Source organism: Perca fluviatilis, chromosome 8 (assembly GCF_010015445.1).
Source record: "Perca fluviatilis chromosome 8, GENO_Pfluv_1.0, whole genome shotgun sequence".
Taxonomy (NCBI): Eukaryota; Metazoa; Chordata; class Actinopteri; order Perciformes; family Percidae; genus Perca; species Perca fluviatilis.
Window position 1 is genome coordinate 32,881,189 of NC_053119.1, and position 136,547 is coordinate 33,017,735.

Consider the following 136,547-nt stretch of genomic DNA (forward strand, 5'->3'; position numbering starts at 1 on the left):
CAATTTACATGAATGAGATGAGAATATATCCAGTTGTTCCTCGTCCCCTTTTGCTCAGCGCCATTAAATTGTATGTAGGCCTAGGCTACAGGATGCAGTTTTCTACCCGGAAGTTATTGTAACAAACTTTTGTGATTGGGACTAATTATGAACACACAGTTGAGATCAGTAGAGCTGTGGGAGCTGCAACCAATGCGTGTAATGTTTATTTAAGTATACTAATGTTTTAGTCTGTCTTGCAGTTTGACCAAGAGTTGATTCTTCAGGAGTAATGGCTTGAGTTGACAACGTGGCACGTTATGCATCCATCCATCAAGCTGATTACTGTTATTACATTATTGATGCATTGAGGAAGGATAATAACCAGCCCGTTTTGTGCTGGTCTTGGCTGCCCCAGACCGGACCGTGATCACACCAGGTGGTTCTATTATAGAGGCCACAGGAGTATGCGGTTAATAATTAAATACTCATGTCACTGCCAGAACAAACACTCAATCCCGCTTCCTCCTCATTTCTCTGCCTCTGTGTCTGGTTTCTCTCTCTGCACAGGAAGCAGGGTTCTACAGCTCCGGCCCCTGCGTCGCCTGTCACCAAGTCAGAGAAGAAATGTGCCCCGAGCTGTCTCAGACACAAACGCAGTATAAAACGTGTCAGCTGATCCAGCTGATGTCCTGGCCGACTGCAAACTACCCACCAAGTTACAACTCTCACAGTGACATGGGAGATCATCAAACCCTCCAATGGAAAAGTGCATTCAGATAATTACAATTTGGACTTAGCCGTATGACTGGATGTTGGAGGTCGATGTTCACTTGATTTCCGGCCCCTCAGGACAGGTCGAGTGTTATTTTTTATTTAATTTTTTTTTAAAGACCGTAAGGGCTTCCTGGGTGTGTTTTTTTTGGGTGGGGGTTGCTCACTAGAGTGGAACTTTTATACACTCCTGTCATTGTTTGTATTTCTTTTTTTTTTTTTTTGGGCCCCTTCAGTCTCCAAATCCAGGACTGTCATCACTTTTCCCTCGCATCCTCTCGAGGAATTGAGAAGTGAAATGCTATCCGCCTGCCTGCTCTTCTTATCCTCCTCCTCCTCCTCACGAGACTTTTTATTTTATTGCACGTTTGTTGTGTTTTAATGTCTTGTATCAATAAAACCAAGACAACTTTATATTTTATTTAATAAACATACTGAACAGCTATTAACAAGTAATTAGAAAATTAACAAATTATTTAGGAGGTTTGTTTTTGTGAATTTGTTTATTAAAAGTGCAATAAAGCATTATGAATCACTGATAAAGAAATTGTTACTGCACACTAAACTTAACATTCAATATTCATCAATAAAAAGCAAACAGTTTAAAAAAGTATTTAAGTATTATTCATTAAGAGTTTAACACTTTCTTTTTAACATATATAACATATTTTACACAGCAAAAATTGCTGAAATGTATCAATATATTGACGAGAAGAGTGCAGAATAAAACAGCTCATGCAGTTTTTCACCTGTTTCTTGGATTTAGTTCAAATTTTGCTAATAGTGCTCGGATACCTGCCTTATCCCTCAAAGCAATATGAATATTAAAATATGTATTCGTTATAAAACTAGAGCCCAGAGACTTTTTAAATACAAAGTTGTCACAGACAGGGTTAAAAATTAACAGCAACACGCCAAATGCTGGTAATTGGTATATTGAGTGGCTGGTAAAATTTGAATATTCACTAGCCATTTGGCTGGTGGACATAAAAGTTAATTTTGCACCCTGGTCACAGACACCTTTTTAAAAATAAAGTTACTTATACACAAGGTTATATATGATAGTATGTTGGCACAGTTTAGGCCATCACATTGATTAAAGTCCGGGTACTAAAATCAGAGATGTCTTTCTAAACACATAGAACATGTTAGAAAATACTTGCTGAAAACCATGTTAAAAGACTGTGACCTATATAGTATTTAATTGTGGAGTTTGTCCCTTTAACAATAAAGTTGGTGCAATGAAGAGTAAGAGTGTGGAGTAAAATGCATTCTTTCATGTTAATATGTTAAAAAGTATAAACTGTAGTTTAAACACACACAAACACATGCTCACTGACAACCAGTATGTGCAAACAGAAATGATGTACGTGTTTATTTGCATAGAAGTGAGATCTGATCACAAGTGGTCCCTCAAGATGCATTTGGAGACACATTCTACTGACAGGTGTGAATACACATACTCATACCAGGTAGAAATGGGGTCAGTGTTTCCTCAATGTGTCTTTGGTGCATTCACACCTGTAATTAGAGCTGTCCACTTGTTAACAGATCACCCAAAACACATGTTAACGCCAGGTCTGAACAAGGCCATAGAGAAAGACAACCATTCACGCTCCTGTATGGCTTTGGACTGTGGTAAACAAAACCAACTTTATTTCTAATCATCATATACAACTGACAGTACAATGCAGTGGACACATACAAACACAGCACCCAGGGAACAACTTGGGGTTCAGTGTCTTGCTCAAGGACACTTGACACACCTCGGGATAGAACCGCCAATCTTGTGGTTGAGGGCCAACCCTACTGCACAAAGAAGGGTCCGAGCTGGCCAGCGGATTCAAACCCAGAACTGTCTTGCTGCGAGGCAACACCACGGTGCTGCCAAGTTTAATTTCTGTCACCAAGAAGGATCACTTTTCCCTTCTTCAATTTGATCCAAATGTTGGATACAGCATAGAATTATTGTACTTCATGGCAACAAAGGTGACTTGGCCTGACTAGTAGTAAAAGCATAGAGTGACAGCATGCACGATACCAGCAGCCTGTTGCACCAGCTGTCCGTAAGTTCTATCTTAAGTTTGGGTGTAAAGTCCACACTAATCAATACGTTGAAACTAGTTAGTTTGATACTAAAGTTGTGAAGATGTTGGGTTGCACCACAGAGACATAAGGTTCATCAAAGTTACACTGACGTTTTTACTTTCCGTGGCCAATCAGTGAAAAGCACTATTCTTGATGCAGTGTTTTATAAATATTATTATTACCATGTTATCTGTCTTGCCACGTCAACTACAACATGGGGTAGCCCTTGATGTTATGGGCAGATTAAATTTTGACGTTATAATAATAAACACATAATGATAGCCTAAACTGGCAAACTGTTGTGATTAACGTTAGTAGCTGTTAATTAAGGTGATCTAACCTAAGTCTGCTGCCAGCCGGTCGGTCATCCTTTGTATATCCACTCGTGGAAAACAAACGTGTGAGTGTTAATCAAAATCATAATAGATATCCAAGGGGTGGAATCTATCCCGGAGAACGTGTTGTCAACCAAACAGCTGGTCACTACTCCTCATCCTCCAAGTTATCCCACCTTTCAAAACAATGCGCCATGCCAACCGATCTTACGGGGGACCTACTAAGTGCTAGGTGTAAGATTTAAGTTGTAACTTATGCCTACGTTAGAACTATTTCAGCTGGTGCAACCCTCAAAATGTTAGTAGCGCATAAACTCCAACCTTACGTTACAACTTAGGCTAAACTAGCCTACGTTTGAACTTACGCATTGCTGGTGCAACCCAGTGCAGGACCCTAAAGTTGAAGCAGCAGAATGGAATTCAGCCATTATTCTTTTTATTATTTACACCTGTGCTTTTCTTACTGTGACATGTCAAAATGTCTTCAGGGAAAAAGGCCTATATGGTTGCATATTTGGATGGCTAGCAGGAACAAAAGGAGGTGAACTGGCACATGTGAGGAGTGGCTGACCAGGGAATGAGATACAGGTAAGCTGAAGAGGGAAATAGCAACAGGTGTGTAGGTGGGAGGGAGGAAAGGGGGTTCAGTGAGGTCTGGAGCAGGAGAGGAACGTCCATGGCCTGGGGGAAGTGAGCAGAAGCTGTGGACAGGGACAGAGAGCGAGGCCAGAGTGATTTAGGTTCCCTGTTAATCCAGTTGGCCTTCTTCCTCCACCGCTGGGTGTATTGGTACTCCATGGATGGCAGCTCCCTCTTAGTGATGTGCTGAACAGTTTTCACCACCCTCTGTAGAGCCTTACGATTGAGGGCGGTGCAACTGCCATACCAGGCGGTGATGCAGCCGGTCAGGATACTCTCAACGGATGTACATTGCAGAGTATCCTGGAGTCCATGGTAACCTTCCTCAGCCTGGTAAGGAAGAGGATCCCTTGTCTCACTGTCTTAGGGATAGTGTCCATGTGGTGAGTCCAGTTGAGGTCCTCACTGATGTGCACCCAGGGGAAACTGAAGCAGCTGACTCTCTCCACTGTAGTTGCGTTAATGGAGATGGAGGTGTGTCCTTCTACCTAATGCTTCCTGTAGTCCACTATCAGCTCCTTAGTTTTGCTGACTTTGAGATGGACGTTTTTGTCCTGTCTCGTCGCCATAAGGGATCAGACCGATGACGGTCGTGTCGTCATCAAACATAATGATAGTGTTGGAACTGTGGGTGGCCACACAGTCATGTGAACAGGGAGAACGGAGAGGGCTAAGGACACAGCCCTGAGGGGCACCAGTGTTGTGTTGGTGCCTATCCACACAGCTTTGGGTCTGTCCGTCAGAAAGCTCAGGGGCCAATCACAGAGGGCGGTGTTGAGTCCCAGGTCTCTGAGCTTGATGATGAACTTGGAGGGCACAATAAAGAGGTAAAGTCCCTACCCTTCCGGTGGACCCCATTGGACCTTATTTTAGATGTACGGTGATGAATGAGGGAGACACAAATCATTTTTTAATCCCATTTGTATTGAAATATGATGTTTGTCAAGTTAATAGATAATTTTGCAAGTGTAGAAAGTCGCAGTTTTTCGTATGTCATAGTACCACATAGTTTTGTGTGAAACCGCTCAGTGAACTACATATCTCGCCTCACCTTTCTTGCTGCTTGGCCTGCCTGCTAGCTAGCTAGTGAGGTGTATTTTCATCCTATTTTATCTGATCATTCTATATAACATGTATTTGAGCTTTATCTGAACATTTAGGACTGGTCTCTAAGATTCGACAGGAGACCTCGTATGAACTTTACTCTACTTTCAGAAGACACCTCTCTGGAAAACATCTGTCATGCTTATCAGTGGGCCCTCCAAGATAAGGCCAGTTGGCTTTTAGCCATTGGTCAAAGTATTGTTTCCTCCCCCATCTATGTTATAGAATATATACCATGTTCAAACAAAGAAAGCCAGAGTGACCACTGGACAATTGGGAAAACAGGTCCTCTCCAAGCTCTGCAGAGCTTGTACATGATGCTGATTTATTGGATGTGAATAAACCTTTATAATCAAGAAACAGTGTCAGCGGATTCCTATCCACATAGCATTACAGCATCGCTACCAATTACACCACACTAGCTTAGCTATGTTTAACAACACATTTAAGATTATCAGCATGTGTTTTATCCAGAATCTTTTTATAAGCTGAGACGCGAAAGAATAAGCAAGACCCATTGCTCGTGTCAGTAACGGTTCATCACAGTATAAAACACACAGGCATCGTGGCTTCAGCAAGACGTGACGATTGCGACTTTTTAATTCATGGTACGTTCACTACCGAACATATTTTTTCCGAAATAAGGTCCCATGGTGGTACACCAGAAGGGGAGGGATTTTGCCTCTCTGTGGCATTGAAAGCTGAACTATAGTCTATGAACAGCATTCTCACATGTGTTCCTCTGGTCCATGTGGGAGAAGGCAGAGTGAAAGGCCAGGGTGATGGCATTGTCCACTGATCTATTTGGCCTGTAAGCAAATTGAAGTGGGTCCAGTGAGTCAGGGAGGGACGAGGTGATGATTTTGTCTAACCGCTCGAAGCGCTTTATGATGGTAGTCGTTCAGGCAGACGGCTTGGGTCACATCTCATATTTTGCCCTCTGACTACAACTAAATATTTGGGGACCTTCAATAACAACATTGCAATGCAGATGAAACACCATTTCAGTAAACAATGTTTGCAGTACTGTACACAGAGTCATGTGAGGAAGTATCAAGTGAGCCTAAGAAAACGTGGTCAAATAGAGTAGGCCTACTGATTGAAAAACAACCACAATGTCCAGAAGTCACCGGCTTTGTTTACTGCCCAGAATTATTCATCTGCTGACTAAATACCGTGGAAACTACAGCTCACGTGTACTTTTGCGCAAGGAAAACAGGGAGCTGGCCACCATCTGTGTGCGTGCGTGTGTGAAGTATCACCTCCTTGTATGGAAACCAGAGCTTTGGCTTCCTGTTCTACAACCTGACTCCTTGTTCACACACACACACACACACACACACACACACACACACACACACACACACACACACACAGTGACCTGTTTAAGACAGCTGTCTTACATTTTAATTAACCATAACTTATCATAACATCGTACAGGTTGCAATGCATAAATAGGCAGTGATGTGATAACATGTATTATATTAGAATGAGCATGTTCAAAGTGTAGACATATTGGTACTTATATGATTCAATCAAGTACAATTCAAATTAATTTAGTGTTTCTGACCACATACAGTAAATAATCGGATACAAGGTTAAATTATCAAAGATGGTACAACTAAATGGCAGCACTGTTATCTGTCACACTGCCAGGGACCATTTTCAAAATGATAGATGTTGACATTGATTCATGCATTTTCCTATCTTCCCCCAAGAACTTCAATACACCAACAAGAATCCAACCTGACAGAGCTTGTGAGGATTTATAGAGAACAATGGCATAAAATCTCCAAAGGTGTGTAATGCTTGTCGCAGTATACCCAGGAAGACTCAAGACTGTAATCACTGCCAAAGTTGGTTCAACAAATTACTGAGTTAAGGGATACTTATGTCCTTGTGATATTTCAGTTGATTTTTTTGTTTTAAAATAAATTTGCTTTGATGAGGCAAATTTTATTTAAATGAGCATTTTAGCATATGGCATTATAAAATGTGAAAAAGTGAAGGGGTCTGAATGCACTGTATTATCACCTTTCAAAGTTGATATTGTAAAATTTTTAGCAAACAGTTGCCTGTTTACACACCCAGCAGTTACGGAGCAATATTAGCGAGTTGTGTTTGTGTCCAATGAGTCCAATATTTGTGTTGTCGTGTTTAAGCTCTGTTTTGGTCTCCACCAACTTCTAAACGAAATGTCTGGCTCTTTTTTAGACTGATATTTGGTGTTGCTAGGTTAAAGCTACAGTGTGTAAGAATTTCTCCCATCTAGCGGTGAAATTGTATATGACAACCAACTGAATATTACTTTCTAGCACCCCCCCCCCCTCTCTCTGAGCAGTATGAACAATCATGTAAATCAATCATGAAACCGAAATTAGCTCTTAGTATCGCAGTCGTTTACACGCAACTGTTCTAGCTGTAGCTAGTCTGTGTGTTACAACTCCATTACGTGAGTTGTCTGCCAGGGATATCACGACACGTATAATTATGTTTATGTTACAAGGTCAACAATCTTTTTTCATCATTGACGCAAAGAAAAGTATGCTAGACGCCGTTCTAGCATTATGCACAATCATGCTATAGTTAATTAAGCAACTATAAAACTTTGAATTTACACAAATAGGCAGAATTACCTTTTGAGAAGAAAGCAGGCAACTTCGTCCCTTTTTAAAATCCTTGCTCCTTATGAGCTCTTTCCATCTTGGAAAAGCCACTCCAATATTAACTTTGGTTTTTGCCTTGCCTGTCGCGTTGTCGTTTTAATTCTCTTTTTAACTTCCTTGGCGACTCCGTTATCTTCTCCCCCTTCCTGGCATTCGTCACGGTGCCACTGAGTTTAAAAGCACGAAAGGCGGAAGTATGTCCCTCTTTGGCTAATGTATTTTAAAGATGGAGGCGCAACATGGCGGCCGTCATTCAAGCGAGTCACTCGTATGTATTCTGAATGATTGTGAATGGCAGATTCTACACGTACGAGAATACTCTGATTAGTTGGTGGAAGTAATTACACATGTGGGTGGCTGTGGCTCAGTGGTAGAGCGCTTGCCTGCCAATTGGAAGGTTGGTAGTTCAATCCCTGGCCCTGCAGTCACATGTCTTGTGTCAAGACACTGAACTCTGAGTTACCCCTGATGCTGAGCATCGGAGTGTATGTGAATGTTTATTTGATGAGCACCTGTAAAAAGCATTTTGAGGAGTCGTTAAGACTAGAAATACAGTCTATATATATATTTGTGCTAAGTATCAACTCAAAAAATTACACAGCAGCTTTAAGTACTTATCCTGTGTTTGTGGGAGTAACAAACAGAGAGCGCAAACATACTGGAGCAGCTTTCATACTCACACCCTCACCTACACACTTAGTTCATCAGCTAATTGGTGTATACACCTCTCCCATTAAAGAGGATGTGTCATATGTCATAACAGAGTGCAGGTGTTGTCTTACGTGTCATGGAACACTTTAGTCGTAAGGTTTAGTTTTCAGTGTGGGCTACAGTACACTAGGTATGAATCAGGGTAGAGGTTACAGGTTGGTGTTTAAAATAGAATCAGTGATAGGTTTTCTCTGATTACATGTCTCTCTGTGCGGGAGTGGGAGTGATGCTGAAAGAAGTTGCAAATTCAAACAATTAAATCTCATCTTAACACACTTGTGCATACGACATGGCCATGGTTGCCCACATCAAGATTAAGGACTCCCTAGCTGCATACAACCAGCAGGTAAACAACCTGGATAAAAGCGAGCTCATTGGAGCTCAATATCTCCAAGACTAAGCCGTGAGCTGTGGGGTGACCACCACAAGTCTCTTTGAACCCCTGAGGGTGAATGGGCAGGCAGTGGCCTTCATGTACTGGGGCACAGAGATTGACAGCCTTCTGTCTTTCTCCCAACACACTGACTCACTGTACAAGAAGGCACAACGCTTGTTCCTGCTGAGGAAACTCAGAGGATTTGAGGTGAGAAAGGACATTTTAACAGGTGTGTACAAATCACTCATTTAATCCATACTCACTTTCAACATCTCATCCTGGTTCAATTTCATCTCAGTTAAGAATAAATCTAAGCATTCCCGGATCATTAATCAAGCAAGTAAAATAACTGGCCAAACCCAAACTCCAGTATCAGTACTTCACACCCAAGCAGTTGAAAGAAAAGCCAATCGCATTACAAAAACTCCCACTCTACCCCTGCATAACTCTTTCCAGTTACATCCATCAGGCCGCTGCTATAAAGTCCTCTAGCCAAGAAAAATGCTTACAAATACTCCTTCATACCCACTGCCATAGACCTCTTAAACAAAAAGTAACTTTGCACACATATATCGTAATTTTTATCCTGTGTAAATTATTTTTGTCAGTTTAATTTGTCGTAACAGCCAAATCGGCTATTTTCTTAGGCTTGATCTCTCCTAATGTATACACTCAGTTGCTTGTACAAATGTATATTAGGTACACCTAGACTAATGCAACAGTTAGTATAAATAAATCCTACCTTAATGAGGGTTATAATGTTCAGTTTTAGTTATTGTTTTAGATGTGTTGCTTTACCTGTATGGTTATTCTGAAGGATGCAGTTTGTAGGGTTGTTGAACTGTATTGTGTTATACAGAGAGGTGTTTCTGTTACCTGCATTCATATGGGTAAATGGGTACAGTAAATGGGATGGACAAAATAAAAGAAACGCCTCACAATAATAAACAACTCTGGAGAGTGAACAAACTAAATAGTCAGTGACTACAAAAGCTTGAGCTGAACAAAGTGATTCGTTAACAGCAAAGTGATTCCTGATGTCCATTTTTAGTATGGGTCAAGCTCCAAAAACACTGGATCATACATTTCCCAGCCGGATCCTGTAGGACTCTTTTCACAGACTTTGTAGTACTCCTCATCATAATAAACACTTTCATCACTTCAAGATCACCTAAAATCAAAAGGATTTCCCACACCTACAGAGAAGTAACGAGCAATAATTCACTCTTGACAAAGGCAGACTTCATCTAAATAAAAATCATTTATTTTTCATTATTAATATTATTATCATCATCATCATCATTCTATCTAGAGAGAGTCCACCATGCCACTTTCAGAACTGGAGTAGTGCTAAGACATCTGTCTGTCTGTTTGGGTACAGGATGGGGAAAGGGGGGGGCAGACAGACAGATGGATGAACAGGTTGGGAGGGGAGGTGGTTGGGACTTGTACAGGCTCACGCTCCTGTTCATTCTCCATGCTGATGCAAACAAAGAGGGGATGATATAAAGGAACGACAGAGAGAGGAGGAGCGACTGAATTGTCTTTAAAAGTAGTTTGTCCATTTTTGACCTACATGACCTACTGAGCTGGGAGGAAAAAGACGATTTGGGGTGAGGATGGGGGAGCAGCTTCAAGCTCATTGGTCAGGCTGCTGGACAGGGAACCAGGACAAGCCAATCGCAGACTGATACAGAGGAGGGTGTTATGTATACATGTCTGCATGTGTGTTTGTATAGAGGTGTGCTTGCATCGATGGGTGTATGTGTGTATAGATGTGTGTAATCTGTATGCACATATCTTGTCAGTGTGTAACTGGTCAGAGTTACTTTGATCCATTGTCACTGTACACTTGTCAAAGTTACTGTCACAACCGGGTACAAAGCTGAGGTAACAAACTTCTTCTTCTTCCACGTCTGCAGAGAGAAAGAGAAGACAAGAGACAGCATGAGGAGAGAAAAAAAAGCAGCAAGGCTGCGATCTTCCAAGTGGCACTGGCACCTCAGTGGCAAGTCTGTGCCAGGTGCCAGGACAGTGGCAAGCGAGCAGCCGAACTGAACGGCACCACAGTGGCAATCTGTCGGCAACTCTGCCTTGATTCTCCGTCAACTATAAATATATCAATCCATCTATCTAGTTTTCTTTCCTAAACCTAACCAAACTACGAAATTAACACGTTAATTAAGAGTAAAATTAAATTCTTGTTGAGACTCGAACCCCGCTTTCCAGTGTGTAAGCCGTAAATCCGACCCATTCATCCACCACGACTTGTTATGTGCTATGGGAGAGAATAGCCAAATAGCTGCTCTGTAACCATTTTCACTCGAGTGCAGATACTTCGTATTTTTTTCTTTTCGGTAGCCTATTTCGAGCGGTGTTCTAACCAAGAAAAGCTAAAACGATGGGGATGTAAACAGAAAAAGCCATATCCAGTGTAAAAAAAACATTCTGCACACTTCATCTACATTTAATTATATGATGTCTCCACAAGTATTAACCACAGAATATAAACCAAGTTGTGCTTTTTAGCAAAAAGAAAAAAAAAGGCAGCCCTCCCGTTTACTTGTTGCCACAAAACTGACTTACGGCAGCTGACCTGTCGTAAAATAATCCATGCACACTTAATATAAGTGTGCGTGAGACAAATACCACCTACCACCTGTATATTGTCAAATTATTTCATCATGTACATTATGTTGAACTTTTGTATCTTTAAAAAAAAGTCTTAATCTAAATAATCATCCACATACACAGTGAGCAGCGAGTCATTTTTCAAACCTGTGTTTACCGGTGTTTCATCGCGCTGTAGTATTGCCACTGGAAACCATGTTGTTGTCAGAGTTTGACAGAGACTGCTCCTTTATTACTGGGTCTGCAGGAGGAGAGAGGAACAACACTTCAGAATTCCCTATAACCTTCAGTTAATGCTAATTCGAGCTTGAGAGCATTTAAAAGAGACTATACGGGCGGTAGACAGACCTGTTATTATGAAGGAATGGATAGAATAATGGTAGGGCCAAATGTTACACATTTCCTGCGTGTTTACATTCATGAGGATACTGACGTGAACGCTCAGTATTCAGAACCAACACGTGTGATGTTACGCTGCATTCACCAGTGATAGAATTTGCCACAGCGACTTAGCATTTAGACTTTACACTACAAACTACTATCAAATTTCAGTTCAGCTAGTGCTACAGCCTGCAAGTATGGCAAGGGTCTTCAATCCAAATACTACAAACCCCTCACCAAGTCTCACTGCATCCCCATGTGTGTTGCCTGCATAAGTTGTTTGTGTGTGTGTGTGTGTGTGTGTGTGTGTGTGTGTGTGTGTGTGTGTGTGTGTGTGTGTGTGTGTGTGTGTGTGTGTTGCTTACAGAAGTAGGGGTGCTCCATGGCCTCTGTGGCAGTCAGTCTCTGTTGGTGGTCGTAGCGTAGCAGCTTGTCCAGCAGGTCCAGGGCTTCAGGACTCACCAAGTGCTGGTTCTCCGTCTGCACAAACTGTTCCCAGCGCTTCCTGCTCTGCCTGCAGGCAGACACGCACATACATTAATTACAACAGCTGAGCTGTGAGCAAAAGAAGCAGCAGGGAGCAGAGGCCTTTTCTAGTGACACGGCAGCAACACATAACTTGTAGGCACACTATACAGTTTTTGACCACTATGCACAAAAAGGACCCATGCGTATGCACAGGAGCACGTTGGTGAAGGGGATGGACATTTCTGCAGTCTCGCACTGATCCACTGCTCAACAGTCGGTGGTAAAAAAATATATATATATATAAAAGAATGCACCCAAAAATGAAACATATAGAAGAAGATAAAAAGCTAGCTGATATGAACATGGACATGAACAATGCAGGTTTGATAAGGATTTTGCAAGTGTTATCAGGAGGGAATTGCATTCGAAAGGTGTGTTAGGCTTCAAGGAGGTTTTGATAAGAAACACTGAATGTGTACAAGAAAACTTGACAGTGTACCTTTAAGAGTCTGTGACTGCCCTCTCCTGGTTCAAATCGTACCTCTCCTACTGCCACCAGTTCATTAGCATCAACAAATCCAAATCATGCACTGCCCTAGTCTCACAGGGAGTCCTCCAAGGTTCGGTGCTTGGTCCCCTCCTCTTCATCCTCTACATGCTCCCCCTTGGTCACATAATACCCCACCAATGACTCCATTTCCACGGTTATGCCGATGACTACGGATGCAACGACTATAGATTTTGTTGGTACGATTATAGTCTGAAGAATGTATGAAGAATAATCAGGGTTTCACGATTATTATGAAATAATTAATTTCACTGTAAATGTATGAAGTCACATGAACACTCTAGATGTTAATGTATTATTTATTGCTGCCTTTTGAAACAGAAAATGATTATATGATCTTATTTAAAGAGGTGAATCAGTCACACCGCAAACAAAGGCCAAGTTGGCAACAACAGTGCTGTCATTAAGAAGAAGTTGGCCCTTTTTGGGCTAGAAATGACCGAGCTAGCTGGTGTGTCTGAAAATTGGAGGAGCTGCTAGCCAAGATGCACCTGTCACAGAGAGATTCGCAGCATGTTGCCAAAAACGAAATGCGATGGAGAGATCTTTTTGCAGTCGTATGTCCAATAGGGGATGAAGAGGAGTAAGTAAGTAACGTTTAGTGGTAACGTCACATGTTTGAGCTGTTGAAGAGTTTTGACTCATACGAACGTTATCGCCAGTGCACTCACTGTAAATGCAAATGTCGGCTCCTGACTCGTTAGCTGTTAACTGTAACGTTGCCGTTAACATTAAACAGGATAACGGTAGCTAACTGGTGACATTAATAAGCTAACTAACACTTAACAACGTTAATAAACAAAGTCGCTAGCAAGCTTACCAACTTGGGTTGAATTCCTCGTTGCAGCTGCAGCTGTCCTGAGGTCAGGGGCTGGCTCTGCGTTTTCCTGATGTTTGCTTACTTTATGTAACGTTAAATTGCCGCAGTAAGTTATCCCCCCACCGCACTCCGTTGAACATGACTCTGACAGGCAATACTCGCGGTGACCGGACTCGGCGTCTGATGTGACGTGTGTGAGCATACGCTAATGTTATGTTATTATGTTGTCGAGGAGGTGTATTAGGTTTATAGAACTGCACACACTGCTACACATAACTTGCAGTCAGTTAACACTCGGTGTAGCGGAGCCTTTACGATTAACAGTTACCGTTTTAAAGCTCCGGTAATAGTGAAATCGGTTAACCACTGCATCCCTACCGATGACACCCAGCTATACATCTCCACCAAAATCAATCATTGCTGCCACCTACTCCACCCTCACAAACTGCCTTACAGAAATAAAAGCATAGATGCAAGCCAACTTCCTCAAACTCAACAGCGACAAATCTGAAATCCTCATCATCAGCCCAAAAACCCTCATCAAATCCTGCCAAAAATTCTCCCTCTGCATCGATGGTTCCACTCTTCCAGCATCCACAAAAACTCAGCAACCTCGTGTTATATTTTACCAAACCCTCTCCTTCGAGTACCACATCAACCACAATACAAAAATCTGCCTTCGTCCCTCCCTTTCCTTCTCATCCGTGCATTGATAACCTCAAGACTGGACTACTGCTACAGCATTCTGTGCGGCAAACCCACCAAATTCCTCAAAAGACCAGCACCAAAGACCACATCCCTCCAGTCCTCCTAAACCTCCACTGGCCCATCCAACACAGAATCCAGTTGAAAATCCTCATTATCAACTGCAAACTGGAGTCTGTTGCGGGCCCCGCCCTCTGGAACTCTCTCCCCCAACACCTCAGACTTTCCACATCACTTAGTAACTTCCAAACCGCACTCAAAACCCATCTCTTTAAAGCTGCTTTTAACCTGTAAACTTAGTTGTTTCCATTTGTTTCTTTCGGTTTTGCTGCACCTTTTTTAATATTTATCTCTAGTTGTTACTGTGGTTTTTATTCTGATCTTATTGTTTCTTTGTTTTTACCTTGAAAAGTGTCTTTGAGTACCATCTAAAGCGCTATATACAATAAATGTAGTATTATTATTATTATCATCATCATCATCATCATCATCATTGTTGTATGGCTCAAGCTGGTGACAAAGACGTTTCCCTCGGCACATTACATAAGAGCTGCAGTGGAAAAAGGTGAACTTGTTTTTGTAACTACCACTGTGATGCAGTTTAAACACTTTTCTTTGTGTGCTGGAAAGTGAAAATCAATGGTTCTATTCAGGACTGCCTGGATCACAAAGAGGGCCTCAACAGAAGTTACAATGAGGCTTCCTTTTCCAGATGTGGAAAGGGTATTTAATGTATTTAATTGACTGACAACAATCTCTGAAATTGGTCCAGTATTAAGCAAGATCGCTGCAGTTGGCAGAAGCAAAACAAGCAATGTAAGTTATTGGGCAATTGCCCACCTCAATTTATATCCACAAAAGTGCTTGTTTTGCCACGAATATGCTCAGATTGTTGTTCCAAGTGTAGGACAACATTATGGAAAGGATCCCTACAGAGATTGACCTTTTTTTTTCTTTTTTTTTTAAAGAGTAAGATCCTTTTTTTTAACATTAAAACATCCCCCAAATTGCTATTGCCAAACCCACCATGCCCCATTTAAATAAACAGTAATTGTATCATCGTAAAACACACCTTATTCAAAGTCGACAGAAACAAACAAGAACAATCAAAAGCAGTCTTGGTTCGTCTTTCCACTGTTCCAACAATCACCACTCTGGTTTGGTTGAAATAAACGCATAACTTACCGATTTAGATGTGGAAATATGCTGCCTCTGTACATGCTAAAAGTATTGTTTATTTAAACAGAGTCTGGTGGATTTAGCGATAGTGCTCTTGTAGCCGTTTCTGGTTAAACAAAAGGGATCTTACTCTTTAACAAAGATCGAACACCGGTGGAATCGTACATTGTACACATTAGTCACTTAAGACACTAATGCATGGGAAAATAGAGTCCTGGTTGGAAAATAAAAAAATAAAAAATTAATTACCCTTTAAGGATAATTTTCAAATGCCATTTTATTAGTCTTTGTTTTATCAACAGGGGTGTTAAACGATTTCCTAACAACTATTTTAGGGTAGGGCTGGGCGATATGGAGAAAATCAAATCTGACAATATTTTTGACCAAATACCTCCACATCAATAGTGTAGTGTTGACTATTGGTGCTTTCACAAAATATTTACACAATGAGATTATTGATAAATATTCATCAGTAATGTAGATATAATGACTAAGTGGCTAAAGGCAAATAATAGAACAGTTACAACAGTCTGGTAAGTTCAGAAAATGACTGAGAGCCTTGGGCCAGGTGGGAGCGAATCAAGTCTGAGATCTGTCTGACACAATACGCCTCTGTCAATGTGAAGTCGGCAAAATAAAGACCTGTGTAAAACGTTCCTTCCCGAGTGTGTGGTGTCCTGTCTAAACCGAGGTCCGCAGCAGCAGAGCTGCTACAGCCATATTACGATATCAAAAATCTAAGACGATATCTAGTCTCACATCACGATATCGATATAATATCGATATATTGCCCAGCTCTATTTTAGGGGTTGAGTGCGAGGGCAGGGCATATGCAGCACTGAAAATATAAAAAAAATATTAAAATCAGCGACATGCTCGTCAAGGATTTTAGCAGTGCAGATGCTCTTCTAAGATTCGCACCAAGTTACAGGGTTACAGTCAGGGTAACCCCAATACCTTGTCTGTGTGTATGTTCATGAGATTTTCTGTTGTTATACATGTATGCTTTGTTTCCTTACTTGGGTGTTTATGTCATTTGTGGTAATGTCTTATGTATGTCTTTTGATGTTATTCATCTTATGTATGTCTGTATGTAAGTCTATGTCCTCTTTTTGTTTTTTATACGAGCTACCCAGGGATGCAAAAAGAATTTCAGCCCTGGCTGACAATAAAGTTGTATTCGTATCATATCGTAAGTTACTTTGCTGCCCCTCGGGATATTTTTAGCCTGTATTCTGATTTGACTTCTACGCTAGGTTCGGCTCCAGAGCAGCTGCTGTATTTCACCATAAGTGGAGTGTGATGGGAATCCCAGAGGCAAAGTGAGAGTGGACTTACTGTCCCAGCAGGTCTTTGAAGCGCGGGTCCAGTTCAATGTGGTATTTACGCAAATAGCCGAACAGCTCGTCTGTCCCCAGGACCTTGGCAATTCGCACCAACTAAAAAAAAGAAAACAACACACTGGGGTTCAAACTCTGTGGACCACTTTGAAATATAAAGAAATGTTTGTCACATTATGGCTGATGCATATACAGTCATGTGAAAAAGTTAGGACACCCATGCTAAAAATCTTCTTTTGCAAATTGATCTTAATGCCTGAATTAAAAAAATGAGGAAAAATCCAATCTTTAAGGACACTAATTTTCTTTGTGAATGAATAATGTATCGTAAATAAATAAATGTTCTTCCTTAAAATACAGGGGGCATTAGTAAGTACACCCCTATGTTAAATTCCCATAGAGGCAGTCAGATTTTTATTTTTAAAGGCCAGTTATTTCATGGATCCAGGATACTATGCATCCTGATAAAGTTCCCTTGGCCTTTGGAATTAAAATAGCCCCACATCATCACATACCTTTCACCATACCTAGAGATTGGCATGGGGTACTTTCCATAAAATCATCTCTCAATGCAAATCAAACCAGCTATTAGGCTAACTGAAATAAAACCATGCCAATTTCTAGGTATGGTGAAAGGTTGGATTTTAAGGAATTAAGATCAATTTCCAAAAGATGATTTTTTTTTATTCCTCTTTTTAGTCAACTTTAGCATGGGTGTCCTAATTTTTTCACATGACTGTATTCACCAACCATTCGCAAATTGTTAGCTTGTATGTTAAATATATGATGTTGTTGTTGTTGTTAGTTTGACTTGTTTCCCTTCCTTCTTCTCTCTCTCTCTCTCTCTCTCTCATCAACCTGCATTTGTTTTCCCGCTTTCCATTTTTCACACCTTCCACTCTCTTGTGAGAAACTCTCGAAGCACGAGTTCTGTTTGTGCTGAATGACAGTGCCCTCTTCCTGTTAACTACAGTTGACACTTGAGAGTGAGGCACCACAGACAACATCCGATAAAGGGCCCAGGACACAAATACATGTTCTCCATTACATGTTCGGGACATTCTGTCTAACAGAGACACAGGAAGCTCCGTGTGTGCTGAGAAGCAAGCCAGCAGACGTTTTGATCCCTTTTCAGTATGCGTTTTATAAAATTAGTAATCAATGGCTGTGACTCATCTGCCTCCCCTTGACATGAACATGCTGCTGTTTTCAATGGTGTGCAGGAGCTGCACGTGTGTGTCGGGACTCACCTGGTCATAGTTGTCTTGTCCATGGAAGAAGGGCTCTTTCTGAAATATCATACTGGCCAGCATACAGCCCAAGCTCCACATGTCAAGACTGTAATCATACATCTGAAACACAAAATCATCAAACAGCACTGCCGATGATGAGACACAGACATCAGAATTATCCATGTGTGCTGACAACATTTTCTCAAAGGTGTGCGACAGTCAACGTTGTACAAAATGTACATGTTGTGCGTCGGTTATATCTAAAAAGGGTGTTTAAATGTGAGCTGGTTCAATCTGTGTGTGTGTGTGTTTGTTTGTTTGTTACCTGGTAGTCCACCAGGAGTTCGGGGCCTTTGAAGTACCGTGAGGCCACTCTGACGTTGTACTCCTGGGATGGGTGGTAGAACTCTGCCAAACCCCAGTCTATAAGGCGTAGCTATGGAAACACACAATTTATCCTCATTGAACTTCACAGTGACCACTGAACAGGTGTAACCTATTATAACCTGTGTGTGCGTGAGATAAGTATTCTGTGGAATTAATTCACATCTGTTTTAACCTGCTGTCCCCTGTTGGCCAAGGTTGGAAGTGTAAAATGCTTTCTTGGCCAATGTAACCATCTTTGGTGTTGTTCAGAATAAGAAAAAAAAAAGCCACAGCTGATTGTACAGCTACTGCAATAGCCATTTAGCTACAGCCATAGCAAGAGGCCCACCCACTGGCGCTTGTAGTAACAGCCGGTGGTTATGGCTACAGTCCTTGCTTGGCTTTCCTCTTCTTTCTCGATTGACATAAACTTTCTATAGGTGGCGCTCTTTACTTTGTCTGTTCTGCCATCACTGCTAATGCTTATTTGTGGCCGGATGGCATTTCTTTGTCAGATGATCAGAATAGAGAAAATTAGTTCTTTCATGAATTGGGTACGGATTGAATTGTGTTGTAGCTGTTAATCGAAAGAGAGCAACAGAACAAACATTTATTTAGATGGAAATTACATCTGCGGTTATTTTAAGGATCGCACTCTGACTGCACTCAAACACATTACAGGGACACCAAGTGTAAGCCAATACTACTGCATTACCAATCAACAATAAACTTATTTTTAAATGGGGGAAGAGTATAAAAGAGAGAGGAATGCAAGGATGAAGAGCCAGAGAGAAAATTAACAGTGAGAGAGAGGCTGAAATAGCAGGCTGAGATAATGTTCACAGTGTGTGGGTGTGTGAAGAAAATCAGAAACAGACTATATAGGGCACCACCTACCTTTCTCAACTGGTGGTCGATCATCACATTGTGGGGTTTGACGTCACGGTGCATGATTCCCATACTGTGACAGTAGTCCAGAGCCTGGCAGACATTCACGCAAGACATAAATATCTGTACACAGTCTTTTGAATTCCCATGAACCTTACGAAAAATTGAGACTAAGTGGGAAAATGTCTTATTCATCAAATTCAACAAAAAAAAAAAGTCTCACCTTCAGTAGTTCATACATATAGAAACGGATATCATAATCTGTCAACTTCTGGTACAACTCCTGCAGGGAAAAACAAAGTTAGATCAGGATTTGAGCCTTGAATTTGAAATTGAGTTCAAGGAAAAAGCTGCCGATGCCCGCTACTGATTAAGACACAGTCAGTGATGGCAGAAAACACTCAATGTGACGCCAAAGACCAAACAGCACACCCCCAGAAGCATGCAGAAGAGAGGTGATCATTGTACCTTGAAGTCTGTGTTATTGATGCATTCAAAGACAAGCGCTGGAGTTCTGGACTGTACAGCCACCACAGAGAGACAGAGAGGGACGGGGAGTGGCAGTGAGATAAAATCAGTCAAAAAACAATAATAAAAACACAGCAGCATGTAGCTCGTTGCTGATTCAGTCCCCTGATTAACCACCAGATTTGACAAAACCCCACGGTGTGTTCTTAACCAATAACTTGCTGGAGGTGAACTGGACCCTAATTTGACATCTAGTAAAATCAGCAGCAGCATGAGATCAAGCAAACTGTCCCAAAAACTGTGACTATAATAATACTTTTCTAACCACCTGTACTTCACGGGAAACCTGTTTCTGTTGTCTTAATTTATAGTTTGTGGGTTGGCAGGCACTCCAGGCAGATAGCCAAATGTAGTTGCACAAGCACTGGAGTAGTGAGTCCCCCCCTCCCCTCCCCTCCCCCCCTTTAAGATGTGATGTGTAGTTATATCCTCAAGTTAACTTTACACATAAAAGAATGATCCCAGTCAGTCCCATGCAGTCAGGTTTACAGATTTTAAATGGAGTACTTGTTAACTTCTCCCAGTATTTACGCCATTAGCGAGCCTACCACTGGGTCTTTGACTGTGTCCACTAGTCGGATGATGTTGGTCCCCCCTCGCAGGTTCTCCAGGATCTTGATCTCTCGCTTGATCTTCTTCTTCTTGACTGGCTAACTCCAGAAGAAAAACAAGCAAGGCAAACAAAGACAGTGATTTAAAAAGAGAGGTCTTAGGGTACTAGACAGAAGAAGAAGAAAAATCATATCAAGAGATGTATAAGCAGAAGTTTGTCCATGTGCTATTTCTGACTTCTGATCTTGAACCTGCCGATTCTGCGTGTCGTGTCGCTGCTGCATTCCACTCTGTCAATCTTTTTGTACAAAGACATTTAGTGCGGGCGGCAGGCTGATGTTTACATTTAAATGACTGACAGATAATTTGACACTGGCAACCCTGGCATTGCCAAACTTATTTGCAAATGCGTATTAGTCTGGAAACTCTCAGTTCATTTTTTTTTATTTTCAAAGGCGCAGACCAAAATGCCTCTGGATGCAACTGGATAGACCTACAACCAATCAAGAGCGACAAAACGTGTGATGTAGCACTGAGTGACACGTAGAAGTTGGGGCGGTAGTAGTCTAACAGATTGCTCTGTTGCCGGCGAAAAAATCCGCTGGCTTTCACTCATTTAAGCCGGATATCCGTTGCCATGGGCTTCCTTTGTGTTGCCATTTTAAACTCTGATGGATTTATGAGGACTATGGTTAACTGCTCATCAGATCTCTGCAGGGTAAATCCAGACAGCTAGCTAGACTGAGTTTTCTGTTGCACGAATAAAACAACTTTTAAACGCACACGTTCCACCAAAACAAGTTCCTTCCGAGCCTATTTTCTCCGGTGCTTAGGACTGCCCAAGACAATTGTGATTGGTTTAAAGAAATGCCATTAAACCAGAGCATGTTTTCCTCCCGTCCCAGAATGCCATGTGGAGTAGCCAGACTCTCCTCCAGCGCGCTCTGGAGGAGGGTCTGGCAAAGCAACCTTCTCAAATTACAGCTGGGCAGTACACTCAAAAACAATTTCTGAAAACGCACAACAACAGCTCCAAACATTACCCGTCTTACTTTTATTAAAGCGATATGATCTCTGGTGAAACGGCTCAACAGATGCTGATGCAGCAGGAAGTCCGAGGTTAAGACATTTTAACCACTGCTTCAGACTGAGGCAAAACAATAATGGACTAATTATTAATTAATTGATTCCTTTGCATAATCCATTATTAAATATATGATTATGATTTAGAACACTGGTGTTCTCTGAGTGGACAGAAATCTTTACTGTGTTCATTATGGAGGACAGAAAAAAATCAATAAATTAATCCTAGATGAATCTATAAATATTTGCCAGGCAAACCGGGCAGAAGCTCAACACTAACTTTTTTCATTTTCCCACAATATATTTGGAGTTTTGGACCAGACATCTGATGACATCACTTGGGGCTCTAGGAAATTGTGATAGAAATGTGGCACTGTGTCCTGACATTCTATAGACCAAACAATTAGTTGATTAATCAAAAATATAATCAAGCACTCCCATTCCCCATATTGCACTGACATTTATGAATTTTACTCAATTTCAAGTGGAGGCCTCTAAACCACACACTCAGCCAGGACATTGGCGTTCAGCATTTAGTTTAAGGAGATGTAGCTGCCCACCTTCAGGATCTTGACCACCACCTTCTCATTGTTGGTGATGTTGATGGCCTCGAACACTTCGCTGTACTTCCCTCTGCCCAGTTTACGTACCAGTTGGTAGTCCTCCTGGTTGCTATAGGGGCAGACAGAGAAACAGTGCAGAGTTTGTGTGAGAAAGAGAAAAAAAATTTTTAGCATCAGCATGCAATGAAGTCAGTGTAAGAACTGTTGCTAAGTGTTCTTGTCACTGCGATGAAGGTCAGCCTTGGGGAATTAAGTGATTTCTGGTTATGATCTTTAGACAGATGTTATTCAAGTCAACAGACAGACATGGGGACAGGGATGGGGGTAAGGGTGAGGGAAGTGGCAAGACAGTGCAAAGCAGCAGGGTAGTGGGCTGGGAGACTGTACTATTATAGCGTCATCATACCCTCATGGCTAGATGTATAATAATAGACACCCATCTGCCACACGTTCCCTCTTCTTCTTCAACACATGCAAACAGAGACCTCTGTGGTCAGACATGACATGCATGCAATTAGAGCAACCTGAACAGAAATGTCCTCACTTCCAGTTGGGTACGTGGGCCTCGTAGTCCCAGTACTCCCGGCTCTTCAGCGTATTGACGTCTGCGTACACACGGGACTTGCTACCGGCCACCGGACCCGGCATGGCGAGACCCGTGGCTCGGGCGCTGTGGGGCGTTTGTCACGGATATCTGCGGGGGTCGGGGGATCACGGACAAACTGGAGGGGGTATCAGGGGTAGACCGGTAACTGAATTTGCTGACTGTGTGAGTGTGAAGTGGAATAGGTCAGCCAGCAACTTCCCTCTGCAGCCGGACTGAGAAAAAAAGGGAGGGAGAGAACCGTAGTTGTCCGCTGCGGTTCGATGCAATTAAGTGCCCGCCGAGCAGCGCTCCTTGGTCGGATTGTCAGAAGCAGCAGAGCCGATGTCGGTGGGGCTCGGAAAGGGGGCTGATCAGAGTCGGAGTGATTGTGCAGCTGAGGTTAGCTACGCAAAGAGGCGGGGGGCGTAGGGATGTTGAGGTAGAGAGGAAACGGACCCCTAAAAGGCCACAGTGGAAGAGGAAAGGGGGTCGGTGATCTGAATATCACGGGTTAAAACTCCGAAGCAACTGTCGTTGCGGGCCCTAAATCCGAAACGTTAGGGGAGGTAACCGGTGGGCTTTCTGCGCTAGCCGACGGACGGTCGGGGAGGGGGGTGGGGGTTGCTCTCGGTGTTCTAGTGTTAGCTATCAATCAACTGTGGATGTGACGGATCGGTACCGGGGGTCGACCGGAGGGAGAGGGGGGGGGATGGAGCAGCAGAGAGATCGATGTTGTTAGCTAACGTTAGCCAGCGATGCTACTTCAGCGCGGAGATGTCGCACCGACTGGGAGCGCTCGGCGCCGTGCACCACCATCGGCGGAGCCCGCGTCATGTGCGACCAGCTGTGCGGGGAAGCAGCACCTCAGGGGCCCGGTACCAGACGCCGACGGAGGGTCCGGGATTCGGAGGTTTCTTCTGCAGCCACAGACCTCCCCGGTCGAGAGCTCAGGGAAGGGAAGCGGATTGCGATTGAAGAGGAGCGAGAGAGCCGCCCGGATGTGAAGCCTGTGGCTGCCCGGGTGAAGATGAGGAATAACGGGATGTTCGATTGAGCAGCCGGGACACAGCGCCCCCTAGTGAAGAGGATGTGATTGATAGAGGAGCAAATATTTGAAGGCCTTTTTTCTGTCATAGATTTTATCCGTATTTAAGAGTTTCCCCAAAACCTCATAATTATACGGATGTCATGAAGAAAAAGTCACAATTTGTGTGGACACCGCAATATTTTTCACTGCACAACGAATTATGAATAATCACCTAAAGATAATATTATATTTGATTAGATTAATATTGGAGCTATCTCCATCATTAAAACCAATTACATAGAGACCAACAGATAGTGGTGCGGTATGAGGTAATCACCTGTAGTAGACTAGATAGTAGTCAAGTAGAATTACTCGAGTACTTAAGAACAATTTTAGGTAGGCTACTTGTACTTTACATGAGTATTTCCATTTTATGGCTTTTCTACTCCACTACATTTCTGAGGGAAATATGTATTTATATTTATTATTTATATAAATACTTTTTACTCTACCACATTTATTTCACAGCCATTGTTAGACTACGGTATTCTTTACAGATTATATATAAAAAGATTTTTACATACAGAATATTAGATTGTCTTGTTATGATGTATTACTTTACATATACTCAACAGTAAAGTAATTAAATTGATCTCCTTGGCTAGACCACATTAAAATGCTGCTTAACATGTTAATGCATCAGTAATAATATTCCAATGATATAAACCAGTGTCATAGAAAGATAATTAAATTAATAACAGGGGCTGGTCATCCTTCATAATGAATACTTTTACTTCTGATAATTACAGTGCATTTTGTAACATTCTGTTTCAGAGACATTGTGTGGTATTTTTTTCAGATAACCTTTAACATACTATATATATAACAATACTATAATATATATAATAATTTAGAACAAAACAAAAAAAAGCTAACAAATGTCAACAAGAACTCTCTTGATTCAGAAGAGTGTATTTCCTGCTTAAATAATCTCATGACTCGTGTAAGTTTATAGATGAAAAAGTTTTATTTGTTAGTGCTGTGTGTAATTGAATGCTACATACATACAGATAATCTTAGCATGAATGTATACATACTGTACGTCGCCACAAAGATTTTTGTCTTTTTTTTTTTTTTTTTTCTCAACATCATTCACATAAACTACAATACAATTTGAAAAAGCTATAGGAGGGAACAGTGCTGTGAGGAAAGGGGACACGCAGTTCCCAGGGACAGAACACAGGAACTATCACAGCGAGCATGCAGAGAGCTAGAGACACCAGGGTCTGACGGGTTCATTTATTGGAACTGAAAAGGAAAGGATGGCGGGGGGACCAACCACCAGTTAAAATGCAGAAGGGTGGATTTATTTCATTTGTGCTTAGACCGGAGATTTTCCTCTCCTTTCCCTGACTGCGTTGGATGTGGAGTTTTTAAACCCAGAATTGATCGAGATGTAACAAGTGCAGTTCTTGTTTTCACTTTGCAATATTCCTCACTGTCAGTTAATGTTGTACCTATATCTGATCAGCACTCTATAACACACACAGGAGTAATGCACTACCAGACAGTCACCCTCAGCAATACAAGCGACTAAACCAGTGCCACTGGGCTGGAATTATTCTTAGGCTTTGAGCGTACACTTGTACTATTAGTACATATTAAGTGTACCGTCTGCACTATATGGTAGTGTGTGAGGCCCTTGTCCTGCACCTGGAGTGACTATTTTTTTTATTATGCACATCATGATGATGTGTCAGCACCAATTAACAAGTCAAAGTCCTCCAGCACTTGGCAAATATGAACCCGCGTGTATCGATTCCTGATGTGTTTGTGTTGTATTATTCAACTTTTACACCACCACCCTACCGAATTCTTTGTGCAGAGATGGTTTCTTCTGGGATTTGGCTTAGAAACAAACCTACATTGTGAAAAGCTCGAGTACAACTCTGGCAGACGTATTTAAAAAAAAAAAAATACTGCCATATTTATCCCAAACCAACCCAAGGCCCTGGTCTCTCCATCGAGGAATATAGATTTTAATATCAAATTAAAAGATTAATAAAAAATAAAAAAAATACAAACACATGTGAAACCATAAAAAAGCATACAGTACTTATTTAAGTCCAAGGTGTTCTCAGTCTTATGCCAGATTCAGAAAATAAAAATATGATGGCTAATGAAACCAACTATCTGAGCTCACATGATGATGATAATGATGGACAGAGACAGAAAGCAGAAGAGAAGGAAGAGGCAGAGAGGCACCGTGGCCTCATTTTAAGGCTAAAACAAAAAGGAAAGAATTGCAAGCCGGAATAAAAAAAATAAAATAAAAAATGTTACTTCCGTCTTCTTTGTTTTCAATACTGCACTCAAACCATGATTCAACAGTGAGAGAGGGAACCGCTCCGCAGATGAAAAGGAACCATGGCGATCACAGCGGACATGTAAACCAACTTGTTCTCTGGGCTTCTTAAGCACAACTAGAATCTCATAGCATTCAAAGACGAGGAAGGCGTCATTCACTCTGGTATAAACCCACTGACAGACACAGCTCAACATGTAACAGGAAAAACTGAGTATTAAAACTTCTTTCAAAACATGGAAAATATTTAACACAAAGTGCAGGTTCATCCTGCAAAAACCAACTCGGGCAGACCAGTAAGATTAGTACATTTAAAAACAAAAAAGGTCTGCTGAAATATTTCTAATACAATTCTCTACAGTCTGAATTTCCCTGTTTGACAGAATAAAACACACACACACACACACACACACACACACACACACACACACACACACACACACACACACACACACACACACACACACACACACACACACACACACACACACACACACACACACACACACACACACACACACACACACACACACCCCTTTGAGATTCCCTGCAACATACCGATACAATCACTACATGGACTACAAAAAGAAAAAAAGAGCATTTGTCCAAACGTTTCACATAGTAAAAAGTAGCAAGAATACAAAAACAGCTCTTACATATTGTTTTTTAAGAAAGACTAGTTCTGACATTTTCAACTTACCTGGCTAAGTACACCCACAGATCCATAGTATGTACAGGCTGAGAGAGGAAGTGTAATGTTCAAACTTGGACATTTTCAGTACAAAGAAGTCGTACTGATGTCTGCAGGAATATGACCATTATATTAGTGAGAAAGATATGCTTCTATTAGTTGTCTATACTGGAGTGCGAGATTGGTATCAATAATCAGTTTTTTTCTTATTATTGATGGTTAACTTCATCTGGTTGGTTAGTCTACACACCTTTGGGATCAGGTGCTGCCTCTTCATACTGGTGTTTTGGTATTTCACTATAGGACAATTAATCCCCAAACTCCCCCCTACATGGTTTCCCTTCACATACGTTGAGGGAGTTTACTGGCTATTTCATGGAAGAAAAAAAAAGAAAAAAAAGTGATGTGGACACAGGGAGTCAGGTCAGGACAATTCAAAGTTTCTGAATTACTGTGGGGAGATGAAAACCAAAAGTGGCTGAGGGGTTAGTCAAACTTCCCAGTCTTCCAATACTAAACAGCGACAGGCTACGACAGGAAGAGGAGGAAGCAAAGATGAGAGGAAGAATGAGGGGAGGGGAGTAATTTAAGAGCGGGGAAAAGAGGTCATCGGAGAAAGAGAGGTGGGAGGATAAAAACAAGGAAATGATCCCCCTCTAGTGGACACTCTAGCAGTCAAGACTTTCAAGTCTTTAGCCCCGTCAGTTTAGGTGGATGCTGAACTCTATTGATTTATTCAGTAAACCTTAAAACATACTTGATGCCAAACTACTTAAAAACACACACAAAAAACTATGTCTGTCTTATATAACAATTAAGGGACATTTACATTTTTCTTTCCTTTTCTGAGGGGAGAAATTTAGGAGGGATATATATGCTGGATCAACTTGCATTATGGAACCTATTTCTGTCTCCAACAGTCTGATTAAGGCTGCATTAACTACAAATCAGGAGTTGCCACAAAAACGCCAGTCCTCCAATTCATTTGAATGTGGGAAGTGCATTTAGGCTACGGCGGTGGGGACCGCAGGGTATGCTGAAAAGTTGAGATACATTAAATTCTTGGAGAAACGCAACCCGACGTCACGCTGTGGTGACATATCACTTAACTGTCAATCATACAAAAAAACAATGTAGTGTAACATCATGATTCACGGGTAATCCCTAAATTTTTCCTTGTGCACCAGTTTAAATCCCACCATAATGTTAAGCCCTGCCTTGCATCCTGGGTAGTTATTGAAAGTAAATGTTTTTTATCTATTAAATCTGTCAATGTGGACAGACAGTCACTCGTAGTACCCGGCATACTAGCAGCATGGCTAAATGCTAGCACCATGGGAACACAATGGAGAAACAAATGGGCCACTCCCACACCACTGCACAATGCCTGATTTGATGTGAATGCAGCCTAAGTATGACTTACGGCAGTTTAAGTGGTTGTGGCCTCTTCACTGCTATCAACTATCTAATTGTGGGGCTGAGAAAAAAGGGTAGAGGTCAGGTATAAGAAGAAAAAGAGGTGGAACAAAGAGGAAAGTGCAGGGAGTGAGAAACGCTCAGGATCTTATGAAATAAAAGCGCTAAAGTACTAAAGGGCTTCGGGCAGGTTAGTAAAGCAACAAAAACTTGATGTATCACTGGTAGTAATGAATGCAATAATAATAGCCTGGACTGTCTTGCAAATGTGGAGATAGGCTGAATAAATAGCCTACAAGGGATGGATGAGGAGACAGGAGTTTAGGGGACTGTCTGTTCAAGGGAAAATGGATTTATATGCACTGGGGCACTGGGTAACCCCCTCCATCAGCTGTGTGCTGCACAGTGTGATCCTGCAAAGAGCCCAAGTCACTGAAACGCTCGCCACACCAAACACACTTGAACTGGCCCTCTCTGGAGTGTGTGCTCGCGTGTTTGGTCAGGTGCTCGCGCTGTTTGAAGCCCTTGTTGCAGTGGCCGCATTTGTACGGCTTCTCCCCTGTGTGCACGCGCCGGTGTCGGTTCAGGTCTGATGAGTATTTGAAACGTTTCTCACAGTCAGGGCACTTCAGCGGCTTTTCCCGCGAAGGGTCGCAGCGGTGCTGGACAAATTCCGAAGAAGACAGGAAGCGGCGGTCACACAGCGAGCACTTAAGGGGCTTCTCTTGGCAGTGAGAATTTTGATGACGCTGTAACGTCGACCCCTTCTTGTAGCCCTTGCCGCAGACGTCACACTTGTACGGCTTGTCGGGCGAGGTGTTGGACGACTCGCCACACTTGTGCCTGAGCAGCTCTCCCGACTGGCTAAACTCCTTCTGGCACGAGGCGCACTTGAACAGGTTGTCCATGCCGTGGACGTGCTGGTGGTACAGGAGGTGAGAGGGCTGCATGAAGCCCTTGTCACACAGATTGCATTTGAACGGCCGGTCAGTAGGGTCTTTGTGTGTGCGTCGGTGGCGCACCAGTGCGTACTGCTGTTTGAAGCTCATCTGACACTCATCACAGTGGTAGGGGCGCTCCTCCGAGTGCGTGCGCTCGTGTTGCCGAAGGTCGGACGGCCGCTTGAAACCCTTACCACACGTGGCACAGCGGAACGGGCGGGAACCCTGCGGGTGGCAGGGGTGGTGAAGGAGCTCCGACGACTCTTTGAAATGCAGCTCACATAAGTTGCATTTGAACAAGTGCTCCCCAGAGTGCACATACATGTGGCGCACGAGGTGGGAGCGGTGCTTGAAACTCTTTTCACAAACGGCACACTTGAACGGGCGTTCGCTGCTGTGTGTTCGCTGGTGGTGCTGCAGGTGCGACGACTGGCTGAAGGCCTTGTCACATGTGTCACATTTGAAGGGCTTCTCTCCCGTGTGCACCCTCTCATGCCGTGTGAGTTCTGACAGGTGTTTGAAGCCCTTCTGGCAAACGGAGCATTTGTACGGCCGGTCTCGGGCTGAGGGAAAGGGTAGAATGGATGAGCTGCTGCTTGCTGACGCCCCGTCACTGTTGGGCTGCTGGGGATTATTTGAGTTGGGTGTGACGTTGCCAGAAGATCCGGGTCGGTAGGTCTTTTCACATATTGAACACTTCTGTGGGTTGGTGCTGTTGTGGGATGTGTGGTGCTGGGCTAAAGAGGTGAGTAGGGAGAAGCCCATCTTACACACCCCACACACAAACGGCTTCTGCTCCACCTGAACACACTGGTGTTCTAGCAGGTCTGTCGCCTGGTGGAAAATCTTCATGCACTGAGTGCACTGGAATGACCTGTCCTGATTCACCATGCACTGGTGCTCATGTGGGTTGGCCAAGTGGGAGATATCATGTCCACAGGCCCCACACTTGTGTCCTCCTTCGGTCCCTACCTGTAGTGAGGTCTGCTGGGCCTGGGCGGGGTGCTGCTGCTGACTGTGCTGCCCGCCTCCATGCTGCTGACTCCCGCTGTGTTGTTGGCTGTGTTGGCTGTGCTGTCCGTGCTGGGTCTGTGGCTGCTGCTGTAAAGACGTAGCATCTGGCTGCAGGACAATGCCATACACTGCACAGCCCAACGCATTCTCAGCTCCTGGAGGGATGGTGTGGACGACTGGAGGTGGAGCAACTGCGTGCTGCTGCCAGGCCTCTGTCATGCGGGCTCGGGTGTAGGGATTCAGTTTGGCAGCTGGTGTGGCCCAACTGCAGTAAGAAAGGGAGATTGGAACATATTTAAATAAAACGGGCTGAAGGCTTTAGAGTGTGTTAAGAAAACAGGAGAAAAACACTCACTCCATTTCAGCAAGTGGAACTGAAGAGCTGGCAAGGGTGCTTGGTGAAGGGGCTGTGATGGAGGATTTAGCTAGTGCAGAGGAGAACAGCTGTGTGGAGATCAGACCTGTGGGGAAAGATGGAAGAAAATCCCCTGCTTTCACTTCATTTGTGGCCTTCAAGTGGTATCTGTATGGAAAACAGAATCAATGCACGTTAAATTATCAATGTGCAGAAAGGGGTTACTCAATAACAACAGTGTAGCATTATGTTGATTCTCCAACATCCACTGATCCATTAGACGGTACACAAAGCTAAAACTAAAAAATGCTGTCTGCAAAATGCTTTTAAAAAGTATAGAAAGATTGCCAATTTACAGTTGCAATTTTGCTACATCAGCTTTAAGCCAGTTATAATGGGTCGGTATAAACTCAGCTGAAACTGAGACATAACAACTTGTGAGTTAGTATTACTGTGAGGTGTTGCAGTATTAGATTTACAAAAGATGGGTGCCAGACTATGCTGGCAACCTCTCTAGCAACATATCACAGCAGATTATTCCTGTCTGCTCGTTAAGCTACTCTGACAGAAGAGCTGATCATAGCGTGTTTGTCAGTCAAAAGGCATAGAATCGTGTAAAACATCCTCCTTACAATGATATGTACCTGCATGTTGACATTGCCAAAAGGATCCCAATGCAATAAAATGTGATTACAGCAACTTCAGAATGTGCACCGTTAACGCAAAATCACATCGAAGGTGATCAATCATTAACATACACACTTGGACACAACACATTAACACTAAGCCGTATATTTAAATCTGTATTATACTGGTAATGTAGTTCCACCCGTGTCCATGCAGCAATCAAAATGCTCAACGATTCGCGGTTAAAAAAAAAGAGTGGAAGACAGCGTCTGCGCATCATAACGTTTTTCGTTTCCAGGCAAAGATCACTGTAATCAGGATAGCTTAGCTAGCTAGCATAGCCACATGCTAACGCAGCCACAGAGGCGCAGAAAAGAGCTAGCTAACGTTAGCGGACTAGCCACAGGAAATAATAGCCTAGCTAGTAGTAACTGCTGCAGCGACGCCTTTGTTAGTGAGTGGTGAATTTAAACAGTGATGAGAAATTCTGCATTTACATACCTGGAGCGTCCAGTCAAATACTACTGTAGGTTAGCTGACGTTACTCCCCCAAATAACAGGTCACTTCTTCACATCCGCAAACGGTGCTCGGATGCTCTCTTGTTCGAGCGCTGTGGCTCCAGGGGCCGAAAAAAAAGAGATTTACTGGTCATTAAAATGGGCAAAAGATTATTTCGCAATTTCCCAAATAAGCGGTATCGTTTTACGTAAACATTTCTTTGGCTGCTGTGCTCCTAGGGCATTCTCTCGGCAAACGAAAACGTATACATTTTGTTATAAATTGCTAGCTAGCTATCGCCTAGCTTCTGAGCCCCTGCCCGCGCACGGGAACATGAATAAACCAAGAGCTAATTGGCATGCTCACAAAAAACAAAAACAACACACACACACACACACAAAAAAAAACACAACACACACACACACACACACACACACACACACACACACACACACACACACACACACACACACACACACACACACGGAACCTGGTGTATTGGCTTTAATGTAACACTGCAAACGTTTTTTTCATTCACCACATTTATTCCGGTTGTCCTAATGAGTAAAAGGTGTTAGTTGCTGTTTATAAGTCAAAACTATCATGAAAAATAATTTAATCTTCCAGTAGTAAGACGTTGAAGTTGGCTTCCGATTCGCGGCTTCCGATTCGGCAGTTAAGGTTAAGTTAAGTTAATTTAAGGGAAATTTAAAACTGAATATAGCGTACATAACTTACATTGCTGCGCGACTTATCCTCCGTTTTGTGCACCTTTTACTGATGTGAAAGCGTGTTAGATATTTAGGTAAAGTGTTAATTATGTCTGAAACACACTTTTAGATTTGTGAAAGCTTTATTATCTATGTGAATGCAATAAAGGGGGATTTGACTGTTTTTTTTTTCTCACATGTAGACCACATTCACCCAGGTCTAGATTAAAAACCACTTACCTATACTTGACACATCTGGACTAAATTATCCCAGAGAGGCTAAAGATTCTTCCCTCTCTGGGATAATTAAATCCAGATTTGATAAGTCTAGGTATAGTGGTTTTTGATCTGGATCTTGTCCAAAGGGGTCTACGTGTGAAGAAATCCATGAAATCTCCCTTTGTTGCATTTTCATTAATAGAATGAAGCTTTCACTAATCTGAAACAGTGTTTTTAGGAATCTTAAGCTTCTCTGGGATAATGTAGTCCAGATTTAACAAGTCTAGGTATAGTGGTTTTTAATCTGGACCTGATTCAATGTGGTCTATAAGTGAAGAAATCCATGAAATCTCCCTTTATTGCATTTTCACAAATAGAATGAAGCTTTCACTAATCTGAAACTGTGTTTTTAGAACATTTAGCCTCTCTGGGAAAATTTAGACCAGATTAGTCGAATCTAGGTATGCTTTAATCTGGACCTGGTTCAATGTGGTCTACATGTGACAAAACAATCAAATCTCCATTTATTGCGTTCTCATCAAGACAATAAAGCGTTCACAAATCTAAAAGTGTGTTTAAGACCTAATTAACGCTGAATCGGACGCGGAGAATGGGCAGTTTACTTCAGCTTTAATATTTCCTTAAATTTTCCCTTAACTGTCGAATCGGAAGCAACGAATCGGAAGCCAACTTTAGTTTCAGTTTAACCGAATCTGTCACCTCTTTTAAACGTCACGATGAAAGATAGGCTTAGCTATATGTATTTTTGACTTAAGGGTTTCTTTAAGGCCTCATATATGCACTGTTATACACATATTGAGGCAACCTCTGAGAAGTATGAAAGTGGAACTGATTCGAGGTGGTGCTGTGTTTCACTGGGACCTAAATGAGCATTACAATAGGTTGTTTACGTCGGAAGCGCAGGACTACGATAAGCCGGCGTTTTGTTGTTCGAAGCCGCTGGAAAATACGTTTTAAAGCCGAGCAAACATGTTTCTTTTTCCTATAGTTTAACATGAAATACCTATGTTAATCCCTCTCAGTCTGTTAGCAAATGTACATGCATAATTCATGTGTAATATGTCCTGACAAACCACAGGATGTTGGTTGGCTACAGCAGCAGCTCGGAGGAGGAAAGCGAGTCGTCGGCGGCAGCAGCGACTGATCGAAACAAAAGTTCTTCTCGAAAGTGTCAAGAGGAAGATGATGCTAACAATGGCAGCCCAGCGAGAAAGAAACACAAAATTGAGGAACAGGTTCCTAAAACGAGGTGTGTGTTGTGCTGGCTTTCTGTAGGCTGAGTTGGACAACATGATTGACCAGAGAATGTATGGAGAAAGAGGATGAGACAGAAAACACAAATTGTAAACGTATGTCCAAGAGTAGTTATTAAACTTGTATGATCAATCGTCCCGTACGTAACCTTTTTGTAATTTTCCAACTTCTTGCCATAGCCAACCCCTGGATGATAAACCTATTGAAACTGTTTATTTTTTCAAGGTACTGTAAGGTCTTATTGGGCTGTGTTTTTTATTAGGCTGCCTCTTCCTGGTTGCCTGTTGGCCATGTTTCCAGATGAAGTGGGCTCACAGACTGAAGACAGCTCTCTTCATGGTGGACGCGTGCGCTCTTTTAAACATGAGAGAGGCAACTGGGCTACCTATGTTTATTTGCCATGTAAGACCAACACACTACTGACGATTGATTTGTCAATTATCATTGGTTTAATCTCATTTGGATGTGTGTGTGTGTGTGTGTGTGTGTGTGTGTTTGTGTTTTTGTTTTCCCCTCTCTCTCTCTCCTCTGTACATCAGACCATCCTGAGGAGGAGTTCAGGGAGTTGTTGGAGGAGCTGCTCTCACTAGCCGGGGACCATGGTGTGGTTTTGACCCCGCAGGAGGAGTTCCACCTCAGCTTGTCTAAGACGGTGGTGCTCAGACACCACTGGATCCAAACCTTCACCCAGAGCCTCAGGGCAGGCCTGGTGCACTGCAAGAGGTTTGCTCACATACCCATACACCGGAGGAAGACTTGTTTTTGCTATACAGTGTTAGCCCTTGAGTTTGCAAAGAAGATGCAGTATGTACAGGGAGTCATTTTATAGGACAGGTAATTGAATTGCACTAAACACTAAAAAAGTAAAATGCTCAATGCAAAAGATATTAGAAAAGGGTTTAGCTGGTGAAAAAAAACCTGTATCCCAACATGCAAAGATAGTAAGACAAAAGGAAATGAAACGATGAAGAGAAATTGAACAATGAAGAGAGTTTATATACATATATAATCATTGTATTGCTATAAATAATTTAACTTTCTCAGGGCGAGGTGAGTAAATCTTCATTTGCAGCAGCAGCCTAGTGGATCACTTGCACTTCAGTAGGTGGAATAGTGAAAGTAGATTAGATAAAGATGTGAAAGTAACATCAGAAGCTGACTATGGTGGAAATTGCATTCTAGCTGTGTTTCTCGTTGCCAGGTTTGTGTGCTCAGCAGGGAGACTGAGGGTCTATTGTAACGCTGAGAGGACGAGGTACAGTCACGGCCTTTAATTCTCTCTCTTTCTCATCGTTAATATATATTAGGGATCGACCAATACTGGTTTGTTCAACACCGATACCGATAATTAGAAGTTAATGAAAACCGATATTCGGAACCGAGTCAAAATTGAGATTTTGGAATGTTACAAACTCCAACAAAAAACGTTGTTGAAATGCTTTAAGCAATTATTTAATAAATTAAAAAACGTTCAACATAATACCCAGTAAAAGATAGTCAGATAGTGTTGTGGGCAGGACATTAAGTCAGACTCAGTGGGGAGTGAAACCAAAGTAGACGGAGAGACACTTTTTAATGAATTAACTTTATCGGTTATCAGGCAAATAAAATGCCGATACAGATAATCTGCAAACTGCCAAAAAAAAAGGCAGAGAATCAGTCTATCCTTAATATAACTTGGTTACTGGCTAAGGTGCTATAAACAAAAAAAATCTGTGGCACTATTCAGTTGTTACTGTTGCCAAAAAGATCCGTCAACGATACATTTTCATTCCTAATGTGTCTGTTTAATTCCCTGAGCATCAGTTCTTCATGGTTCGACTGCCTGCATGTGTCTCTGTCTGTTGTCCCCTACAGGACGTTTCTGGGGATGGAAGTGTGTACTGGGCATGCTCAGTTGTTGGACCTGAGCCAAGTACTGGACAGAACAATGACAGAGTTTCACCTGGACACTTTCTATAAGGTTAGTGATCGACACACACACAAATAGACTTTACCCTTTGAGATCTATAGCTGGACCAGTTTGTGTGTCACTCTTTAAGTTTGAATTAGTCTTTTTCTGAAGTGTTGGTACCTGTGTAAATACAGTGAATCCACAGGGTCTAAATTAGATAATGGGATGTTCTTCTATATTGTAGCAACTATTACATTTGAATTTTGATTTAAGCTTATAGGGCAGTTGTGTTCATATTATTCCATATGATTTAGTGTAGAAATAATTATTAGTCAATGAATGATTTTAAAGCAGTGTTTTGTCTTAAAAATATAAATAAATCAGGGTTTCCGCAGGGTCTTAAAAATTTCAAAATCAAAAGTTTAGGCCTTAAAAAGTCTTAAATTCGCTGAAGTATTGTGTTGTAGGTCTTAATTCCCCTACCTCTTATGCTCATTGAAATGTTCCCACAGCGCTTTACAATGTTGTTTTTTAATTCCGTGGTGTTGTAGTTCTTTCTGTCGCTAGTCCAATTATAATTTACTGTATTATGACTATAAATTAGACCAATATGCAACTTATTTTGCAGCCAATCTAGACACCAGTCCTATTATGCCAATGAGGAAATCGGGGAATTGTTTCAGACATTGTTTCCACACTCTCTTTTTATTTTTTTTGTCGCAATATAGGTCTTAAATTTTCATTCATAATGGTATTAAAAAGGTCTTGAAAAGTCTTAAATTTGACTGGGTGAAACCTGCAGAAACCCTGATAAATTGTCCAAAAGAATCTGAAGTAGTGCACACCTCCGTGCCTTACCGCCATAATGTTCCCACTGGTGTGTTTTCTAGGATCCATCTTTCCACGTAAGTCTGGCCTGGTGTGTTGGAGACTTGACAGGACAGATGAAGGAGTGCATTCAGGAGATGCAGGTACTGGGACATCTTGTGTCTGTCCGTCCTAACTTCCAACACTGACATCACTGTGTGTTCATTTTTACTTTAAAATAATTTCACTGTTCTTCGTAAACCGACAGTCAATTCGAAATCCAAAAGTGTACTGTTGTGCCTCGGTCCATTTTAAAGTGCCCCAGTGTGTTTGATCCATATAGTAGCAGTTTATCGCAGCCAAATCGGAATGCGTGTATGTGTTGGCCGATTCAAAACTGCAGCACAAAAATTCCAAATATATGAGTTCATTTATAAGGTGAAATACAAGCATGATCCTGGAAATGAGCGTGGTACAGTAGGAGACCTTTAATAACCAAATGTAATGTTGTGGTGGTAATGTACTTTTTGCATGTGTATTGTTCTGAACACTACCGACCATTCTGATAGCAGGCGAGATAATGCAGGGTGTAGGACTTGCACATAATTTACCAGCTGATTATTGCTCATATCTCTAATTTTCTGACTGTTAGAGACTGATTGATGACCACGAAGAAGGACCATTTCTGCTGAGGCTGGACTGCGTGGAGCTGCGCTGCAGGACGGGAAACAAGACCTTTCGCTTCCCTCTGGAGCCCTAAAATTGGACATATGTATACCCTGACCATTCGTCCTTTACAGCTGTGATCCTCTGAGTCACATAAATGAGCTGGAAACGTACCAATTTAGTGGTGCAAAGATTATATGTTGTATTCCATTAATAACGGCTGACAGATATGTGGCATGTCACAACAAAGATAGTCTATATCCACGACGTTCCACTTCCGGGATTGCTCCGGTCCCGCAGAAAATTCCGCAGGATGCATGTCTTTTCGTCCGATGTCCGCTTCCTTCCATCGGAATTCTAAACTCCGGTGGATTTATGAGGACTATGGCTCCTCAGATCTCTGCAGGGTAAATCCAGACAGCTAGCTAGACTATCTGTCCAATCTTGAGTTTTCTGTAGCACGACTAAAACAACTTTTGAACGTACACATGTTCCACGGCACCGTGGCTGCATATGGAGCTTAGCACCGCCGAAGACGATTGTGATTGGTTTAAAGAAATACTAATAAACCAGAGCACCTTTTTCTACCATCCCGGAAGCGATATTAACGAATCCCACTATGGCCACTCCAAGACCCGCCCTTCAATAGCGTTCACAGACTACTATTGGCCAGGCGTCCATGCTTACATGTACAGGTCCTATCCCCTGACCAATCCCCTAACCACTCAAGGTGAAATGCCTAACCCCAACCAATCGAGCTGCTTCGTAGGGCGGGTCGTGGCGTGGCCATAGTGGGATTAGTAATTTTGCATCCCGGAATGCTGTGTGGACTAGCCATATCCCTCCTCTGCAGCGCTGTGAAGGAAGGTCTGGCAAAGTGAGACTACAACAAAGAGGATACCAGGGTCAATGGCAATTGAGTATTGTGTTTTAATACTGTATAAAAAATAAAGTTGCTACTGGTTTTATACTTGCCTAATTTTTTTTTGTAATGTGTTCAGAAAGTGTCACCGAAAGTAGCTTTTAGAGAAATACGACGCATGTGTGCGAAGCGGCACATTTGAATGGGTGACATGCAAAAGCCTCAATGAAAGGAAGTTGTGGACTTAATCAGTATTGAAACCTCACCGAGTGGTTCCAACACAGTCCTATCTTGCAAATGACCTCACTGACATGAACACAAAGGAGAGAATTGGTAGGGTCAACGGCTGAATGTAATATTTTACTCCATATAAGGCAACACACATTTATGATAGTTCACAGGAGATATGACACTCAAGAGTATATCACATTGGTCCAGCGCAGAGAGAGCCTGATGGCACAGTAAAATCATTTAGGTCAGAGAGATTCTCACTGCATGTCACACAAGGATTAGGAGTCAGGTTTTAAACTCTGCATACAGAAAAAACAAACCGTGAAAAAGATTTATACCATAAAACAATAAAAGTCCCCTCATTTGTGCCTGTGTAAATCCAGTCCGTCTAGGCACCTGGTTCAAACCAAACCTGGGCACAAAATACGTACAGACCCATCCAACATGTACTGTAAAGGATATGGAAAGTGAAGAGAAATCGCTTTAAATAGCAGGTCATTTAATTTAAGAACAACAATACCATTTGGCTGTTGTTTGATTACAATTAGAAAGCAATACATCAGGAGCAGAATTGAAATGTGGTTAAAGAATTTAATGTTTTAAATTCTTAGAAAATTGAGCTTAAAAGCTATCTTTTGACCATCAGAAACTGTTGACAAAATAAAAACTGGTGCTTTCGCCAACATCTAATGTTCAGCAGTGGACAAAGCATCACATGGCCTAAGCATGGAACTTTGGTCTGAGCTTTAGACAGAACTGAGCGATCGCCACAAATACTGTGCAAACTCTTTGATGAAGACCATGAAATGCAAATGAAAGCCTTGTCACAAGTTAGTAATTGGACCTTGAGGTAAGTTGTATTTTTGGCAAATCTTTTTGTTTAAATGGAGTCAATTTTTCAAGCGTTTGACAAAACAAATCGTGACTAAGAGTCCACTTGCTAGCTTTTTCTGGAGCTTTCAACTGCATCTCTGGTCTTCATCAATGAATAGAGCAAACTCAATGGATGGAGCCGACTCCTTTCATTGATTAAGACCGTGAGATGTTATTCAAAGCTCCTGAAAAAGCTAGTAAGTGGACTTTGAGTTAAGATTTTCAGTCCAAAAAAACGGTTTAATCTTTTTTGTTAGACCTTTGAGTGGCTGCAACCTGACTAAGGTATCCAGTCCTTCAGCGCACAACACAAGGTAAACAAAACCCCCAGACCATCAGGGAACTTTCAGCTTGGCTTCGTGCAAAAGAACAAAAGGATCAATAGAAGTCAAATGACAAAAAACCTGACCTGTTGCACAGAGAAAGATATTTAAAAACAAAATACAGTATGTGCTTTACCGTTTAGCTTAACTACATTAGAGTCAAAAGAGTTCAGAAATCTCACACAACATTAATAAAAACATCTGATTTTGATTAATAGCTCAGGAAAGTGGCACATAGAGGATATCCCTGTGATTGACTTGTACATAAACTTCCTATGTGTAAGGTATTAATATGTGGATTTAGTAGATAAAATCTCGGGAGTTCTTTAAAAGTAGAGACCAATATAAACATTATTGTATTTGGGCTCACTCAACAGTAAACAATATGACATTAACATAAGTTGTATAATTACAGCTATAAAAGTTATTTAAATTAACTTAATTCTGCCAACAGTTTGCAGAAATTTCCATTATTTTTCTTAAGCAATGAGGCATGTACACAGGAATATTTTGGCAGTCACTGTTCAGAGAGACAGGTGAGATGAGCCTGTGTGTGTGTGTGTGTGTATGTGTGTGTGTATAAAGCCATAAGCCATCAGTTTATGCCAGCATCACGGGGAGAACAGCACAGTCTTGATGTAAGACACAGTCGTTACATTCAACAGTATGTCCACATGTTCGTTGCCTGGAAGCGCCTTTACCGTCACAGGCTGTTTTTGCTTTCCCACCCACCGCCTGCACTGGATGGCGCTCCGTAGGTTCACCGTCCCGTCCCCGTCGCCGAACACAACCGTGGGCTCCTCGTCTGGGAACTTGTCCGAGTACTGGAAGGCCTCCATCGTGGGGACACCGCTGCCATACAAGCAATGGACGGCCACGCCAGGGGGCCTGAGGTCGGCCACCAGCGGCTCCGTGTCCTGCCGCATCAGCCAGCCGTCCTCAAAACCGATGTCTGAGTAGAAGCGCTTGTAGTCCAGCACAGTGTAGTTGGTGGTGGGCGTCTGCACCAAGACCTGGTGATGGATAGAGAAAAAAGATTATTTTCTCAGTTGTTTGATTTGGTTACTTCTACCAAATGCTTAAAGCTTTAGCGCCTAACTTTTTGATATTATCGAACGTCCGTTACATTCAAGCCATTGCCGAATGAATTGCTAAAAAGCTAATTAGGACTATCAGCGCCACAAAACTCTCTCTGTATTTCTCAGTATAGCTTTGTTCAAAATCTAGTGTCATCAGGGGACTTTTGCGCGCAGAAACTCGAGTGATATATTAGATAATTACCTCTTCTGAGGAGTCCATGTTTTTTAATCCTCCGTGTCCACCTTGGCTACTAGCAACTGTGTGGAAGAGGGGTGAGGGGGGTGCGCGATAACGGAAGGTTTGTATCATGTGGACGCGACGACAGTTTTGTTGTCATTACTTAGAATTCCTCATGGGGGCGACAGAAACGACGCACTATAGCTTGAAGAAGAACACATTGTGTTCAGTTATATTTTCATCAATAGGCATCTGCCCATCCGGGAATTTCTAAAGATTCTAAATGATTCATTCTAATATAAGAAGCAATATAGCTGCATTAATGCTTGTTTTTTCCTCCATTACTCCAACATGTTAAGATTTTATTTTTATAATCTACACCTTTGCCTCTTAAAGCTGCGTAAATTGATTTCTGGCCACTTTATTGCAGGGTTAGCTCAAAAAGCTGTTAGGCTAACATGCAAGTCTTGTTTTTCTCTACTTAACCAATGGTAGTGCAATCTTCACTCTTCTTTTAGCTCAATTTTGGTCTCCACCAACTCCTGAGGGAAATATCTGGCTCTTTAGCTGCTAAATGCTCCACTATGTTCACCTGCTAGTTGCTAACCCCCTGTTGAAGATCTCTGGTTTAGGCAGAGTGGTTGGCAACAGAAAGAAGAGAGAAGGATGGAAACTAAATGTCTCCTTGGTAGGAAAGAAAATGATGCCCATCCATACACACACACACACACACATACGCACATGATCTTTGGGCCAGGAGTGGGCATATGGGAACAGCCAGGTGGTGGAGACAGCAGAACGTTGTTGGGAACGAATCTTCAACGGGCTGATCACGGGGATGCGGTTATTATCACCTGTGGGCAGAGAAAAGAAATCCGTAACAGAGAACTGAAACTGAGCTAAGAATTTCCAGCCACAGACCCAAATCCAACGAGGAGCGTTTCATTTTCTGGCTTCTTTAAATAAAACACGCTACTCATGTCCTGGGAGACATACCTGAAAGCCATGACATACAAATATACAGTGGAATGTGTAGCACGGTATTGTCTAATCCTGATTGTGTCAGGGTTATAGGTAGAAAAACATTTACCAACATACAGGATCTGATGTAAATGTCTTTTTTTTTGTTGCAATTTGGTCAGAGCAGTTTAAAGGAATCTGATAGAGGAACAACGAGAGCAGTTTCCACACATTTTTTTTATTTTTATTTCACAGGCTGTTTTCCATCACATCATTTGAAACTGCACTTGTCAACATCAAAGATTGTTTGAGGGACTTCACTGCCCAGTAAAGATGTAGCTTAACACTAAAGATGGTTTAGAACCGTAAATACAAAAAAAAAAAAAAAGTAAATATTGGACATTAAAAAGGCATTTTAGAAACAATCTGAGAAAACTAACTTTGTTTGAGATCTGTTCCTGTCTCAGGAACAAACTCTCGCGAGATCTGGCAACACTGATAAGTTAACGTCAACTATTCTCCATAACGCTAAATATGGCTTTTAGCTGTGTAAATATCTCATGTTAGCAAAAGTAAGCATACGTAATTAATAAATTAGTTTAAATACATAGATTATACATGACGTTCACTACACTTTCAAACGAGGCCACGCCAAAGACCCTAAACCGTGTCTGGCCACGCCCACGTCCATAGTGCGCTGAAGCACAGAAGGGAGGGAACAGGATGAGGAGGAGGGAGGAGCGAGCTAGTCTTCGTTTGCAATGGAGCAATGTCTAAATAATAGGTGGTCTTCAAAGGGCAATCACTAGGTCTATCCCTGTGTAGTGTGCTTACTTATTGATTCTATTTGGCATTTTGTAATTTCCGGTGTTTTGTGTTGTAGGCGCAATTTAAATTATTTATTTATTTTTTTATCAAGTGCCAGATCAGATGTGTTGGCCATATTCCGTATTATGTCTTACTCTTTTGTTACTCTTCAATCTAAAAAGGGGCTGGTGTATTAGCAAGCCAGTTGGTCATGTCAGTTTGTCCAGTTAGCTACGTGACAGTTACACCTTAAAGTTAGAGGTGTTGATATTTAACTAGAAAATGCATTTCCTGCAGAAAATGCATGCAGCTAAATTGCTAAAGCTAAACTGGATTAATAGCTTAAATCTGTAAGAAGAAGTTGTGAGAATAGTTGGAAGAGTGGGAATTCTTTTAATTGGTATGAATTTCATTGACATGTTGAATAACACCACTAATGTAAAAAAGAAGTGGAATAATTAAAGTTTTTTTTCTTTTTTAAAAGCTAACGCTTAAGCTAAACTGGACTGCTGGTTAAAATGTGTAAGAAGAAGGTGAAGTTGTAAGAAATGTGGAAAAATTATAAATGTTTTTTTTTTTATTATAATTATTAGGTCTTTAAAAGTTGAATAATAGCCATATTGTATGAAAGTTGTAGGTGGCACAGCAGTGGCAAGCGAACAACATATTACTGTCTGTAGTTGCAATTTGACTGTCTGGCACTACAGTCGGGACACTGAGAGCGACCTGTGAAAGAAAGGCGCGGACAGCATAAACTATAGGTGGCATAAGTGAAATGACCTCATCTTCAGCGCCGCAAGACCTTTGGGAACTAATGGTGTAAAATCTATGTGGAAAAAAAAAAAATGTGGGCATATCAGCAATTGAAAAAAGTGGCTCGCTGTGCCTTTTGCGTGGAAATATCAAGGATGTTTAACACGGGCAGCAAATGGAGGAAGATTTGGAGCTGTTCACCGAGCAAAATATATAAGCCCTGTTGCTTAATTGAGCACATTGGCTGAAAGACAAGCATACCTACGTTTTGATGTATATATGTTTTATGACAAGGAAAGATTGTTGCCATGAGAGCAAGTTATAGAGAAGAGACTAAGATGAGTTTTTTAAGGCTCCGTGCTCTAGCGATGACATCACCCACTCTAAGTCACGCAATACACAACCATTATAAACTTCCTAAAAGGAACACTAAACTTAATTTTCACAAAAACTGTTAAAGACCTCAAACTGCTGAGATAGAACAGTTTTTGTGAATTGTTTAAAGTAGCATTTTGAAGTAGAAGAGGATTTGAAGCCTGCTCTCATTGAATTAAATTGTAAAAAAAAAAAAAAAAAAGTATAAATAGCTGAACATTTGCCCATAATTGTAGTTGAATGCATGCAGAAGTTAGAGGCGACCAAAGAAAGTTGAAGAATAAAGAATCAAATAATAATACTGTGAATGCTGCTGAATCAGCATTCACACAATAACAACTAATCTCGTTTAACTAAGTAACTCGTTTGTGTGGAGCATTTTCTGGCACAGAGACAATTTATGCACAAAAAAAAGGCCTTGTATATGCTTTGTTTTTCCCTTTCTGAAGGTATGTGGGTTTATGCTTGACTTTTGTGTAACATCATTCATTCAAAAATATTTTGTTTTTAATCTTTTTGTAACAGAGTGCTCATTATGCTCTCTTCTTTCCTCTTTTTAGGGCTGGGCGATATGGAGAAAATCAGATATAACAATATTATTGACCAAATACCTTGATGTCAATATTGCGCCAATATTGTTGATAATTGTTGCTTTAACAAAAATATTTACACAATTTGATTTTAGATAAATAATCATCAATAATAACTAAATGGTTAAAGGCTAATAATAGAACAGCTAGAGCAATCTGGTACGTTAAGAAATTTACATTAATTTTAATTACATAACACTATCCATGTAAAAGATATTAGGATATCCAAAATCTACTATATAGATATATATTATCCAGTCCTACATTTTTTCATCCTGAACTTTTACTGTGAAGGCAGGGAGATAACTGTTCTTGTCTACTACAAAACATACTGCAGGATCAGACCCCCATAATACCATATTCCATATCTTACCAGAGGTGACCACACGGAGGGTCTTGGCCACCCCTGCCCATGGTGCTCCCAGAGCGATGAATGCTTTGATGTATCTGTCTTTCCAGGCCTGTGGCTGCTGGTTGAGGAAGTACAAGGTGTACATGTTGCCCATGCTGTGCGCGATGAGCACCACGGGCCCACCCGCCTTCTCCGACATCTCTTCAATCATCTTTTGCAGCGCCAGGAAATACTCTTTATTCTCATCTGATAGAGGACAAAAGATCGACATAGTAAATGAGTTAACAAAGCTGGCCCTGCTGTGAAACCCCCTGTATTGCCATTAGAAGTTGGAGCGCTAAGCTAAGCTCTAACAGGAGTGGACCAGTTGAAATATGTGGACTGATGGGGAAAATGTCCTACACTTCCCCAGCTTATGTATCCCTATAATTTCTGACTTCACTGCCTAGAATACCCCTTTTCATAATAAAAGCCCACTATTTCCAATACTGGCTAGAACACTGCTCATTGTTTGTTTCCTGATATTGGAAAATTCTTACTCCCAGAACTTATAGACGCAAGTCTTTCTTTGTGCTCCAAACCATTTAGCATGCCTGCTAAATGATTCTGTTGATTTCTTAAATGCTGAATTTAACACAGGAATGCATTGCGTGTGTTTCTGTGTGTCACACACAAAACACAAACAGATACATTCTCCAAATACCAGCTAATATGCTTTGTGTACTTTGGTCCTTGTGAAGAGCAGCTACACGAGTGTTGTTGTTGACATCATCTTAGGAGACTTGTGAAAACCATGAGAATGAAAAAGTGTATTTGGGGTTTTACAGGTGGGGTCTCATCAGTCATGGGTTAAGAGAACGGCTAAGGGGATGAATGTCAGTGTGTGTGCGTGGTTGCTTACTGGGAGCTTTCCTCCAATCATAGGGAGCTCCTCTGACATCATCATCTCGGGTGTAGCCCCAATCTACCAGCGACTGCACTATGGTAAAGAAATAAATGCCTAGGAGACAGACACACACACACAAACACAAGAAAAGAAAAAATAAAGCATCATACATTTCAGTCTCATTCCAACACTTAAGCAGTGACAAAAGTTATAATCAGATTCCTGACATTTTGCCCCAGTTCTCACTTCTCTAAAGAACTATATGGTTTTGGGCCTTTAACTCACCAACACTGTGTTTGCTGGGGTCCAGATACTCCAGTGGAAATGTCTGTCCGAACCCCGGGACACGGATGTCCACACCCGGCGGTGACGAGGTGCTGTGTGTGGTCCTGTTGTAGATCAGCCTGCACACGCACAAGTTATTACAAGGGGAATTGGATCCGTGTCAGTTCTGCAACTGTGTTGAACCACACAACTGTCACACTCACAAATACATTACTAGTACGAGGCAACACTTCCCCTTTCAAATCACACATGTCCCACCGCCTTGTTAGTTATGTGTGACAACAACTTCCCTAACTCTAAAACGTCCATGCAGATGTGAGAGAAGAAGTCTGGGTTTAACAAGCAGAAGCATATCACTATCTTGCGGTCCGCTTGGAAAGAACCAATGAAATGCCTACTTGCTGCGCGTACGCTACCCTTCCCGTGTACAAGCCTGAGCTCATATTGCATTGTCACCACCGGAGTTACTGCAAGTCTGCTGCAGAATGGAGGACAAAACTCACCAAAAGTTGCCTGTGCCGTGGTTACTTAGTAACTTAGTAGGTTTTGAGGAGTGAAATTGCGCTCCTTTCTCCTCTCTGAAGCAGGGGTGCTCGTGCACGTCTGTGTGTGGGCATTGACATATATAAAAGTGTGTTGGGGGAGGGGTTTGACGGAGCCCCGAGGAGATGCTACTTTCAAATCTTGCTAGCTTTTCAACATTACCAGCCCTGCCTTTAATGACTCGTCTCTACTTGCTCTACTGTTTGCATTTCCCATTATCCTGTACACGTCACTTGTGGACATGGTTAGCAAAGTTACAATAGCTAGCTTTACACCCAAACTTGCACTTCTAAGTGCCCCTTATGAACATCAGTTAGCTGGATCATGACCCAGACTTTTAAGATTAACATTCAATTTTAAATTGGAGACAGTTTATAAATAATAGGTGGATTTTTAAAAATCTGATTGATTACCGAAGTCGCTTTGCTGAAATACAATCTAGTCTCTGGCTTTATACTTCCTCAAATTTAAGGTGATTCTTGAGCTCTTAATTAACTATTGATTGATTGATTGATTGATTGATTAGACTTTATTGTCCACCTTAGTGGAAATTTGTCTTCGACTTCTCCGACAGATATACATCAATGACACCAATTTAAAATTACATTAAAATACACACAGTTAACAGTACAACACTAATACCACCAACATGCAACAACAGAATGGAAAACAGTGCAGACGATTAAGATAAGGTAAGTTTCGATTAACACATTTAAAATTTTAAATTAAGTTCATGTATGGCATGGGGAATAAAAGATCTCTTATAAATGTTCCGACTCGCCCTTGGAACCCTGAATCTACGGCCAGATGGAAGCAACTCAAACTCTAAGTTTAGTGGGTGTAGGGTGTCTGCTGATATCTGTCTGGCCTTCCTGAGTACTGCATTATCAAATACATCCCCAAGCTGCCTTTGTGACTTGCCGATCACCTTCCCTGCAGTTGTTGTGTATTTGCAACAAAAATGATGTTTGTAGCCTCAATGCCATGCCAGCCAGTCACATGAGTGCAATCATATGATAAGCCAGCTCTAAAAGTGATCTACTTATGACACGTTAAAGTCAACATGAGTAGATAACTTGTTTAATCTACTCATGTTGACTTCATTTTACAATCAGAGCATGTCGTTAGTCAAGATCACTTAAGTCTCAAATTAGCAAATCAATCATTTAACTGCAGTTTAGGAAGCTGGGAGTTTAGAGTTATATAGATGAGAACTAATGTTGTTGATAAATGGAGGGTCCGAAAGGTCAGTTTTTCCAATGTAGGTAGGTAACTATTAATGCAAAGGCAACCAGGTCATTGATCCCATCTACCCACCGCCTGATCCTATTGACAGCACCTCTAGGAAGGAATATGCACTTTTGGAATTTGCACCACAGCATGTTTTTACAGAAAATCAAAGTGTTTTCCTACAAAAACAGCAAAGGCAAAATATTTCAACCAATTTGGTCACGCTTACCATAGCAAAAAATACCACAGTGACACCGGACATCAACAACTTTTTGAATATATTTCTTACATTATTTATTTTAAGGGGAGTTCAAAAAGTTCAAGGGGAAAAGTATTAAGGGAAATTTCACAGTTCAAGGTGTTTTCACTGTTGATTTGTTTAACTGTTTCACTGTTTTTTTTTATTCAATAAAAGCAACATCTTTCCAAAAGTCAATGAGTAATTTTGCAAAATAGTGGGGATTTCAATATTGACCAAAAATAATGGCGATTATGATTTTCTCAATATCGAGCAGCCCTATGTTACACCACTACTTTGCAAGTTACCCATTGGGTAGTCTATATCCACGATGTTCCACTTCCGGTCTTTTTCAGTCGGATGCCCGTTACCTTCCACTTTCTTTGTAATGGAATTTTAAACTCCGGTGGATTTCTGAGGACTATGGTTAACTGCTCCTCAGATCTCTGCAGGGTAAATCCAGACAGCTAGCTAGACTATCTGTCCAATCTGAGTTTTCTGTTGCACGACTAAAACAACTTTTGAACGTACAATGACGATTGCTTTAAAGAAATGGCAATAAACCAGAGCGTGTTTTTCCTCCATCATTCCGAAAAGCTGTGTGTACTACCCAGACCTGCTGTGTCATACCTTATGTTGTCGATCCAACAGTCTATGGCTACAGGGACCAACAGCTCCAGGTTGAGCCACAGAGTGAAGAAGAAGTCAGTCTTCTTATAGCAGATGTAATGGACCACACTGGGTTTATCCAGCTTCGCCTCCAACTGGTTTCCCAGATCCCCCGGAACTGCAAAGAGTCACATTAATCATCATTAATCAATCACATATCGGCAACATCATTGTCACCACAAGATTTTCCAAAAGACCGACTATTGTTATTGTGGATATACAGTATAATGAAGTCTAATGGCAGTAACACTATGCTCTTCAATGTAAAGCACTTTAATTTGCCTTGTTGCTGAAATGTGCTATACAAATAAGGCTGCCTTGCCTTGAATGATTAGTTCATGTCTACCCTGCTTCCACACATATTTGTAATGGATATAGGACTCCTTCTTGTCAGTTATCAGTAATTCAAGAAGAAGAAAAATCTGAAGTGCTCAGCAGTTCAAACAAAACATGAAAGTGCTCTTTGGAAGGGGACAACAAAAGGGTCAATAGTCACTCAAAGGTTTGTTCAATTGGCAGTTTGCACCTACTATCAATAATATTAATCACATGACAGTCAGTAGTATCTGGCTAAAGTAAGATGGAAAGAAAGGAAACACATTTTTTAATGCCACATTGATGTGTGTGTTATAACACCAATCCATTGTCTTACACTATGTTATTCAATCTGCAGGGACTTGGTTTGTAACAGCAGCCCTATGATGTTAAACATACAATATATCATTTTCTGTCGCTGGGGGTCTCTTGATTAAAATATGAACAATCAATGATTGATGCATGCGCAAAGAGGATATGCCATTGAAATAAGACGTCGACCAAATGACACGGACCGTGTCCTTGATTAATATGACAGATTTCTCTGGGTTTGAACATTGTTGGGAACATTTGGGATAATGTTGGTACACAAAATAAAATATATAACATGTGTCCAGTCGTTTTTAGACATTTCGATGCAGAAAAGTTACACATATTTTATCTTTAATAAATAGATCTTAAAACCATAATTCCCTTTTTATTTAGAGACAACTTACCTTTAACTTTTTCCTCACACAGATAGCACATACACAGCACACTGGTGTTTAACCACAAGCACAATCAAACAGCAAGAGTTCACAGGGGATCAAGCAGCTACACAGACTCTTATCAACGCTGCGGTTGGAGCTTGGTCAAACACAGATATTGTTCCTTTAAACTAGGGCTGCACAATTAATCGCAATGCTATCAAAATCGCAATATCCAAATGGCAGAGCCTTATTTGTTAAAGGCAAAATATGTGTCAAATAATTCTGAATAAAGTATTGTGCTGCTGCAGAGACATCCCAGCCTACAATTTGCATCCTACCAGATAAAGAAAAAAACTTTGTTTGGTACAGATCCTTGCAAAAAAAAAAAAATCACACTATAAACTTCATTGTTTTTTATTTAATATTAGTCAATGAAAGTGAGAATAATGATACAAAAAGTAACATTCCTTCCAACATCGTGAATCATATCGCAATCGCAAGATCAGTCAAAAATAATCGCAATTAGATATTTTATTTATATCGTGGAGCCCTTCCCTAAACCCAATAATGTAGAAGAGTATTTGCAGAGGTGTTATGTTACATCTTTAAACCTGGATTATGAATTGAAATGTACAAATTACACACTTTATTGTAGGATTAAAGAAAAGTCTAGAAACGTCTAGATGGAGACTTCCATAGTATTCTTGGAACCTTACTGGCAGTAGCGCAGAATATGACTATTCCAACTCAGCCATATGATCAGGTTACGTTACTGCTCTGATTAAAAAACAACCCACACACAGTTCTCACTGGACAGAAGGACAACTTGCAGGATGTCTGCAGACAAAACGGTTTAAATGTTTACTTATCTCGCAAATAGGCCTACATGTCAAAATGAGTGCATTTTCTTCTTTACCCGAGTTCCTTTCCGTGACAACGGCCAGCCAAACTGCTTTCACAACATAGCATAAGACGCCTTCCGCGACATCCTCAACAAACGCTGACCAAATACATTTTCGTAATGGATGTAAACGAGTTACGATACAGCAACACAATACTCTAAAATTGCATTTCTTCAAATAAAATTCGACATACAGGTAAACGCGGCTCTCTACGAGGAGTGGCTGAGAAAAATGACCGACAGGCCAATCATTTACAAAAGTTGAAATGTAAACTAATGTTAGGTATGCCCAACGTTTATAACATATTTTCAAGCCGAACTGCCAAATAGTAATTTGAAAATTGTTTAGATTTACTTGAAGCTTTAGCTAATATCGTTTGCGGCATGCAAGGAGATCTATTTTGGTTTAATTTAGAAGGGAGTTTGGCCTATCTTGAATATTGCCCACCGTAGCTAGCTGTTGATGAGCTGGCTGACAATGGGTGGCAATAAGTTGCGTAATTATTTAGCAACGGTTTGTTGAACAAGACTAGAAAACACTTACTGAGGACCACGGGGGGTCTCGGGGGCGAACAAGAATTGCCGCCGAGGCATTTCTCCAGCGGTCTCCCGCTGCTGCCAGCCGACAACAGCAACAATAACAAACCGACTTGGAGCAGCAAAGAGAGGGTGGTTATCCGGTGCCAAGCCTCCATGGGTCCCGATTTTTCATAGCCAAGCGGTCATGGTCGTCCCCTGGGTGCGTGTGTGCGTCTGCAGCGAAGTCTTTCTTGTTTGCAGTTAAAGCCCTCTGCTCATGTTTACCTCACTTGATGATAAGCAGTAAACAAGGAGGTGAATGATCACGAGGTGTAGATTACAGAGCACTGTACCGTCAATGCAACTTCAGCAAACAAGTCAAATGTAATCGACCGCAGATGTAATCGAACGGACGCAAAGAGAGATAGGCAGTTTGACACATTGACATATTGACATTTGCACTGGATCTAAACTACCGGTAATCATTTGACACGCGCGACATTTGTGAAATTAAATGCTTTTAAAATTGGAAACATTAAAATACATGTTTACAGAACAGTATTTAAATTCACATCACTAGTTGAATATGCTTGTACATGAGCCTGAGGAAAAAAAAGAAATGTGATCTTATAATAATTTTTCGAAACAAATTATATCTAAAAAATATATAAATCCTAATAGAAATATTAAAGTGACATTATAGACAATGAAAAAAATAGGTTACTGGCGAGGTCCCTATGAGCTATTCATTACAGTCACACTATCTACCCATAGAATATGACACAATGGCAGTTTGTGTGTATTTGCACTTTGTAATGATTAAATCATCATCCATCAAAAGTAAACAAAGCAGGATTGTGTATTTTTGTAAAGATGTAACAGGGTTTGAAGTTGCCTGAATGGACTGTGAGAAAACTACACATACTACAATAACTGAACCATGGTAAAAAAAACAATCCCCATTACTATGTTTGTAATTAATGTGATAATTATGTGTACCATGTCTTATGTGTATCAAGTCTCATCATGAGCACCATCAAATATAAGGAAGACACAACAAACTAAATGCATTGGATCAGATCAGGGTCAAACCCATACTGCAAGTCATCACAATTTAATTTAGATAAGGTGTCATGGTTATGGGCTTGGGGGTCAAGGTAAGATTGGTTGCTAGTCCAGATCTGTTTAGAACTATTCCGTGGGCTAAGAGGGGGTGCTAACATATGTTGGACCTATATGAAATGTGTTTTTTGATTGACAGCTGAAAAGACTCAAAAGTCAACTATGTAAAAAAAATTTTTTTAAATCCAGCATTCCATGTGTTTTAGTTTTTTAAACTCTTCCATAATGTTGTCTTCTATTAAGCTACAGATCGGACGTCAACCTCTTTGGGCATATCCGAGTTCCCCTCCAGGATATGTTGGATTTGGTTGAGCACCTTTTCATGAAACACTATGTTTAGGTGGGCCAGCCCTCGGAACTCTGTAACATGGACTGGCTTCTCCTGCTGGCCTGCCCAACGTTTGCAAAGACTCATGCTAAAGCTATCCACTGTGTCGTCCCCATCGGCGTAAACAAAGTCCACTGGGTCCACGTTGGGAAACTCCTCGTCGTAAATGTATGTCACCGGAGTTGGAAGCCCCACGCCATACATACACCACACCTCAACACCAGGTGGGTGGAGATCGCCAGTAAGGTTCTTGGTGTCCTCCCACATGTGCCTGCAACCAACAAGGAGAATGGGGTTGTGAAATGGAGTGGTACAAGGACACAAAACTTTAAAGCAGTTATGATCAATATTTTTATATTAATAATGGATCACATGACTACTTGTGAAAGGGGTTGTTGGAAGTGATGAACCCTCAGAGAATTATCACCTGACTGCAGCTCCCTTCAGCTCTGCGAAACTTTAGAACAACCTTAAAAAAGTACTCCGCTGCTTTAGCATTTCTATAACATTGCTGCACCACCAGGAACAGTTCGAAAAGAAAAGCATACATACATATCGATGCAGCAGAGCCAGATAAATTGTCTTTTTTATTCCATGCATTCTTCTTCTTTGTCAAAACTTGGCGGCTGAAACTCAACTCGATTCATTCGACTGCACAGATTTAGGTATGCTATGCTAGTAGCAGCTAATGTAGCCTTGTAGAGATGAGGAGAGATCTGGTAAGTTCATTTCTTTCTAACTCCACACCCCAGAAGATTTTTTTTTTTACTTTTAGTCTTCAGCCCCTAACCATCTTACTCAAGTGACATCACTTTAGGCAATTTATCAGACTTCACACAGGCCCCTCTGGAGCAACAAATCTGTTATCTATTAAAGCCACTACTGCATATGTTTGTTAAAGATGCTCTAAACATGAAAATTCTACACATTGGGGCTTTAAAGTTTGTTATCATTAACTGCTATCCCTCACAATAATGTATCTAGACAGATGCTACCACAATGAAAAACTGTCCAGTATGCTGTGTATTATTGTGGAGGGACACGTAATGTAGAGACTGCACACTTATCGGCTTCCAAAGCAGTTAATTTACATAATTGACCAGGTGCTAATGTGTCCTAAGCAGGGGTTGATGCATAGCTCGAGTTTGGCGATACGGGCCATCTTGTTTTTTTTTGCAACAGGATGTGACAATTTTTGACGAGAGGTTGGAGCTGGGGAAGATGACATGGCCAAGCCAGTGTTGTTTAGTGTTGCAAAGGCCTGCTGGTTAACGCAGACTCTGGGTACTGCCACCATTTATCTGCATGTACGGCAGTACAGAAAAACAGCAAACTTTCCCTTAAGTTACCAGCTAACACCAGCGGTAGCTAGCTAGCTTGGTTTGCAACGCTGAATAAGGCATTTCTAGGTGATCAAAATGTCCCAATTAGCTTGAAAACACACAGTACGAGGGTCAAAGTTTAAGATAAAAACATGGACAACACCCAAAAAAAAAGTTCACAGCTATATACACATATACGCTATATTTTGGATTCACATTTGGATACCGGATCCCAAAATAGCACATATTAAGTTCAATTTTTTTTTCTTGCTTGGCACATACGTCAAAAAAAATTCTAAGCATCTGGGTTTACTCCCATGATATGCAGCCCTCTGAATATAATTAATATATTAATACTGTAGTGTAATAGTAGTGTCTCTCCCACTGGCCCCGCCCGCGAGTTTCCACTCGGCCCATAGACTTTACGTTATAGTGACATCACAGGTTTTTAAATTGCTTTTCTTGTCTAGAGGGAAGTTTTTCAAATGTAAAAAGTCCATGGATTAAAAATTCAGAATGCGAAGTCATAACCGACCTTGTTTGCAGTTCAAGGTGCCCTGGCAGCAGTTTTACAGTTGTCTCTTTTACAATGGTGCCTTAGCTTGCTAACACATAGCTAACATTAGCTTATTAACAGCTTACTTGTCCTCTCTGGTAGATAAGGTTGCTAAAATAATCGATTGAAATGCTTTAAACGTGTGTGTGTGTGTTTTCTAGTTACAAGCATTTTGTTAGCATTTCAGCCCTTGGTGGCATATTGTGATACTGGTTGTTTTCCTCTCTGGTGGGCAGGGATGGACTGGGGCTAAAAAACAGCCCGGGACTTTCTCCCAAATAGGCCCATCATCCGGCCATTCGCCCGTAGCCGTGCGCGACAGACACTAGCCAGGATGTTCTGATACTATGCCACAATACTGTAGCCTATCAGACAAGGTATTCACAGCAAGTAGCCTAACGTCTCAAAACCAATGATGATAACTGGGGTTGTGTTTATTAACAAAGCCTCAGTCTTCAAATAAAAACTAAAAATGTACAATGCCATTACATCTGCATTGAAAATAAAATACAAATAATGAAATGTCACTGGCTACAGAAACACTTGTAATTATAAAACAGTACAGAGTATTACTGACAACACTTTCAGAGATAAAGTAGGCTACTTGCTGTACCTGAACATGGGGATTAGATATATTGTAGGCCTATACCAAAACTACACTGAGAGTGTTAGTTACTATATACACTATTCAAATATAAATGTATATAACATGTTTTGCTTTGTGTTAAAGAATTAGCATTGAATAACCTATTTAATATTTTCTCAATGTCATATTACACTTTTGATTCATAATAAGGCTGTGAAATGATGAAAATGACTAAGCCCTATCAATTTTGTCTGTGAAGCTTTCACAAACAACCACCAGGTCTTTGCCAGTTCCACAATAGTAAACGCAAATATGAAAGACAAGGAAAAACTGCACTCTGATGGAAGACAGACAGAAAGTGCAAGCTAGGATTTTTTGGTTAAACTTTTGGTAACATTTGGTGAATTATTTAGCCCCCTTTCCTGTTTGTTAGCATGTTTAGAGTGGTACCAATGCATACCTGATGTTTTACCGTTTAATGTAATACCATAGTCTTCATCCTAGCAGCAAAAGTGAGCTCACTACAACCTCTCATATACAACCAAGTGAAATCGTGGTCAAACCGCGATTCATTTCTAACGCGTTTAATGTTTCAAATTAACCTAACAGAAATTATTAAATACGTTAAGTTTGACAGCACTAAATGGCATGATCATTTTCATAATCATGATGCACACTCATGTTGAGCTGACTATGCAATTCGGTAAGATAGGGATAAAGGCAGCCTACAATGTTTCCTGCTCCTGGGATTTACCAGTATTGCTGATGTGAAATTTGCACAATGTCTTAGAGAGTCACTGTTCTGCAAATCATTACAATTTCAAAAGCATTTTAGTCACTTAAATAATCGGGAATATAGTGCATCTAAAATTGAAGGGGTAATGGGAGGCTGCGGAATAACGTTAAAGCTGTTAGTTACCAGCCATCTTCAAAATTGATGTCTGTGAAGAGGCGCTGGTAGTCCTGGTTGGTGTAGTTAAAGGTTGGTGTGGAGATGAACACGTGGTCCTTCGGCCAGGATAAATCAGATGGTAGCATCCAGGGATTAGTTGTTGTCATCCTCTGCTCCTCGCGGATCTTGATGTTGGAAATCATCGGGATGCCGTCATTTTCACCTAAAGCAAGAATGTACAGGATTATCTGGAGAAGCTTAGATTCAAGAATGCAGGGAGGAGGAGTGTGTTTGATAGGGCTTGGGGACCAGTTTTGAAACATTTATCGGGGCTGAGGGAAGAAGGTGTGGGATGAGGGGTAACATATATTAATACTGTAATAGTGGTAGTTTCAAAGGAATTCTTTTGACTCCTGGTTTGCTCTTTAGTCTCTTAATGTAAGTCTTGCTATTTGCTTCTGTGCCTCACCACTGATGTATTTAGAATCTGCCAAATAATTACAATTGTATGTTCTTGGTTGCTGCTGTATTGTTGCTAGTGTATGAATAAGAAAATGAAAAAAAAATAATGTTGCTGTAGTTGATCTTTAATAAACAGGTTTGCAGGGTCATGCTTGATTCAAATCAAATCAGGTGGTTGTTTCAAAGTTAACTCTGCCCTGTGAAGTTTGTGATCCTCATTAGTAATAAAGATAACACAAAATATAAAAGATATATAGGAACACTTTTTTGTTGTATAGACAGTGCCAGGTGCAGATCCATTTAGTAGCCTCTTCTTGTACTGTATTCTACTGTAAGTACTTTGCCATTACCTGACACCATGACTCTAAGTGGTTTAACAGCACCCCCCCATGGAGCTGCCAGGGAAATGAAGCCCCTGACGTACTTGTCCTTCCAGGACTGAGGTTGGTGGTTGAGAAAGTAGAGGACATAGTGGCAGCCCATGCTGTGTCCCAGCAGGTAAACAGGCTGCTGGTGCTCGTCATACATCTTCTCAACCAGGTCCTGCAGCTCTGTGAAATACTCTGCATTCTCATCTGTGGGAGCAGGAACATTGATAAGTACATGTATAAGTGTGCGTAATGTACAAACCCCAATTCCAACGAAGTTGGGACGTTGTGTAAAACGTAAATATAATACAATGATTTGCAAATCCTTTTAAATCTATATTCACTTGAATTGAATGTTCCAAGTGATATACTCTTTTTTGCAAATATTCACTTATTTTGAATCTGATGCCTGCAACACGTTTCAAAAAAGCTGGGACAGGGGCAACAAAAGACTGGGAAAGTTTAGGAATGCTCAAAAAACACCTGTTTGGAACATTCCACAGGTGAACAGCTGTGTGAGCAAATAGTCCAACGGTTTAAGAACAACGTACAATTGCAAGGAATTTAGGGATTTTTATCATCTAAATTACAGTCACAGTCCAACACTGAGAAACGCCGGCAGCTTCTCTGGGCTAGAGCTCAGCTGAGATGGACTGACGCAAAGTGGAAAAGTGTGCTGTGGTCTGACAAGTCCACATTTCAAATTTTTTTTGGGAAATCATGGACGTCATGTTCTCCGGGCCAAAAAGTAAAAGGACCATCCAGATTGTTGTCAGCGCAAAGTTCAAAAGCCAGTATCTGTGATGGTATTGGGGGTTGCCCATGGCATGTGTAACTTGCACACCTGTGAAGGCACCATTGCCGTGACATTGTCTTCAACAAGACAGTCGTTGGATCCTTTCATCGGCAACCAAACCATTTCACGCAGCGTCACTATAGCGAGCAGCTAAGAATCCGCCTACATTACGGGGGTACTATCCGCAGTGGAAAATGAAATAGAGAAAAGCACCTGCTACCAAAAGTGAGTTGAGTCGAGTAAAGCCGCGCCGTGCCATGCAGTGGAAATGCAGCATTATATTCACTATATGTTTGACTTTCTTCACCAGCTAGTCACTTTGTCGGCCTGCCATGGAAACAAAACAATGAGCTAAAAGAGGCTAAGAAACCAAAACTTGAGTCTGGTTGATAATTCTCTGTGGTATTGTAGGTATAGTCATTTCAATTCCTGCTAAAGCTGCACTAATCAATATTTTTTATATTAGGCTACTAATGCATCAGATCACCATTTGTAATGTGTAATGTGAGAGCTCTGACCACTCATTGTTTTGGTTTTACAGTCCACAGCTTTACTGTTTTGGCTCCGTCTCACCGCTCTCATTGACCTTATTTTAAGTGGTGATGGCGCAGTGGATATGACACATGCCTTTGGTGTGGGAGCTCTGGGTTCAATTCCCACTGCGATACATCAACCAATGTGTCCCTGAGCAAGACACTTAACCCATAGTTGCTCCAGTGGCGTGCGGCCTCTGACATATGTAGCAATTGTAAGTCGCTTTAAAAAAGCGTCAGCTAAATGATGTGTAATGTAAGTTGCAATAGGCTGTTCATTACCTTTCCAGCACCAAAAGACAGACAGACAGACAATAGCTAGCTTGGGAACATAGTGGAGCATTTAGATGCTAAAGAGAGTCATACATTTTCCTCAGGAGTTAGGGGAGGCCTAGTCTTGCGTTGCCAGACCATCCTCCACAGCGCTGCGGAGGAGGGTCTGGCTAGTCCACATAGCATTCCGGGATGGGAGAAAAATGTGCTCTGGTTTATTGGCATTTCTTTAAATCAACCACAATCGTTATGGGTGGTGCAAAAGTTGTGTTAAAAGTTGTGATCAGATTTAGACAGTAGAGAACTGAGAGCAGTTAACAATCTAACAAAAAAAAAAAAAAAGGTAACGGATATCGGCAGAATTTCCTGCAGCACCGGAGCAATCCCGGAAGTGGAACATCAAGGATATAGACCATATAGACTATTGGAGGTCAAAAGAGAGTGAATTTTAGACTTATATTTATTAGGAGGCCAGAAACACAACTACAAATGAATGCTAATGCTGCTGTGTTTGCTGGATGTGTAAATTAGCAACTGTCAGATAACATGGTGCAATAATAACTTTATATAGTGCTAATACTGTCTGTCTGTGTTGTGTTTAAAGTAAAGTAAAGCTTCTTCCACTGTCTAAATGGCAAAAGAAATTGATGCATCTTTAATATAAACAAGATGGATCAGTGGAGCTTTAAATCAGTTTTTGTATAAAAAGGGGCCTTTATGAGTCACATTTATTTTTTCTTTTCTCATCTAATGTTTTTACTTTATTCTGTTGTTTTACCCACTGATACCATCGTAGGGAAAGGGAGCCCAAATGCCAACTACACAGGACATCGTTACTTAAAAAGGACAAGCTGAGTTGGTCTGAAGGTTCCTTTTTTCCTTCTGGTGTACTTTTTCTACAATTTCCAAGCCAACACAGGCTCGATCTACTGTACAAAGAGCTCTTTTAGAGTGCAGTGTGTATGTAGGGTGCATGTGCAGTTTTGCTACTTACTAGGAGCTAATCTCCAATCGTACGGTGCTCCTCGGACCGTCTCATTTCGGGTGTAGCCCATGTTGACCAAATGTTGCACCATAGTGTGAAAATAACCTGCAAAAAGGAGCAGCAGCCTCAGTCAATACCAGATGTCTAAATCAACATTACTTGGTACAAAGCAGCTAAGCTGCAAAGTACATGTAGGATATCTAACATGGCTTTTTTATGAAATCGTTTGACATTTCTGTAATATTCCAAAACAGAAATGCATGGACAAGATGACAGAATCCACAAATCTCAAACTCAAAATCTACCAGTACAGACACATTTTTTTTCTCACCAGCCAGTTTGTTTTGGTCAAGAAACTCAATGGGATATGTCTGCCCAAATCCTGGCACCCGCACCTGCACCCCTGGGGAGTTGGATGATCGCCGAGTCGTCCTATTGTAAACAAGTCTGGGGCACAAAAAATGGACATGGACATTCCTGTCAGTCTAGCTGGCCAAAGACATTCTTTAATGTGACTATAATAATATCTGAAAAAGAACAAAAATATTGTGCTTCCCCGAGTATAATTGTCCTGTCTGACCGAATTAGTCACTACCCGACAGAGTTATACTGGGGAAAGCACAATATTTGTGTTCTTTTTCAGATATATTCCCATAGTCACATGAGAAAATGTTTGATAGTGACAGGAAGATTTAGGGCAGCAGAGGTATTGGGACAATGTTGTCATTATGATGCTCGAAAGTGATGCATAATACAGAAAAGGATAGGCAGTCAGTTTTACCTAATGTTGTCAATCCAGCAGTCTACACCTATAGGCATGAACATGTTGAGGTCAATCCACAGAGTGAACCAATTTTCAGTTTTCTTATAGCACATCCAGTGGACCAGTACCGGCTTGTCTATCTTAGCTTCCAGACGGTTCCCCAAGTTCCCTGGCACTGGACAAACACACAAAAACACACACATATACATCACATGAGTGAGTCACATTGCTAGGTAAGCACTGAAAGAATACTGTAGGTCAGGAGATTCCCAACTTTGGAGTCACAACCCCTCCAATGGTCACAAGATGAATCTGAGGTGTCACAAGATGTTTAATGGAATATGAGGAAGTAAAAGACATTGTTCTGCTACATGAATACAATTTTTTTTTGGACTTTTCTCTAAAATGTTGGGTTTTTTTGGGCGGGGGGGTAAGGCTGCTCCTGGCTTCTATGGGAACCAAAACTTGCGCATGTTAAATTTGAAACCCATTGTCAGATTTGAAACCAAATTCTCCAAACGATTCCAATAAAGAAACGATTCCACTGGAATCTTAATTTTTTAAACGATTCCAAGTAGGAATTGGTTCTCGATGCCCAACCCTAAGGCAAGGCAACTTTTTCTTATTTTAAGGGGTCACCAGTTGAAAAGGTTGGTATAAAATATAAATATATAATAATATAGGTAACGATGTACAATGTAAGTATGTACAATCTTAACATTGGTCCCTGCGTTAACACTCCTTCATTTCATAACTGAATATGAGGATTTTGGCAAATATTCACAATGACTTATGATCTAAAAACAGTTAAAGCGCATAGTAAAATGTTTATTTGGAGCTCCCCTGCAGTAGATTGCATGGATCCTGGTTTGGACAATGACCTTTTGACTGCAAACAAAGTCATAAGCAGTAGGAAGAGAAAATGCCCTGCAGTGTAATCTTAAAATTAACACCCAAATCTGATTCCTTATAATGGCAATGTACATAAAATTGATGGTCTTAAATAACAAATCAGTTTAATCTTTCACTAAGTAGACACCCAGTTTGCCCAAAAACCTTTTATAACACCTAAAATATGTCTAGAAGAAGAAGGATGTGCAGGTGGTGCATGTGTTTTTACCATAACATATCACAATCAAGGGACTATAATACGTTATTTTACTGCCTTTAGACGTCACAGACTAAATTTTATTGGGTGACATGCTTTTTTTTGGTAGTAATTTAAAGGCCAGTAGTTAACAACACTAACACATTTTGCCGTATATTACTTGGCACGTCAACCACTTGTACAATTAATTGTAAAACCTTCGTGCTGTCTTAATTACAGTCACAGTTACACTCGGGCCATTTTTATTTTATTTTTTTAAGATATTTTTTTGGACTTTCCTGCCTTTAATTTTTGACAGAACAGCTAGGTGAGAAAGGGGAGCGAGAAGACATGCAGGAAATCGCCACAGGTCGTATTTGAACCCTGGAACTCTGCGTCGAGGTATAAACCTCTCAGTACATGTGCGTCTGCTCTACCCACTGATCCAACCCGGCCACAACAGTCATTTTTACAGTAAAATGTTTTTTCCAGCTGTGTGTGAAGGGAGTGAATGGAGCTGAGCGGTTAGACACAGTTGCTTCAGCAATGTTTGTTTTGTTTGAAAAAAAAGTCTTTATTTACCCAGAATGTATAGCTAATTAGACCTCGCTAGTCCTACAGCTATGTGCAACAGATGCATTTAGACATCTAAAAAAATCTAGTATCTGAAGTTTGATCTAAGCCATAGCCTACTAGTCAAAATCTATCTTTGTCAAACTGGTCCCTGGCCGCATGAAGAGAGGACAAAAAGTCCAAGGAACAGGTATATAAACATGTACTGTTATCTACAGTACAGTCAAGGGTTTAGCATCATGTGTCAAAGTTGTATAGGTCCCTCCCCCAGATGATCAGACCAAAGTTGTGAGGGGCCTTTTTGGGTAATTGTCAAGCTACATTTAAAACCAAATTTGCTGTCTTGTGCCTTTTTAAGCTGTGGCCTATAACAAAGACTATGCTGCACAGAATAATATTTCATTAAAACCTCAATGTTACAAATAAAAAGTAGGAAGACCCAGACCAATCAGTGGGATAGACAGTGTGATGACTATTTCAATCACTGTTGTGGCTCTAACACAAACACAAACCTTAAACCACATGGTCAAATGTACAGATTGCAGTGTAGACCTCCCTGATAGCCTAGACATCAGCAGTAGAACAAGAAGAAAAATTGGCCGATATTAACCCCTGGTTTCGCCCACTAGCTCATATGTTGACTGTGTCGTAATTTGATAAAAAGTTATTTAGCTAGGTACAACGTTATATAAAATGCAGTAGGCTAAGTAGCCTACAGAACCAAAGGTATTGACACAGGGCCTCAAGGTTAGTAAATTATTATTGAGACCTTAAAGACTAGAAATGCAAAAAAAAAAATAGTCTGACATCCAAAATTCTACGAAACGTTACATTAACTATAACACAACTACGCTTACCGATAATGAGTGGTGGAGTGCTGTTGCTTGGTATTCTGGCTTTGGCGTTTGGCGGGAAGACGACGTTAACGATCCAGAAACCTGAGGAGTGATGAAGCCCCAGTATACATACAACCAGCAGCACCGAGCAGAGGTGTCCTGCGGATGCCATGTTTCTTTCAAACAGCTGTGGTGTTGGACGGTGCTTTGTCTCGGTGTATATGTGTGTGTGTGTGTGTGTGTGTGTGTGTGTGTGTGTGTGTGTGTGTGTGTGTGTGTGTGTGTGTGTGTGTGTGTGTGTGTGTGTGTGTGTGTGTGTGTGTGTGTGTGTGTGTGTGTGCTGCTGGAGGCGGAGGGAGAGGCGGTCCGGGCAGAAACCGTGAGCTCAGACCAGTGGAAACGTTATATTACCTGGCTAACTGTTAAGAAACTACTCTGAAACACCTGCTTTACGATAAGCTTTAATGTAGGCCTATCTTGGAATTAATTAAACTGTCATCAGCCCACGCAGGTAGGCACGGGGACAAATACAACGTGTAACGTTAGTTTACCCGTTGCCCTATTGATCCAAATCACACTTATTTGTTTACACAACAGAATGTAAATGATTGACAAAGAAGATCATAGACAAGAACATTTTTCTTAGGCAACTAAAAACGTGTTTCCAAAAAAACAAGTCAATAGCAAGTTTTTTTTTGTTCCTTAAATCCAATTTAATCCGGCGGTAGAATCTTTCGCTAATTATTATTCGCTTTTTTCACATAGGCTACGTTTACCTGCTACATTAAACAGATGTTCAAATGACATTGTGTGATTTGCATGAAATAACTTATGCTACTTCAAAGGCAAAGCATACACACTTAAGCCTGGCTCACACTACAGGAGTTTAGCGGAGTAGCCTCCTGCTGGTCCAGCTGTGACGGAGAGAACTTTCTGGTCAACTGGTGCGGTGCGGCTTTCAAGTTCCGCATAAACTCCAGTTCTCTGTTCAGACTTTTTGTGTGGAAATGATAATAATGTGTAACAGTATATACCCTAGTCTAAGTTATTACATCATTAAAACATGGAACAACACATTTGACTTCAATTAGTTTGTTTCAAAAGCAAATTAAATTAAGAGAGGGGAAAAATGAATAAGATGTTTGGGCTAACGATTAAAACCATAATTGTTGTTCAGGCTCTGTAACTCCCTAATTTACAATTTAAGCTGTCTATGTACACTACTGGTCAAAAGTTTGGGGTCACTCCATTATAGACAGAATACCAGCTGAGATCAGTTGCATTGTTTTTTTTAACCAATTGCAAAATGGTTCTCCAATGTTTTCTCAGTCAGCCTTTTAAAATGAAATCAGACCAGTAAACAGAATGTGCCTTTGGAACATTGTATGAATGGTTGCTGATAATGGGCAATGTAGATACTGGATTAAAGATCAGCCACTTCTTTCTACAACAGTCGAGAACCCTTTTGCAATTATGTAAGCACATAATGTAATCTGAAAACTGCTGCCCTGATTAAAAGAACAATGTAGCTGATCTCAGCTGGAATTCTGTCTGTCATGGAGTGGAATGGAAATTTCTAAGTGACCCCAAACTTTTGACCAGTAGTGTACTTATTTGCACAGAATAGCCTATACGCTTTGCTAGATTGTTGGCATGAAGTCTTGTTTGTTTCATTAAGGCTGCTGACAGAAAATACATTACAATTAGGCCTACCAGTAGGCCTAAAGTCACCTAAAGTATTTACCATATTAGCTGCTAACCGGCATCCTGACCATAATACACTGTTCACCTAGGCTATTTTGCTTCGCTCGTGCGTGCAGGCACACCCGACAGTAAACCTGCTTCATGTGAGGTTACCACAGAGCATTAGAACATGCTTGGACACTGTATGGCACATGGATGTGTTTGATTCAGTGATCATTGCCTCATATCTTTCTATCTAGAATTTCCCCCACTCCACCATATTATATGTTAGGCAATTTCTTTCTAACAATGTTTAGCCAGGTAATGGGCCTATTGGACACATTCTACATTTTTTAAATGTATCCTAGAATAAATATTTAGATTATTTTTCTCTGTAGCTCATAAGCCTAGTTATTGTAGTTAAGTGCAATAGTGATGTCAGATAGGTTATAGGCAGATTTATTATTTATTAGTGACTAATTGACCGTGGCAAAGGATCTTCTTATTTCTCAGTGAACCAGCCCAACATCAAGTGGAACCTACTTTTGTTATTTCCCAACCACATTTTTCTGACTTTGTGTTTCTCATTGCCTCTGCAACTCCTCTTTTCAAACTTTTTAAAGTCCAAGGTATGGATTGTGTCTACTGAATAATGTTGTAGCCTAATTAGTAGTGTCAGTAATTATAATCATTTAGGCCTAATAACTTTATTAAAACATTATTTCTAAAGATAATGTAACCTTTACATCTAAATTGTGCTATTCAAAAGATTAATTAAGAAAAATGATAAAACATCATTAAATGAGCTGCCCTGCACACCACAACGCAAGTGTTTTTATTTATTCTGGTTAATAAATTAAACTTCTGAGCATGTTGAAGGTTGACAGAACTGTACTGGAAATTATGTAAGAGAGCAGAACTGTGTCCCAATTTCATACATTATTATTATTATTATTATTATTATTATTATTATTCATACACGTTAATTCTAAGCAAGTTTTGTGTTCACCCAGGAAAAGTTACAAAAGGACATTTACTAAAATATGTCTATATCTATCTATCTATCTATTTATCTAGCAGTAACCCTATGCAGATGACAGCTTCTGGCAGGATTTTAATTTTGGTATATTTACGTTAATTTAGCAGACTTTTTTTCATTTAGTTATTCAGAATTTCTGATAACAATTATCTAATTAATTCAGAAAAGCAGACCAGTTTTTTTTCATGACACTTATTTCTGAAATTATAGCTATAGCTATCTCAATACAGGGAAAATAGGCCTATATTTTTTTTTCAAGTGAATTCATTACGTTTCCGTACATTTCATTCCAGCCTTACTCTAACTACAAGGTATGTTAATTACATTTATATGGGTTCCTGTAATAATTCCTGTTCAAACCATAGACGTCAAACGCACATCAACGTTGAGTTGCCAACCTTCAAGAAGAGGGCGCTAATGGCGCCAATATGACAAACAAGCGCCTAAGAATCGTACAGAAGAAGTTGATTAACCCGGAAGTAGGCGAGACCTTAATTGTTCCGTAGATGAAGAAGCTAGCCTCTAGCCTCTCGGTGCTGCAGGCTCTGTTTCTGTCTCTAGCTAGCTGATCAACATGGTCCAACTGGTGGGTTCCCTCCGAAAAGAACTGTCTGACTCCCTTTCCACCTGCAAGGTGCTGGTGGTGGGAGCGGGGGGGATCGGCTGCGAGCTGCTGAAGAACCTCGTCCTCACCGGCTTCAAAAACATCGAAGTGGTCCGTCATACATACATATGTTTGTTTGTGTGTGTGTCTGTTAGCTTGCTGGCTATCATGCTAGGTCTTTGTGCTTCACAGACTGCGCCTGCAGGTGTGCGGGCTCCGGCTAACTCCTGGGACATGGCATTTAAATATGTAAAACATACGAGTGTTCGTTGTGGTTTCTTGTTGTCCCCTCCGTCCCCGAGTGCATATTCAAGTGGACAGGCCCGGCCATTAAGTCGTAGAAATATGAACACTGCCATAGCAGTTGTAGCTGAAGCATTTGGCGCCATTAACACTGCTAATGTTAAGTTAGCTGGACTACTTTTTTGAAATGTTACGGCCAACTAACGTTAGATGGCAGGCTGGCTAGTGGCTAAATACCAGCACAGACACTTGGGCACCCCGTTTGGTTGGTTGTGTCAGGTTATGTTGTGCTCCAAATTTTTTTAATTTGTGTCTTAATTTGATTTTGTGTCATTTCAAAAGAGCGCTGAGAACAAGACACAGTCATAGTCAAACAAATACACAACCAGCATAACTTCACGTTACAAGAACAGCAAATTAAATTAAATGAAATTAATATAAGCTATTAATAAACATCAGATAGGAGGCCCTTGAACTCTCCAAGGAGAATAAAATAATATACAGTTGCTGGAGGGCAGTTTGTAAGCAACTCTTTCTAAAATATGCATAGTACGTTACCTGAGACTAGTTCTGTCAAAATTAGCACATCAATTAGCCTACATATGTAATACCGTTATCTAAGATGAATGATTGTGTACTGTAGTCAAATGAAAGAAGAGCTCTGAGGAAGTCTGAAAGCTTTAACCGTAGAGCTCTATAGATGAAATCACAAGAAGATTATTCCACCTTGTCAGTAACGTGTACTGTTGTTGACTGTTTGGATCAGTGTTTTACATTTGTGATCTTAACTCTGTTGTTTTTACAATTCTTATTCATAACAAAAGCAATGAGACTGACTTTTGAAAAGAACCTTCTTAATCTGTAAGATGAATTTAAGAGTCTAACTAATGGTGTCGTCACAGTAAAAGGCAGCTTATTAACACAGTAACATTTTGCAGAGATCCCATCAGTATTTTAAAAGATATGGAGAATACCCTTATTATATAGTGGATTTGTTACTATTTGTCATGTGTACAGGCAGATCATTTTATCCAAATTTCAATTTAAACAAATTGCTTTGTTAAAAGCTGTCGCAGTGCTTGTGTGACAGGTTGATTGTAATAAGCTGTCGTCATATCCCATTACATGTATAATTGACTGACATTAGAACCCTATTGATTTCGACAGATTGACTTGGACACAATTGACGTCAGCAACCTCAACCGCCAGTTCCTTTTTCAGAAGAAGCATGTTGGCAAGTCTAAAGCACAGGTATGTAAATATCAGGGATGATGTAGTGTTGTTAATCCTGTTTGAGCTGACAATGTGTTATGTTGAACACCCAAAACACAATGCGAGGAAAATATGCGATATACAATAATGTTGAATATTGCAATAACAATATTACTCGTGATAAATAAACTGATATTAAAGTGCACTCAATTCTGAATTTCTGTACAACACATGGCTTGTTGAATTTAAAACAAATGAAAGGAAATCATTTTGAACATTCTTTTATTGAACAAATTCAAAAATGAATTGAATATAAAAGGCACCACTAAATAAAGAATGACTTACATTTTAAAGTGCAATTTCTATTGATATTTTCTTTCAACAAACACAAAAAATCGGAGTATCTTTTGCGATATGTCGCAGCCTATGGCGATATGGTTGTTGCACCAGTTGATATTGCGATGACGATTAAAAGAAAAAAAAAGATATATTATGCAGCCCTATTTCTGTTACACCACACCATAGAGTAAATCGTTTTCGGTGTGCTGTTTGTACATATTCTGGCTCAGTCGGTTGCTTTGTTCCTGTTGTTTTGCAGGTGGCCAAGGAGAGCGCCTTGCAGTTTTGTCCCACTGCAAATATCACTGCCTACCATGACAGCATCATGAAGTGAGTTCAGTCAGTCCGTTTTATTAAATTAATTAAAAAGTTGCAGACTTTGTCAGCAGCGTCAGTCATTTGTTTTACTGCTATATTGTTGTGCTTGCTTGATGTGTTGCCCTTTTGATTTGGTCTCCCCCCCAACAGCCCTGACTACAACGTGGAGTTCTTCAGAAACTTCATGCTAGTGATGAATGCTCTGGATAACAGAGGTATTCTCACGTGACCTCACCACCCAGACATTTTGTGTTACTCCTAACTGCCAACACATTCAAATGATGAGGACAATAAAACACTTTCTGTCTCCGTAGCGGCCCGTAACCATGTGAACAGGATGTGCTTGGCAGCAGACATCCCTTTGATAGAGAGTGGCACTGCTGGATACCTGGGACAAGTCACAGTCATCAAGAAGGTAGAACATGCACATCAGTATGTTACTTGTTATAATATCCATTGCATAGATTTCCTATCCAGTAAAATGTTGATGGGCATGGACTATACCATCTCTCACTGTGTCCTTCTTTTATTCCTTCCTCTCCCTTCTCTCCTTGTTCCCCAGGGAATGACTGAGTGCTACGAATGCCAACCTAAGCCCACCCAGAAGACCTTCCCAGGATGCACCATCAGAAACACACCGTCTGAGCCCATTCACTGCATTGTCTGGGCCAAGTATCTCTTCAAGTAAGGCTCATCATAACTAACACCAATTCAATCATAGGCACACTGCACAGTAAACCTTCACTAGACTGGCCCTATGTGGCGCTGAACAAAAGAGGCCAGAATGCTGTGTCCTATTGGTCATCTTGCATTGTTTGTCTCTTGCCACTATAGCCAGCTATTTGGAGAAGAGGATGCAGATCAAGAGGTGTCACCTGACACAGCGGACCCAGAGGCCTCATGTCAGTGAGAGCGCGGCATTGCAGTTGTTTCACAATATCTATCTAATGAGTTATAGAGGTGTGACGAGATCTCGATTAAAACGTTATATTTCTCGTCAAGGTTAAAAGTTGTCTCGCGATATCAGTGCATGAGTGCAAAATTATGTTGGTACTACCAATTCACATTAAATCAATCGGTGTCAAATTTTGGTACCTCAAAGCGCGTAACCTCAAGCTTCTCTGTCCTCTCTGCATGTTTCACAGAGAGCGGGGCTCAGCTCCGACAGACACACACACACACACGCAGAGGTGCGGTGCAGACGGGACGAATGGGCCTCTGCAGTGTGTTAAAGTCACAGTGAGTCACGGTAATGCCGAGTAAGCAGACACAAGTTACAGTTTTCAAAAGTTCACACAGACAGTGTTTGCTGCAATATAATAGCGTGATCGCCATGCAGTTAATGTTACACTTCCGAGACAGACAGGTGTTCTCTGTTGCCCTGGTGACTGACTGACAGGAACAAGACAAAAGCGTTCATATGCCCTGGTGACAGACTGACAGGTTGTAGGGCAAGCCAAGGGAACTTTTATTACTATAGCACCTTTTAGCAACAAGGCAATTTAAAGTGCTTTACATAAAACATTAAATAGCAATTCAAAACAGTCATGGAAATAAAACAGGCTAACAAAGAATAATACTAAGATAAGATACAAATACAACAAGAAAAGTTGCAGTGTAAGAAATGAATAATTTTTTGATTAATGGGTTATTAGGTCTGAAGAGGTTAGTTATACAGGAGAGAAGTCATTTAAGTTTGTGGCAAACCCTTTTACACTGCTAATTTTTTATTTTGTGACTTGATTGAACAAAAGACTGTTTTTCCAGTGATATTTCAGCATTTAAGTTTCCTTTCTAAATAGTGTCAGTATCGTTCTTGTGAACCCACTCTCGTGTCTCGTCTCGTGAGCTGAGTGTCTCGTCACACCCCTAATGAGTTATATTTCTTTGGCTCTTATATTTGCTCTAGCAGTTTGGGGCAGCAGTTTTGCAGTTTGTTTGTTCAAACAACAGAAATGGATAGCAATACAGCTAGAAATATACATACAAGCACCCTACACTGTAAAATGTGTGTGTTCTGTAAACAGGGAATCCAGAAGACACGGCAGCTCGCGCCACAGCCTCAGAAAAGGATGGGGACATCAAGCGAGTCTCCACCAAGGAATGGGCTCGCTCCACGGGATACGACCCTGTCAAACTCTTCAACAAGGTACCAGTCAGACAAATCAGAGTTGTACGATGGTTTCAGAAATTCGAATGCAAAGTGTGCGGGATACCCCAACTCTCTTTTTGAATAACAAGTGTGGTTGCACGCTCTTGTACGCTCTGTACTAATTAGCACATACTGTATTTGATGAGATATTGTCTAATGTGCACATAGGGCTGGCCAATATATCAATATTATATTGCATCGGTATACGAGACTAGATGTCGTCTTACATTTTGGATATGGTAATATGACACGTGTTGTCTTTTCTTGGTTTTTAAGGCTGCATTACAGTAAAGTAATGTAATTTTCTGAATTTACTAGACCGTTCTAGCTGTTCTATTATTTGCCTTTACCCACTTTAGTCATATATATATCCACATTATTGATGATATTTTATCAAAAATCTCATTGTGTAAATTCACCAGAAGTCAACCCTAAAATGTCGTGGCAATGGGCGCCCGGATAGCTCAGTTGGTAGAGCGGGCGCCCATATATAGAGGTTTACTCCTCGATGCAGCGGGCCTGGGTTTGGCTCCGACCTGTGGTCCTTTGCTGCTTGTCATTCCCACGTTCATGTCTGAAAACATAATAAATAAGTATGTGTATGTATGTGTATATATATATATATGTGTGTATATGTATGTATATATATATAGATAGATAGATAGATAGATAGATAGATAGATAGATAGATAGATAGATAGATAGATATATATATATATATATATATATATATATATATATATATATATATATATATATATATATATATATATATACATACATACATACATACATACATACATACATACATACACACACACACACACACACACACACACACCTATCTATCTATCTCGCGGCAATATTGACATCAATGTATTTGGTAAAAAATATTGTGATCTTTTCTTTATATGGCACAGCTCTATGTGCATATTTTAATGATTAAAAATATATAAAGTCATAATAGAAAAAAAAGTCGTATTTAGGTCTATATTAATTTAGCAACATTCTTTCCCTGATTGAATAATAACAGTACTGTGCTGGGTCGACTGGTATACGTGAACATCTATTTGAATTACTGGCCCTTACCTATGAAATATTTGTCCTTTTGAAATGTATCAATACAAAAGAGTAGCAACCCTGTAAATACAGCCTGAGCAAATAAACCCTATTTTTCCAGTTAATTCCCCTGGGAAGTTTCCACTTTACATATTCTTAGAATTTTGCACTTTTACTATTTGTTTTCATTGGTGTCTTGCAGAAGACAAAACACAGCGTCTAGTAGAACACGATGAATGTAAAATAGGATAAAAACATAAATAGGATATCTCATTTAGGCGGCAAAAATCTCTTGTTTTACACTAATCCATGGTAGAAACATGCGGATGGAAATCAAACTTAAGAGTGTGTTGTTAAAGTTTTTGTGTTGGTATAATTGGATTTTTTTTGTCCAAAGGGTCCGGTTTTCAAGGGTTTTCTTTTAAAATGTGCTTTACTTTTTATACTAATGCTTTAAATTTTAACACACCGCAGTTTGAGTGATTTAATCAATACTATGTTGGCATATTATCACTAAAGACATACAGAAACAAGCTTGGTTCTGCTTGGCCCTTCTCCCCAGCTTTTCAAAGATGACATCATGTACCTGCTGACCATGGACAAGTTGTGGAAGAAGAGGAAAGCTCCTTTACCTCTGGACTGGCAGCAGCTAGAGAACAGCGGTATGTCTAAGTATTTATGTCGGGGACAACTGTAGCTTTTGGTTAAATGAAGTTTGGGGGCTTGTTGCTTGTTGTTTGCTGAGAAATAGCTTCACATGATAAATAGCAGGTTTTAGAGAAGCTGTTTTCAGGTGGTATCTGCAGTACGCTGCATGCTAACAATGTGGTTTGGAGTTTAGTCTCACTCCTGTGTTTCTGTTTGTATTCTCAGATATCAGCCTTATTTGACTGTTTACTGATTGCTTTCAGTCGTGTTGAAGCTATGTTAAGTTACTGCTGATGCAAACTGAACCTTTCCTGCTGTTGGCTGCTTCACATTAAAAGCTATTGCGTGGCTGTACTGCTCGTGGCCGCTCACGCCATGGCTTGCCGTGACTACCTCCCCTACTATTGAAAACCCCTGTAACACTTGTCATATTATTGAGTGTTTGTAGGCATAGCCACTGTGGGCCTGTATGCCGGTCTCTTGGCTGTATTGGGTGTTTGTGTTAAAGATGCAGTAGGTAAGAATTAAAACTAACTTTCTGTCATATTTGTTGAAACTGACCCTATGTTTGAGTATAACTACATGAAAGAGGTAATTTCGAAAAAAGTCCAGCTCCTCTGGCACCACCTACAGCCTGTAGTGCGATTTGCAAAAATCCACCGCTCCCTGTTCAGATCCTCCAATCAGGGCCAGAGGGGGGTGTCTAACTGCGTGTCAGTCGCTGCTCATGCACATGCATTCATTCTCCCTTGTGGGGGGGAGGGGCTTAGGAGATTGTTTGCGCTTTAGCAGAAAGCGGGGGAGGGACTGAGAAGTTGTCGATGTTCAAATTCTTTGGCTAAGTCCTGGATCTTCACAATCCTACCTACAGCACCTTTAATGTTCATCCATACTGGTTTGTGTCTCCCAGCATATCCTCAGGAGGAGTCTGTGGGTTCAGGCTTGAAGGACCAGCAGGTTCTGGGTGTTTGGGCTCTCTGCCAGCTGTTCCAGCACAGCGTGGAGACTCTCCGCTCACAGCTGCAGGAGAAGGGAGAAGGAGCCGAGCTGGTGTGGGACAAGGTAAAAAAAACACTACCACAAAGTCATAGAGGGAATGTTTGCACACCTTCCGTAAATATCTCAGCTCTTCTAGGAAACACTAAGAGATGCATACATATGTCTTTTAATTGTAAAAACTCAAAAGGGTTTAAAAGAAGAAAAAAAAACTTTAAATGAGTTTTTTTTTACCATTTGGGGTTTCTTGCTAGAGTACATTGTTTTACGTGGTTTTAATGGCTTGTGTGAGTTTAGTGCCTTCACCACCTCCTCTTGTTCTCAGGATGACCCTCCAGCCATGGACTTTGTTACTGCAGCAGCCAACCTACGTATGCACATCTTTAGCATGAACATGAAGAGTCCCTTTGATGTAAAGTGTAAGTTGGTTGTCAGTGAATTGGGTTACACAGGAAACAATATCATGTAGAATTATCTGTGCGCGGTTTCTCTAAAGCAACATTGCGTAACATTCATATTTTTTAGCGATTTGGCGTGCCTGCAATTTGAGTGTAATTCACTTATACACCGCTGTCGTAAATATAGACAGGTGTACAAGTGCATTTGTTATGATTACATACAGATTACTTATCAAAAACTAGCGAGGTTGGCAACTTTCCTAGCACAGCCAAACATCAAGTTAGTGCAACAACACAATAGGGCTGTGCAATTAATCAAAATTTAATTGTGATTATGATTTTGGCTCCCAATGATCACAAAAACAGAATCAAACATGGCTCATTACGTTTTGCAAGTAAACTCTTATTTTCTCTTTTTGTTCTGAATGAAAAAATAAAGTTTAAATAGGAAAAATATCAAGGCAAATTTCACAGTTGTTTTTTTAACTGTTGATTTATTTAACTTTTTTTCCACAGTTTTTTAAGTTCAATAACCGCAACATCTTTCCAGAAGTCAACGAGTAATCGTGTTTAAATTATCGTGATTTCAATATTGACCAAAATAAGCGTGATTATATTTTTTTCCATAATCGAGCAGCCCTACAACACAAAACAGAGAGGCTGGCTAATATTACTTACTAATCCAATAGCAAGATGGCCAGCTTGCTGTCGGTCTTGCAGCCTTGTATTTCACGAAGCTCTCGCCACCGACCAAAAGCCTGTCCGAGTTTTCCGGCAGCAGCTCGGTCACTCTTTCTTCTTAGCTTTGTCCGTGTCCTCTCTTCACTCTCCTTAGCCTCTGCTATCATGTCCGTACCGTCTGTTGAACCCGATCCTGTTGCCCGCTCGCCTGGGAAATATGAAAATATGATCCAGTTTCACCAAAATCAATGGTAGTCACTTAAAGGGGTGTACACTTCTTTAAAGATTATTTTTTGGGGGCATTTTCAGCCTTTATTTTGATAGGACAGCAGAAGACATGAAAGGGGCCCGCTGCGTCGTGGAGTAAACCTCTATATATGGGCGCCTGCTCTACCAACTGAGCTCGTGGTGTGCACTTCTCCCGGGAGTTTGTACCTGCTCACCAAAGTTACATAGTGCGAGAATAGGTGTTTGGGCGACGCATTGGGAATGATGGAGTATTACTACAAGTCAGAGTAGCATCAAAAGGATGTTGAAGCTGTTATTTTAAGGTAAAAAAAGTTACGCAATGTTGTTTTTAATTGGACACATTATACATGATGTAATTTAGTTCTGGATATCCTAATTCCATTATACAGTTATAATGCACATTCTGATGAATGTCCCTAACTAAGAGTTTTTAATTGGACTGTTTGTTGATTTGTTTGTTTCAGCAATGGCGGGTAACATCATCCCAGCTATTGCTACAACCAACGCTGTCATCGCTGGACTCATTGTTCTGGAGGGGTTGAAGATCCTGTCTGGGGAACTGGAATCCTGTCGCACGGTTAGTACAAAGTTTCCATGACTGGTTAAATTAATCCAGGCAGTTGTCGGGACCTGGGGGGTCCAAAAGCAGAAAAAAAAAAATATATATATATATATATATATATATATATATATATATATATATATATATATATATACATACATATATATATACATATATATATATATATATATATATATATATATATATATATATATATATATATATACACACATACACACACACACACATGCATGCATGGCATCCCGGCTTGGTGCCGTTTCACGAATGCAGAAGCCAGGCTGAGGAGGAGCGACTATGTGAAGCCAGGCTAAAGTAATTTGGATAGATGTGCGTTCACGGCTTTCTGTGACAGACCGCAAGGTCGATCACAGTTTTACCAGTGTTTCCTTTAGGATATTTTTTTTAGCAGTGGGGGCAAGCCCCCCCCCCCGGAAACGGCATTGACACTTCGCTGCAACACAAACACATGTATTTATTCACCTCTATTCACACACAAACAATGAGGAATATTTTCTGTTGTGATTGAACTGTATTTTTTTTAGTTACTATATAGGCCAACTTTGATCTTGACATATAGGCTAAGCAGTCTGTAGCAAATAACAATAAACCCACTATTAATTACATTATCTTAATGCAGTGTAACTACTTCAGCATGTAAATAATGCACCTAAGAAAAAAATTTGTTTGTCTCTTCTCCAGATCTTCCTGAACAAGTGTCCCAACCTTAGGAAGAAGCTGCTGGTCCCATGTGTCCTGGATCCACCTAGTGTCAACTGCTATGTCTGCGCCAGCAAACCCGAAGTCACCGTTAAACTCAACGTCCACAAAACCACGGTTCTCTCTCTACAGGACAGGGTAATATGATAAGCTTGTTTTTGCACATATACCAACCTGCCTGAATGAAAGTGATGTTGTCATTCATAAAAAAAATCCTGAACACCAGTGATCTGATTGAAACTGTCCTAATTCTACTAATTGTCCTAATTGGACTTGGAATATTATAACGAAATATTGTTCCAGATCATAGCTCCCACACTGCACTTTTGTTCAATCAAAAAATATATTAAAATATATATAAAGATATTCTTACTGTATATCTTGGGTGATATTTCATTTCATGTCTGTCTTTATCAACTGGCAACACCAAATATGGTGTATAGCTGGAGCAGCCTGAGATAAGCCGGTTTATTTCTGTTAAATTGTAAACTGGACTCAAATGGTGTCATGTGAGGGTTAAATGATTACTCTTGCCTTACTTACTTGTTGTTGACTTGTTATTTTTGTATGTTTTGATCAGATCCTGAAGGAGAGGTTTGGCATGGTGGCTCCAGATGTTCAGATAGAGGATGGAAAAGGGACCATCCTCATCTCCTCAGAAGAAGGAGAGACTGAAAGTAAGGAGGAAGGGGAAAAGAAAAAAGCAATGCATCATACACGATGATTGTCATTCAGACAGAAGAGGGTGCTGTGGCAACATCTGTCCATTAGTCTTCAGCTAACACACATTCTATCCGGACAGGAGGAGATTAAAAAATAATTTAGGAATAGCTAATAAATTCTATATACACTATTATAGAGTTGGGGCTTGTTCAAATCATAAAATAAATAAATAAATAAAACGTTACGCAAATGCATATAAAAATCAGATATACTTTTTTTCCCCGAAATGTATCGTGGTTTACTGTCTTAAACATTTGGCTTTGGTGAGTATTAATGTGTTTGGGTCGTGTCTCTCCCTCCAAAGCCAACAACAGCAAATTCCTTGCTGATTTTGGGATCCGTAACGGCAGCCGTCTCCAAGTTGATGACTTCCTCCAAGATTACACACTCCTCGTTAATGTCCTGCATACGTAAGTACCTCTGTGCATATGAATGAAATACCGGTACATTGTGCACATTTGCATGTATGTTTAATTTATCATGTTTTGTTTTTATGGTGACATTCAAATTAAGTGTGTGTGTGTCTTTTCATTGGCAGTGAGGAACTAGAGCGGGATGTGGAGTTTGAGGTAGTAGGCGAGGCCCCAGACAAAGCTCCGCCCCCTCAGACTAACCAGGAAGATGTTAACAGCATCACCAATGGCAACAAGGACTCCGCCCAGCCATCCACCTCTTCTAAAGGTCAGCAGGAGAGAAATGTTTTTCTTAGTTCAAATCACGGTGCTTGCTAATTTTGTGTGGTCCTGTCTCTTTGTTAAATACACTGAGCAGGAATGTATGTGCTATATTGTGTTATTGCTCCACGGTGTGTGTTTACTGGCCTTCATTTTTTTTTTGTAGTGATTTCAGAGTCAGATCTATGAGTCTGAAGGCTTATCAGACACCAAGACACTGCACAGTGGTTTGTAATACTCCAAGATAGGATTTACAACTCTGGAAAGATATTTTATCTTTCATTGTGATAATCATGAAGTAAGCAATAGAAATATAGCATTCATGTTACAAAATAATCCACCAGGAATGTGCTCTTGCACCTATGTGATTGGCCAACGCAGCACACATCGGCAGACTGGTCTCATTCAAACGAGGGGGGGGCTGCCTTTTTTCTATGCAGTGCTAATGTGTGTTTGAGTCACAAACTCAAGTGTCAAAAAAGTGTCGCCTGTAGTTGGTGCAGTCCTAAATGCTGCGGCTGTAACCATTGTTGCCAGTATGTGGTGCGGGTGTAGAGCTGCAGGTTTGAAAGTGCTGTTACTGCAACTCTGTTATTGGATGATATTTGCTGGGCCTGTTCCTTTGCATCCGCTGACTTCAAATAAAGGGATGGTTCTGATCTTTTGAAGTGGGGTTGTATAAGGTACTTATCCATTGTCTACATTGTGCTACAGTAGATTGCAGCTGGCATGCCCCCATTTTGGATGAGCATGCAGGAGTCCCGACACGGACGCTAAGCAATGTACTGCTGTGAACGGGGCCACACAGCAAAACGTGTTTTAGCTTTAGTGCGTAACGTTTTGACATGAATGAACGTCCGTTACATTCAAGCCATTGCCAAATGAGTTGCTACAAAGCAAATTAAGACTATCCGCTCCACACAACTATCCGCTCCACACAACTCTTTTACAGGCAAAAGTGCCTGTAAAAACCCGCGTTAGAACGTAAACGTATGAGAAGTTAAGTTTAATTATCTTGACACCGCTGACACCCGTCTGCAGTTCAGTGCAGCTGCTGGATAGCGCAAGTCTTTTATTTATTTTTTATTTTTTAATGACTTGTGAAGCCAACAGCAAATCCCAACTTAACTTTTAATAAAATCAAAAAATGAGAAATGTTCTCCCCTCGTCTTAAAATAGTCAAAAATTGATAGAGGAACCTCCTTGTCCAGCTGCTGCAATACATATGCAGAGGAGGAGAAATCAGTCTGCACAAAATAATCTGATAAGTGTTTAATGTTTATGTCTTGTGGTATACAGCTGGTCGGGAGCATGTTACAAGTTATGGTGCGTTCTTTTTGTCCACCGAAGTCGATTTACGAGTCGTTTTGCGGAGTTACAAACCGGAAGTTGCAAAAAGAACGCCACCGAGGTCGTATATACGACTCGTCAAGTCGTCTGAACTCAGAGGACCCCGAGTTCACTTTCAAAGATGGCTACGTCATGCATCACACGTATTTTAAGCACTTTTGTCTTTGTTGTAACCAAATGAAGAAGTCGTAAACATAGCACTGTATATACTGCTACCTATAGGCATGTCACTACAGTCTTATTAGGAGTTAAATACCGCCTAATTAGTTATTTTGTAGCTTGTGCAGCTGAAATTGGCTAGAGACGCTCGGTTGCTATATGACAACAATGGCTTTAAGCCGAGTCTTGAGCAGAAAGCAGAGCAGTAGCCTAACGTTAATCAAAACGTAATTTTCATGTATCAAACTGTGAAATATATTTGTGTAATATGTCAATAACTGGGTGACTAGAATCCTAAAGGTTACAAAAATCCATCTTTTCTCCGACTCCGTAGTACCGTAGTATTGTGTGACAAAAAGAACGCACCAACCCGCGGTTATTCGTTTTTCGACATGGATGTGACGTCACACTCGAGCTACTAGTCGCAATTACAAGACAAAAAGAACGCACCATTAGCTGTTCACTGAATGTGACGTGTAAAGCCCCGCCCATTTCTAGCACTTAAGGTAATTGGCATTGCTCCCGGGTTGTGACCCAGTTCATGAATTGTCATGACCAGGGATAATACCCATGTAGACTGCCTCGGTTTGAATTTCCTAAAGGAGGGTTGAACCCTGATCAGACAACCCAGGCCCAACCCTGGTCAGTGGTGTGAAAGAGGTACTAAAGGCGCACCAACTCGGTCCCCCCCGTTCTGTCTTCATAACTCTCACACAGGCATCTTAAAAGCCTTGAACAGGCTGTGTGAAACGTGCTTTTGCTCTAAACTGACCTTTACTAGTGTTCTTGTCTTTTGTAGAACCAAATTTGTATCTGCTTCTTTTTCATCCATGTACGCTGTTGTCCGCCCCCTTTTAGCTCCAGCACAAGATGATGACGTCATGATCGTTGACTCTGACGAGGAAGAAGGGGCGGCCTCTAGCTCCGCAGCAGTGACCAGCGGCACCAAGAGGAAGCACTCGGACGCAGAAACTGGCGAGACCTCCACCAAGCGCCCGCGGACGGCCCAATCAAGTGAAGCAGCCGTCGACAACGATGATGACATCATCGCTCTGGACTAACCCCTCCTCCCTGGTCTCCTGAAGGACTGAGAACTCTTTTGAACGCTTTTCATTTTGACTCAAGACTGACAGTAGGTTTGAATAAAACACCTCTTTTTATGAAGAACATTTTGACTGCCCTGGTCCGTCTTTCGTCACTTCCTCCCCCACTCTGTGTTTGTGCTTTCATACTCCCTCTGCTCTCACATGATGCTGTAAATAGATTCTACGTTTGAAAAATACATACAACTTATTTTGTTGTTATTCAGTTCTGGTCCTTTATAAAATGCTTCTCTTGATGGTTAAAAAAACAACAAAGAAACAACAAATGCTTCTTCTTTTTTTTGTATTTTTTATAAACGTACTGTATTTCTCATGCTACACAAGTCAGGGTGTTTTTGTGCTTTGTCAGTAACAAAAGATTTAAAAACCAAAACATTTTCTTGTAATATTGATCTCAGTCATTGTGAAGGGACGGTAACCGACAGACCCAGAAGTCTGCAGCCTGTGGTACTCTTACCAGCGCGTCTGTTGGTAGGTGCTGTTGATGTCTGATCGGGTTGGTAAAGCACAGAGGCACCGATGGAGAGTTTGGCCACATTGTGCCATTGGGGCGTTAGTTTGCTACCTCTTTTCTAGACCTAACATTTTTTTGGCTGCAAATTTGTGCCCATGCCCTCCGTAACACCGCCACGATGAGGCGTCCAGCTCTTAGAGAATGGGGAAAAAAGTAATTTGGAACAGCCATGGAGCAGCACAGTGGCGCTAATATGGCTCCCTGTGAAACTGCAATAACTGCACTGTATCCTAAAGGCTCTGGCTAAGCACAAGTGGCTTAGATCCAGGCTAGTAGTAGTTTAATGTTAACATGTTACAGTCGCTTTTTATTAGTATGACTTGGTTCTGTTAATTCAAGGTAAGACAGAACTTGGAACCAGAGATGGATTAGTGGTTTGACCAGAACCAGTCATTCCTTTTCATACTGCAGATGATAGCAGTGGAGTCCTGCACTGAAATAACATAACGTCTCGCACAAAGTGTAGCAGTTGAGCTCCTGCTGTCTTCTCCAGTCTAACTCTTGTCTCATTGTCCATTATTTCATTGTGATGATAATGTTGTTGAACAGTTTTGAGAGCCCTTTGGACCAATTTGGTGAAGACAATAAACTCAACAAATGCAGAGGCTTTGTGTTGTCTTGTTTATTTGTCTGTCTTTCATGTTGATACAAAAAAATTCTAAAGTAAACCCTAAAATCACACACAGAATCTCATGTCTGTTAGAGCTTGTTTTTCGGCACGAGTCTGTTTTGGTGTTCTGATTATATCATTTGTTCAGTTAAGGGATTAAAGTTTGACAGTCATGTGGTCAGCTCTGTACAGAGTGTGACATTCTTGAGAAAGGTAACCATGATGCAACGCTACAGCCCTCCACACAAACGCACATACACACAGCACTTTACTGTAAACAAGCTTGATGTCAAAATGTTTGATCAGATGAAACTTCAGTGTTTCCCTTGGGATGATGAGTCAGCTTACAGGATGAAGATGGACAGTGGAAACAAAAATAAATATAAAGAAAAGAAGAAATTTGGAGTTGCATCTGCATGAACTGTTATATAGAGCAAGCAGAACATGTTCACAGGCTCTGGCTTTGCAAAATACATTTTTCATAGATATTTGACTTGTCATACTGTAGCAGAAAGGCAAGTCTTTGTATAGCATATTTCATACACAGGCAAATTTCGTTGAGTGATCGACAAGAATACATTAAAAAGGGAAAACGGCAAAAAAAACCTTACAATGCAATAAAATTAAAAGATTTTTCGAGGAAATAAATTTTTTTAGAGCAGAGACATGGAAATACAGGGCAGGTAAAGATAATGCACAGGTGTTACTAATTGATGTAAGTGGATGGTAACTAAGTGCATTTACTCAAATACTGTACTTAAAGGTCCCATGACATGATGCTCTTTGGATGCTTTTATATAGACCTTAGTGGTCCCCTAATACTGTATCTGAAGTCTCTTTTATATAGACCTTAGTGGTCCCCTAATACTGTATCTGAAGTCTCTTTTATATAGACCTTAGTGGTCCCCTAATACTGTATCTGGAGTCTCTTTTATATAGACCTTAGTGGTCCCCTAATACTGTATCTGAAGTCTCTTTCCCGAAATTCAGCCTTGGTGCAGAATTACAGCCACTAGAGCCAGTCCCACAATGAGCTTTCCTTATGGCGTTTTTCCATTACATGGTACCTGCTCGACTCGCTTCGACTCTACTCGTCTCGCCTCGCCTCGGCGCACTGTGCGTCCCTTTTCCGTTGCAGATTTTAGTACCGCCTCGGTGTTGGTTGGTTGTCATAGCGACTGCCGTGGGCGTGGCTTGGTAGCATTGCTTCCCCGACTCATTTCCTGGTTCTCCTTCTCCGTAAACAACATGAAATCAACAAGATAGTTAACTTTTACAGCTCCAGATTTCCCACCGTGGTCAGAAAGAACAGGGCAGACACTTTGTTTCTATCACGATATGGCTGCGGAGCTAATCGCTGTCACTCTCTCACTTCTCCCTCGCTCACCAGCTACACACACACACACACACTTGCGACTCGACACACACCAGCGCACAAGTATAAACATCAGGCCACTTGTATGCTACGGAGAAAGCTCTGCGTGGAGCCTCCGGCAGCAAAAAAACACTGCTGGCTAAACTATTTTAAAATGCCGTCTGTCGCTAGCAATGCAGTGACGATTCTTTCCGACCAATCTGTAGCCTGCAGGGTTTCACGTCACCTTCTTGGCTCGCCTCAGCTCGCTTGGAACCCCGACTGAGGAGGTACTAAAAAGTATCTGTTAGCAGGTACCAAGTACTTTTTTTCGTAATGGAAAACCAAAAAAGGCGAGTAGAGTCGAGGCAAGGCGAGTAGGTACCATGTAGTGGAAAAGCGCCATTAGTATGTGCCATTTCTGTGTCTGTAGCTATTTAGGAGGAGAGGGGGGTGGAGGGTGGGGGTGTGGCCTTGACCAACTGCCACTTTGCTCCATTTGAAAGCCATGATGTCTCTCTCTCATGGGTTGGCCAAATTCTCTGTGCGGACAAAGCAGAGAAAGGGGAGGTAACCTTGCTTCTTATGACCTCATAACAAGCAAGATTCCAGAACAGCTCATCTGAGCTTTCATTTTCTCAAAGGCAGAGCAGGATACCCAGGGCTCGGTTTACACCTATCACCATTTCAAGCCAATTGGGGACCATAGGCAGGCTGGGGGAACTCTAATGTTAAAAAACCTCATAAAGTGAAATTTTCATACCATGGGACCTTTAAGTACAATTTTGAGGTACTTGTACTCTACATCAGAATTTCCCTTTCAAGGTACTTTTAGTCCACTTCATTTAAAAGAAAGCTACACTTTTTAACCAACTATAGGCCTACTGACAGCAAAAATTAGCTATAGCTATAATGATTGTAGCTGATTAAGATTTTTCATACAAATCATATGATCAGCTATAAAATATGATGCTTTGTTATAAATCGAAATACCCAACTCCTTCCCAAAGAGCTGCAACACTTGAATGATGGATTCATTTTAAAGCAGCAGTATTATATAACTATATTACAACATACATTATCATGTAGCAGCATGAAAGGGACCATTCTGCATAATGAATAATTACTAAATATTGCTGATAATACTCATGTACTTTAATTAATTAATAATTTTGTCCATTTCACAGAAAGTAAAAGCAGAAATACTACATTTGTACCACAAAAGCAGAATTAATAAAATTATTTACAGGAAAACAAAAAAAGAAGCACGATGTGAAGTATGAAGTATAATGATGACTACAATTGTGGAATATATTATTATTATTATTATGTAAAGATACAAATATATAATTTGCATAAAAAACACGTCGTCATCATCATCATTGCTAACGCCCCTCAGTGGAGGCCGCTGATTGGTCAACACCGTGCCCCCCTTTCCTTCCTGCAGAGCAAACAGTTTTCCAACAGCGGCCCTATATTTGTCGAGTGTCTGTGTGAGCCCGCAAGGACACTATTTAACCAGGTTAAACACCGACACTACAGCTTCGGGAGAAACGCTTGTTGGTTTTTGCGGCCACATTTTGAATGTGTGTAAGGCGAAAGCCTGCCCCGCCTCCAGGCAAACGGCAGGAGGGCAGAGACAGAGGAAAACAGCCAGCCGAGCGGATAGTTTTGTTTTGAACAGGCATTGTAGTGAGAGCTAACTTTTGTGGAGCTAAAAAGGCTTAGCTAACCACTAGCTTCAAATAAAACAGCGCGACGAAAGACATTAAAGCGCTTATTGTGAACCTGATATAACGTCAGCTTGACAAATATGATGACTCTGTCATCCGTAATAAGACCTCTCGTTTCCAACCTTAACCGACAGCTCGTCAGACATGCCAAGAGTCAACGGATAACGCCTGTCAGGAGATGCAACCTCACTGCGTGCTCAAGCAAATATGTGCTGTCGCAGAGTAAGTACATGTGTTGTAGCTGTAAGTTACACAATGTTTATTGTTTTTTTCCAGCGTGTCGACACGGCAGCTCATTATCGTACAGCTTCAAAGGGAACATTTTGAGCTCAGTGAAACTCTAAACCAACCACTGCCATGCTGATACATACACAATGCCACTGTTGGCGAGAGTTTCTGAGGTTAAAATGCTTACTTTGAAGATGTAAAAAGGCTCTAAGGCCTATCATTTTGGGTCACACAGCATCAGTTAATGGTTACTTTTGTTGTCATCCATGTGCATGGAGAGCACCGGACTGGATTTTCCTCATTACTGGATTTGGATCAAACACACTCTGTTGACTAATCTGTGTTTGAGACGGAGTCTGGCTCCAGGTTTTCCAAACAAGTGTTGAAACCCCTACAGGAACCTTTTGAAGCCCTTTGACCTACATAGGAGCCTTTATAAGTCACTATTATGTTAAGTGTTAAGGATGCTGTTTTCAAATGCACACAGAACATTTAGAGCCTGTTTTTTTTCCAAAGTGTGCCATCTGAAAATAAAACCACCCACTTATTATTCTATGCCATCACATCTCCACTGTATATATCCTTATTGAGGTTAAGTAATGATACAAATGTTAGACCTCTGACTTTAGTCATTTCCCTTAAAGGGATGGTTCAGAGTAATTTCACCCTAGGGTCCTTTGCACCATGACCTCGAGCCAAACACCCCCCTAGAAGCTTTTTTCCCTTGGTTGAACATTGGGCGAGTTAGCGCTATCAGCCGAATGGCTTAGTGCAGGCGCTAATGGAACCAAAGGTGTATCTCGTAAATTACCCAACTAATAATGCCCGGAATGGTACCAATCTACTACAGTAGTACAAATGGGTTCTGTATAGGGGTGTGCAAAAAAAATCAGTTCAAATCGAGATTCAAGCTCTACAGATTCAAAATCAATTCATAGAATTCCAAAAATCGATTCAGATTTTTTTTCTTTTTTTTTCGTTTTGACACTATTGTCCTGAAATGACCTCGCCATTCCCATAGATGGCGCTGCGTCGAATTCACACTGATGCCTGGGCACTCTTGTCATAATCAGAAGAAGAACGAGTGCAGCGCAAGTAGTTTAGTCGGCACAAACGATGGCAAACTGCACAGAGACTTATTCAACCTGCTCCATCCCGTGGATGTATTAAGAGAACGCTCCATCCTCATGGAAGGCGAGAGATTGGACACATTTCGGCTTTTATAACCTTGAGGGGAAGACAGAACTTGATAGGAATCATGCTATATGCAGGCTTTGCAAAGCAAAAGTTAAAGTGATGGTTCGGAGTAATTTCACTCTAGGCTGCTTTGCACCTTGGCCTCGAGCCAAACAACCCCCAATAAGCTTTTTCCCCCTTCTTATAACGTTGGTCGAGTTAGCGTTATCAGCTGGTTAGCTTAGTGCAGGCGCTAATGGACCCACGTTTGTATCTCGTAAATAACCCCACTAATAATGCCCAGATTGATACCAAATGTATACACTAGTACAAATATTTTATGTATTTATAAAACGAGGCATTAGAATGTTTGTAACTACACCAGAAGTATATTTAAATAACACTTGCCTGATAGATACTCCTCACGGCTGCTATCGCGCTTCTGGTGTAGTTACAAACTTTCTAATGCCTCGTTTTATAAATGCATAAAATATTTGTACTAGTGTAGACGTTTGGTATCAATCCGGGCATTATTAGTGGGGTTATTTACGAAACGTGGATCCATTAGCGCCTGCACTAAGCTAACCAGCTGATAATGCTAACTTCGACTCAACGTTATAAGAAAAAGCAGTTAAAGGGTGTTGGCTTCGAATCAAATGCTTTAAGTGAAAAAACCCAATCCTCACTTTAAGTATTTTGGAAACCCCACAAACTTGACAACTCGCATGGTACGGCATCACCCAGAGAGTAACATTAAAGGCGTGGACGAACAACAACCTAAAGTACCGTGCCACTCAACCAACGCACTCTCTTTCAATGCTCTAAACTCCCACCGTTGCGTCAGAGAGAGTGTTCTCAACTGCCGGGGACATTGTAACTGCACAGCGGAGCATGTTCACTCCAAAACACGTAGACCAGCTTCTGTTTCTGGAAAAGAATGTACAGATTCCAGCCAGTGGTGGACTATGAACTGGTTACACACACACACACACACTAGGGCTGAACGATTAATTGCATTTGCGATAATATCGCGATATGTTAAAACGCGATTTCCTAATCACAAAGGCTGCGATTTGGTCACGTGACTCACGAGAGCAAATCAGTCCGCACTCCGTAGTCCGCAGAGAAAGCATCAACTTAGCACGCTAACGTCGCGCCCCCGTTGCCTTGAGCGATTTTTTCTGTCATTCAAACAACTCTGAGCTGTAGTTTAAAACTTTTGTAAGGGTTTTATTCGGGCTCCAGTCCACACATGCAGTTAATGAATACAGGCACGCAGAACTGAAGGCCCGGTTAGCAACGATTAGCTCTGATTAGCGGTTGCCCCGGTTAGCTCCATTATAAAGATATGCGAGACGGAGGAGGCGGAAAAAAACAACCAGACTCTGATAAATGACGTTGGGGGGGCTGTCACAGGCAAGCGTGGACGGGGTTTCAACGGTTTTATTAGTACAGTTAGCTAATCCCACGGCAACACCTGCATGCTACTACTAACGTAACGATAGCCTCTCTGAGCTAGTGCAGCGTCGTTGACCGTGTCATGCACACGCACGCAACTTCATGAGGAGGGGAGGGGCTGGAGGCAGCTCCTCTCCGTGCCGCTGTTAAAGAAAATACACCGATGTATATATTTTACTTATTTAACTGTCTAGTAAAGTTCAAAGACAGTGTTTAAAAAATGCAATCCACATGTTTACATATGTCTATGTAAATAATAATTAAATAATCTAAATACTACTAAGTGTTGTAAAACCACATTTGTTTTTATATTTCTGCAATCTGCACTTTAGTGTGATTTATTTCTGACTTTCATATGAATGTTTCCACCAGGCTTGGTCAGTGCTCAATATACTACTGGGATTGAAGTAGTTAAATAAAAGAGGTCATTCATATAAATTCACGCATCACCTAATTTCACCATCACATACAGGCCTGGCCTCCAGGAAAGAACAGCTTGTTTAATCTATCTAATCTTGTGAAGTTCATACTATACAATGATTTATTGCTAGTTTTTGTTGACTAATACAGAAGACAAAGAGCTTAAAAAATAATCGCATATCGAATCGCAATCGCAATATTTTTTAAATAAATCGCAATTAGATTATTTTATATATAAACCATTTATATTTTATATAAACAAAAGTTCTGTTGAATGGACTGTAGTTGCCACAGTTCTAAAAAAGGGCCTAATTTTAAGAAGTTCAATGTGCCCAGTCGAGTTCACATTTCAACAGTCAACCTGGTAGCTGAAGTACTCCTTAAAACCACATTTAGCAGTATTTTTTGTTTGATCGGAGTACAGCACTTTAAAGCTAAATGTAAAAGCTCTTTTTATTAATGGTCAGACTCTTCTGCTGCTCTCCGATTCTCCTCCATTAGTTGTAGCTCATTGTCCATGTATTCAGGCTCGAATAGGTACGGGCGACCTTCGAAATTGAGCCACTCATCATTGCGTTTAGAGCTGGGCGATATGTCGATATTATATCAATATTGTGATATGAGACTAGATATCATGTTAGATTTTGGATATTGTAATATCGTAATATGGCATAAGTGGTGTCTTTTCCTGGTTTTAAAGGCTGCATTACAGTAAAGTTATGTAATTTTCTGAACTTACCAGACTGTTTTAAGTGTTGTATTATTTGCCTTTACCCACTTAGTCATTATATCCACATTACTGATGATTATTTATCAAAAATCTCATTGTGTAAATGTTTTGTGAAAGCACCAATAGTCAACACTACAATATCGTTGCGCTATCGATATGGAGGTATTTGGTCAAAAATATTGTGATATTTGATTTTCTCCATATCGCCCAGCACTAGTCGCGTTTGATGCTAACCTCAAACTCTGCCATTTCGTTGATCTCTTCTGCTCTTCTCTCGCTTCTTGGTCCTTCACTATTTACCGGTAGTCTCTTCCAGCAATAGTTGTCGTGCTCTGTGCGGGATCTCGCATGATCACCCGGTGTTGCTGAAAAAGTATTTTGGTATATCCAAAGTTTTTAATTCTTTTTTCCGAAGTGTTTACAACTTAGTGTTAACTAATAATTGTTGCAAACTGGTACTACCAACAAAATATTAGTGCATTCCTGGAACTGTGCGTCATTAGACTACATCCTTATGCATCGCTTTCTGACAGGACTTTTACGGGCTTTTCCCAAATCACGGAAGTGACGTTGACGCAGCGGTAGTGGTAGCAGCAGAGAGTAGAAGCCATCAGGCCACTTTAAATAAACTCCTGGTGTACTTACAAACTTTCCAATGCCTCGTTTTATGAATGACTGTAGAAGTTTGGTACCATTCCGGGCATTATTAGTGGGGTAATTTACGAGATACACCTTTGGTTCCATTAGCGCCTGCACTAAGCCATTCGGCTGATGGCGCTAACTCGCCCAGTGTTCGCCCAAGGGAAAAAAGCTTGTGTGGGGGTGTTTGGCTCGAGGTCATGGTTCAAAGGACCCTAGGGTGAAATTACTCCAAACCATACCTTTTTAATTTTGATGTGCCCACGGAACATTCGAGACACCCAACCTTGTATGCCATGTCATGCAAACTGAAACCTCAGTCATCAGGCAAAAAAACTAAAAAGTTTAGAAGTGGAAAAATAGGCCAGTGCAGCAGAGCTTTCAACCATGATAATAAACAAGGTTCATATTTAACTTTAACAAGCCTGTTGTACTGGGCACTGCCTGTCCAAAGTTTTATAGAAGGGCTTTTGGTTTGGCTTTGAAGTGGTCCACTAGAAATTAGGTTTCTTGACAGTCCATTGGCCTTCACTTTGTCCATTGCCCTTGCCTACTGTCATCAAGCTATTTTCTTTTGGTAAAAAAGACATTTCTGCTTTCCCCAATCCTAAAGTATGGAGGCATGATGCCGTCATTTCAACATGCGATGTGTAGGGATTGAGAACTTAGATCCTTGAATTGATCCTCTCAGGCAAAGAGATTACAAATCTGGCTTCCTTCTGTGGGTTTAGCAGACCCAACACCTTAGTCCTGATTTAAGTTTCTGCATGAAATCTACGCCGTAGGTATGCCCGTTGGTATGTAGGCTCTCTCTCCTTTGAGGGTGAGCAACTGGAACAGTTCAGGACTCGCAAAGTTATGACAACCACGAGTACATTTTCTCCTCAACCAACAGTTGACAAACGGCGACGAAAGCCTCTACGGCTGATTTTATTTATTTATTTTTTTTTTCATGAAAACCGTGCTCATGTCCCGTGAAATATGACAGCTACAGTAGCTTGAAAAATAGCGTTATTGGCACTGAATTTGATCAATTTACTGTTTGTCAGACCTCAGAGGAGGTGAGAAGCTAGCGCACCCTGCGGTCTGTCTGCCTCACTCCCCGCTGCAGGAGACGTTGTATTCACATGGCACGCTTTATTCACTCACTGTTTAAAACATTTTCGAGACCTGAGAGCTAGGTTTGAGGTCCCCAGGACATCCTTCTTCTTTTATCTTCGCTTAAGATCAGCCCTAAAATGTTATGGAGTGCCATTGGGAAACAGTCTTGAGGTGCACTCAGTCATTAAATGGTTGATGATAAATAAATGATTTTCCTGTGAGAGGATTAGTGTCCAAGATTTATGCTAAACTGATGCAAGTATCCGTAGGAGAGCTCCCAGTAGTAAAGAAATGGGCCATGAGGGGAACACAATTAATTGGGAGACAGTTTGGGACAACATTTTCCACTGTTCCAAGAACCCAAACCACCAGTATATCCACTTCAACATATGTCATAGGACATATTGGACTCCTCAGAAGAGATACGCCTTTAAAGTCATTCCCGCTCCCTATTGCACGTTCTGTCAACCTGAACAAACTGGAACTTTCCTGCATATGGTCTGGGAATGTGAACAGGTGCATGAGTTTTGGAATAAAACAACATCAATAATATCTGATGTGGTAGGATGTCGAATTCCTGCTGACCCGATTGTTTTGTTACTTAATGACGACTCTAAATTACACCTTCTTGGGAGACGGAGGAAAATTTGGCTAGCCGGCTCAACTGCAACCAAGAAAATGATAGCTCAACGCTGGCTCCCCCCTCACTTGCTTTGTATAAAACAGTGGTTGGCGTATTTTCTAGACATAGTTATGCTTGAGCTCTCTACAGCAAGGATTAACAAAGCCAAATCATCGACTATCAACATATGGGAAAGCACAGCAGCACAAATATCAGACCTAATGAACTCAGCGCCACAAGAAATAGAGGAGAGTGACTAGGTAAGGTGTGATTTCTGATTTGTTCTGTTTCCTCGAGACCGCAGAGGGTTGGAGAGGGTTTTTGTTCTTGTTGAATTTGTGTTTCTCTGTACTATATGTCTTATATATATATATATATATATATATATATATATATATATATATATATACACATACACACACACACACACACACACACACACACACGTCTTTCACATTCACATTTTTACGCAGTTTAGAGTTGCCAGTGTCTGAGAAATTCTTCTAGTTCTCTTAAAAATTACAGACGAAAGAACAGTTGCTCATCGTGATCATCTAACACTCTTACAACTTAAAACACACTTAATCATAGGCCTAATTGATTACTGAACCTAACCTGCCTGTCTTTGGTCTATGGGAGGATATTGGTGTATGAAAATAAAAAAGACTCTGTTGTGACATGGTAGTACAGTGCAGACTTTTCAAATGGGTCCACACTTTCACCTGCTGTCTGCAAGTGGATTTTCTTACTGTCCAGAAATAATTGGAAACCAGTGGCTGCCTGGAATGTAGGGAAACATATTTAAAAATTCAAGGCTTTGGAAAACAATGTCAAGTAATGTAAATTACTCCTCATTACCCCAAATCAAAGCCTTGTCTTATGCTTAACTAACTAGCTGAACACATCTATTTCAATATCTTCACAGTTGACAATTACCCAGTGAGTGAGCATGAATGGCTGTGCAAGCAGTTTTTGTGTGTTCGTGCAATAACAGAGTCAGGCAGCCAACTTCCCCCAGGAGGAGCCGCTGAAATCTGGCGTAGATGCAGGTCATCTCCCAGCCAGACCTGCTTGGCTCTCAGTGGAAACCTTAAGCCCGGTGCTGGATGAAAGGAGAGGAAAATGGACTGTGCTGCTTTTGTGCCCTTTGACAACAACACTTGAAAGATTTTTTTTGTTTGTCTAGATCTTGGTCAGGGAGGGAAACTCTTTTTTTTTTTTTTTTTTTTTTTTATTACTGAGCTTTTTTGATTTATAAGTAGAACATTTTATAAGTGGAGGTCATGTTTTTTGGGGTGGATTTCAAAGGTAAAGGAAAATAAGATGGAGGGAGGTAGAAAAGAAATGAGCGGAGTTTTCGGGTAATTAGAAGTCAGGTCCGTTGACAGACTTTGGCCCGAACTGACGGTCTGACCGGCCAGAGGTCCTGCTCTGATTCCCCTGTTGTGGAGCAGTGCTGGGGGCGTGCCAGGACATTCCACGTCGTACTTTCTATACAGCCAGCCCACTTCTCTCTTATTTTATAATTTCCTTTTAGAAAAAAAACTAAGAGGACTAAAAGGAAGTATTTCCTCACTTGCTCCTGTTTCATTCAGTTCCTTCAAACTGCTCAAGGAAGAAGGATTGTGTGTGCCTATCTAGCACTGACACGGTGTAGTTTTTTGTATTTATTTAATGAGGCAACTTAGATCTTTTGTGCTTCAAAATGGACTGTCTTAAAATGCAGAAAGCAGCCGAGCACAACATGAAAAGTAGGTGTCAGCATTTTTATTTTCAGTTTTCTTTACCTTTTCACGAACAGCAGAGACTGTAAGTTCTGGCTGTTTTACATTTCAAATTTCACTGACTTTCCTCTGTGATTAACTAATTCTTCTCTTCCTCCCTTCTCTCCTCCAGTGCATCCCATGTGGCAGGGACCCCTCGCGATACCAGGAGGTGATCGTCAGTCTCCAATCGACATCGTTGTGCGAAAGAGCGTCTTCGATTCGGAGCTGAAGCCTCTGGTCACAGATTACGACCCACACACCTGCCAACAGATCTGGAACAATGGCTACTCCTTTCTGGTCGAGTATGATGACACTACAGACAAGTCCAGTAAGTCCTCTTTTGTGTCTTCTGTATCTATATTGTCTTAAAAAAGTAAATAATGGTTTGTTCCTTTTAAGTTAATCCTTATTAACTACTAGGTTGGGAGCAAGTCGGTAGTTTCCCTTTAAGTCTGAATGGACTTAAAGGAGATCTCGGCATGGGAATGCAATGTTTTGAGCTGCACAAGAGGTTTATCTCCTTCCTCACCCCCTTAAAAGAGCCCTCTGTAGGAAAATCCTGTCTAATCAATGCTACACTTAAAGCTGCTGAAATGTCATGTGGATCTGGTGACTGTCATGTGACTCACGTGTCTGTCCTGACCTCAACAACTACTATGTAGTCATATAGTCTGTCTTTAAAGTATTGGTCATTTTGGTATAATTGCTGGGCTACACCAAAATCCACTATATAACTTTCCAAACCATCAAAACTAATTACAAATGTTATAAAGCTGCAAAATGAACCACTTTATAGGTGTCACATGCCCTCAGGCTTTGTATTATGAGCTTAGTCTGGTACTGAGAGAACAAAAACAGGTTGAAATGTTGAGAACCATATTTTATCACCAGTAAAATAAACAGAGAAACAATGGAGTGATCTAGGCACAACTGCAGGTACTTTAACTACAGATTCAGTCTTCAAATGGATGTTTTTGACTACAACATGTTATGCTGCCGTATCTCCTCCGTATCTGATGGTAGTAGTACTAGCGTTGAGTAACCATTTACAGGCATAATAAAAACTCATTGCTGCAAAGGTGATTGTCTCTGCTACACAATATTTCCTGGATGTTTCTAGGTCAGTGTTAGTGCCTGAACAACCCGTCTTCAGCTGACGCCCTTGTGTGGGGTAACTTCCTCTTTTTGGAGGAGGAAACAAATACTAGACAGTGATATGATCTCATTCTTTTGCAAGACGAGCACTTCGTTCTTTTAAAAGGATTGGAGATCTGTAAAGTCAAAGTATGATGCACTGATCTATATGTCCTTTTACTTTTTTGGTCAGCGCTGAAAGGTGGCCCCCTGCAAGACAAATTCAGGTTGTGCCAGTTCCACTTCCACTGGGGTGAGAGCAACGCCTGGGGGTCAGAGCACACCGTGGACAGGAGGCTGTTCCCTGCAGAGGTACTGTGCTGTGACATGCATACACTAGCACACAGCAGGTAGTGAGCATGAAACTTAAATCGTTCCTGCAGGGACATTGGTATGCGGCACATTTGTGTAATATTGTCAAGAACATAAAAATGAGGTAGAAAAGAAAATTTGCTGTAAAACACATTGATTAAAAAAAAAACAGACAGGAAGTGGTATATCTCTCTCTCTTTATATTATGTATCATATACCCTTTAGGCAATGCTTTTATCTGCCTCACAATATTATGAGCATGTAGAGGGGGTGTACACAATTATACACAAAACATTTACTACTACAGTATAATACAGTCCTACAGAACATCGCCCAAACATCCAACCAAAGCCACTCTGATGCAGTGATACATTTAAAGTGGACATATTATGCTTTTCCGTATTTTCTGTCATATCTACAATTTTATAATGTCGGATTTTTATGTTAAACGTGGCCAAAACTTCATAGCTGTAATCTTGGCGGCCAATGCTGGTAATTTCTCCCCAAATTCGGGTCACTTTACTACTGGGACATGTCCGGTTGTGTAATATTTGGTTTAGAAGCCTTTTATTGGTGATTTTTCACGGTACAAAGTCCTGCTATATACTCCGTTGCAGTAGCTCCAGCTTCAACTAGTGAAACAACGGTGGAGCGCAAATTCCAGGAAACACTCTGACCAATCAGAGCAGACTGGGCTTTTTCGGGAAGGGGGCTTAAAGAGACAGGCGCTCCTACAGAGCATTTCATACAGAGGGTGAATACAAGTGCAGCAGCCATGGGCAGCATGAGAAAAAAGTTTGTTTTTTTAACATTAAAGCATGTAAACATGTTCTAGTACAAACACAAAATGCAAGTATTATCCTGAAAATGCTATGTAATAGTTGCCCTTTTAAAGCATTTTAAGTTTCACTTTTTTGCTGTACCGTTTACATTGAGGCTAGGGCGGACCGATGTGATTAGGGATGTCACGACACCAGAAATGTAGTAGTCAATACCAATACCAGTGAAATTCCACGATTCTCGATAATATCAATATGATATATGATATCAATCAATACCACTATCCATCCATCCATTAGGGCTGTGTATTGGCAAGAATCTGGCGATACGATACGTATCACGAATACATGGGTCACGATTCAATATATTGCGATATATTTCGATACTGTGCGTAAGACGATATATTGGGATTTTTTTTAAAGTATAATTTTAGAAAAACTAATATTTAAAAAAAAAAGACATGATGTGCATAAAAGTCATAAGTTTACTTTAGGTAAACAATTCAATACACAGAAAATCAAACTGCCTGTTTGGGATTGTGGTTCACAGTCAGCAAATTTTTATTTGCTAAAGTAGGCCGAAGTTCAGCCATAGCTACATTGTTAGCTTCTATCAAAAAGTCAGGCACTGCTGTTACGCAAGGACACTAGTGGTGCGTCTCAGCATAGCCATCTAGCGGTAGGGGGTTTAAACATAACATAAACGTGAACCACTGTCTTCCATGAATATTTTTGCACGTAAACTAAAAAAAATTAAAATTAAAAATAAATAAAAATCGATATTGCTTTTTTGAAAATTGATACAGTATTGTAAAATAAAATATCGCGATACTCAAGTGTATAGATTTTTTTCTTACACCCCTACCATCCATCCATCCATCCATCCGTCCATCCATTGTCATCCGCTTGATCCTGGTTCGGGTTGCGGGTGCAACAGGTGAAGTAAGGTAGCCCAGGCGTTCCTCTCTCCAGCTACGGTTTCTAGCTGCTCCTGGGGGATCCCAAGGCGTTCCCAGGCCAGATGAGATATGTAATCCCTCTAGCGTGTTCTGGGTCCACACCGGGGTCTCCTCCCAGTTGGGTACCCAATGGGAGGCGCCCTGGAGGCATTCTTACCAGATGCTCGAACCACCTCAGCTGGCTCCTTTCGAAGCGATGGAGCAACGGCTCTACTCCGAGTTCCCTCCGGATGTGTGAGCTCCTCACCTTATCTCTAAGGCTGAGCCCAAAGCAATGTCATGGTGTGCTACATGGGAACAGCATGGTGCTAAGCAATAGCTTTAATCATTTTTGAAGCAATTGTAGGTACAGGGCTAGACTGACAGTATTAATGTAGCATGTTAAGTACAGAGGCGCTGATGTCACGTATGGCAGGTGTGTGTCTATGACCATGTCACCATGTGACCAGGCGGTTGAATATAAAAAGCCAATATATACTGTATAGTGCTCAAGAAAGCAGGTAATGAAAAGATATAGAGACTAAAATTACAGAAAGTTCTCTGTAATTACTTTCGTCTTGGCAAAATGTTCTGTTAAGGGTTAAAAGAAGAAAGGAGACTTGGAGGAAAATAAATGTAACACTGCACTGTTTAAACATTGCAAATGTTGATTTACTTGGCTGTCCCGTTTATGTTCTATCCACATGTCCTTGAAATGCCTGGAAAAATACTGAGAGCACTGTATCAAAGACATCAAGTTTGGAGAAGGACAGGCTTTATGATGCTATGTCTATATTCTGCTGGTTGTTTAGCTGGTAGCAGGCATGCTGTGTGTGTGTGTGTGTGTGTGTGTGTGTGTGTGTGTGTGTGTGTGTGTGTGTGTGTGTGTGTGTGTGTGTGTGTGTGTGTGTGTGTGTGTGTGTGTGTGTGTGTGTGTGTGTGTGTGTGTGTGTGTGTGTGTGTGGTGTGTCAGTCCAGTGTTCTGCCATGTTCTTGTTGGGTATGTGTCAATGTCATTGTTGTCGTCACTCAGCGGTCTTTGTGTGTGCGGAGGGTCAAGTTACAGTACAGACTGACAACTTTGTGCCATATTTGTTGCTGTCAGTGACAACATGCAAACGATTAGAGCTGTGGTTATATCGAATTTTGTTAACTGGCATGTATTGTCATACCTACAGGTATGACAATACATGCCAGTAGGTATGTATGTCCATACCTACATTTCACTCCCACTCTACCAGTCCCTGCAGGCTATGTTGCCTTTTACATTATGTATTGTAGTGATATGCGAGTGTTTTCTTTAACGATTTCCTATAATGATTAGAAAGGCCGCTTTCAGTAATTAACGTTTCCATGCGCGCAGTAATGTCACTGCAGAAAATATCATGGGAAATTTAAGCAGCTAAACTAAAAACTGTTAGAAATTTGACAGAGGAAGCAGAACTAAACTTTTAGGTTCTGTAAATAATCAATGAGGTTGTGATGCTGACTGCTCTTCCTTGTGCGTAAATGCGCACAGCAGCAGCTCTGCTCTCTGTGTTCACATTTTAGAAAGTTATTAATGTTTTCATCATTAAAGCTACATTGTGTAATTTTTTGAGTTGATTCTTAGCAAAAACCCTTTTTGTTCTTTGAAAAATATGTGCTCATTCATGTGTAATTACTTGCACCAACTAATCAAAGTATTCTCGTAAGCGTAGAATCTGACATTCAGAATACATACGAGTGAGTCGCTCGAATGGCGGCAGCCGTGTTGCAGTGGCACCGTGAGGAATGCCAGGGGGAGATTACTCGCGACTGCCGGCAGATTTGAAAGCCTGTTGAAGATGGAGGATCACGCCTATTCCCGAGGACATGTAACGGAGTCCCCAAGGAAGTTAAAAAGAGAAGCAAAGCAACAAGACCAAAAGTTAATATTGGAGTGGCTTTTCCACGATGGAAAGAGCTCACGAGGAGCAAGGATTTTTACACAATGTAGCTTTAATGATGTTACAGCTCATTACAGCTACAACAAGGAAATTCTATAAACCAAGTGCTTCACATGAATAGACATAACTAATTCAAAATAAAACCGACTTAATAATAATATTGCATGCACCGAGGCCTTCAAAATAGACATAAAATGAACATAAAAACAGGGATAGAATGCCGTAATTAAAGCCAAACAAGATTGAAAATAAAATGGTAATAAGTAATAAAAGTTTCCACGTAAGAACACACAGGGCGAAATCCATCCTCGGAACATTGTAGTTTCACCAAGGCAGACCTAACATCTGCCTTCACATAATTACGTAACCAAGTGTAATGGCAGTCGGATTCTCTTAGCACCAAGGTTGGCTTTTCCTAAGTCCTTATGAATTCTCCTTCACATCTTTTCTTCACGTTTTGATTGTTTTCTATAGAGGTTAAGGAAAAGTGGTTAGGACATAGTTGTCTTTGACTGTTTGACCGCAGCCAAGGTAATGGTTTCCAGTCCACACACACACACACACACACACACACACAGACTAATGTGTTTGTATGCTCTGTGTGTTCTCAGCTCCACTTGGTCCACTGGAACGCTGACAAGTACAGTTTGTTTGAGGAGGCAGTGATGGAGGACAACGGACTGGCTGTTATTGGAGTCTTTCTTAAGGTACGCTACGCACGTGTGCACTTTGAAATGCCTGCAATATTTACAGAAGAAACATTGATTGATATACACAGACATGTTTCAGTCTACCTTGTTGCGCAATGACACTGTGCACATACACATTTTGCAGTTGGTTGATGACCTGGTTATGAAAAGCAATGCTCTATACATTACGTTTTGTGTGTTATATATGCATGTCTAATCCTTGTGTAGGTGGGGAAGAGACATGAGGGGCTGCAGAAATTGGTAGATGCTCTGCCTGCTATCAGACACAAGGTTAGTCCACTCACGCACACAATTTTTTTAGGTTACGTGCTGAAATGTACTCGATAGTCTAGCGTCCAAATATATTGACCCTTATAAAATCCCTTTAAAATCTGGTTATGAATGGTAACAACACACTAGAGGGTAAATTCTGACTCCCTCTAGTGGTTCAGTAAAGACATTACAGGACTGGTAAGACAGGCCTCTCTCTCCATGAATATGTAATACTTCGAGCACAACTCCCATTGTCTAAATTATATAATAATAATAATAATTACAACAATGTACAGTGGTGCTCATAAGTTTATGAATCCATGCTAAAGTTGAATAAAAAGAGGAATAAAAGAATCATCTTTTGGGAATTGATCTTAATGCCTTAAAAAAATTAGGAAAAATCCGACCTTTAAGGAAACCAATTTTCTTTGTGATTGAATAATGTATCGTAAATAAATAAATGTTCTTCCTTAAAATACAGGGGGCATAAGTAAGTACACCCCTATGTTAAATTCCCATAGAGGCAGGCAGATTTTTATTTTTCATGGATCCAGGATACTATGCATCCTGATAAAGTTCCCTTGGCCTTTGGAATTAAAATAGCCCCACATCATCACATACACTTCACCATACCTAGAGATTGGCATGGGGTACTTTCCATAAAATCATCTCTCAATGCAAATCAAACCAGCTATTAGGCTAACTGAAATAAAACCATGCCAGTCTCTAGGTATGGTGAAGGTTATGTGATGATGTGGTGCTATTTTAATTCCAAAGCCAAGGGAACTTTATCAGGATGCATAGTATCCTGGATCCATGAATTAACTGGCCTTTAAAAATAACTGACTGCCTCTATGGGAATTTAACATAGGGGTGTGTATGCATTTAGAACATTTATTTATTTACGATACATTATTCATTCACAAAGAAAATTGGTGTCCTTAAAGGTTGGTTAAATTATTTTAATTAAGGCATTAAGATCAGTTTCCAAAAGATGATTCTTTTTTTTTCATTTTTTTTTTTTTTATTCCTCTTTTTAGTCAACTTTAGCATGGGTTCATAAACTTACGAGCACAACTGTAAATGATCTATCATAGCTATCATGGTCCATGCATAGTATGAACAGGAATTGTAGTGGTGCGTGATAACAAAAAAGGTATGATATTTAACTCCAAATTAAGGTTACATGCACATAGGGCTGTGATGATAATAGCGTCACGGCAATACCAGCGGTGATAGGACAATGACATCATCACTGCATTTTTTATTTGTTTATTTTCTAAAACAAATTTGGCTGGTGAAAGTTACAGGAGTGCATATGTCGTGTGATATGAAATATAATAGACGCGGCCATTGTTTAGTTATCATCATTGATGGTCGTCTATCCTATATTCAAGAGATTATGAAGTTTTATCGTCACTTCAGCTTTGCACAAGAGGAGGATGGACAGTCTATTAAATATATATGGGATTTTTTTTGTGTGTCCGGTTTTTACCAATTATTTCTAGGCTTGAGTACCTGTGCTATCTACAGGTAACGTTTAATATAATACACGGTAAGGAAGGGAAGGACATTTCTCTGTTCTCAGCTGAGTTGGACAGCATAGCGCTGCAGTTACATCATTGCACTTTAGCCTACCAGCGGAAATTCCTTTTCCTTAAAGCTTAATCCTGAAAAAAACAGCAAGGTTGAATTTTAGCCTGCCGTAAGGTTTAAGCCGATGCTTTTTAGAGGGTAACGCCCTTCACTTTACTGGCATTATTGACAAAATATGAAGCCACCATGTCTTGAGAAGCTTGTTGTTTTATTGTTCACTTTTAACTCCCTTAAAATTGCCTTTGCAATCTCTTTTTCCTCTTGCTTTTCATCACAGCCGCACTCATACACTACTCTCAGCACTTGCTCTCCTTGTGCAACCACACAGGCACTGATGTCCCTCACTTAAGGCACCTGCCATTCTCGCTCGACTACTTTCGTAACAGGGGACTATTGGTGCGTTCTTTTTGTCTTGTAATAGCAACTAGTAGCTCGAGTGTGACGTCACATCCATGTTGGAAAACGAGTTACCTTGGGTTGTTGCGTTCTTTTTGTCACACAATACTACGAGTTGGAGAAAAGATGGATTTTTGTAACATTTTTAGTAACATTTAGGATTCTATTCACCCAGTTATTGACATATTACACAACTATATTTCACAGTTTGATGCATGAAAATTACGTTTTGATTAACGTTAACGTTAGGCTACTGCTCTGCTTTCTGCTCAAGGCTCGGCTTAAAGCCGTTGTTGTCATATAGCAACCGAGCGTCTCAGCTGCACAAGCTACAAAATAACTAATCAGGCGGTATTTAACTCCTAATAAGACTGTAGCGACATGCCTATAGGTAGCAGTATACAGTGCTATGTGTACGACTTGGTCATTTGGTTACAACAAAGACAAAAGTGCTTAAAACTGTAGAAAACCACAATGTTTACTACGTGTGATGCACGACGTAGCCATCTTTGAAAGTGAGCTCGGGGTCCTCTGAGTTCAGACGACTTGACGAGTTGTAAATACGACCTTGGGGGCGTTCTTTTTGCAACTTCCGGGTCGTAACTCCGGAAAACAACTCGTAAAACGACTTCGGTGGACAAAAAGAACGCACCATTAGACTTACTTTGGTAACACCTGCCTCCTTGCCTCACCATACACAGCGCATGACGGTAGTTTAGTGCAGTCAGGGCAGTTAACAGAAATTAACCACATTCCCATAAATTCCCTTATGCATTATGTTAAGTACTTCCAGAATTATTCCTAACAAAATTCTATGATTTAAAAGATTTATATATATACAATATGAACTGGTAGCTAACTTCTTCTCTCTGTTAAACTTTATTTCCAACAGAAAACAATTCATTACGTACTTTTCTTGTACGCACACAATAAATGTCAAACAAAAAAGTCAATCAATAAAACAACCAATCGGAGCCATTCAACATAAAACAGCCTTCTCATTTAGTGGCATTTCTTTATACTGGTAGTTACTAGGGGTGTGATGAGACACTCAGCTCACTAGACGAGGCACGAGATTGGGTTCACGAGAATGAGACAAGATTTTAACACTATTTTAAAGAAAACTTCAATTAAGAAATGACTAGGGAAAAATAGTCTTTTATATAATCGAAAGTCACCAAATGAAAAACGAGCACTGTGAAAGGTTTTGCCACACTCAGATGACTGGCTTCTCTTCTGTATAACTAACCTCTTCAGACCCAATAACTGCAGCGTGAGCTTCTAACTTCTAATTGAAGCTGTGTGTGAAAATTGGTTTAAATATGTTTGTATATTGGTGGTTGTACATGTTTAGAGGACTGGCTGGAAGTCATAGTTTCCCTTCGTTCACATCACTGCTACTACACTGCTTATCACTAATAGTGTCTGATAAGGTCGTTGTTTGTCCAATAAGAGCAAATGCGACAGTTGTATAACCCTCATTATATAACACTTGTGTATTTTATCTTGGATAATGATTAGATAATGATAGTTGCGTATTTAGATAATAGCTTCAGTCTTGTAGCATTATATTATCTTTGCTGTAATGATACTGATGTTTTTTACAGATAAAGATTGCAGCACATTTATTAATATAATTATTATATGAATATTTTAAATATCTTAATAATTGTATTCTATTTTAATCATGAGAACTTTTGTATGAACAGTGTAACACATTTCAGCGATGCTCTTGCTTGTCTCTCATCCAAACGCGATGTTACAAAATGTAATTTCAGACATTTATTTACTATTAACCTATATAAAGACATTGGTAAATTCATTTCAAGCACCAAAACAATTGGTACAACACATCATAACTTAAGGTTTGTTTTCAAAAGAGATTTGAGGACTTTCAAAAAGCCAACATCAACGTTTCAGCTTTGGTGCCAAATTATCTCTTTACACATTGCGCTAGAAAAGATTTGGGTGTCTGTTAGGATAATTATTTATCAAAGAATGGACAAAAAGTTTACTTGCAGCAAGTAGAGTCAGTTTACAGCACTTCAGCATAACTGAAGATTGTTCACAACAGTGTCTTTTTAAAGGAGTTGGGAGTCAAGTTAGTTATTCGGTTCATGCAGTCAGTAGCTTAATTTCTTATATCTGGTCAGGCCCGGCATCTCCTCCACATTATGCGTTCTGCCCTCAGGGATACATCCTGTGCTCTTTGCAAGGTCACTCAGCTTTCATGATTAACACATGAAAGACAGAAATACTGAAACAGCAGTTTTGATGCAAATGGTTTAACAAAGAAACTGAAGCAAAACCGTTCTAAGCATAATTTTTCTAACGGCGTCACTCTACGGAAAGCTGAGTTTGTTCTGAACGTTTTGATACGAAGCACACAGGGATCAGTTTTATGCGAATACCCTTAAAAAGGTCAATTTAAGAAGATATGTGAACATGTTCTTAGACCTCAGAGGGTTAAATGACCGTGTGTGTTGTTTTCTTCCTGTGTCTGTCTCTGGCTGTCTGTAGGACAGTATAGTGGAGTTTAACAGGTTCGACCCAGTCTGTCTGTTACCCAGCAACACCGATGACTACTGGACCTACCACGGCTCTCTGACAACACCCCCTTTGACAGAGTCCGTCACCTGGATCGTTATGAAGCAGCATATAGAAGTCAGCCACGACCAGGTATGTGTGTACATGAATAATTGTCAAGGTTTGTAATTTGGCTTTAAAGTTTCAGTGTTTCCCACAGGGATTTGTGGGGCCGCAAGAAAATGTTGTACATTCTAAAGTTAAATGCATCAATCTGGTGCACACAAAATTAAGAGATCTAGATCTATGAAGAACATTGTGCTCTTGTAAACAATTTTGTATCCCATACATATAAACTATATATATTTTACATACAGTAACTGAACTTACCAAGGTTTACAGCACCTCAAGTTTTTAGAAATGTAGCTATTTCAAGGTTCATTTGTGGGACTTTTTGATGTGGGGCTATATTTTGCCAATTCTCCAAACAAATTGATACAGCAAAAAATGCTTCATTTTGACTCTGTATATAGTCGGAGTTACCCTTAAAGGGGTGATAGAATGCAAAACCGATTTTACCCTGTCATAGTTGAATAACGACAGTTCGGTGGGTAAATAGGACATACATAGAAGCTCAAAATCCCATTGACACCCCTTTACTATGAAAATCTCATATTTTGAAACTGCCGCTGAAAACGGGCGAATCTCAACAAAGCTAGTTGCTTACGTAAGCATCTCAAGACCTGTACCTTTGTCACGCCCATGGGTGTATTAAGAGAACGGTCACGCCCCAACATTTACATAGGCTACACAACTGACCTGAGATCAGATAGTCTTCTGAATCTAGGTCGCGCAGATCTCTGCTATTCCATTACAAAATTCACTTCTGAAACTTTTTTTATGCGAGAAATCAACTATGTAAAGCTCAAATATGGGCCGCTTTATGAAAATGGATTGCTAATTGCAAATTTTGTCCGACTGTGTCGGAGTTCAGCGGCCGGTGCTGCCTGTGTTGTTGCCTCGCCGCCTGGCCTGCCTTCCTTCACAGACCCCGGCCTGCTTTGAGCTCGATTGAGCTCCGTTACGGCTGTGAGCCCACAGCACTCCATACCCGCACAAAGTCACCCTTTTTTGGGCTAATTGACTACCAAATGCCGCTGCTCTGACAGAGCTCCAGGGCCTGCAACTCCCCTCTTCCTGCTAGCTAAATGCCTGGTGTATGTGAGTGAGAGTGTGGTCAGCAAGCTTGTTACACCAGCAATCTCATACCACAGGTTCCAGTTAATCTTTTAATGTGTGTAATTATAATGTGTTGAGTTATTTAAACGAACGATTGAGGAAATAAACGCCACTTGTCCGTGAGTCTCAGTGATGGAGCCTGCGGCTGGATGGAGCTAGCTCTATCAATGAGAGCTAGCTAGCCTCCTCTTAGCTTTATAAGACCTTTAGGTAGATGTTGTATAAGTGGCGTGACGAAATTCAAACTGTAAATATACTCGGAATTACGCCAAAAATGAAGCTAACTATCCGTGATTTGTAGCTACACATAGCTAGGATTGAAGGGACAGTCGCAGCTAACGAAACCCCTAATCTTCACAAATATTCATTAACTTGAAATCGGACACCGTTGTTAGCTTTATAAGACATTTAGGTAGATGTTGTATAAGTGGCGTGACGTGTGTAACATGTGGTAAGAGATTGTTGGTGTAACAATCTCGCTGACCGCGCTCTCACTCTCTCACACGGGCCATTTAGCTAGCTAGCTGGAAGAGGGGAGCTGCAGGCCCTGGAGCTCTGTCAGGACAGCGGCGTTTGGTAGGCCATTAGCCCAAAAAACAGTGACTTTGCGCGGGTATGGAGTGCTGTGGGCTGCCAGCCGTGAAGGATCTCCAAGTACCTCTTAGCAGGCCGGGGTCTGTGAAGGAAGGCAGGCCAGGCGGCGAGGCAGCAACACAGGCAGCACCGGCCGCTGAACTCCGACACACAGTCTTACCAAATTTGCAATTAGCCATCAATTTTTGTAAAACGGCTCATATTTGAGCTATAAATAGTTGATTTCTTGCTTAAAAAAGTCTCAGAAGTGAATTTAATAACGAAATAGCCCGACAAACAATGTATAACTTTGCAGTGTCTGAAATATGAGACCTGCTGTCGAGTCTACCATGTGTTTCTATGTAGTTTGCTCAAACCAATCAGCGTGCAGCTCATTCTAAATATTCATGAGCATACCATATTTGGAAGAAAAGCTCTTGTTCCAAATAGAGCCATATTCACAGGGTAGTTAAGGGCCTAATAAAATAGCATTCGGGCAATTTCCAGCCCAACCAATGTTACATACCCTTTTAGGAGACCTTAAGGAACAGTGTAAAATACCCTATATAATCATTCTATCACCCCTTTAATTAAAGTTGAGTCATTGTCAGGATTTTCTTTTCTAGCACCCCAAAATCAAAGAATACATTCATTTGAATATATAATCTAATCTAAAGTTTTTAGCCTCTTTTAGCTAATTGTTGGTTGAATTTCTGGCCTACAGTCTCAGCTCTAATCAGCCCTGTACCCAGACAATGGAGGGAGCTAAAGATCTCTGTTAAAATCTCTGCCACACCAAACAGCAGACAGACAAAGGTAGCAACTACCTGGTGAACAGTGCAGCATTAGATAGTATTTTTCGGAGAAGTTGGTGGAGTTTTTTTGGGGGGGGGGGTCAAGTGACCAGGTCAGACTTTTCTTTTTTTTAATGTATGAACAGTCAAGGCAGATTTTATGCGACTTTTATTTCAGTCTACATCAACATTTGTCACAATTATCTGCCGGCGGGAGAACAGTGATAGAGCAAGTCAATGGAGGGAGAGTGAGGTGTTAGACCTAAGCTATTCACAACACAGTCCCACCAATCCCAGCCAATTTGGCTCTCTTTCTCTTCATTCTTCTCCTCCTCAGCACCTGCTCATTAATGTTACGGCTGCCATTACACAAACATTTTGAAATAAAAGCAAAAATGCTTACTTCCTCCATAACCTACCTAACTTTAGTGCAACAGCGTGCTGCGTCTGATGTCATTGTTATTGTTCTTTTGCGCATGTGGGTCAGTTCAAAACCGCAAACCGTTCACACTGGAGTCTGATATAGGCCACATTTTAAAAGGTAATGTGAACAGCCAAACAAACAATCGGATCAGAGCAAAAAATCCGAATTAAGCATTAAGACTTGCGGTGTGAACATAGCCAAAGTAAATCGGTCTGTGTATGTTTTTTTTTATAAGCTTATTTAAAGATCCCATGACATGGTGCTCTTTGGATGCTTTTATATAGGCCTTAGTGGTCCCCTAATACTGTATCTGAAGTCTCTTTCCCGAAATTCAGCCTTGGTGCAGAATTACAGCCACTAGAGCCAGTCCCACAATGAGCTTTCCTTAGTATGTGCCATTTCTGTGTCTGTAGCTATTGAGGAGGAGAGGGGGGGGGGTGCGCAAGGTGGAGGGTGGGGGTGTGGCCTTGACCAACTGCCACTTTGCTCGTTTCAAAGCCATGATGTCGCTCTCTCATGGGTGGGCCAAATTCTCTGGGCAGGCAAAGCAGAGAAAGGGGAGGTAACCTTGCTCCTTATGACCTCATACGGAGAAGATTCCAGATCGGCCCATCTGAGCTTTCATTTTCTCAAAGGCAGAGCAGGATACCCAGGGCTCGGTTTACACCTATCGCCATTTCTAGCCACTCGGGACCATAGGCAGGCTGGGGGAACTCATATTGATGTTAAAAAACCTCATAAAGTGAAATTTTCATGCCATGGGACCTTTTTAAGACTCCTAATCCCATTTTCTCTGTTGCCCCCTTTAGCTGGCTGTCTTCCGGAGCCTTCTGTTTACATCAGCTGAGGAGGAAGTACAGAAGAGTATGGTGAACAACTTCCGTGTGCAGCAGTCTCTCTGCGGTCGCACCGTCCGCTCTTCCTTCACTCCTTTCCTACAGGAGGTGCCGTCGGCTGAAGATGACAAACTCACCCACTGACAACGCTGGACCCAGTACACAAAGTAACGCACACCATGACCACTGGTACACACAGTGACCATACCAAAACTGCTTTCACTCTTTGATAATCTGCCAAGACTCTTCTTTTCTCACTCTGTCTCTCATCACATTTGAAGCAGAAAACATATTCAGTATGACGAAGATTCCTCAGAGGACCTTCAGTTATACTTATTTCTGTTTTTTCTTTCATAGAGTGAAGAGAATTTATTCATTTTTTAATTACAAACGGTAAAGCATTTTTACGTGGAGGATGTAGGGATACTTCTGTTTCTGGGTAGTTGAGATTTTTAATTTGTTTGGATTTTTTTTTTGGGAGTGTTGCAGACCAATAACCAATAAGGGATGTTTGCTGTGTGGAAAATATGTAGTTTTACTAACTTTCTTAAGCTGATATGAAAACTCAACAGCAGTGGTGTTTTTTTTAAAATCCATATTAGGAGGCTGCTGCTTGTTTACAGCAGAAAGCCCAGGAGATTTTAACAGACACACCTTGGAAGTGTGTCTCTCCAGTAAAATACATAATATATCAAATAATGTATCTAATATCATCAAGGGCTTTTTTTAAATCCCGTATGGTGGTTTATTGGGTTTATCATTAATTCGGTCATCTATACATTAGTAAAATGATTAGAATGTATATTTTTTTGTATCTGTTACAAAGAGATTATATTACTGTATATGCATTACATCTGACATTCAGAAACCTTTATTTCTTTCAGTATGTGACATTCAAAAATCCCTCACATACATTAAAGTATTAAAGGAACTCTACTGAGCCTGGGGTCTTCTACTCAGACCTATTAATATGTTACTAATAAAGACAAACATCCCAGGTTACTGTAGCAGCACATACATGCATTTTCAGAATATTCTGATTGAAAGAAGCGGTTTTCTTCCATGACTCTTTTTTTTTTTTTTTTTTTTTTTACATCAGTTTTAAGTACCATAACCACCACAGTGCCTTAAAGTGCTCATATTATGCTCATTTTCAGGTTCATAATTGTATTTAGAGGTTATATCAGAATAGGTTTACATGGTTTAAGTTTCAAAAACACCATATTTTTGTTGTACTGCACATTGCTGCAGCTCATCTTTTCACCCTGTGTGTTGAGCTCTCTTATTTGGCTACAGAGTGAGGCCTCACACTTCTATTCAATCTTTGTTGGGAGTCGCACATGCGCAGTACCTAGGTAAGGACTACTGCCCAGTCAGAAGCAGAGAATGAGGGCGTGCCACGACTACAATAGAGCTGTTTGGAGCAGTTTTCTGAACAGTGTTTTCTGTTGGAGATGATAAGTGCCTTTGGGGTGGACTAAAGTGCTTTTTCACTTTGTAAACCTATAATGTGCACAAAACATATATATATAACACAAAGGAAAGGGGAAAAAGCCAAAAAGCATAATATGACCACTTTAAATATTATCTCTTTGAATCACTGCTATTGGCAGAGTTTCTCCAACACAAACACGCACACAAACACGCACACAAACAGAGACGCACAATTGTTCCAATAAGGTATGGTTCAAGTACAGTGGTTATCATCTTTTTGAATAAAATAAATGGACTCAGTCAAGTTTATGACTTGGCAGTCAAAACTTTCATTTATAATTGCCAACGCAACCAATACGACCCAAAATCACAGAGATGCCGATTTGGAGGGGACTATCATTATCACACAACCTCTGTGTTTGGCAAAATATGGTAGGTTATTTGCACTTGACTCGACAAATTACAGACATGGCAGATTCGCAGGGGATTAAGATCGCAGACTACCTCTGCAATAATTACTTAAGTTACTAGAGGTCCCCAGGTACACTAGTTCTGTGCAAATGGGGCATAAGATGAATCAAAGTAACATAATGAGACAAATCTAATGTTACTGTTTTGGTTTGGGAAAGGGCTTAAAGAGTTACACATATTGTAGTCTCGCTTTGCCACACCCTCCTCCAAAGCGCGTTGGAGGAGTGTCTGGCTACTCCACATAGCATTCGGGTATGGGAGGAAAACGTGCTCTGGTTTATTGGCATTTCTTTAAACCAATCACAATCGTCTTGGGCGGCGCTAAGCACCGGAGAAAAGCCGCGGTGCCGCTGCAAAATAGGCTCGGAAGGAACTTGTTTTGATGGAACGTGTGCGTTTAAAAGTTGTTTTAGTCGTGCAACAGAAAACTCAGATTGGACAGATAGTCTAGCTAGCTGTCTGGATTTACCCTGCAGAGATCTGAGGAGCAGTTAACCATAGTCCTAATAAATCCACCGGAGTTTAAAATGCCAACACAAAGGAAGCCCAGGGCAACGGATATCCGGCTTAAATGAGTGAAATCCAGCGGCACCGGAAGCAAACCCGGAAGTGGAACGTCAAGGATATAGACTACACATATTGTACTGTAATAGTATCTTTGAACTAATCTAAACTACATCTACATTTTTCAAATTTTCAAATTAGGTTAGAACGCACAAATGATACTACCATGTATTACTGTGGTAGACTCATAAGATTAATATTATTATCATTATTATTGTTATAGAGGAGACTTTCTAAACAAGCTGGATTGAAACGGTGGGACCAACTGACTACAACAGCATGGTGTATCACCTTGCCTGTCTAGCACTGTCTAAAAACATGTTCATATTGGCTTTCACTATAGTGAGCTGAAGTAATGTCTGGGCTAGCCTCGGTTTCACTAGCATCTGTAACTCAATGCAATCTCTCATTCAGAAATCCTTTCATCAGTCTTTCTGAGAGAAATGAAGCATGTTCCTAGGCTTTACTTTCCATATTCTTAGTCAAAGTGGCATCCACTACAGCAGCTGCTATTTGAAATCGAAGCCTTTGTGATTTTAATGAAGCTAAACAACTTTGCGAGGACAGAAAAAGAAAATGCAGCTCCCAACGCAGTTTACAGGCACAGAAGTGCAAGGACTTACGTCATCGTTCCTTGGTTTCATTCATCTCCAAAAAATTCTGCAAAGCTTTCTTCTAAAGTCATTTTTCCAATTTTATGGCTGTAATCTTTACTGTCACAATAGGGGTTGACCGATACTGCTTTTCAGGGCCGATACCGATCATTAGTAGTTAATGAAACTGATAATGGATATTTGGAAACAATATGCATTTACAGTACGGTAAAAAAATCTTTTAGTCAAAATTATTTATTATTATATTCGGTCGATCCCTAGTCTAAAATTTCCTACAGCATTCACCTCTCTTCACTTTTATTACAGACATGTCTGAGCTATGGGCTTATGGGGAATGGTGTTTGTTAAAAGCCACTGTAAACCAGAGATATTAAATAAACCATGATATTAGTACTTTACCCAGAGCTTCAGAAGCTCTACACTTAAGTAAGGTAAATCAAGCACTCCTCTGTGTGTTTTTTATGTAATCCAACAACACTGCACACACAGTGCAGATGAGGATTTTGTAATTAAGAGCTATCTTATGCAACCTTGCATCATATAAAGAAGTCTGGTGGTCTGCCTGCTTTGGCAGCAGTTGTGGTGAACCGGGTGAAAGAGAAGGAGAGGTTTGAGGGAAAAAAAAAGGGGGAAGAGATGTAGGAGGGTAGATAAAAAGTTAGGGGAAGAGCAATAAAAGTTGTGATTTGGACACACGACATGAAATGAAGTTAGTCTGATTTAACTTTTGAAAACAACTATCGTTGCACTACAAACCTGGAAAGCAGGGGTCACGGCTGTCTATATAATCCCTGAGGGAGAATGTAACTGTCCAAACTGGCCCTCCACCTCTTTAGAAATAGCTGTTCCTCCCCTCATGCATGGACGCTTTCATCAGGCATACACACCCTGTTCCACCGCCCTACTGGCTTCCCAGGGAGGCCCAGTATGTAGCCACACATTGAATAGACTAACTGAATATGTATTGAGAAGATCTGACGCTATGCAATGTGCTTTGAGTGATGTTAATCTGTGGTGAAGGCCGCGCAGATTTGCTGGATAAACGCCGAAGGAGTATACTTGGTGTGCATCAACAACACTTTGAAATGTTGCATGGTTGTTGATGCAATACAGAATCTTTGTTCAATGTATTATACAAACGCGGAGACAAGGGACCCAGTACTGCCTTCATCTTGTACAGCTGTATTTGAATTGTGTACCATGATCTGCCTTCATGTGTCATGGCATTTTACTCATGTTAATTTCCCTTTTTTATGCCTTTTTTAAAAAAAAAAAAATGTCTGTCTACGCAGCCTTCTTCAGAAAACATTTAAGGATGACTGTTGAAAGATTCGGTTCCTAATTAGTGTTTTTTGCATCACAGTTATGTCTTCTAAAGTTTAAAATCTCCCTGTTCATGCATCTTTTCCTGACTTGTATCACTGTCTGCCTTTCTAAACATGAAAGTATAACAGAAAGCTGTCATCATGCTGTATTTACCTCATAATGTTTTATGCTACATCTTTCCTTGCCTTCTGTAGCTCAGTGTGATGTTTTAGCAGGTGTATGCTGTAAACTGTATGCCGTAGTTAGCTGTTTATTTTTCTGGTGGACATTCCTGCCCTGCAGGGCTTCACTAGGCCCCTTCTACCCTCCCAGCATGCTTTGCTCCTGGATGGTTTCTTATAGGCCCCCGCCCAGCTATGCAACCACAGGATGTGTGTTTTGCTGGTGTGGGGATGTAGAAAACCACCAAAAATGTGACATGATATAGATGTAAAGATGATTTTAAAAAGACTGATGTATTAATAGATGTATATCAATAAATTAATGTGGGATGTAAACAGAATGTATATCTCTGTGTGTTTTTGTATTTGTGTCCCCATGACAGGAGTGCTTTGCTATGGAGTGTGATACATTTTAATTGTCATGACATCTGTTCAAACTTTCAACCAAATCTTAAATGCTAGAAAATACCAAACTGAAGTCTGAAACCTTCAAAGGTGCTGCTATATAAACTTTCTATGAAATGTTTACATCCCCATTGTTCCTCCTGTAGACGCACCTGACCTAAATCCTGTCTTAGCGTGAACCAGGGCAGGAACAAGCTGGAAAATGAAAACTATTGACCACTGCCTTTCTGTCTCAACCCCCACCAATACCTTTGAAGCCCCCTGAAAGAGAGGGGATGTTTGGTGGCCCCCACCCAGACGCCTGGGGTCCTGAGGGTGGGTTGTTTTCACTCTTTTATTATGTTACCACGGCTGGGTGTGATTTTGGTCTCCGCTTGATTCAAACCAAAGAAATGGCGATTCAAGCCGACCTCTCTGTTTATTGTGCTTGGCTGAAGGGAAGAGGGGCCTGCGTGTACAGGGACACACCAGTCCATCTCTACTGGGCTTCCCCTGATTGTATGAATGGACAGACCACAACGCTTTGAACTGTACAATGTGTGTGACTCTAAGCATACACATGTGTCTTTGTAAAAGTTGAATGAGAAAACCGTTTATAACAGCTGCATGAAAAGCAAATTAACACTGAGTTTACACACCCTGTGGATTTTCTTTTCTTTTTTGTATGTGATCTAAATCAGTGGTCTAAAACGCTTTTTAGGATACTAAGCTATTCAAATAATTGTTGGCAAGATTTTATAAATCGTGTTTTAATTTTAATTTAACATACATGTGGCACAGTGAATCCTCACGATTAACTGTCTGTGGCTGGCTATTTCAGAGACTACCTTACCTATAGGCCTGTAAGCTTATCATCAATATGTAATAATAATTTTTTTTTTTTTTTTTTTTTTTTTCACAAATAGGCTGATTTATATTTGCTAATAATATGTTGGATTCATGTCAAGAAACGAATAAAAAAAAATTTACAATAATTTGGTGTGTGTCCCGTCCCCCCCCACTGTGGTTGATGAGCTTCCACAAATATTTGTCTATGGTGGTCCTGTTTGAGGTGATCACATCTCTTTACAATAGGTCCTCTTTATATAGGGATAAAATTCCGTCTAGGACAACTCAAAATGTTAATGTTTTCCTTATTGTCGACCAATCCCACAAAAAGCAAACGATGCACTTGTCTGCCTCAGAATACTTTCTGACTTCCCTACCCTGTCCGTGGCACTGTAGAGGAAAATCTTTAAAGGTCTCACATTATGCTCATTTTCAGGTTCATACTTGGATTTTGGGTTTCTACTAGAACATGTTTACAAGCTTTAATGTTCAGAAAAATCTTTATTTTTCTCATACTGCCTGTCTGAATATACCTGTATTCACCCTCTGTCTGAAACGCTCTGTTTTAGCGCCTGAAAAAGTCCAGTCTGCTCTGATTGGTCAGTGTTTCCGGGTCTTCCGCATCTGTGCTCTCTGAGTCTCTGCACCATCATTGCAGCCAGGGAATGACTGTAACGGCACTGTAGCTGGACTTTCTATCTACTGTATATCTACTATAGTTGTGACATCACAACCGTACTGAAGTCCTGACACTCGTTTAAAGGCACAGTTTCTGAATATGGGCCGTATGCATTTTTCTGTGGTTACAGCGTTTTGATACATCAAACTTATTACAATATGGGACCTTCAAAGGTCACAAACAGTTTTATTTTTGATAAAGGCTTACTTTTCTAAAACAGCAGGGCTCTGTAGTTTTTAGCTAATGTACCTTAAACAGGTGTGAATTGTTTATTTGTTTGGGACTATTTTGAACTAAATTTGGTGCTCTACGCCCAGTTTAAAAAAATAAATAAAAAAAAAAGTAATTGGATCAAATTGATCCGGATTTGGAAATCCCATGTTCTTACTTTTATGCCAGTTTTTTAAAGGAACATTGGATTGGATCACTGTGATCCAAATACCAAATTTCAGGATTACCAAATCCTGGTTACCAGAGCCTTAAATGGAACAAACCGTGTAGCCTACTGGCTTAGCAAAGAACAACAGGTAGGCAAAATACCTGTGGCCACAAATAGCCATTGTTTGTTTTAATTTTAAGAAACAGAACCATTTTACATTCCTTATTTTGTTATGTTAAATAACAAAACAAAAACAATACTATCCAATAGTCAAAAATCATTTACAGGACAGATACCAGCTCTTTCCATCTCTGCCTTTAGGAGATGTATCTCCATCTGCACTTTTGTCTGCTGCAGTTGGGTAAGCAAGATTTGTTCTTTACCCACTTCAATTTGAACTCCTGCTTGCGAGTAGGGGTGTCACGATACCAAAAATTCAGTCTGTGCCAATACCAGTAAAATAACACGATTCTCGATGCCGATTTCGATACCACGGTAAAAAATATACTTTAACTTGAAACATGAACTTCTTTATTAAAATATTTAAAAAATATCAAAATGTCATAACAAGACATGTGCAATAGAGCATAGCAACAACATAATAAAGTGCAATTAATGGTCATAGTACAACAACTAGTGTCCCCAGCTCACAGCTACAAGGGACTGGCATTTTATGTCATTTCAACATTCATGTACTCACAGTGAATTATATAGCTAGAGTACCTGAGTTGGTTAGTCGCAAAAACAATTGAGACACAGCCAGTAAAGTGATCCCTACTCATACTGGTTAAGCGTGGCTAACGCCGCCATACTAACTGCTAGCTAACGTTACCGGAGGAGCAGGTTATTTGAAGCCAAGAGAGCAGGGATGTAAATCAGGAAGAGAGGACCGTGAGTTTGCAGTGAACATGCCGTTTTTTTAGGTCGGGTAGAATTTGTCTCCGTTGACTCATTCATATTTTTTCTAAAAAAAAATATGTACCGGAAGTAGAAGGGCGTGACTTCGGCCACTTGTTCGTGACCTCCTACTTCTGAATGTATCGACAGGAACACTGAAGCGTATTTTGCCCTACTAAGGCAAAAGACCTTAACTCGTGTGAAACTGAGAAAAATGACTTTAAAGTTATCTTAATGTCCTGACAATTGAGTTATAGGTATAATATTGTAATTTTCACATTTTGTAGTGTATACCTCTATTAATCTAGCTACAAAAAAATGTTGAACTAAAATGTGACCTTTGACCCTTTTTCGGAAGTTACCGTATTCTGCTTTAGCATTGCCCACAAAATGACAATTGGTCATACAAAGGCAAATTACCTTAACTTCTGTTTTATAGCACAATGTTATGATAACAATGATAACTTTTACTTAAAATGTAAGCAATATTAACCCTATTGGACTCTTGGAGCCTGATGTAGAACTAGAACAGCCGCCAATGTTCTTACCTATATATATATTATCAGTAAACATTAATTTTGTGCAGAGGTGTCAAGTAACGAAGTACAAATACTTCGTTACCTTACTTAAGTAGAAATTTTGGGTATCTATACTTTACTGGAGTAATTATTTTACAGCAGACTTTTTACTTCTACTTTACATTTTCACGCAATTATCCTTACTTTCTACTCCTTACATTTTAAAAATAGCCTTGTTACTCCTATTTCAGTTTGGCTCGTTTTCATTCCAGCTTGTCATTGTTCAAAAAAACACACAAAAAAGAAAACCCTTTCCAGATAAATTGCACCATCTGGATAGAATGAATTTGACTGTGGTTGGATGAGAAGTATAAACAAATACCATTCCGACACCCTATTGGTTTGTACGCGATCCATCGCATCTGCACATGACACAAATCACGTCACACTCCAGCAAGGAAATAGCAGACGTATGTAGCCTAGTACGAAGGGCATAATGCGGCTGAAACAGTAATATAACATTATAGTCATTATGGCCTTTAGAAAAAAAATTTTTTGTGGAGGTGGGATAATGCACTGTAGGCCCCTGTGGCGCGGCCTAAGCTTTTATCCTTAATGGCATTTTTTTTTTTCATACATTATTTTACTTTTCTACTATAAGTAGTTTTGAAACCAGTACTTTTACACTTTTACTTGAGTAAAAAGCTTGAGTTGATACTTCAACTTCTACAGAAGTCTTTTTAAACCCTATATATACTTCTACTTAAGTAATGAATGTGAATACTTTTGACACCTCTGATTCAAAAAAATCACAACTAAATCCAACCTTCTGATGGGATCAGGATAATCCTGTTTTTTTGGATCAAATAGATCCCAAACCGAGTTCATAGTTTTGAAAAACCCAAAGGGCAGGTTTGATCCAGATCAAATGTAAAATCGGATTATATGGTCTGATCTTAGTTCGGAATCCCTCTTTTGCTTTTGAAAAACTGGGCCCTGGTGATTATTTAAAGCCGCAGGACAGTGCAAATTGAATCAAAATGTGTGTGTGTTCATTGTAATGAAGGTACTTGTTACCCAGTGCAACGGTGTCGCATACTTATGTGTTTGTATTAAGAAAGAAAGTTGCTGTTGAATGGTTGAATAATATTCCCAAATATTCTCTGGGAAAACTATCTGCATTGCTAGATACCACAAAAGGTAAGTGAGTACATATGTTTTTGAGTCAAAATTCTGTCGCTCTGTCAATGAGTGATGAAGTTCCACCATTGGTCGGAATCAGTGTGACGACCAACTAGGGATGTCACAATACCAAAAATCTAGTACTCTGTACGGATACCACCAAAAGTACACGATACTCCATACCAAAGTCGATACCACGGTATAAAGAAATTTAAAAAAAATCCCATGTCCTCCTTTATAACGTGTATTTTAGGATAACAAGGATAAGACTTCAGTGTCATGTCACTCTTTTTTCATTGTCAGTTTTTTCTCTCAACTTTCTGTTACTGTTTTGGCGTGGAGTGGAGTTTGAGTGAAGGGCAGCGTGACTTACATAATCATAAATATAGATTTTCCACATAGAACCTGTCTGGTTAAGGTTAACTTAGCTGAGGTTATAGAGGTCCGCTAAAGTTAGCTAATTTCAGTAGCTGCCAGTGGTATAGTCTACGTGATATGCAGGTATACTCAGTATAGGTTACGGGGAGTGACAGAACGGACCCAAACGCACAACTCAGTTCAAAACAAAAGGTTTATTTGGAACGAAGGGAAAAGGGGTAGGGAGAGGGGCTGTGAGGAGGTGGACGCCAAGGAGCAGGATACGGGCACAGGCTGGGAGCAGCTGGGGAGAACGGGGAGACAACAGGCGAGGAGCTCGAGGAAGGGAGCCGGGAGCCTGTGTCACCAAGAAGGCTGAAACAACGATCAAGCAAAGATGGTGAGTAGATCCGGGGTTTAAATACTGTGCTTGATTGTAGTTGATGACTAGCAGGTGTGTACGGCGGGAGGAGCTATGGTGAGATGGCGAGCAGGTGTGCACAATCAGCTGGCTGGTGCAGGCAGGAGGGGAGGGGGGAAAACAGAGAGACACAGAGAGGTAGGGCCGACACACAGACTGACAGGAGAGCATAACAGAAAACAACACAGAAACTCACAGCCAAGAGAGCATCACAGAAATAACCAACAAAACAGAAAGTCACAGCCAGCCGAACCCCAACCATCACAGTATACCCACTAAGAAAGCTCCAGGATTTCCATATAACCACTTAAAAATGCCCAACATACTTTCCATTATATTTTTGATACATTTTAAATTGTCATCTTTGTTCTTCTTCACATAGGCTAAATAAAAAGGTATTTCCACCGTAAATTGGTGCATAAAAGTGTATCCCAATACAGGAAATGAAGTTGTTGATGCTCAAAACTTCCCTGGGGAGGACACCCAGACCCCCCACTATGATATGCCCCACCCCTCCCCCAAAGGCAGATTCTGGCCTATATATATATATATATATATACATATATACATACACACATACATACATACAGTACAAAAGTTTGGACACACCTTCTCATTCAATGCGTTTTCTTTATTTTCATGACTATTTACATTGTAGATTCTCACTGAAGGCATCAAAACTATGAGTGAACACATATGGAATTATGTACTTAACAAAAAAGTGTGAAATAACTGTCTTATGTCTTATATTTTAGATTCTTCAAAGTAGCCACCCTTTGCTTTTTTATCAATAAGGGAAAAAAATTCCACTAATTAACCCTGACAAAACACACCTGTGAAGTGAAAACCATTTCAGGTGACTACCTCATGAAGCTCATTGAGAGAACACCAAGGGTTTGCAGAGTTATCAAAAAAAGCAAAGGGTGGCTACTTTGAAGAATCTAAAATATAAGACATGTTTTCAGTTATTTCACACTTTTTTGTTAAGTACATAATTCCATATGTGTTCATTCATAGTTTTGATGCCTTTAGTGAGAATCTACAATGTAAATAGTCATGAAAATAAAGAAACACATTGAATGAGAAGGTGTGTCCAAACTTTTGGCCTGTACTGTATGTATATATATATATGTATATATATATATATATATATATATATATATATATATATATATATATATATATATACAGTACAGTATACCCACTACAATACATTAGACTACACCACTGGTAGCTATCATAGCTAAAGTTAGGCTGTGACAGACATAGCAGAGAGAAACGGATGTACTTTCTGTTCGGAAGCTCCAGGTGTCGGGAAAGCCGTTGCTGTAGATATACGGGAAAGCCAAAGGCTGACTGCAATCAAGCCATCAGTGAGCAACGTGCACGGAGATGAGGCGCTCTGTTTTTCTGTGCGAGCCAGCTTTCTAACACTTGTAGGCGTATATTGCCCACGTCAGGTCCGGAAAAGTTGGATCCTCTGGTACCGTGTTATTATGGATCCCACGTAACTTCTAGGCAAGTCCCGCCCTACGAAGCAGCTTGATTGGTTGGAGTTAGGCATTGACCTTGAGTGGTTAAGGATAGGATAGCCGATTGGTCAGGGGATAGGACCTGAACAAATCGGGTTACGTTACCTTGCGTAAGCATGGATGCCTGGCCAATAGTAGTGTGTGAATGCTATTGAAGGGCGGGTCTTGCCTAGAGGTTGCGTGGGTTCCATAATAATGCCCCGGTACCTACGGTACTGTAGAAAAACAAGTTCCGTCACGTTTTCAGAATTTTGGTACCAACTTGGTACGGAAGTACCGATTCTCGTGACATCCTTACAACCAACCATCATGTTAAGCAGGGAGAGGGGCAGGAAATCGTGTGTTCTTTCAAGATTTTGCTCGGCCTCACAGAAGAAATCAGCACAATTGCTCAACATGGGCGCGAGGAAGCAGGCAGTGCTTCAGGGGCATGGTGAGAGAGGAACTACTCAAATAATAAAAAGGAGTAGTCCTACACATTATGAAGAAAAGAAAAATCATCTTTAAAATAGAACCATCTGAAAGTAGCGCAGTTAATCATGGTGGCAGCTGTCGCCGTGGTCCTTCTCTATGCCCTGCTGTGCCCTGTTACACCCTGCTACGCTCTGCAATGCCCAGCTTCGACTTGCTATGTCCGGCCAACGCCCTGCCACGCCCTGTTACGCCCTACTGTGCTCTGTGACACCATGAACTATTCAATTCAATTCAATTCAATTTTATTTATAGTATCAAATCATAACATAAGTTATCTCGAGACACTTTACAGATAGAGTAGGTCTAGACCACACTCTATAATTTACAAAGCCCCAACAATTCCAACAATTCCAGTAATTCCCTCAAGAGCAAGCAGTGCGACAGTGGCGAGGAAAAACTCCCTCTTGGGAAGAAACCTCGGACAGACCCAGGCTCTTTTTTTGGTGGTAAGATGTGTGACAAGCGGGTGGGGGGGGTTATGAACAGGTGGGATACGACATTAATAATGGAACAGTGACTGGATGTAGCGGGAAGCTGCAGGGTTCAGCAGGACGCAGCATGGCATTGCAGGGCATCGCTGAGTTCAGCAGGGAGTGCAGCAGGACCACGGCGACAGCTGCAACCAGGATCTTGGTGCCAACGTTCTCCAAGGAAATAAGCTGGGGGGAAAAAAAAGCATAAGGACTCCGGGGAGTAAACTCCCCAGAAGCTAGGATTAGTAACAAGCATTTCTGGGACGGGCTGCACACAAATAGTAATAGTAACAGTAATAGAAAGGGAGAGGAGAGAGCAGCTCAGTGTGTCAAAGGAAGGAAGTCCCCGGCAGTCTAGGACTATAACAGCGTAACTATAACAGGTAACTAAGAGAGACAGGTCATAAGGAGAGGTAGCGTTTTCGGGCTTAGAACTCTCCCCCGCCCGGATCTGGCTTGGCTGGCCTGCCTCCCTCTACTTTGTTATGTATTATTAATCTAACAATTATGAAGAGAAGCAGTTGGGCCAGTTAGGTGAACACTGCAACTCCTCACTCCCTAACTATAAGCTTTGTCAAATAGGAGAGTTTTAAGTTCATTCTTGAATGAGGTGACAGTTTCTGCCCCCGAACCCAGATCGGAGCTGGTTCCATAGGAGAGGAGCCTGATAACTGAAGGCTCTAGCTCCCATTCTACTTTTAGAGACTCTAGGTACCACCAGTAACTCTGCATTCTGGGGAGCGCAGTGCTCTAGTAGGACAATAGGGTATTAGGAGCTCTTCTAGATATGATGGTGCTAGACCATTTAGAGCTTTGTAGGTCAAGAGAAGGACTTTAAACTCAATCCTGGATTCAACAGGAAGCCAATGCAGAGAAGCTAATACAGGAGAAATATGATCTCTTTTCTTAGTTCTTGTGAGAACACCGCTGCAGCATTCTGGATCAGCTGGAGAGTCTTAAGAGACTTATTTGAGCAACCTGACAGTAGGGAATTACAATAGTCCAGCCTGGAAGTAACAAATGCATGGACTAGTTGCTCATCGTTTTGAGACAGGATATTCCTAATTTTGGCAATGTTACGAAGATGAAAAAAGGCTGTTCTTGAGGTTTGTTTTAGATTGGCATTAAAGGATATATCCTGATCAAAGATAACTCCTAAATTTCTAACAGTGGTGCTGGAGGCCAGGGCAACACCATCCAGAGTAGCTATATCGCTAGATAATGAAGTTCGGAGGTGTTTAGGGCCCAGCACAATAACTTCAGTTTTGTTAGGGTTTAACATCAGAAAATTATAGGTCATCCAAAGATTTTATATCCTTAATGCAACGCGAAATTTAGCTAGCTGACTGGTTTCGTCTGGTTTGATTGACAAGTATAATTGGGTGTCATCCGCGATAACAGTGAAAGTTAATTGAGTGTTTTCTAATAATATTGCCTAGAGGAAGCATATATAAGGAGAATAGAATTGGTCCAAGCACTGAGCCTTGAGGAACCCCATGGCTAACTTTAGCGTACTTGGAGGATTTATCATTAACATTCACAAATTGAGATCGATCAGAGAAATAGGACCTAAACCAACTCAGAGCAATTCCTTTAATGCCAACCAAGTGTTCCAATCTCTGTAACAGGATTGAATGGTCAATTGTGTCAAATGCAGCACTAAGATCTAGTAAAACAAGAATGGAGACAAGACCTTTGTCTGCAGCAGTTAAAAGGTCGTTAGTAATTTTCACCAGTGCCGTCTCTGTGCTATGATTCTTTCTAAATCCTGATTGAAAGTCATCAAATAAACTATTGCTATGTAGAAAATCACATAACTGATTAGCAACCACCTTCTCAAGGATCTTGGATAGAAAGGGAAGGTTAGATATAGGTCTATAGTTTGCTAAGACCTCAGGATCCAGGGTGGTTTTTTTCAGAAGAGGTTTTATCACAGCTACTTTAAATGACTGTGGTACATAACCTGTTAATAGAGACATATTGATCATATCTAGTAATGAGGTGTTAACCACAGGTAATGCTTCTTTGAGTAGTCTCGTTGGGATGGGGTCCAAGAGACAGGTAGATGGCTTAGCTGAGGATATCTTTAACATTAATTGTTGAAGGTCTATAGGATAAAAGCAGTCTAAGTATATGTCAAGACTAGTCTTTATTTCTAACGACTCTGCGTTTAAAGGTGAACCGTTAGAAGTTGAGTGTAAAAGGTGATGAATTTTATCTCTAATTGTTGTAATTTTATCATTGAAGAAGCTCATGAAGTCATCACTACTCAGAGCTAGAGGAATAGATGGCTCAGTAGAGCTGTGACTGTCTGTCAGCCTGGCGACAGTGCTGAAAAGAAACCTTGGGTTGTTCTTGTTTTCTTCTATGAGTGATGAGTAATAGTCTGATCTGGCCTTTCTTAGGGCCTTCCTATAGGTTTTGAGACATTCTTGCCAATCCAAAACGAGATTCTTCCACCTTGGTGGAAACGCCACACATTCGGAGGTTTCGCAGATTTGTTTTAATTCTCGAGTTTGGGAGTTATACCAAGGTGCTAGTTTCCTTTGCTTCATCATCTTCTTTTTCAGGGAGCGACGGAGTCTAAGGTAGTCCCGTAGGCATGTCGTAACACCGTCTACAAATCCATCAATTTGAGAGGGACTGAGGTTAACATACAGGTCCTCTGTTATGTTAAGGCATGACATAGAGTCGAATGCTGTTGGAATATCTTCTTTAAATTTAGCTATAGCACTGTCAGATAAGCATCTGGTGTAGGAGCTTTTATCTAATTTAATATAATCAGGTAGTAAGAATTCGAAAGTGATTAAAGAATGATCTGATAATACCAAATTCTTGGAAAAATTATTAAATCCTCAATTTCAATACCATATGCCAGCACAAGGTCTAGGGTTTGGTTAAAACAGTGCGTACGCCTTGTGCACACTCTGACTGAAACCGATTGAATCCAGTAATGAGTTGAAAGCAGTACTAAGGCTGTCATTGTCAACGTCCACATGGATATTAAAATCACCTACAAGAAGTACTTGGTCTGATTTAAGGACTAAACATGATAAAAACTCTGAGAATTCAGATCAAAATTCAGAATACGGACCTGGAGCCCTGTAAATAACAACGAATATAATTGGCTGTAATGTTTTCCATTTTGGATGTTGAAGATTAAGAACAAGACTTTCAAATGAGTTATAATGTAATTTAGGTTTAGGAGTAATTAACAGGCTTGCATCAAAGATGGCTGCAACTCCCCCTCCTCAGCCTGAGCCTCTAGGAATTTGAGTATTAATATGGCTGGGAGGAGTGGCTTCATTTAGACTAACATAGTCTTCATGGCCCAGCCAGGTTTCAGTAAGACAAAATAAATCAATTTTATTATCTGATATCAACTCGTTTACCAATACTGCTTTAGAAGACAGAGATCTAATATTTAATAGTCCACATCTAATTTTCCTATTTTGTTCTATTGCAGTAGTTTTAATTCCAATTAGGTTGTTAAGTATAGCGCATCTTTCGTTTACCTTTGATTTAACCGATCTGAGCCGGGGGACAGACACCGTGCTTATTAGACTATGAGTGGGCGACTGCTCCAACGGAAGCACAGAGGGGCGCGTAGCACTGCACCTCTGATTACTAATATCAAACTTGGGTTGTCATGGTTTATGTCTGATAAACTCGTTCAGATTTTTTGATATGAGAGCGGCACCGTCCCAGGTGGGATGAATGCCGTCTCTCTCAATCAGACCAGGCTTTCCCCAGAACGCCCTCCAGTTATTCACATAGCCCACATCATTAGCTGGGCACCACCCTGACAACCAGCGGTGGAAGGATGACGTACGGCTGTACATTTCATCATTACAACTACTACTTCTAGTCATTATCTTTATTGTGACTATTATTGCCATTGTTAATCACACCCCCAACCGGCACCGTCAGACACCGCCTACCAAGAGCCTGGGTCTGTCCGAGGTTTCTTCCTAAAAGGGAGTTTTTCCTTGCCACTGTCGCAGTTACACATTCATGCATGCTCTTGGGGGAATCACTGGAATTGTTGGGTCCTTGTAAATTATAGAGTGTGGTCTAGACCTACTCTATCTGTAAAGTGTCCTGAGATAACTCCTGTTATGATTTGACACTGTAAATAAAATTGAATTGAATTGAATTAATACTAGTCCTGTGCAAATAGGGCATAAGATGAATCAAAGTAATATAAGACAAATCTAATGTTACCGTTTTGGTTTGGGAAAGGGCTTAAAGAGTTACATATATTGTAGTCTCGCTTTGCCAGACCCTCCTCCAAAGTGTGCTGAAGGAGGGTCTGGCTACTCCACACAGCATTTGGGGATGGTAGGAAAATGTGCTCTGGTTTAATGGCATTTCTTTAAACCAATCAGAATCGTAATGGGCGGTGCTAAACTCCGCACAGAGCCGCTGCAAAATAGTCGTGCGAGAGAAAACTCAGATTGAACAGATAGTCTAGCTAGCTGTCTCAAGTCCTCATAAATCCACCAAATTTATTCCAAATTCCAACACAATACTAATACTGGATTTTGGTAACTATCCCTAAATAAAATGATTTTCCGTATTAATTGCGTTTCAGTTTCAGTTCAGTCTTTTGACATACAAGCATACCTTTTAGCCGTGTTGGAATGTAACTAAGTACATTTACTCAAGTACTGTACTTAAGTACAGATTTTAAGTCCATCTCTCCATTACATTTCAGAGAGAAATATTGTACTTTTTACTCCACTACATTACATCTTGACATCTTGAATTACTAGTTACTTTACAAATGAAGATTTTTGCACACAAAACACATGTAGTTTATAAAATACAATGTTTTATTATAAATTAAACTACCCAACAATATATAGGCCTATACAAGTAAGCCTACAGCTAAAATGATCAGCAGATTAAACACGTTTGATTGACAGAACTGTTTGGATCGTTTCCAGTTTCTAAAATGTGAGGATTACTTTAACTTTTAATACTTTAAGTACATTTTCCTGATGATACTTACATACTTTTACTTAAGTAACATTTTCAATGCAGGACTTTTACTTTTAACAGAATATTTTTACAGTGTGGTTAATATTAACCTTTTAGTCTGCACCATAGTGATCTTGTTTACTGGCTATCAATGAAGCACAGAGATGAAAAGAAGAAGATGAAGAAATCAGGTTCTTATTAGAGAACTCATCTTCCTGCTGTCCTTCTGTTCTCTGTTGGAGGGGAATCGTTTTATATCAACAACCCAAGAACCCCTCTAGTTGTCCATACAGGCAGAGATGTAAACAGGAACATACAATGAGGCCATTTTCCTTCTGAACTCTAAGCCAGCTGCTCTTCCTCCTGTTGTACTCATCTCTGTCCTCTTTAGCCTCTGATGTAGTTGTTTGGGACTTCAAATATTTCAGACAAAGGACTTCCATCCATGTGACCCATGTTTTGACTTTAATGCCACATCTAAACTGGTTTGCTTGAATGCATTTGTCAGTGCACCTCATTACATATAACCATATTGTTGTGAATATGTATATATATATATATATATATATATATATATATATATATATATATATATATATATTCCACATTCCATTCTATGAGAACTCTGAAGAACTCTCATCTGTTTTACTTTTACCTGTGTCATAAATTGTAACACTGTTTTTCCTTCTGTATGAACAAACCTTGAACCAATCCTGTTCTCTGGAGTTTCTTTCTTATCTTACTACACGTCATCTAAATGAAAGAAGGGATTGTTAGAAAATATGTACCTATCCTTGTGTGTCTCGTTAAACCTTTAAAATGCGAACTGAACCCTGCTTCATGTCCCTTTGTTCTCCGGAATCTCGCCACTGCTTTCAGAATCAGCTCACAGAGGTCAAGCCAATAGAGGATAGGATTTGAACCAAACTGAGACTTTCTTGACTTGTGTTGTACATTCTGCATTCCATTCTGTGAGCACTCTGAGAAGCCTCTCTTATTGTCTCTCTTTCCTATCTGTGTGAGCCAACCTTGAGAACATCCTTCTGTCCATTCTGACTCTCTTTTGTATCTTACAACACTTCATCCAAATGAAGGTAGGAATTGTTAGAAAATGTTTATGTATCCTTGTGTGTCTCATTAAACCTTTAGAACATGGTGAACTGAACCCTGCTTCATGTCGCTTTGTTCTCTGAATCTTGCCACTGCTTTCAGAATCAACTCACAGAGGTCAAGCTAATAGATGATAGGATTTAAACCACAAAACAATCGTGATCCGATTGTTTCACAACAACTTGCTAAATTATCTTTTAAATGACATGACGAGATATGTAGTTCACTGAGCGGGTTCAAACAAAACTAAGTGGCCCTATGATGACCCTATGAAAAACTGACTTTCTTCACTTGCAAAATTCTAAATTATTACATAATCTAGATAGAATTTGTCCTTAAGTCACATCCTCCTGGTGAAGTCTAGCAGTGGGAAGTGAGTCAGGCGGAGGGACCGTCAGCTTAAAGCAACACTAAAGAACTTTTCCTGCTTCGGTCCCCCTACAGGTTGGAAGCGGAATTGTCCATTACATTACATTGTCCAGTTCATTCGAACTACAGATCCGCTACCTGCTTCCAAACTGTAGGGGGACCGAAGCAGGAAAAGTTCTTTAGTGTTGCTTTAATGGTACAATATGTAACATTTCTGCATTAAAATGTCTAAAAACAACTATACCTATGTTATATTTTTTGTTGAGTTGTGTACTTACACTATCCCAAATGTTTCCAACAATGTTCAAACCCAGAAAAATCTGTTATTTTATTTTAATGACACAGAACGTTTCATTTAGTCGCCTGTCGTTGGCGTCACCTTTGACCCATCTAGTTACTTTATCTTCCATCAAAACATGGGCACCCAGATGATACATTTGAGAGTAATCGTAAATCATACAATGACACAGAAAGAAGGCATCATTTTGTCATCGTTTACATGCCCCTTACAACACAGTGATGCAACAGAGACCTTATTTATTGATACATTTCAATATCGATCCATCCATCTTAACGTTATGTGCTATGTTGACAAGTAGCTCATGCTAATGCTTGGTGGGGAACATTATAAGGTTACAAACATAGATATAAAACAAAGAGTGATTACATATTAAGTTCAGGCAAAATTTTAAAAACCTAATTATTATCTGCAATATAAATGCAAAATTATGAGATTATCTTCATGAGTGAATGAATTATTTGTTCTGTTGGAGCTATAGTAATCAAAATGTAACCAAAATCTTAGATTTTTGGTTCATTCTAAAGAGGCACAGTTGTCTTACCCTCATTACCATCCATCCATTCATCTATCTTCGTCCGCTTATCCAGTGTCGGGTCGCGGGGGGAGCAGCTCCAGCAGGGGACCCCAACCTTCCCTTTCCTGAGCCACATTAACCAGCTCCGACTGGGGGATCCCGAGGCGTTCCCAGGCCAGGTTGGAGATATAATCCCTCCACCTAGTCCTGGGTCTTCCCCGAGGCCTCCTCCCAGCTGGATGTGCCTGGAACACCTCCCTAGGAAGGCGCCCGGGGGCATCCTTACCAGATGCCTGAACCACCTCAACTGGCTCCTTTAGACGCGAAGGAGCAGCGGCTCTACTCCCAGCCTTCATGACCACAGGTGAGGGTAGGAACGAAAACTGACCGTTAGATCGAGAGCTTTGCCTTCTGGCTCAGCTCTCTTTTCGTCACAACGGTGCGATAAATTGAATGTAATACCACCCCTGCTGCGCTGATTCTCCGACCAATCTCCTGCGCCATTGTCCCCTCGCTTGTGAACAAGACCCCAAGGTAGTTGAACTCCTTCACTTGGGGTAAGGACTCATTCCCTACCTGGAGTAGGTACTCCATCAGTTTCCTGCTGAAAACCATGGCCTCCGATTTAGAGGTGCTGATCCTCATCCCAGCCGCTTCACACTCAGCTGCAAACCGATCCAGTGAGTGCTGAAGGTCACGGGCCGATGATGCCATCAGGACCACATCATCTGCAAAGAGCAGTGATGAGATCCCCAGCCCACCGAACTGCAACCCCTCCCCACCCCGACTACGCCTCGATATCCTGTCCATAAATATTACAAACAGGATTGGTGACAAAGCGCAGCCCTGGCGGAGGCCAACCCTCACCTGAAACGAGCCCGACTTACTGCCGAGAACCCGGACACAGCTCTCGCTTTGGTCGTACAGAGATTGGATGGCCCTGAGAAGAGACCCCCTCACCCCATACTCCCGCAGCACCTCCCACAGTATCTCCCGGGGGACCCGGTCATACACCTTCTCCAAATCCACGAAACACACGTAGACCGGATGGGCATACTCCCAGGCTCCCTCCAGGATCCTTGCGAGAGTGAAGATCTGGTCCATTGTTCCACGACCAGGACGGAATCCACATTGTTCCTCTTCAATCTGAGGTTCGACTATTGGCCGAACCCTCCTTTCCAGCACCTTGGAGTAGACTTTACCAGGGAGGCTGAGAAGTGTGATACCCCTGTAATTGGCACACACCCTCTGGTCCCCCTTTTTGAAAAGGGGAACCACCACCCGGTCTGCCACTCCTTTGGCACTGTCCCAGACTTCCACGCACACGTGTCAACCAAGAAAGCCCCTCCACACCCAGAGCCTTGAGCATTTCTGGACGGATCTCATCAATTATATTACTACATCAGTGACTTCCACCTGGGAAATTGACAATAATCCCCCATCATCCTCCAGCTCTGCCTCTAACATAGTATTAGTTGGATTCAGGAGTTCCTCAAAGTGGTCCTTCCACCGCCCTATTACCTCCTCAGTTGAGGTCAACATTGTCCCATCCTTACTGTACACAACTTGGATGGTTCCCCGCTTCCCCTCCTGAGGTGGCGAACGGTTTTCAGAAGCACCTTGGGGCTGACCGAAGTCCTTCTCCATGTCTTCTCCAAAATTCTCCCACACCCGCTGCTTTGCCTCTTTCACGGCAGAGGCTGCAGCCCTTCGGCCTTCGGTACCCTGCAACTGCCTCCGGAGTCCTCTGGGATAAAATATCCCGGAAAGACTCCTTCTTAAGTCGGACGGCTTCCCTGAACACCGGTGTCCACCACGGTGTTCGTGGGTTACCGCCCCTTGAGGCACCTAAGACCCTAAGACCACAGCTCCTCACCGCAGCTTCAGCAATGGAAACTTTGAACATTGTCCACTTCGGGTTCAATTCCCCCACGCCTCGACATGGGATACCCCCCCCTCGGAGGTGTGAGTTGAAAGTCTGTCAGACAGGGGCCTCCTCCAGACGTTCCCAATTTACCGGCACTACCCGTTTGGGCTTACCAGGTCTGTCCAGAGTCTTCCCCCCCCCTGACCAAACTCACCACCAGATGGTGATTGGTTGACAGCTCCGCCCTCTCTTCACCCGAGTGTCCAAAACATACGGCCTCAGATCAGATGAAACGATTATAAAAATCGATCATTGACCTTTGGGCCTAGTGTGCTCTGGTACCAAGTACACTTATGAGCATCCCTATGTTCGAACATGGTGTTCGTTATAGACAATCCATGACTAGCACAGAAGTCCAACAACAAACAACCACTCGGGTTTAGATCAGGTAGGCCGTTCCTCCCAATCATGCCTCTCCATGTGTCTCCATCATTGCCCTACGTGCGCGTTTGAAGTCCCCCAGCAGAACTATGGAGTCCCCACTGGAGCCCCATGCAGGACTCCACTCAAGGTCTCCAAGAAGGCCAAATACTCCGAACTTTTGTTTGGTGCATATGCACAAACAACAGTCAGAGTTTACCCGGTTAGATCTGGTGGGGCTTACCTCTAAGCACAGTCTCGGTTCTGGAACCGTACTCCTAGATAGGGGTTGGACTCTTTTTCTTCTCCGAGTTGCCCAGGGTGTGAGGTGCCGGGCGGGTGTGGGGATACTCACAAGTCCCCGGCTGGCGCCGCTGGAGTTTACCCCGGTGGACGAGAGGGTTGCCTCCCTACGCCTGCGGGTTGTGGGGGAAAAAACGTTTTATTGATCCCCAGTAGGGGAAATTACAATTACAATTTACACTCTGTTTTTGTGTAGACACTAACACAACCAGGCCTGAAATACACACACAGCTCAGTCCTATACATGCACAAATGGAGAGATGTCAGAGTGAGGGGGCTGCGACTGCTGGACAGGTGCCCTGAGTGGTTGGAGCGGGTTCGGTGCCTTGCTCAAGAGCACATTGGCAGTGCCCAGGAAGTGAACTGGCATCTCTCTAGCTACTAGTCCACACTCCGTACTTTGGTCCATACGGAGACTTGAACTACCGACCCTCCGGTTCCCAACCCAACACCCTACGGACTACCGCCAGAGGCGGATTGGCCATCGGGAATACCGGGAACAATCCCGAACGGCCGGTCCATTTCAGGCCGAACCGGCGGTGGTCAATACTTTTTTTTTTCATGCGTGACTGGCCTGGCCGGCCGTTTAGCTGAGCCGGGCGCTGTGTCTGTGTGTTTCAGACCGGGCCAAACCAATACTTTCAATCTTGAGGGGGGATACGAGCAGCCCCTCTTAACTTGGTCTGATCCTTGTTTTTCCTGACATCCGATTGGCTCAAACTTAAGGCACCGAAAAAGAGTTTACTTTCAGTCAGGTTTGGATTTGGTGATGTGAGGTAGGACAGTTTTAGGTTTTTAGGAGTTTTAGGCCTGTATACGTGAGTTGTTTCTGTCTCCAGATTTTTGCTTTGATAAGCTAATGGTTTTATTTTCTATTGTTGCACACATACACTCTCATCAGGGGAGAGGAGGAGGAGCAGCAGGAGAGAAGAGGAGGATGAGGAGGAACAGCGAGAAAGAGGAGGAGGAGCAGTAGAAGAGAAGAGGAGGAGCAGCAGAGGAGAGAAGATGAGGAGGAGCAGTAGGAGAGAGAGAGAGAGCAGCAGGAGGAGAGAGGAGGGAGGAGGAGAGAGGAAGAGCAGGAAACAGACAGGTAGAGGGGCAGTGTGTAGGGCTGGGTAGGCAATCATATTAGGCATATCAATCAATCAGATATTTACATATAGGATAAAATGTCAATAGTTCCACATAATAGATAATAACTTGACTGAAGCACAGATTGAATTAGAAAATGTTTTATTCTTAGTCATATTTATAACTGATGTTCTTCTCATGCATATGTAGCTGCACAATCAGTAAGCAGAGGCAGGGTCCATCACAGGGGAAACTGAGCCAGGGAGCCAAGCTGAGAAAGTAAGGACACACACACACACACACACACACACACACACACACACACACACACACACACACACACACACACACACACACACACACACAAATCTCTATTTTATGGGACTGCATTGTAGTTTTTGAGTACATGAGTGTGAGTATTTGTAACTATTTTATCACTCCAACTGACTGTGCACATGACATGCTGGTAGTTAGCAGTATACTGTGACTTATGTGTTCGAGATTAGGTTTTGCTGACCTGGTTGTGTTCAGTGCAGTGGTTACTTGCTTATACAACCAGAGGAGGCAGGTGTCAACCCAGAGTTTCTTGAAGGTCTTCAGCTTAATCTGATTCTCTTTATACCATAAAAACACTATTAGAATTAAAATAACTGCAAAAAATCCTTCTGCTCGTGCACCAAGGGCACTCGCGTAAAAGGCCTCTCCATCTTAAAGTCCCGGGCTGAATTTCAGTCCCAGTACGGCCCTGACTACCGCCACCCCTATAATATGAGTACCTGAATGTTGAAGTAACAAAAAAAATGCCTATCCCTACTAGTAGCTGTGACAAATTAGTGAAGCTAAATGCTAACCTGTTCAGGGGTAAATTAGCCAACTCTGCATTCGTCCTAAAGAACTTTTTAGCTCTAAGCAGTCTCCACCTTTCAAATGCTATCTCCAATATTTACCCATGTTTTACCACGTTGTCATCCAACTGTTTAGAAAGATGCCAAGCTTTTTTGTTTTCGGTCAGGTCGAATCTATAACTGTCGATCAAGTAAATTTGGTTGCTTTTTCCTTAAATATAAAAAATATTGATTAATGCCTGGTGTATTAAAAGCCACTGTTTCTACCATGCATATCTAATTTTTCCAAAAACATTAGCACAAATGTTAAGCAGTAGCCTACTAAAAAGTCTATGTGCTATTGCCAAGCTTGTTTATTGTTTATTTGATGATTTCAGTAGTCAGCCTACATGCAGTTTCCATGGGAGAGAAGCTGGAAACAGAGTGGATGTTAATACAGCTGCCAGGACAGAACCTCTCCCACATCCACACCACAGAGTTACGGCTTTGTTTACGAACCTTTTCCCATTAGAGCAGTACAGCGCGCCCTCTCATATCTGCAATGCTATGCTCTTGAAAAGGCCCCACGTAAAGAATGTTCCCATACAATTTCATTGTTACATTCATAATGAGAGATCAGCAACATGTAGGACCAGTGTCAAGTGGGTCAGACTTTGTGGGAAACTTGCTGGATTTTTTATGACATAAAACACATACCCACTATCTGTAGTTCTGTTCAGGGATAACTTTCTGAGATTTTCACCATCATCTGTAGATAGTAGTGAAAAATCTACAGAGAATAAAAACTAAAGTTTGAAATAGAAACATCTTGCATCATAAAGCCACACCATGTGTGTGAAATATGGTCCTAATTTTGACAAACTCTAGCGCTTACAATAGTCCCAGTCTTGCAACATGTCTTGCAGCACCATGGCTACTAATCATCTGCAGCAAAGTCTCAGTTTGTTTGGAATACCAAACATTACAGTCATGTCACAATGACATTGAATGATATTGGCACACACAGAGCCTTTTAATGAACATGGTTGCAGACTTGAATACACACTGATGTGTGATAAATCTCCCATCAAAAAAATATAGCCTATAAACAATAAGCTTTGTTTGAAAATTACACGAGCCATAATCTTTGTTTAAAAATGGTTCTATTTTACAAGAAAGTGGGAGAGGGAATTTGTCGTTAAGACAAACCGAATATCAAGGCACAACGTAATCAAAAATAAAACACCTTATCACAGCCAATAATCTATTAGATGTGTAAATATGTGTATTTTTGGGGCATTTTATGCCTTTATTTTTATAGGACAGCTGAAGACATTAAAGGGGAGAGAGAGGGAGAGCGACATGCAGCAAAGGGCTGCAGTTTGGAGTCAAATCTGCTGCGTCGAGGAGTAAACCTCTATGGGTGCGGCCTCTACCAGGTGAGCTACCCAGGCGCTCAATATGTGTATTTTTTAAATGTAAATACGGGGTGTTTAATAAAGACAAAATATAGTTTGTATGCATTTTTCACATTGTCAACAAATCCAATGAAAAGAGGTAAAGTAACAATGTGTCGGCCCATCTCTGAATAGTTTCCAACCCTGTCTGTGGCTCTCAGACCCAATTCATTGGTTACTACTGAATCTTTATATAAGATAGATAGATTTTGTTGTCCCAAAAAGGGGAAATTCTTTTCCATGGGTAACAAATATATGGGTTCATTATTTTTTTTTAAAGGCTCAGTAATTCCTAAATAAGCTGGGCACTGTAGTGTTTAGCAAATGCTACCCAAACAAGTGTAAATGTTTCATTTGTTGGGGATTATTTTTAGTTGCGGAATACACATTTGGCGCTCTGAGTATTTACAGCAGCAGGACGGTGTATGTGGAATCGATTCCAAATAAAATACAAGGTTTTATGGGACAACAATAAAGCTCATTGTCACAAAGGAGTAAGATATATCAGGCTTTGATTATACACAGAAAATACTAGTTTCAGCAATCCATTTCTGGTTTTGGTCTTAAAAGGGGTTTGTTGACAATAAGCAAAATAAGTAATTACCACCAACCTTATCCTTCCTTTACTGTTGGGCGCAAAGTATTTTTTATGACTGCTGTGAGTTTAGTCTTCATAACTCTTCATTCTGGATCAAAATTGGCCCATTATTCAAATACAAACAACAATGCTGATATTTTCCTATGCTGAAAAAGAGGGATACAGCGATAAACCATTTTCATAAGTTATTAAAAGCAATTGAAATATCAGAAATCTCTACTGATTCAAGAAAAGAGTCAAGTTAGGTGTAACATTACTCCGCAAACTAGGACTTTTACCCTGTGACTCCATCGGTGAGTAGAAACTGACCTGCAGTAGGTGCAATGTAAGCAAACTACTAGTTATTTGAGCTGCATGTGAAATATTTTGAAGTCAGCCTCCAACAGTGACCAAAAGTAAAGCTTGTTATCCATTCCCATTTCTCTTGGGGCCCGTGGGAGCTGTTGTACAGGTTTACAACATTCAGACAGTTGCAGTGAAATGAGCCAGGGACGACAGACATGGATTAAGGTGTATTTGTGGCTTCACCTGAGATGAAGGTCCTGCATTCTTCAGGCTTTGTGTAGACGGACAGAGACAATATCAGGATGCTGCTTGAGGCTGGATTTGGCCAAGAAATGTTGACCGTGTCCACCTGGTCTGAACAAAGGAAATTGTCTGTCTGTGGCTTGTGTGTGTGTGTGTGTGTGTGTGTCAGTGGATGTGTTTGTATGTATCAGAAGTATTAAGAACACAGCTCAGACTTGTGGGTTTGTGTAGCGGTGGCTTTCACAGTCCTCCTACAAAGCTATGAGACTTTTGTTGTTTATATAAAGTCCCCAGTGTGTCTCACCGTGACGTGAGACAGGGAGGATATAACAGATAGAACCTTCCATTTTAACCACAATATGGCCCATGGTAATTAGATGTGTATCTGTCAGTGGGTGAATGTAACTAATTACATATACTCAAGTACTGTGAACACATAAGTACACATTTGAGGTACACACATAAGTACACATTTGAGGTACTTTACTTAAGTCTTTTCTTTTCATGCCGCTTTCTACTCCAACCCAACTACATTTCAGAGGGAAATAGTGTACTTTTTACTCCACTAGATTAATCTGACAGCTTTACTTACTTTACAAATTAAGACAAAACACATGTAGTTTATAAAATACAATGTTTTATCATACATTAAACTACCCAACAATATACAGGCCTACAAGTCCAGCCGAAATGATTAGCCGATAAAACACTTAGTTGATTGACAGAAATTATTTGATTGTTCCGGTTTATGTGAGAGTTTTTCTGCATTGAGTACTTTTACTTTAAATACTTTAAGTACATTTCCCCGATGATACTTACATACTGTAACAGTATTTTTACAGTGTGGAATTATCACTTTTACTTGATTAAAGGATCTGAATACTTCTTCCACCACTGGTCACTGTTAATGAGCTTGTGGGACTGGCACAGAGATGGTTTGAGAGCAGGGACGTGCACAGGTACGGGCTATTGTTGCCTGGGCAACAGCCTGTTTGCCCTGATTGGCTTAAGTGCCCCTCTGGTCAAAGAGCCTAAATAAACATTTTTCTCTTTCTTTCTTTCTTTCTTTCTTTCTTTCTTTCTTCCTTCCTTCCTTCCTTCCTTCTGTTGTGGCTGCATCAATACGATAATACGCCCATCATTACTAAAGTTCAATGAAATTAAATCGCTGTATCATCCAATCTTGCCCTCAACGATGCCCTCTAGCCCCAGTCACGTGCCCTTCTGCCTTCACGTGAGTTTTTAAAGTTATGGAGATTATGACAGATGCCCTGTGAATAGTAATCAAAAAAATCCAGCTCCAGCTGCAGCTTCAGTTTGTAACGTTTGCATCATGTTGCGCAGCATTGCTAACCTGACAAGCCAGACCCACATCAAGATGTAGGGTCTGGGAACTCACCATTGACAGGGCTCAATCCGAGGGGCGGTATAAATGGTTGTCTTTCAAATTCACTCTGCACGCAGGATAGCGCTACAACCAACCAGAGCAACGCTAGTTGATAGAGTACACTTTTGCCGTATCCAGTCGGCAAAACTCCGAACACATCTTCCTTTTTTAAGAACGATTTCTGTGCCGTTCTTTGTTCTTTTCTCAAAGAAAAGCTTAACTCCAAGTCTTCCAGTGTCGCGGCCAAAGCTGATTCGAAAGACTGCTGCTCGCCAGCAGCAGCAGCAGCAGCCACCTTCTTTGTTTTCAAGTAGCCGGGAATTCACGCGGAACCATCGCAACCATTGACTGTGGTTGCAACTCTGCCGTCATTATGTTAAGCCCGCCCACCGACTCTATACACGATGTGATTGGCCTGACTAGAGTTTGGTTTTTCCAGCTCGCAAGCCAGCGGAGAGTTGCTAGACTGACCCTGGCTGCAAATTACATTTGCTGCTGCTAGGGTGCGTCTAGATTTCTAGGCTACAGCATTGCCTTATATTAACATAAAATGCTATGTTATCAACCAAAGCTAATGACTATGTTCAATTCACGGGCAACAGCTCTGGTGGACATTCCTGCAGTCAGCATGCCAGTTGCACACTCCCTCAAAACTTGCGACATCTGTGGCATTGTGCTGTGTGATAAAACTGCCCATTTTAGAGTGGCCTTTTATTGTGGGCAGCCTAAGGCACACCTGTGCAATAATCATGCTGTCTAATCAGCATCTTGATATGCCACACCTGTGAGGTGGATGGATTTTCCCGGCAAAGGAGAAGGGTTCACTAACACAGATTTAGACAGATTTGTGAACAATATTTGAGAGAAATAGGCCTTTTGTGTACATAGAAAAAGTCTTAGATCTTTGAGTTCAGCTCATGAAAAATGGGGGCAAAAACAAAGGTGTTGCGTTTATAATTTTGTTCAGTGTAGATGCTGCTGCCAATAGCATTCTTAATTTAAAGGTACATTATAGAACTTATTCAGAAATCTAATGTTTCTTTCAGAGACTTTTGCCTTTTTTTCCAGATTAGAGCAATAGCCCCTCCAAATGTCTGTGCACGTCCCTGTTTGAGAATCAGCTTTCTTTTTTTTTTTTTTTTTCATTTGTATTGAGAGTCAGCTTTCAGAGTCAAATTGCAGCAACTGTGTTGTCTGGTGTGTGTCTGTCCCTTTAAACTAATCCCGGACGCTGCCTTGCAAAAACAGCACATCTCAAATGTAAAAACTGTGGCACTAAAGGCAAGTTCATGCTCCAACCACTCACCCATTAAAAACCTTGCCCTATAATCTGCCACTCTATACCCTGAAGCCTTCTTCTTTGTTGTCAATTCATAAATCTAGGGCATCTAGTGGGTGTAATTTATTTAGCAGCATTTTCAGCATTGTCGTGTGTTTGAATGTAGCTTGTGATTAGGGCCATTTTTACATGTACAAACATAACTGCTTCTCTACTGGTATCTTATTTCTTTAATCAGCTCTCCTTTATCAAACATGATCACACTGCTTTGTTTCCTGAAACTCTGAAGTTCAGTTTTAACAGGAAGTCTTTCTTGACATCCTGTACAAGAAAGTCTTATAGTTAATCGCTGAAAGACAAAATCTATAAATGACAAAAAATGTAGTATTATTTGTAGGTATGATAAAAAGAGATATTATATCGAAAAAATCCAGAAACATACATTAATAGGTATACGGTCAAGAATGAAAGCATGAAGTTAAACTCTTCCCCCATGTTTCTTCTCATGCAGCAGATGGGAACAAATTTCCCTGCTAAAAAAAAGTGTGCTAATTAAATACTAAAATTACCATAATAATAAGAATTGGTATTTCACATTCAACATTTGCATATCCAACCAATTTTCAATCCAGAAGGGATGCAGAGTGCTGCAGAAAAAAAACTTTCCATTTTAAATTAGTAAGTCACAACCTATATTTCACTCATGGGCTGCACAAATAAGGCTAGGCAATGCTTTAAAGAGGATGGAGCAGATCTGTAAATAACACAAGATGTTCTAGATATCAATTGGAAAATTACTGGATCCGATGTTAAAAGCATCTCTAACCTCACAAAACAGCATACCCACTTTGCTCAGAGTTTCCCCTCCTCCCCTCTGGACGTAGATTTCGAA

General features: G+C 40.9%; 7 protein-coding genes across 11 annotated transcripts; 3 read left to right on the top strand and 4 right to left on the bottom strand.

Annotated features, from left to right (window-relative positions):
- Positions 1 to 9,914: 9,914 nt before the first annotated feature.
- Positions 9,915 to 23,570, bottom strand: csnk2a2b (casein kinase 2, alpha prime polypeptide b). Of its 2 annotated transcripts, none has more exons than XM_039809336.1 (12): positions 22,521 to 23,570; positions 21,974 to 22,085; positions 20,327 to 20,428; positions 19,719 to 19,769; positions 19,474 to 19,533; positions 19,260 to 19,343; positions 18,322 to 18,432; positions 18,015 to 18,116; positions 16,763 to 16,863; positions 12,050 to 12,198; positions 11,461 to 11,544; positions 9,915 to 10,588 (listed from the first exon to the last, which is right to left on the bottom strand). In XM_039809336.1, the coding sequence occupies exons 1-11, from the start codon at positions 22,622 to 22,624 to the stop codon at positions 11,468 to 11,470; spliced, it is 1,053 nt and encodes a 350-aa protein (XP_039665270.1). In that variant the 5' UTR covers positions 22,625 to 23,570; the 3' UTR covers positions 9,915 to 10,588; positions 11,461 to 11,467. The 2 variants fall into 2 exon arrangements, with proteins under 2 accessions (XP_039665270.1, XP_039665271.1); XM_039809337.1 differs by having other exon boundaries at positions 11,451 to 11,544.
- Positions 23,571 to 25,606: 2,036 nt separating this feature from the next.
- On the bottom strand, positions 25,607 to 31,842 carry znf319b (zinc finger protein 319b). Its single transcript, XM_039809254.1, has 3 exons — positions 31,500 to 31,842; positions 30,372 to 30,539; positions 25,607 to 30,281 (listed from the first exon to the last, which is right to left on the bottom strand). The coding sequence occupies exons 2-3, from the start codon at positions 30,374 to 30,376 to the stop codon at positions 28,415 to 28,417; spliced, it is 1,872 nt and encodes a 623-aa protein (XP_039665188.1). The 5' UTR covers positions 30,377 to 30,539; positions 31,500 to 31,842; the 3' UTR covers positions 25,607 to 28,414.
- Positions 31,843 to 32,042: 200 nt separating this feature from the next.
- usb1 (U6 snRNA biogenesis 1) lies at positions 32,043 to 37,787 on the top strand. Of its 3 annotated transcripts, none has more exons than XM_039809061.1 (8): positions 32,043 to 32,068; positions 33,526 to 33,696; positions 33,964 to 34,103; positions 34,241 to 34,424; positions 34,903 to 34,956; positions 35,559 to 35,664; positions 36,486 to 36,566; positions 37,055 to 37,787. In XM_039809061.1, the coding sequence occupies exons 1-8, from the start codon at positions 32,058 to 32,060 to the stop codon at positions 37,160 to 37,162; spliced, it is 855 nt and encodes a 284-aa protein (XP_039664995.1). In that variant the 5' UTR covers positions 32,043 to 32,057; the 3' UTR covers positions 37,163 to 37,787. The 3 variants fall into 3 exon arrangements, with proteins under 3 accessions (XP_039664995.1, XP_039664996.1, XP_039664994.1); XM_039809060.1 differs by lacking the exon at positions 32,043 to 32,068 and adding an exon at positions 33,154 to 33,285; XM_039809062.1 differs by lacking the exons at positions 32,043 to 32,068; positions 34,903 to 34,956 and adding an exon at positions 33,153 to 33,285.
- A 477-nt stretch (positions 37,788 to 38,264) lies between these two features.
- pla2g15 (phospholipase A2, group XV) lies at positions 38,265 to 51,108 on the bottom strand. Its single transcript, XM_039809064.1, has 7 exons — positions 50,752 to 51,108; positions 48,264 to 48,420; positions 45,623 to 45,741; positions 45,353 to 45,451; positions 44,473 to 44,697; positions 41,356 to 41,468; positions 38,265 to 40,370 (listed from the first exon to the last, which is right to left on the bottom strand). Exons 1-7 carry the CDS (start codon positions 50,900 to 50,902, stop codon positions 39,969 to 39,971), a joined length of 1,266 nt encoding a protein of 421 aa, XP_039664998.1. The 5' UTR covers positions 50,903 to 51,108; the 3' UTR covers positions 38,265 to 39,968.
- A 125-nt stretch (positions 51,109 to 51,233) lies between these two features.
- lcat (lecithin-cholesterol acyltransferase) lies at positions 51,234 to 62,380 on the bottom strand. The gene is made up of 7 exons (XM_039809063.1): positions 62,230 to 62,380; positions 59,731 to 59,887; positions 59,281 to 59,396; positions 58,959 to 59,054; positions 56,345 to 56,569; positions 55,560 to 55,755; positions 51,234 to 52,447 (listed from the first exon to the last, which is right to left on the bottom strand). The coding sequence occupies exons 1-7, from the start codon at positions 62,378 to 62,380 to the stop codon at positions 52,087 to 52,089; spliced, it is 1,302 nt and encodes a 433-aa protein (XP_039664997.1). The 3' UTR covers positions 51,234 to 52,086.
- Positions 62,381 to 65,504: 3,124 nt separating this feature from the next.
- On the top strand, positions 65,505 to 80,256 carry uba2 (ubiquitin-like modifier activating enzyme 2). The gene is made up of 17 exons (XM_039809065.1): positions 65,505 to 65,645; positions 66,945 to 67,028; positions 67,588 to 67,658; positions 67,797 to 67,861; positions 67,961 to 68,061; positions 68,209 to 68,330; positions 68,481 to 68,548; positions 69,674 to 69,795; positions 71,420 to 71,519; positions 72,416 to 72,567; positions 72,827 to 72,920; positions 74,294 to 74,406; positions 75,112 to 75,267; positions 75,710 to 75,806; positions 76,157 to 76,262; positions 76,391 to 76,533; positions 78,894 to 80,256. The coding sequence occupies exons 1-17, from the start codon at positions 65,505 to 65,507 to the stop codon at positions 79,094 to 79,096; spliced, it is 1,938 nt and encodes a 645-aa protein (XP_039664999.1). The 3' UTR covers positions 79,097 to 80,256.
- A 2,810-nt stretch (positions 80,257 to 83,066) lies between these two features.
- Positions 83,067 to 106,910, top strand: ca5a (carbonic anhydrase Va). 2 transcript variants are annotated; one of them, XM_039809066.1, is made up of 7 exons: positions 83,067 to 83,571; positions 91,620 to 91,817; positions 92,817 to 92,935; positions 97,192 to 97,287; positions 97,498 to 97,560; positions 102,055 to 102,213; positions 105,900 to 106,910. In XM_039809066.1, exons 1-7 carry the CDS (start codon positions 83,430 to 83,432, stop codon positions 106,068 to 106,070), a joined length of 948 nt encoding a protein of 315 aa, XP_039665000.1. In that variant the 5' UTR covers positions 83,067 to 83,429; the 3' UTR covers positions 106,071 to 106,910. The 2 variants fall into 2 exon arrangements, with proteins under 2 accessions (XP_039665000.1, XP_039665001.1); XM_039809067.1 differs by lacking the exon at positions 83,067 to 83,571 and adding an exon at positions 91,301 to 91,474.
- Positions 106,911 to 136,547: the final 29,637 nt, after the last annotated feature.

Bases quoted from the DNA above. Each gene is read 5' to 3' on its own strand.
- csnk2a2b (XM_039809336.1), bottom strand. From the start codon at position 22,624: ATGCCGGGTCCGGTGGCCGGTAGCAAGTCCCGTGTGTACGCAGACGTC. The intron at 19,534-19,718 runs GTACAATGATCA...TTTTCCCTGCAG, and splicing joins TCAATAACACAGACTTCAAG to GAGTTGTACCAGAAGTTGAC. The intron at 18,117-18,321 runs GTAACAAACAAA...TTTGTGTTTCAG, and splicing joins AACTCCTGGTGGACTACCAG to ATGTATGATTACAGTCTTGA.
- usb1 (XM_039809060.1), top strand. From the start codon at position 33,224: ATGCACTGTTATACACATATTGAGGCAACCTCTGAGAAGTATGAAAGT. The intron at 34,104-34,240 runs GTAAGACCAACA...TCTGTACATCAG, and splicing joins TACCTATGTTTATTTGCCAT to ACCATCCTGAGGAGGAGTTC. The intron at 35,665-36,485 runs GTTAGTGATCGA...TGTGTTTTCTAG, and splicing joins ACCTGGACACTTTCTATAAG to GATCCATCTTTCCACGTAAG.
- pla2g15 (XM_039809064.1), bottom strand. From the start codon at position 50,902: ATGGAGGCTTGGCACCGGATAACCACCCTCTCTTTGCTGCTCCAAGTC. The intron at 45,452-45,622 runs GTGAGTTAAAGG...TCTGTCTCCTAG, and splicing joins CCCCAGCAAACACAGTGTTG to GCATTTATTTCTTTACCATA. The intron at 40,371-41,355 runs GTGCGTATGTGT...ATCCATCACCAG, and splicing joins ACTCCTGGCCCAAAGATCAT to GTCTTGGTGCAGACGCCCAC.
- lcat (XM_039809063.1), bottom strand. From the start codon at position 62,380: ATGGCATCCGCAGGACACCTCTGCTCGGTGCTGCTGGTTGTATGTATA. The intron at 59,888-62,229 runs GTAAGCGTAGTT...GTGTTTGTCCAG, and splicing joins CACTCCACCACTCATTATCG to TGCCAGGGAACTTGGGGAAC. The intron at 59,397-59,730 runs GTAAAACTGACT...TTTGTGCCCCAG, and splicing joins TGCTGGATTGACAACATTAG to ACTTGTTTACAATAGGACGA.
- uba2 (XM_039809065.1), top strand. From the start codon at position 65,505: ATGGTCCAACTGGTGGGTTCCCTCCGAAAAGAACTGTCTGACTCCCTT. The intron at 65,646-66,944 runs GTCCGTCATACA...TGATTTCGACAG, and splicing joins GCTTCAAAAACATCGAAGTG to ATTGACTTGGACACAATTGA. The intron at 67,862-67,960 runs GTATTCTCACGT...CTGTCTCCGTAG, and splicing joins GAATGCTCTGGATAACAGAG to CGGCCCGTAACCATGTGAAC.
- ca5a (XM_039809066.1), top strand. From the start codon at position 83,430: ATGATGACTCTGTCATCCGTAATAAGACCTCTCGTTTCCAACCTTAAC. The intron at 83,572-91,619 runs GTAAGTACATGT...TCTCTCCTCCAG, and splicing joins CAAATATGTGCTGTCGCAGA to TGCATCCCATGTGGCAGGGA. The intron at 97,288-97,497 runs GTACGCTACGCA...ATCCTTGTGTAG, and splicing joins TTATTGGAGTCTTTCTTAAG to GTGGGGAAGAGACATGAGGG.